The sequence below is a fragment of the Dermacentor andersoni genome, chromosome 8 (assembly GCF_023375885.2).
Source record: "Dermacentor andersoni chromosome 8, qqDerAnde1_hic_scaffold, whole genome shotgun sequence".
Lineage (NCBI taxonomy): Eukaryota > Metazoa > Arthropoda > Arachnida > Ixodida > Ixodidae > Dermacentor > Dermacentor andersoni.
In genome coordinates, this window is record NC_092821.1 from 12,610,684 (window position 1) to 12,754,862 (window position 144,179).

Below are 144,179 nucleotides of genomic sequence, written 5' to 3' on the forward strand. Positions count from 1 at the left end.
CGCTTCGTAGATTCCGCGAGATGCCGCGGCGAGCCGGTTGGTAATCAAAACGCCCTTGAAACTTTGTGCTCACATGGGGCTGCTTGCGTTATGTGACTCCCGGCACATGAGCGTTGCCGCGAAATCCAGCCCGAGTTGGCAATGTTCGCAGTGAAATGTCCTTTCGAGCATGAAAAAGACATTCTAGACGAAATCCAGAATGATTTCCGGCACCGGGGGTTGGTTTGGTCGGTGGTGCATGGACAGCAAGAAAAAATTTCAGAGTGGGGGCGAAGCCCCATAAGCGCTTCCCCCCCCCCCCCCCCTGGCTACGCCCCTGATGCTTTCGATGAGGCCTTCTACGTCTGCTGGTGTTTCGGTACCGACGGAAATAACAATGCTGGAGCGAGGCAGGATGCTCACTTGATCTTCGAGCACACTCATGGCGTGGCGACTACGGCAGCTCTCTGGTGGCATCGCTTGATCTTCCGACAGTGTTATCGACTTCGACTTTAGGTCGATGACTGTGCCGTGTTGGATCAGCAAGTCCATGACGAGAATGACGTGTCGTGAACACTGCTGGAGGCTAACGAAGGTGGCAGGATAGGTAAGGTCATGAGCCGTAATTCTTGCCGTGCAGATTCCAGTTGACGTTATTAGGTGTCCTCCAGCGGTACGAATTTGGGGGCCTTCCCACACAATCTTAACTTTCTTCAACTTGTCAACGAAAGGTCCAATCATGACGGAGTAGTCGGCTCCTGTGTCTACTAATGGGGTGACTGCGTGGCCGTCGAGAAACCCGTCGAGGTCGGTGGTTCTTTGTCTTGCGTTGCAGTTAGCTCTCGGCGTCGGATCGCGGCTGCGTTGCGTTGATGTGTGGCTGATACGTCGCGCCATCAGGTCCTTCGTCGGTGCGTTCTTTGCTTCCAGGCTTCGTGGGGATGGCGGCGTGTCATTGTTATGTCGTCGAGGTAGTCTCTCCAACGTCTTCGTCGGCAGCGTATGATTTTCGCCAGTTCGACGAACCGCAACCGCACCACCATGCTGCTTTTAGTTTTCCGGATATGGGCTTACAGGCTGGCCCCGGGCTTGGCCAGTGTATGGTCGGCGTTGCGGGGACAAGTAGCGGCTTGGTGACTGTGAACAAGATGGTCGTCGAGAGTTCCACTGAGTGGCGCTAGGTAATCGGCGATGTCACGTGGGCGCTCCCCAAGCTGCGGACGCGGCGCGTTGACGGTGAACTTTCTCAGTCCCAAGTCGCGGTATGGGCCTCGGCGTACACATGGCCGGCTTCTCCGCAGTGATAGCAGAGCGGGCGGTGATGGGGGCTCGCCAAATGTCCGTCTTCCTCGCGTAGGTGCTCTGGGCAACGGGGCGCGCTGGCGGCGGTGGCGGCGGCGGCGGTGGACGACGGAACTGAGGCGTTACAGGGCCCTGGCGCGGTCGCGGAGGGGGACCTTGATGGCGTGCGGCGGCGGCGTAGGCCATCTCTTCCGGCTGGGGCTGCGGTAATTGTGGTTGAAATTCAGGAACTCCAAGCGATCGCTGAACCTCATCTTTCACGATATCGGCGATCGAGGCCACTTGAGGCTGTGACGAAGGCAGGACCTTGCGCAGTTCTTCGCGCACAATGGCCCTGATGGTCTCTTGAAGGTCGTCGGAACCCAGTCCTTGGAAGGCGCACTGCGGCGTGAGCACTTGTCGGTTATACTGCCGAGTGCGCATTTCTAGAGTTTCCTCGATCGTCGATGTCTCTGTACAAAACTCAGCTACGGTCTTGGGCACGTCGCGAATCATTTCGGCGAAAAGTTCTTGCTAGACGCACTAACAAGGGGACTTTTTTCTCTTCCGAGATTTCCGGGTCGGCGTGCCGGACAGGACGAGCCATCTCCTCCGTGAAGATCACTATGGTCTGATTGGGAAGTTTTAAGGAAATAAGCTGAATTGAACTGTACTCGGGTTTCTAGTAGAGCTTGGGCGCGCTCTTTACGCACGACGCTTGTGAATGTTTGCAGGAAGCCGCTTCGGAACAGATCCCACGTCGTTAAGGTGGCTTCTCGATTCTCTAACCATGTCGTGGCAGCGTCTTCCAATGTGAAATAGACATGGCGCAGCTTGTCGCGGTTCCAGCTGTTAAACGTAGCGACCCTCTCATATGTCTCCAGCCAGCTTTCCGGGTCCTCGAATGTGGAACCGCGGAACGTTGGTGGCCCCCTGGGCTGCTGCAGAACTATTGAAGACGCTGCGGCTGCCACTGGGGCTGTCTTGGCCACGATCTTCTTGGTCCTCTCTGGTAGAAGTCCGTGTTCCGGTGGCAGCTGCTGTAGCCAGCGGCTTGCTCGATGTTCCGGGACGACGTTGGTGTTGTCTTTGCGGTCTGGGCTTGGATCATGGCTTGTCGGAGCCGTGGGGTACATGAACGTAAAGCACCTCCACCAGATGTCCCGTAGTTGTGGCGGTGAAGAAGGCAGCAAAACTGTGATTATCGAAACTAGCGTTTTATGGGGCGAACTTGTGCCCTCAAAAGCAGGCTACATGCATAGAACAACGATAGCGGCGAACACGCCCGGCGATCGTCGAAAATCTGATCAGTGGGTCAAGCGCGTCGGCTTTTATAGATCAGTCATCGAAGGTTCCAGAGTAATCGCTGGGACCCGCTTGTCTTCCAGAAAGTTCTACATCATCCGCGTCACGCGATGAACTAAGATTACACAAATTTCAGTGACTACAGATAGCGGATAGGACCATCGATAACTTTCGAGAAACTTCCGATACATGCAAGCGCGTCCTGCGCTGTGCCATAACATTTGTTAGGCGGTGAAACGCGGTTACCAGAAAAACATAAACAAGTACACGTGTCAATATCAGCACTCATAGGCATTCCACTAACTCTTGGTTCTTCTCTTTGCAGTTATTTCCGGTCCACAAATACGCTACGCCCAGCCAAGTTTTCTTTTCACCCATTGTACCTGATAATCAAAAAGGCTCTGGACATTTTGAATTCACTCTTTTCCATTTAGCTCTCTATGAATGAGCATTCTGACTATCCCACCCTTTCCTTCCGACTTAGTTCTGTTGCACCCTTCCCAAACATAATTCTCAATCACTGGCAGCTCTTGCGAGTCTCTAAGGTGCGTTTCTGTAACCGCATACACCCCTATTTGTTCTCTATTTAACTTCTCCTCAGCTCTGCCCACTTTTCCTTTCTCCTGGTGCATTGCATGTCTATGTAGCGTATTGCATGGCGAGCTCCCTTTCTGCTTTTCCTTCATTTCCTCCTCTTTCAGTTTATTACGGCGATGCTATTCTGAGGTTCCCCTAGGGGACCTTCTTCGTTGCTACCTATTCTGGCCTCCTGAGCACCCGTGGGCCCCCTATATAGCAAGAGCACAAGTCGCCAGCCCACTTCTGGTCCAAGCCTGTAATTTAAGTGGATCCCTGTCTGGTTCAATACCACACGTTCTCAGTTCCCTGTTTACTTCCACAACCTCGAAACCTTTCTCTCGGCTCATTTTCCATAGCGCCTCATTAGCAGCCACTACGGCTCTTTGTAAGCGACTGTCACTACAGGCACCTCCGGCAAAGTGCACACCATGATCTGCACCTGAGGGGACAGCTCGCGCAAGTATTCGCCAAGCTCTGAGCTAGTCACGTCCCTTTCCTGTTTAAGACGCCATTTAGCCCACCTGCTACTATAACAAGGTTGCGCAAATGGGCATTTTCCGCGAGCTTTGATTTTGCCCGCTGCATGACAGAACCCAGTGTCCACCCTGGAAATGTCCCTAGCGCCACTCTTATATCGCCTTTCACCCTCTACACAATTGCTTCTGAGCACCTAGCCAGGTTTGAGTCGCCGGCGATAATCACCATTTCACTCTCCTACCTGTCCCTGCTTCCCTTTGTCTTTTTCCCCGTGATTCGGACTTGCCAAAGGGCATTGACCCCTGCGCTCCTGCTTTTTTTGTGTGTGGCGGCGTCAAGGTAGCTGCCGCTTTCCAACTACCCCCTCCCCACGTTGCACGCATTCCATGTGCTTTGCTGACACTCCCTCTCCTGTCACGTTGGGAGACTGTGTTTCATTTTCACGACCATTCTCATTCACAATGGCGGCCCTGTTTAGCTTTTTCTCGGCTACTTGAAGTCTTTTTTCCACTACCTTCCCTGCATCGCACTCCCTATTTAGGTCACTTTGAGCTCTTCGGCCTGTTGGACAAGCGCATCCTGGAAAGCCTCCGTTTTTTTCAGACTAAGATCGACATCACAGTGTCTGCCGATTGACTTGATCGATTCCCTCCACAAAACTCGATCAACCATAAAATCTTACGGCGACCTCTCATGCCACCCGCATCATAAAGCAGCGCCCTCGAACAGGCTCCCTCTCGATTATCCAGAGCGAAGAGGAGGAATGAACGTTTATTGTAAGAGACAGCGAGAACGTGTTCTTTCTTCGCCCTAGGTGGGCGGCTCTCTTAGTCCAGAAATAACAAAAAATTTAAAAAATGTGATCGAGCCAGCGCCTTATCTGCTGCGCCCCGGCCGAAGTAACACATCGCGTTTGGTGTTGGAAACAACCTGTGATATCTGTTGTGTTAGCGTAGATAAAGCGCACAGATGGTCTTTTTTTTTTTCCACGGAACCCATAGAGTAATATTGTAAACGTAAAGAGTAGACACTCCCGTAGGCGCCTGCGGCGACTTTGAAACCCCTTAAACTTCGTAAAGTAGCGACACTGCCCTGCTCCGCCTTCACTCCTCCTCGTTTCTCCTCTCTTTCACGCTCCCTCCTCGACCGTGGCGCCGCCTACACCGCTCGAACGTAACAATGACGCCCACATGCGCTCTTCACTCCGTAGACGTTTCTCGAGGAAAAATGGCGGCGAAGCACGGTGCGAGGGCCCGCATGATGCTATTAGGCCAATAGCGACGCGGCGCGAGGAGGAGGCGACATTCTTCAAAGCATGCCGCTACTTTACGAAGTTTAAGGGGCTTTAGCAAAAGACTTTGGCTCTCTGCGCACCAAGTGGAATCGTCGAAATGCACCAGCCTCTAGGATGGTCACCGCACGCCGCCGAATCTCGGAGGCCATGATTTCAGTTTCGTTTATTTTATTATTTTTTGTGACCCATAACCTTGCATAAATCGAGTGATTTCAGGCAGGCGCTTCTGTCGCTGTTTATATGTTGCGACGACGAGCGCGCAAAGGTGGTTTACGTCACGTTAGTTTTATTTAAATTCATATTTGCTGTTTCAGGCTGTAACTTAGCACAACAAACATGCCACTGTTGAGGAAGTAGAACTTATCCTTTGCGATATTGCACTTCTAGTAACTCGCACTAAAAGGAGTATCGTAAATAAATGTGCCATGGTCCTTCAATATAAATCAACTTGCTGCACAGCCAAGGACACAAACATAGCAGACAATTTATTGCAGCAAGATTATGAGAAAAGTGGCAGACATGAAAACAGGAAGAAACTGCAAAATGCAAGTAATGGAGAATCGTCGGAAATTAATGGCGTGACAGCAATAACTTCACACAAGCAAAACACACACACGACGTGTTGCAACTATCCTGAGAACAAAAAAAAAGAGAACTACACATACACGCCAGCAATTAATTAGCTTAAAATGGGATTGTCCTAAAAGGAAAAAAATATGACGTTTTTTTCTGGTACTTTTGCAAAGGAGGGTGAAAATTAAGGTAGCAAAATTATGTGACTGGTTGCGTGCCAAAATAAAATGGCTACAAAAAAAAATACGCAGATCCCACGCGCTGTAGGAATCGATGTAAGCGAAGCTTTCCGCGCTGGATGCTTTGACTGACGATAATTAGCGGTGATGTTGACGGCTAAAGCTTAATTACTTCTACGGTTAGGCTAACACGAGTGGCGAGTTGATGTTAAATGTTACCTTGCGTGCACCACTGCTGTTTGTCTGCACAGTACACAGAACACACAGGGAGAAGTGTTTGCTTGAGGAGTTGTTCTGCGCCATATTTTATTACTTCTGAGGGTTGAGCGTTGTCATTTCCTCACATGGCACATCATATTGTACTGGAAGTATTAAACTTGAATTGGATTATGGGGCTGTGCGTTCCTAAAAACCACATCGGATTATGAGGCAAGCCGTAGTGGCGGATTCCGGATTGACTGTGACACCGTGATGTTCTTTAACGTGTCCCAAAATCTAAGTGCACGTGCGTTTTCTATTTCGGCCCCTTCGAAATGCGGCTGCTGCGATCGGGATCGAGTCCACGACCTCTAGCAATGCCATAGCCGCAGAAGTGTTGATTTGATGGTCGACCACTTCCTTAGCGTCTCCTGGACCCTGCGGTGCGGTTTAATTATTGCGGATCTGCTTCTGCACGCCCTGCACAAGTTGGCCGCTTGACATACTTGCATGGCGTTTGTTTTTCAGAAATAGCAGCAACGTACTGTACCGTGGCTTGAACTTAAGCTTATCCTGTTTCCCCACAACCGCTGTCGTATAGTAATGGGGTTTCCTTGCCTTCTCACGTCATCTCCCCCCTCTCTAATATCGGAACTGCCTCTTCTCTCTACAGTTCCATCTGCGTCCCCTCTGGCCTCACACGTTAGTAGAATGGGAAGCGCTGCAGTTTCTGCAATGCTTCTGAGGGGAGTTACGGATAATTACAGCTGTCAAGCGGCTACTTGGCGACGGCCAGGGAGCTCCAGAGGGCATAGTGCACATTCGACGTGGTGGATGAAAACGAGTTTCTCCCGCCGCCTTGTCTCTCTTGCGCTGTCATCTCTGAACTACCCCCGACGCGGTGTGCGCGACAGCAGCCCACAGCAACAGCAGCAGTGGGAAAGTCGAAGGAAGAGGCAAAGAAAGCTTCGCTTTAATAGTTGGGCACGCACCAACCTCCACATCTCGAATGTGTGAGCCCGTGCGTCCTTCATTAAACAGCTGCAAGATACTGGCATCTCAGTCCAGGGTGTCTACCAAGTTGACAGCTGCAAGATACTGGAATCACAGTCCAGGGTGTCTACCAAGTTGACATATCCAAATTCCCTGAGTATTCCAGGTTTTCCCTGAGCAACCTTTGCGAAATTCCCCGAATGAGCCAGAACTTTGTTTTATGTCAAGACAGGCTGACACCATGCTACCCGATGCTGTCACTCTCTAGTAGGCATGTTGAAACAAAAAAAATGTCTTAATCCAGTTTGAATAGTAAGAAGTAACATCTATGTTATTTAAAAAGAAAACAGAAAGAAGGTATTAGTAACATGCACAGCGAAAAAAATGGTAAAACCCATTCCAAATTGAGTCGCACATATTCAAATACGATTTGAATATACTCTCAGATTTGACATACTCTCAGCCCATACACAACACCTCAGTGTTGGCTTTCACTGCTTTAAAGAGTTTATTTTGGTTTGGATGAGGGACACCTGCATCTCGGCGCCAGCCAACACTTTCTTTTTTGAGCTCAAGCTCCTTCAAAGAGGCGGTGGCACGCTTCCTTTCCCGTTACTTCCTCAGTGCGTCGGTCCTCTCTGTTCTCATCCTCCTTCTGCTACGGGTTCACCCCATGGATCATTTGAAGCATCCTTTTTGTCAGTTGTACAGTCAACGTCCGATTTTCCGGACTCCCTGGGGCCGCAATTCCATCCAAAAAATCGGGCAGTCCGAAAGAAGTGAATGTCTGTAACTGCTCTTAAGAGCTAAAATTGCCACAGGCACGCCCGAAAAAGCTCTTAAGGCCTGCCAGTACACTTATGAGGCATATCGGTGTTCGTACTGTGACAGGAGACGGGGGTGTACGCGTGTATAATTAAGGAATACATACTGTGTCCTGTGACAATTGCCCCTTCGCATGCTTGTTATGCTTCACCGCGTAACAATGCTGTACTGAAGCGAAGCTAACTTTTGGAGATTGGCATTACGCAACGCGCAGTGCTTTGCAAGCTTCGAAGCCAATCGCGAGGATTACAAAGGCGGAGTCGGTGCCATTGCTGACAGCGGCGAATTCTTTCAATGAAAAACACGGCAGCACATGGCAAGAAGCTTAATAGCGAACGTAGAAGCAGCTAAGCCTACCGTTGCCGCAGTGGTGGCTACGGCTGCCAGCGGATCTGCGTGCGAGAGTGCCGGTTCGAGGCGGCGGTGGTAGCTTTGATTAATGGCATTTCAGAACTGCAGTCATGGAAATGTGCATTGACTATATGGAGTAAGTGGTGATGCCGCGAAGCCGTGCGAATTATCAGGCATGTCCGAAAAATCGGTCGTTAACTGTTCTGGAAATACCTCGTGCCGATGACACGGCGTCAATGACGATTCGTTGCGATTCCTCTGTTACTGGAGCTAGCATTAACACGACTTTCGTTCCCTTTCAATAAAACTACATCTAATTTTCCCTGATAAAGCACAAATTCCCCGAGTTTTCCCTGAGTATTTCTAGACCATTGAATTTCCCCGAGAATTCCCGGTTTTCCCGGTTGGTAGACACCCTGCAGTCAGCCAAGCACTTTGACTGTGCTGGGGGTCTTCACCTGCTGTTTTCGAACCCTTGCAATCGTCTTCCACTCTTCTGATACTTGGAAACTTGCCCTTGAATATGCATGATGTCTTTGGCTGTAGAGTATATTTTGAGTAAATAGTGGAGATTCCTGCAATACGTGGAATGACAGGCAGACGGTGGAGGCTTCTATACTGGAGGCTTCAACTGTTTCAACTCCTTTGTGTCATTTGGGGGTGCCTACAAATGCCTCATTGACATTTTGATAATTAGGACAGTACTTCTCGAGTTAGATAATTAAAATTACGTTATATCTCAGTAACAAAAAAAAATTCCTTGGGGGTACCCCATATTGTACTGGAAACAATATGCACTAGGTTTTGTTTGAGTACCGCAATTTTCTTTTTGTAATCTAGGCGCATGACAGTCGGGACATCCTGTATAATTCACTCAGTAACTGAAATGAGGCCAAGCTGGATTCACATTGTTGATGATACTCACTATACATATATATATATATATATATATATATATATATATATACACACACATATATATGTATATATATATATAAACGAGAAGAAAGGGGGTTAACCGAGGGGCCCGATTTTTTTTATTAGTCATATCATGAGCAGCCAACAAACACTGACACCAAGGACAACATAGGCGAAATTTCTTGTGCTTAATAAATGAAATGAAGAAACGATGAGTTAATGGAAATTAAAGTGGATGAAAAAATAACTTGCCGCAGGTGGGAACCGAACCCACAACCTTCGCATTTCGCGTGCGATGCTCTACCAATTGAGCTACCGCGGCGCTATTTCCCATACACTTTTTGGGGTATTTATGTGTACTAGTACAACCCTGGGAGTGTTAGCCAGCGCCACCACTCAGACGTTGGCGGCGGACGTGGAACGTCCTTGTTGCCGCAGGCGTCACGAGAACGTGATCTTTTTGGGTGAAGGCAATATACCAAGGTCGATCCAAATAGGTCGCGAAGCTTCGGGCGAAAAGGCGGTTCAGTACAGATTGTCACCGACATCAACAAGGGGGGTTATGGGAGCAGCGATTGAAGCGCGACTTTTGGAGGGAACAAACATTGGGAAAGAAAAAAGCGCTTTTTTTAAATCAAGCGAGACACAGTTAGATTCATACAACGAAATAAAATTCCTGGTCAATCTATATTTTCGTGACGAGTTAGGAAATTCAAGTTTATTCCATTTTATTATTTTTAAAAATGCATTTATTTTCAGTGCCCATCGTCGACGCCATTATCACTCGCAATGTAATGCACGTCTTGAAATGGGCAGAAAGGCGCACCCGTAAAGTTCACCTGTTGAAATACGCCCACCTCACAGTTTGTGCTTTCTTGCTTGTCAAAGTTTGTCGGAATTTGGTGACGCGGGTAGCTTCATCGCTTCTTAATCTCTTCAGTCAAAAGTAGTGAGTTACGGCCGCTAGGTAATTGTGTAGTTTAGTGCGACTGCGCCGGCCGATGTGCGACTGAGCCGGCCGATGGGCTTGGCGTCGGACGATAAGATCACCACTCTACGCCTAAAGCTTTCGTCGGCCTCGAAAGAAAGTACGTTCTGTGCAGTGGTGCGATTTCGACAACCGTACGGCTGGCTTTTCGTGCATCGCTTTCCGCGCTGAAAGCTCGAAACGCCCATCAAGTCGAATGGCGGGGCATTTGAATATATGGCTCCAAAACCAGGCCAACAAAACAAATTTCGGGCCTTCGAAAACAAAAAGACGTCACTTCGGCGTTTAGCGGACATGGCTCCACATTATTTTTTCTTCCGCCAGAAGTGTTCCCACCACATACAGATGGCGCTAAGCCCCATGAACCGCCGCAAACAGGCGAGTACAGTAATAGAGCAGCAACTCCCAGGTTTATTTTATGCGGACGACATTGTGCTGCTAGCTAACAAGCAATGTGATTTGCAACGTCTGGCTAATATCTGTGGACAGGAAGGCAACAATTTAGGCCTTAAATTTAGGGTTAGAAAATCGGGTGTTATGGTATTCAATGAAAACAGTGAACAGACAGTGGAGATACAGGGCCAAGAAATACCTCGGGTAACAGAATATAAATACCTTGGTATGTGGATAAACTAAGGCAATGGATATGTGGAAACACAGGGAAAAAACATAACAGTAAAGGGAAAGAGAAATGCAGCCACAATGAAGCACAGAGCGCTATGGGGATACAATAGGTACGAGGTCCTCCGAGGTATCTGGAAAGGTGTAATCGTTCCAGGACTTACTTTTGGAAATGCGGTTGTTTGCTATAAATCAGGGGTACAATCAGGACTAGACGGGAACCAAAGGTCAGTGGGTCGCCTCACATTGGGCGCTCACGGGAAGACTACAAATGAAGCTGTGCAGGGTGATATGGGCTGGACTAGTTTTGAAGTGAGGGAAGCTTGCAGTAAAATTGAGTATGAAGAATGGCTGAGGAATATGGAAGAAAGTGAATGGGCTGGGAGAGAGAGTGTTCAGGTATCTGTACAGGAAAAACATTGATTCACAGTGGAGGAAAAGAACTAGGAAGCTTACAGGCAAGTATGCGGCCTGTAGGGTGGCACAGCAACAAAGAAGGTCAAGCGGAAAGTCAGAGAGGCTGAATTAATCTCATGGGTGGTGACAATGGAAAAGAAACCTGCCATGAGTAACTACTTAAGAGGAAGCTTTAGCTCGGGCCCAACTCCGACGCGGCCTATTCAAATACATGTAAAAACGCAAAAACGTTTTTTTTTTTTTTGAGATAACCCTTGGACCGATTTTAATGAAATTTATTGCATTTGAGAGAGAAAGTTAAATTCTAGTGACTGTTGGAAGCGGAATTTTGATTTAGGGCTTTAATTTTGTCAAAGGGATTTTCAAAAATTCACACGTTTGAAAAAAATAGAAGCACGAAGTTTACAAGCTAATAGCTCTGCATCAAGAACAGATATCGCGATTCTGTAAACGGCATCCATTAGACCATTCAAAGCGGACAAATTTGATATGTCAGTTTACATCTTACGTGAATTTGTTACGTTGTTTACGAAGGTTCTGCAAAAGTTGTAGTTACACATTACTCCATTTTTTGAGGTTCATGTGTAGCATATCAGTTTTGTCCGCTTTAGATGTGCTATCAGGTACAATTCACAGAATTGCGATATCATTTTTTCGTGCTGAGTTACGGAGTTGTAAACTTGAGAGTTTCGTTTTCTGAAAATTTGCGATTTTCGCCAAATGTTTATAAAAATTTGACGACCTAAATCGAAAATTCGAGACCAACAGTCACTAGATTTTAAGCTTTTCTTTTAAATGCAGCAAACCCCGTCAAATTTGGTGCACTGGTTGCCGAGAAAAACGAATTCTCCTTTTACATGTATTTAGATAGGAGCACCCGAGCTAAAGCTTCCTCTTAAGAGGAAGCTTTAGCTCGGGCCCAACTCCGACGCGGCCTATTCAAATACATGTAAAAACGCAAAAACGTTTTTCTGAGATTACCCATGGACCGATTTTAATGAAATTTGTTGCATTTGAGAGAGAAAGTTAAATTCTAGTGACTGTTGGAAGCGGAATCTTGATTTAGGGCTTGAATTTTGTTAAAAGGATTTTCAAAAATTCAGACGTTTGAAAAAAAAAGAAGCACGAAGTTTACAATCAAATAGCTCTGCAACAAGAACAGATATCGCAATTCTGTAAACGGCATCCATTAGACCATTCAAAGCGGACAAATTTGATATGTCAGTTTACATCTTACGTGAATTTGTTACGTTGTTTACGAAGGTTCTGCAAAAGTTGTAGTTACACATTACTCCATTTTTTGAGGTTCATGTGTAACATATCAATTTTGTCCGCTTTAGATGTGCTATCAGGTACGATTCACAGAATTGCGATATCATTTTTTCTTGCTGAGTTACGGAGTTGTAAACTTCATAGTTTCGTTTTCTGAAAATTCGCGATTTTTGCCAAATTTTTATAAAAATTGAACGACCTAAATCGAAAATTCGAAACGAACAGTCACTAGATTTTAAGTTTTTCTTTTAAATGCAACAAACCCCGTCAAATTTGGTGCTGTGGTTGCCGAGAAAAATGAATTCTCCGTTTACATGTATTTAGATAGGAGAACCCGAGCTAAAGCTTCCTCTTAAGAGGAAAAAACGAAATCAGGAAAGGAACCATTTATGATAACTCAAAGGGAAGCTCATTACTTTTCGAAGCGAGATCTGGATGCCTTAGAACACGCACCTATAAAGCGAGATATAAGAAGGAAGAAGAAGCATGTGCTTGCTGCGGTAAAGCTAGGGAAACTACGGAGCATGTTTTATTAGAATGTGAAGACGTCTACCCAGTGGTTGATTTAGGCACCACCAGTGGCCTCCTTGAAATCCTTGGGTTCAGAGGGAGCAGTGGTAAAGCAAACATGTCCGCAACAGACATTAGTAAGAGGCGACTGGAAGATTGGTGGAAGAAAAGTAGGGAAACGACAAAGTACGGGGTCGTACAAAGCACAGTTCGCAATAGGGGATCAGAAAATTTGGGCATGGTAGTTCAGAGTGGTTTTTTTTTTCTTTTTTCATTGTTTAACCTAGGTAGGATATTAGGCAGTATAGTAGCAAGAGCTTGGTGGCGCAACCCACCGCCCCATTCCAAAGGGGACGCTCGTAATATCCATCCATCCATCACCGATGGACCGCCATGTTTTGAACGTATGGGCTCCTATGGAAGCTTCGCTACCAAGTATACTTACCTTGTATATACTATGTAAACGGGGGTTCGAAAAGCTGTCTTGAAGACTAGTCTCATCATTGGTGCAACCTGGCTTGAGACTATATCACTGCAGTTCGTATTCATCGCTGAAACGCTTGCCTCACTGCACCAGGCAGCATGGATCCGGAGGAGTGCTTGTATTATTGGGCAGAGTGTCATATTACTTTTGCTGTTCCAAGGCCATGGGTACTACAAAAAAAAATGCATCAAAGCATATTTTATACAACGGGCAACGCCAGTCTTCGCAACAAGTCTTATTTTGGTGTGGCGGGCCACGTTGCTCTTTGTTCTACTTCACAGAATGAATGCAGTGGACACCGTGAACACACATGCTTACGTCTCGATGCAATTAGTTGAAGGAACGAATATATATTATTAGCATCGTGATGTAGTTTTCAGACTGTCAACGAAGTAATATATGTCAATGAACAGTGTACCTGGCATTTATATAGGTGATCACAGCAGCAGCTTAAAGGAGTACTGACACAAAAATTTGAAGTCGAGATAACTTGAGATCGATTTAGTTGGTCACACACACACACATCGTCTATACAATATCAGCGGCGAATATCGCTTAGAACATATTTAAAATCAATCTTAAAGTACGTGCGCGCAGCCAACCGCAAAACAGAGCACCTCGCGACATTGACATCAGCCGGGATTGTAAATAGCCAAGAAAACGCTACGTCATGTGGCTACGTCACGAATTTTCATTGGCTGCCATGCAGCTTACATGTGCTCTTCTCCTCTGTTGTTGCTTGTTCTAGCTGTTGTACTTATAGTGGGAGGCTCTCCGTGTCGCTGCAACTGCAATTTTTGTCATGTCCATCGGGATATTTCCCACACTATAAGCTTGACTGCGCTGCCACAACGTTCAACGCTGATTTGTTGTGTCTTACCATTGATCGTGGCCGATGCGAGGGTTTTGTTGAGGTTCGTCCTCGCCATCGCCGGCCGCAATATCTGAGTCGCTAAGTGATAGGCCACGTCTAAAGCGCGAGACACATGGCGCGATCTGTAGTACGGCGCGTCGTGTGCGACTTGCCGCATGCGGCGATTCGGGACACATGGTACGAATGAGCGAGCGGCGGCCCAGAACCGGCGCCCCTGCGTGGAAGTTCAGAATGCTGCGTAACTTCGAACAGAAAGTGAAAGCAACCGTATTTGCACAGCTATCTTGTTTGAAACAAACGACGACAATATAAACACGTCTATGCGAGCACTGTAGACGTGTTTCCGCAAGGCCGCGTTAGCACTATCGGATCCGTTGACAGCCGCCGATGGCCAAGAGCCGGCAGGCATAGCTCGCTGGGCCATCGAATCCGACACCGGTTGCGCTTGTGACACGATCGATTGCAGCTCGTATAACGAAGCGCCTATGTTAGTCGGCACAACGTCTACACAGTTATGTCAGGCTTAAATTGCAGCACATTTGATTTCATTGGCGCCGACAGAAGCGAACGAGCATGCCAAGCGAGCTTGCGATCGCTGGGAGACGATGTAGGCCTAGCTCGCCGGCCGTCTATCCGAGGCCGAGGGTCCTTGCGATGCGTCCGTAGCTCGTAATAAAGCGCCTAAATTCGTCAGCACAATCAACGCCTGAACATTTATGTTTCTCTTAAGTGAAAATACGGTTAGTTTTCCCGGTGCCATTAGTAGCGATGAGTAAACAGGCCAGTCAGGCGAGCCGCTTCGTATACAGACGATTGCTCGCGCGTCTGCGCTTACCGCGTGCGAGTAGAAATCACGCCAACGATTTACTATTTCGCACAACGTTTTATAACTCGCCCTCTTTCGAGGTCACTTTATTCTAGAAGTTATTTCGTGTCAGAAACAAATTGTAGCTCATTTATATGCCGCCGTCAGCGGCGAAAGAGGCCCGCGTTTCGACCAGGGAGAAAAAAACAAAAAAAAAAAAACAGACGTGATCGGAGCGGCGAGGCGCCCGCTCGCCGGCCCCGCCCCGCCGCGTCTACCACGTGGCCATGACGTTCACGCTACCGGCGCTGTCACTGGCTGCGGTCGTCCGACGACGACCGCACGTCAAGTTTCATCCTAGACTCCAGCGCTCGTTTCTCCCCTGGCGGAACGATTTCACCTCCAACGGGGGTAAGTTTCCGCCGCCGCTTACCTTCACGATCGCGCCCGCGTTCAGTTCGCGCTGCGGGCGAAACGTTTCTTGTTTGCGACGGCGCCTCTTCGGATGACCGGAAATTATTATTGTGTTGTTAACTGTCACGACAGCAATGTAAACATGAAAGGGTTGATGCCACTAGTCAAATTCTGCCGATTCACAAGAAAATGGTACGAAAAAAGCAGACGACAGACATGGATTACTGCGGTGCGCCGAGCGAAGTAAGCAACTGGCAAGCGAAGCGAGCTCGTTCATTGATCACTCCTAACTGTATGACGGTTTTTATATGTAACCCACATGAATTTAAGAATTACTCGGTACATAATCCTTTTATTCATATAAAAACGTTCAGTTGTTCGACGAGCGCTTGTCCTGTCTTCTTTCTCGTGTTTCGTTTGTGTGTGCGCTGCCCAAGAATGGAAACCACTTTTGTTGTATGCGCTAGCAGTGGCTGAAGTTCACGCGAGCCTAGGAATTGAATATGTGCACGATGCATTGAACATGACCGGAGTTCATTCCCGCTTCACCACTGCACCGATCGATCGAGTTACTGGACGATACACGCCCGCGTCTTGGTCGCGCCAGCATTGCTGAAGCGGGAATGATTACTAATACTTTCAACTTCCGCCTCTTGAGCACTGTTAAAAAATGGCCAAGCTGTCTACATTGCTGCCTCTATTCCATATTGTAGGGGACGTACTAGTTGAAGTTGTGTGGGCATGTCGTACTTGTGCTATGCAGTGATATATATATATATTTTGTTTATTTCCGCACAGTGTCAATGGAAATCCGTTGTCGCCATCAGAGCACGGATTTGTAGCAAACATATTGTGAGAAACTGCAAAAATGACTTTAGCTCGTATGTGCCGTATGCATGTGCTACATCGTATGTGCTGACGATTTTTCCGGCGGCACATACGATGTCGTTTCCAATTACCTGCTCAGCGTGACTTAAAGGGACACTAAAGGTTACCAGAAACTCAAGTTAAAGTGGTAGAGCAATCTTCTAGAACGTCTAAGGCGTCAATTTAATCGCGAACAGAGCTTTAGTAACCGAGAAATTGAGGTAAATGCATGACACGATTTGAGACACCCCAGCGACATTCCGGTACTAGCCCGATGACGAAAGGACTCCTCATAATTTGTGTTACTAATACTCAACTACTCGTATTAAAAATATCATTTCATTCGATTATAAGACGAAAAAAAATGCTACTTGTCTACGTCTATTCGACTCTAAGAAAAAATAACATTTTGACGTTACCCTTCAGTAATATGGGTGTTCGAAAGGTTTCGTTTTCGCTCGACTCTGCGCGCTCGACTCCAGGCCCCGTACACTCTCAAGTTCAACAAATGGCCACAGAGGGCGAAAAAATCGACCGCGCGCTGCTGCTAACAAAACCAGCATAGTAATGTCACTTCGGGATGCTTACGTTAGTTTGAACATTTTCCGCTGGAGGCGCCGTAATAAGCGCAATTTTTTTTGCAAACTTTCTCCTACAATTACCGAAGCACGTTTATTACACGAAAAAGAGGGCGAAATTATCATTGCTAATTTAATATTGTATTCTTTGTAAGTAAGTTCATTGTTTCTTTGTCATTATAAACGCAAATAGCGTTCAGCATCATCGATCTTTCACGTGACCTCTGGCCTGGATTTAAAATTTTTACCGGTATTTTCGAGTGCGTGGCGGCACGGATTCATTCGTTCGTGCGCTCAGGTTGGTTGCTTCGTTTTCGCTAAAACTAGTTTATTGCGCTTCGATGTCACGCGTTATTTAACCTGGGGTGAAGTGACGTGTTTGCAAGCGGACATGTAAGCCCGAAAGTTGGGTATCGGTCGTGAGCCATTCGGAACACGTCTGCATCGAAACGGGAGCTGGATTCTGGTGCGGCTGACAACGGCAATAACGGTGAGTCGTTTAACACCGCTGCTTGAATCGTTATATAATATTCGTCTCATTAACTTACAGGCGGAGACAAGTTAACGAACTAGATCCTGCACAGCATATGGCAGTCGGGATCCTCCGTTGCTGTTTCTAAATAAACCGTTACTTGCGAGGCTGTCGTTATACACACACAATCGGGAAAGAAAGAGCGATATCGGAACGCGCGCCTCATTTTTCATCTTATTGTAGCCGTGGCCATAGGTGACTGGGTAGCCTTAACAATATACATATAAAACTTATTTTCGAGTCCGCCGGCAATTTTTTTCGTCCACAAAATCGAATAATCCTTTGGTAAAATGATGTGAAAGTACAGAATTTAATGTATTAAACAGTTGCAAGCGTGATAATTCACTCATATTTCGTACTTGTTGGTTCCAAATGTTCTTGCTGTTCAGTTTGGTTTACCGTAGGGCATTTATTTTTGCAGTAGTGCAGCAGTGCATCACGTTCGTGCAGAAAAATAATGCATCAGTTCTAATAGCTTCATGACTTTCATGTATTTGCTTGTGGAACCAGCAGTGTGATCTCTTCCAGTGTATAAATGAACGCACAAATGTTCTCATTTGTGATATTAATAATACTTAAACTGTTTACATGCATTGTATAGTTAGGCAGGCATAAATTTATGGACAATAGCAATATTTATTTAACGTGCTGTTTAAGCGCCCTAGAACAGACAGGGTATATTTGCATGTGTTCTGTAGTCGCAAACCATTACAATATATATGTCACACCTTTTTGCATTTCATATTGCAAAATTGTGCTTTTTTCAATTTCTGATTCAGTCAAAATTTCTGTTCCAGACATGCAGTAATGAGGATGGCACCAGCATAAAGCAACACGCTCCACACTCTAAACAGAAGCTGCTGCCTACTACAACAAGGCCATTGTGTGGACATTGGCTGCTACTACAAGGTAAACAACATGTGGTTCAGAAATAAGTATGCCTGATATATGCTGTATTGTCTTGCTAGTCTTGAAATACAAGTCATTTGTTTGCAGCAGAAATGAATGTTTGCTCATGTTTATGGTTCAGTATAATTGGTTCGAACATAAAAGAAAACACACATGACTTTGGCTAATCTGTGCTGTATCTCATGTGTCACCGTTCTGCCCCAACAGAGTCCATGCCAAGCATACCTTGGTCATCACAGGAGCTCCTATCCACACCAACAGAAAGGGGCTGGAGCTGAATTTGCAAGGCTTTTACACCACGAACAAAGAAGCGCATGCAGAAGAATTTACATGAGATATCAAGTCTGCAGAGCACTGTGTCAAGACTGAAAAGAGCTTCAGCCACCATTCCACCAGCGCGGACAAATTGGCTGAGTCATCCAGGTAACTCAAAAAGGACTTTATGGAAATTCTTCGTCTTCAGATGCGCCTGCAACTTCTGATCAAGCACGGATGATGCTGGCCAAAAGAGTTCCATTAGTTTGCCCTTAATCAGCTTCCTGGCCATGTCAATTCCATTTGTGCCAAGTGTAATTTTTTTTCTATAAATGCAAGCTTTTTCATTGCCCATTCTCGTTAGAGATCATTCATCCTCATCCAAACATAAAGGTCAACCGATTCTTCGCTGATACTTAATACCAGTCACTGTCTAGTAGCATAACATATCTGTAGCAGTACCTTTTAGTGCATGTTGTCATGCACAATTCCTCTCCTGAAATAGCTGATGCAACATCGACATGTTTCTTGCATTAACCTACGCACTGTTTGCTATGCACCATTTTACTTTTCTTGATGTTTTTGGCCTTCAATGCTTGCAGAGCAGGGTGGCTTCTCTCTTGAATGCAAGCTTTCTCATTTTCCATATTCCTAGTCTTGTTGATGGTTGCTCTTCTTCCTCGATAGCCTGGGTCTTTGCGCAAGCTACACTGAATGATAGATTGCAGAATCTGGTTTTGCTGCCCCACTTGGTTGTGGTCGCCGTGTTACATTTCTCGGATGTGGGGGCCTGCTCAGTTACATTGGTAAGCAGTCTCTCGAGGTAAGCATTTGCTCCTGCAGTCCGCACAGCGACATAGACTCCCAGTGTACACACACCATAACTGGTGCTCCCCGTTCATTTTTTCCTTCTGCAGCCATGGGCAAATTGTGCTTGTGGCCTACCTTGGCCATGATTTGCTCAAAACTGAGACCAGCATATGTGCTTACATGGTTCAAAGTGTATGAAGTTGATAGCCGTACGGGGGGAAATGCCTGCGAAAATGGCTGCCAAAGGTGATGCCCACGAAAGCGACTTGTCCATATTGAGACAAAGTGGGACGCCAAATGTGAGCCACACATTAGTGGCCCTCGACAGAAAAGAAACATGCAGGTTGGAAAGGAGTTAACGCTAAAATGCCGGATAGTCCATTTCGCTGTGTTGGTTGTGGCAGCAAATGCCTGCATCACCTGATTTCTTCGCAATGGAAGTTGCTCATCTTCAACGGCTACTGTCGTTTCAAACAGGTGCGACGCTCTGTCCAATCTGTTTGTACTGCTGTTTGTCGCTCGTTACCAGACCAGAACATGTGACGAAGGCAAGCATTATGCCTGTAAGTAGGTGGCTGAATGAATCCTAAGAGACCCGTGTATGTGAATGCTCACTGTTGCCATATGGTTTGTAGCCAATGTATAATGTATTCTCTGAACACTATGTTATGAATGATTGCCGTTTATTTTTGCTGTTATCTCACTTGGTTACGGTCGCCGTATTATGCTTATTGGATGTGGGGGCCTGGTCAGTTGCATTGGAAAACAGTCTCTCGAGGTAAGCATTTGCTCCTGCAGTCCGCACAGCGACATAGACTCCCAATTTACACACCATGATTCGTGCTCCCCGTTCAGCCTTTCCTGCTGCAGCCATGTGCAAATTGTGCCTGCGGCCTTTCTCAGTCGCAATTAAGCACGAACGGAGACAAGCATACGTGCTTACATGGTCCAACATGTTTGAAGTTCATAGCCACATGGGTGGAAAGGCCCGCATAAATGGCTGCCAAAGGTGATGCCCACGAAAGCGACTTGTCCATATTGAGACAAAGTGGGACGCCAAATGTGAGCCACACATTAGTGGCCCTCGACAGAAAAGAAACATGCAGGTTGGAAAGGAGTTAACGCTAAAATGGCGGATAGTCCATTTCGCTGTGTTGGTTGTGGCAGCAGATGCCTGCATCACCCGATTTCTTCGCAATGGAAGTTGCTCATCTTCAACGGCAACTGTCGGTTCAAACAGGTGCGACGCTCTGTCCAATCTGTTTGTACTGCTGTTTGTCGCTCGTTACCAGACCACCACATGCGACGAAGGCAAGCATTATGCCTGTAAGTAGGCGGCTGAATGTATCCTAAGAGACCCGTCTATGTGAATGCTCACTGTTGCCATATGGTTTGTAGCCAATGTATAACGTATTCTCTGAACACTATGTGGTGAATGATTGCCGTTTATTTTTACTGTTCTCACTTGGTTACGGTCGCTGTGTTATGCTTATCGGATGTGGCGGCCTGGTCAGTTGCACTGGAAAGCAGTTTCTCGAAGTAAGCATTTGCTCCTACAATCTGCACAGCGACATATTTAGACTCCCAATTTACACACCGTGATTCGTGCTCCCCGTTCACGTTCAGCCTTTCCTGCTGCAGCCATGGGCAAATTGTGCCTGTTGCCTTTCTCGGCCGCGATTAAGCACGAACGGAGAGCGGCATACGTGCTTACATGGTCCGACGTGTGTGAAGTTGGGTGCAAAGGCCCGCAAAAGTGGCTGATGAAGGTGATGCCCACGAAAGCGACTTGTCCATATTGAGACAATGTGGGACACCAAGTGCGAGCCACACATTAGCGGCCTCCGAAAGAAAAGTAACGTGCAGGTTGGAAAGGAGTTAAGGCTAAAATGCCGGGTAGTCCATGTCGCTGTGTTGGCTGCGGCAGCAGATGCCTGGTTCACCCGATTGTTTCGCAGTGCAAGTTGCTCATCTTTAACGGCGACTGCCGCTGCAAACAGGCGGGACACTGACCAATCTGCATGAGCCGCTGGTTGTCGCTCGTTACTAGACCGCCATGTGTGACGACGACGGTGAGCCGTTTACGAGCTCGCGTCAAAGATTCCAGTGTATCTCGACATACAAATTTTATTTGTGCTATTGCACGAGAATGTACATACACTGCTTGTCTTCTGCCAATAAAGTCGCACGTTCTGTTCACTCACTTGTGGCTTGTTTGTATGGGCGTCAGTAGAGGCTCTTTGGTCTCCTGGCAATTAGAACGCACCGGCTACGCGGCAGCCGAGGCGAGTACGGCGCGTACGAGCGGATACAAGCGAGCGTACACGACCGGCAAAAAGCGGCCATATTGAATAATGCTCTAAAAAAAAAAATTCGCATTTCCGCTTCCTGTTTTAGCAGCGTTATCTGGCGTCCACCTAGGTAAGTTCCATGCGCTGCCGCTGCTTATTTTCGAATCACTGCGGAAGGTACAGTTTCCCTTCTCTAAAGTTGTTCTTTATTCTATGTAAAGCCGCTGGCTGAGCCATTGCGAACGGCTGCGTAGACGACGCAGCAGACAGTTTGTCGTTATCCGCTTGTCTGTGCTGAAGTCTTGTGCAGTGGTTGTTTGGTCAACATTCTTCAGCAAAGACCGCTGAGGAAAACTCCCGGATAACAGCGTGATATTTCCCAGGGCAGCACGATGTCCTTGAACACCGCTCATGCACCGGGCGGCGTTCTCATCTTCAAAGGAGAGTTGTAAGTGTCCATTCCCCACATAGGCTACGTTTACATGAAACCAACGCGAGTGGGTCCAGTCACAAATCGGGCCGACGTAGCGTGAAGTGACCGCGTTTACTTAAACTCACTTCTCGTGAGTCTACAACGACGGCACGCAGCGTCGAGCCGAGACATCAATGCCTGCGGCTTCCGGTTATCGCAGCTCTCGGCAACAGTTGTATTTCATGATGCATTGCACTGTAGTGCTTATCATTGCCTTAATTAACATAATACCATTCCTGCTGCTGGCTCATAAATCGTGGCGTTTCAGTGGCTACACGCAAGTCTCGGCGGTAGTGAACCCGACCCGTCCGCGTTGATATGCACGCTGCAAACGTGTCGGGCTGGGTCTTAACCCATGCAGCGCGGTTGTCTCAGCCCGATCGGGCAACGTTTACACAAGCCCGACAGGTCGATTTGTGCCCGATAAGCTGATCGACCCGCTTCTGTCGGGCTTGTGTGTAGTAATCGTTTGTTTGGACAGTTGACTGCCACCTGGCGCGGTGAGACGGAATGTTGTCGGTAGCTGTATTGCAGTCCTTTCAAAACCGTCCCCGTGAACGTATCCGAAAGTATGTGTACCATCGCTACGCGAGTTAAACAAGCGGCATTCTAGGCCTCTGCTTTGGCAAGCTTAAAGTGTTTACCTTTTCGAACGGTAACGCACTTCGTAGGATTCACGCTGTACAGCCGAATTGCCACCCATTGCGTCACGCGGGAACTGACAGTGACCCTGATGTCAGCGCAGGAAAGCGAACTTCTAGATTTTTCCGTAGTGGAACAGCGCTCTCTGCACACGCCGAACTACCGGCGCTTTTTTCGTTTCTTTTCGTATGCGTTTCCATGCAACATAAGAACTTAGTCCCGTAGTGAAGGAAACCCGTGATGTTATTCGCGGAAAAGACCGGTGACTAGACGAATTTTGCGCTCGCGTGTGTGGAGTGGTTGCACCGTTCCTGCGTTACTACGGCGTTGCATTTTGCTCGCGATGTATGAATTGGAAGCAAGAATGAGGCCATGCTAGCAGTCTGGTCGGTTGACACGCTTACAAGTACGCGCGCGCACATTTTTGTGTAGTACGTGTGCTCGTCCACGGCCTACAAGTTATGAATACAACAGTGTGTTCTGGGACGTGAAATACCGTTCAATCAACAGATGCAGCAGTTCAAATCGTAGCGTCATTTGTTGACAAAGTTTGTTCGTATATTGTGGTGTTTACGCCTCTTGGTTAAAGAAGACAAAAAACAACAACCAAACTTTGGGAATGCGAAAACTCCGATGTGTACACGTTGTTGCATAGCAGAAATAAATTGTGGTTTTGCTTCTGCTTCCACGTGTCAGATGGAGTATGGATGAATACGATCATCGATCCATGTTAGCTAATCCCGTTAAATCATGCCTGGTTAAAAAGAAAGAAGGGGGGCACGCCTCGCTTTCCTCTTCATTATTTCCATCTGTTGCAGCACTTTCACTAATGAAAAAAAATCTGCTCAATACCTTGAAAAGTCAGAACCACTTGCCTCTGCCATATGGAGAACATGCAGTGCGTTGCGCCACAGTGCGGGAGCAAGCGAACGCGTCTCGCGTGTTCATTGCTGCAGCCGGCCTGCGAGTCGAGCCATGACAGGTTGTTAGTGGAGCTTTGCAAGGTCACATATGAATTGCTGCGTCATAAACTGTGTGAATAGCTAAAAGAACTGCCCACCTGAAACAAAGCTTCTCAGCTTTTTGACTCAACCATGCTTCAGAGACCAGCGGGGACACTTGATCGCAGTGTACGCCGTGTGAAACAAGTGATTGTGGGCATTTACAGAATGCATGCTGTCGCTAGTTCGCTGTGAATTTACACTCCACGCAAGTTAATAGATATTTTTACAGTGCAGACAAAACCGAATAGCAGCCGGCAAAGTGGTCATGTGTCTGCAGTCCACATTTCATAGGTGGAAAACCATCGTTGGACCCACCTTGCCCTTCGTATGCTCCTGTTGTTTTTCCACCGAGCTACTGCAAAACTGCATGTGTGTTGTTACGCATGGGCCAATGACTACCTATGGCTACCCTAGTGGAAATTGGCAAGTTGACAAGTGCCTAAAAAGGGGTAACAGTCAGTTTGGCAAAATGCAGGAAAAAAGTATGCTACGCACCATGCATACAAGCAGATTGCACAGTTTGTAAACTCGGAACAGTTAGTAAGGAGCCTCGGAAGCGTGGCACAATGCATCCGAGACCACGCGAACTTTAGCATTTATGTCACCACTACTGCTTAATCACACACTGATTTAAAGGGGTGCCAATACGAAGCATTGGATCACATTATATTGATTAAGCATTCATAAAGAAATCTTACTTTCATTGATTTCACTGTAACAGGTTAATTGTTAGAGTAGAAAATGTTGCTTAAGTATTATTTTTGGATTTCGAGTTGGACAACGATGGTGGGTAAGTCAATGTCGCATCACAAATTGCAAAGTACATTTTCGCATTCCTGCCATTGTGGTTCAGTAAAAGTTCTGAAGCTTTCTCTTCAGTTCACTCTCTGGCTCTTTTGGAGTAATACAGTGCAGCCCATTTTTACTGATCAAACATTCCATGATGTGACGGGGATCTGCTATGGGAATTTCCAGGCAGCGTCATCACCTGCGTTTCGTGTTTGTTTTTTCTGGCGTACCGAGCATCTTCTCGCAGTAATTGTGGCTCTCTTAGTATCGGAAGCTTGATGCGATCGAATAATGTAATACACATCGCAAATTATTTTTCTCTTTAATATCCCTTGAATCTTGAACACCAGATGGCGCAATCAGATGTGAAATGAAGGTCAGTGGAATGCCTTGCATTGGGTGCCCGCGAGAAAGTTAGAAATGAAGCTGTGCAGGGTGATATGGGCTGGACAAGTTTTGAAGGGAGGGAAGCTCAGAGTAAAATTGATTATGAAGAACGACTGAGGAATATGGAAGAAAGTAAATGGGCTGGGAGAGTGTTCACATATTTGTACAGAAAAAAACGTTGATTCACAGTGGAGGAAAAGAACTAGGAAGCTTACCAGCAAATATGCGACCGGTATGATGAGCAGCATGGCAACAAAGAAAGTCAAGTGGAAAGTCAGAGAGGCTGAAATAATCTCATGGGTGGCGGCAATGGAAAAGAAACCTGCCATGAGTAACTAAAGAGGAAAAAACGATCGGGAAAGAAACAATTTATGACGACTCAAAGGGAAGCTCAGTACTTTTCAAAGCGAGATCAGTATGCCTTAGAACATGCACCTATAAACCGAGATATAGGAAGGAAGAAGAAGCATGTGCTTGCTGCGGTAAACCCAGTGAAACAATCGAGCATGTTTTATGTATTAGAATGTGAAGATATCTGCCCAGCAGTTGATTTAGGCATCTAAGGCCTCCTTGAAGCCCTTGAATTCAATGAGAGCAGGGGAATGTAAACATGTCCGCAATAGGGAGTATAGTAAAAGACGATTGGAAGATTGGTGGAAGAAAAGTAGGTAAACGACAAACAACGGAGGCATACAAAAACAAAGGTTTTTGAATAGGAGTTCTGAAAGTTTAGTGATGAGAAATCTTTTTTAAAGTTTTAAAGTTTTTTTTAAATATAGGTAGGACATTAAGCAATATAATAACAAGAGCATGATGGCACAACCCACCGTCCCATTCCAAAGGGAATGCTGATAGCATCCATCCATCGACAGGCGCAACTTCACAATATTGCTTTTGCAGCAGTTTTCACCGTGTTTAGGAAGCCTGAGCGGCTCCTTTCCTTGTTTATTTAATATACTCTTCCCTAGCCAAAAAGCATTACAAAGGAGAGTGGTTACAGTCAGTACAAGTTGAAACAAACAAAAGAATGAAAAGGAAAGAGGTCTACAGTAAAATTTTTCATATTTTCCAGGAATTCAGCAATGTTAGCTAAGCAATTCATGAAATGTTTTGGTCAGCTTTGGTGGCTGTGCATGCAGGAAGGAAATTCCACTCTTCAGAAGTTCATGCTAAGGATGACCGAAGGAAAGCATCAGTTCTGAGTGATGGAATTCCAACGGTCCAGCCATGGTGACACATAATTGGGAGAAAAAATCGGTTGCTCAGTGATAAGATATGTGATGGAAAAGACAGAAATGACTATATACTAATAACTGTAAGTCGAGGCTAGACTTTGAGTGGCCTATGCTGGTAGCTTTTTTAATAGGATAAAGTCATCATCATCATCATCAGCCTGGTTATGCCCACTGCAGGCCAAAGGCCTCTCCCGTACTTCTCCAACTACCCCGGTTATGTACTAATTGTGGCCATGTTGTCCCTGCAAACTTCTTAATCTCATCCGCCCACCTAACTTTCTGCCGCCCTCTGCTACGCTTCCCTTCCCTTGGAAACCATTCCATAACTCTTAATGACCATCGGTTATCTTCCCTCCTCATTACGTGTCCTGCCCATGCCCATTTCTTTTTCTTGATTTCAACTAAGATATCATTAACTCGCGTTTGTTCCCTCACCCAATCTGCTCTTTTCTTATCCCTTAACGTTACACCTATCATTCTTCTTTCGATAGCTCGTTGTGTCGTCCTCAATTTAAGTAGAACCCTTTTCGTAAGCCTCCAGGTTTCTGCCCCGTACGTGAGTACTGGTAAGACACAGCGGTTATAAACTTTTCTCTTGAGGGATAATGGCAACCTGCTGTTCATGATCTGAGAATGCCTGCCAAACGCACCCCAGCCCATTCTAATTCTTCTGATTATTTCAGTCTCATGATCCGGATCCGCAGTCACTACCTGTCCTAAGTAGATGTATTCCCTTACCACTTCCAGTGCCTCACTACCTATTGTAAACTGCTGTTGCCTTCCGAGACTGTTAAACATTACTTTATCTTTCTGCAGATTAATTTTTAGACCCACCCTTCGGCTTTGCCTCTCCAGGTTAGTGAGCATGCATTGCAGTTGGTCCCCTGAGTTACTAAGCAAGGCAATATCATCAGCGAATCGCAAGTTACTAAGGTATTCTCCATTAACTCTTATCCCCAATTCTTCCCAATCTAGGTCTCTGAATACCTCCTGTAAACACGCTGTGAATAGCATTGGAGATAACGTATCTCCCAGCCGGACGCCTTTCTTTATTGAGATTTTGTTGCTTTCTTTATGGAGGATTACGGTGGCTGTGGAGCTGCTATAGCTATCTTTCAGTATTCTTACATAGGGGTTGTCTACACCCTGATTCCGCAATGCCTCCATGACTGCTGAGGTTTCGACTGAATCAAACGCTTTCTCGTAATCAATGAAAGCTATATATAAAGGTTGGTTGTATTCCGCACATTTTTCTATCACCTGATTGATAGTGTGAATATGGTCTATTGTTGAGTAGCCTTTACGGAATCCTGCCTGGTCCTTTGGTTGATGGAAGTCTAAGGTGTTCCTGATTCTATTTGCAATTACCTTAGTAAATACTTTGTAGGCAACGGACAGTAAACTGATCGGTCTATAATTTTTCAAGCCTTTGGCGTCCCCTTTCTTATGGATTAGGATTATGTTAGCGTTTTTCCAAGATTCCGGTACGCTCGAAGTCCTGAGGCATTGCGTATACAGGGTGGCCAGTTTCTCTAGAACAATCTGTCCACCATCCTTCAACAAATCTGCTGTTACCTGATCCTCCCCAGCTGCCTTCCCCCTTTGCATAGCTCCCAAGGCTTTCTTTACTTCTTCCGGTGTTACCTGTGGGATTTCGAATTCCTCTAGGCTATTCTCTCTTCCATTATCGTCGTGGGTGCCACTGGTACTGTATAAATCTCTATAGAACTCCTCAGCCACTTGAACGATCTCATCCATATTAGTAACGATATTGCCGGCTTTGTCTCTTAACGCACACATCTGATTCTTGCCTATTCCTAGTTTCTTCTTCACTGTTTTTAGGCTTCCTCCGTTCCTGAGAGCCTGTTCAATTCTATCCATATTATAGTTCCTGATGTCCGCTGTCTTACGCTTGTTGATTAACTTAGAAAGTTCTGCCAGTTCTACTCTAGCTGTAGGATTAGAGGCTTTCATACATTGGCGTTTCTTGATCAGATCTTTCGTCTCCTGTGATAGCTTACTGGTATCCTGTCTAACGGAGTTACCACCGACTTCTATTACACACTCCTTAATGATGCCCACAATATTGTCGTTCATTGCTTCAACACTAAGGTCCTCTTCCTGAGTCAAAGCCGAATATCTGTTCTGTAGCTTGATCTGGAATTCCTCTATTTTCCCTCTTACCGCTAACTCATTGGTTGACTTCTTATGTACCAGTTGCTTCCGTGAGGCGAGTCTAGCAGTGCTATTGGAGGAATTAGAGGGCAGTAAATGGGATATAATAGGGCTCAGTGAAGTTAGGAGGCCAAAAGAAGCATATACAGTGCTAAAAAGCGGGCGCGTCCTGTGCTACCGGGGCTTAGCGGAGAGACGAGAACTAGGAGTCGGATTCCTGATTAATAAGAACATAGCTGGTAACGTACAGGAATTCTATAGCATTAACGAGAGGGTGGCAGGTCTTGTTGTGAAACTTAATAAGCGGTACAAAATGAAGGTTATACAGGTATATGCCCCTACATCCAGTCATGATGACCAGGAAATCGAAAGCTTCTATGAAGACGTGGAATCGGCGATGGGTAAAGTCAAAACAAAATACAGTATACTGATGGGCGATTTCAATGCCAAGGTAGGCAGAAGCAGGCTGGAGACAAGGCAGTGGGGGAATATGACATAGGCACTAGGAAGAGCAGGGGAGAGTTATTAGTAGAGTTTGCGGAACAGAATAATATGCGGATAATGAATGCCTTCTTCCGCAAGCGAGATAGCCGAAAGTGGACGTGGAGGAGCCCGAACGGTAAGACTAGAAATGAATAGACTTCATACTGTGCGCTAACCCTGGCATCATACAAGATGCGGACGTGCTCAGCAAGGTGCGCTGCAGTGACCATAGGATGGTAAGAACTCGAATTAGCCTAAACCTGAGGAGGATAAAGTGAGCAGAGTTAAATATTTTTTATTGAATATGTTAAGTTTTCTTGGGTTTGTGCCAAACTGATGCAGTGCATTCAAGTTTTGAACCTAAATGAATAACGATATGTAAAGCAAACATTTTGACAACAAGATATTATGTGAAAGGGTCTTCTGAAGGTACTCCAGAGCTTTCTTTTTTTTTTTAGCATTGTTACTAACACAGATAATGAGAGCTCTCCAAAAGAGCTTGGTTGAAATTTGAATGTCTAAGTATTTGTAGCAAAACAATGTTTCTAAAAGGACGTTATTAGGGTAACAAACTAGCTATCCATAAATTGGGATCTAGCTATGTGCATTGATTTACATTTAATGTTGTTTATTTCTAGGCAGACTGTTATGCACCAATTAAATATCAGTAATAGGTCAGATTCAAAATAACTTCACCTGTGTGGCCTATTTTGCAAGGAATTAGTCAACAAAAATGCATGTGAGATGAAACACAGTAGGTAAATTAATAATATTTACATCATCTGTACAATACTGCTGCAGCCAGATGTCTCGTATTGGTCTGCCTCCTCTTTCTGCACTTTCAAATGAAAGCGAGTCATGTGGGAAATTTAATTCTCGCGCTGTGTTCCTGCTCAAATCCAACAATTGACATTTGCGGCCAGTCATTCTGTGTTGGCCAAAGACATTTTTCCATAAACTGCGCACTCAATACCAAAACTCGGCAAGTTATTTTTGTGTGTGTGTGTGTCAGCACTCCATCCATAGAGGGTCTTCATATTTATGAAAGTTCATTAGGACAACCGTTGGGCGCAAGTAAAACAGTTCAAGGGCTTATGGGTGAACAGGGCGGGGGGGCAAGGTTCAAAGTGCGTGGCAATACTAAGTTGCTGTGCAGAATCTCATATGCTTTGTATATTTCTACATCTCCAGTGCACAAGCTCCCACTCATGACTTTCTTTGCTATATTGTTGCAAACTGACTAGTGTTCTTCTACAAAAAAAAAAATGATGGTAAGAAACTAGGGCCAGGGCAACGTAATTGTCTTATTCCAATTCTTTTTTTTTTTCATGCTTTGTAAGTGGTTTTGAGCGTTGCATTGACCATATTATCACCAATGTCGGCCAGTTGTGGGCACTGGGTAACAAAGCATTAGCATGGAGTGAATGGATTTGCTACATTATATCAGCCTAAATTTGTTTCTTCTATTGTTGTTGACAGGCAAACATTTGCCATGGCACAGTTGTGGACTCAATATTTCGGGTGTACAAGATGACTGCCCAAAGTGTGCACAATATCGGCATAACCAATGTATGTGATCTATGACAAATAGCTTTTCACACCCTGTGCTGGTAAAACAACTCAGCTCTCAGTGCCCATTCACCTTTGAGGGAACGGAAGGAAAAGAAAGCATTGTTGCCGGCCAAAGTTTTTCCACAGCAGGCGAGGGACTTCGTTGGCTCCACAGGCATGGTATTTGCGTGGATTGCTCCTCATTGACTCATTCAGAAGGACCACACCTTGTAATGTGGTAGTGATGGCTTGCAATAGAACATGTGCCATTTATTCTTCCTTTAGAAGTTCAGAAATATGGGGCACTAGCAAAGTTGTTGTGCTGTTTCTATAGAAGAGTATGTAAAGGACATATTTATTTATTTATTTTTATTTTGTTCATTACGTACTGCAGACCAATCTGGTCCAAGCAGGACGGGCAATACAATTAACAGAATATCTGTTTCACACAAAAGGAGAACAACAACAAGAAAAAAAAACATGATAGTACCAGAGGAAAAAAAAACACAAAAAGACATGATCATCTAGTCGTATAGTGCGTGATAAGGTTCTGTTAGGTTATTCCAGTCGGACACAAAATGCAGAAAAAAGGAAAACTTATAAATGTCTGTTCTTGCTAAGTAAGGGGTTAGAGAGTGTGTTTGTTAATGTTGCATAGGTCTTGTGGCCAAAGGGGAAAGAAACTGTGTCTGATCAATAGCCATTTTACCGTTAAGAAGTAAGTTTTAAAAATTCAAACGCTATTTTTTTCTTCTCGATTCAAGCAGCTCAATGTTGTTAGCTTTCATGAGCTCAGAAGGAGAATCAGTATACTTGAATTTGGAATAGATAAACCTGGCAGCTTTTCACTGAATTCTTTCTAACTTTTTAATGTTAAGCTTATATAAGGATCCTAAACAATAGAGTAATATTCAAGCTTAGGTCGTATGAATGTAAAATAGCTAAGAAGTCTGACATTAGGAGGAGAATTACGAAGTTTATGCCTTAAGTAACAAAGCTTGCGGAAAGCTGAAGAGCAAATGTTATCAATGTGCAGATTCCAAGAGAGGTTATTAGTGATTGTCACTCCTAGGCACTTGTAACTGGTAACCTGTTTCAAAGGAAGAGATGTCAGTTTTCTTAAGCGTTACACAAAGATAAACAGTTTTATCGGTATTAACAGTCATGCCAAAATCTGTGCACCACTTAGATACATTAATGAGATTAGAATTCAACTCAACCTGATCATGTATACCTCTGATTTCACGAAATAAGACATCATCTGCAAATAACCTAATTTGAGTTCATGGAGACAATGTCATCTATATATAAAAGAAGCAGCAAGGGTCCCAGAACACTTCCTTGAGGCACACCTGTTGTTACAGGAAGACTGCAGGAATCAAAACCGTCAATTGAAACAAACTCCGTTTGGTTCTGTAAGTAATCGGAAACCCAAGAGACAAAAATGTCGGGAAGGTTAATATTTATGAGTTTATTGAGCAATTTATCATGAATTACTCTGTCAAATGCTTTACTAAAATCTAAGAATATCGCATCACTTTGTCCACAATTATCTATGCATGCTGCAAATGAATGTACTACCGGGACCAATTGTGTTGCAGTAGAGAAATTTCTTCTAAATCCATGTTGAAAGCTTGAGAGTATAAAGTTTTCCTCAAGAAATTTAGAGATGCATTTTGCTACGTGTTCCAATAATTTACAAGAAGATGTTAAGGATATTGGGCAATTATTTTCTAATAACAAACGGTCACCTTTTTTTATAGACGGGCATAACTTGAGCTGTCTTCCATTCATCAGGTAGCCTTGCACTTAATAGTGCAAGATCACAAGAAATTTAGCGATAGTTTCGGCATAACGACGAAGAAAAATATTGGGTGAACCATCAGGACCGCAAGTCGAATTTGTTTTCAGATTTAACAGCATTGCGACTACACCGTGTTATGGAACATCACATATCATAGTTTCTATTGGCATGTGCTTCAAACCAAGTAGTCACCTAGTCCGCTGGGACTAATCAGAATTAAATATGTGCGTATTCACTCATTCTATGTGCGACTCTCGTTCTATCAATCTTACTTGCATTTGCTTCCACCAATACTCTAAAGGTCTCTTGCGTACCTAGACTGCTAACCAGTTAATGCTTCCATCTACTTTGAACGTAATGTGCCTGAAGTGCCATCTTTCATGCTGTGCCGGAAGCAATGCTGGCCTTCCTTGCCCGATGATAGCACTATTGTAGTGTGCAGTTATCCACATTTCGGTCTAGAACGATGGATGAGTGTGTTGCAATGAAAAGAAATCAATATCTCTGTGTTCCTGCATATTCGGGTGACAATACTAGTGAATAATATATTCCTCAAAAATGTGCAAGGTACCTTGTGCCAAGTAGTGTCTGTGTTATTAGTCTTTCTTTGGTGGGCAGCAGAGCACACGAGTGCCCTAGACGTAAGTGTGGACATCTGCACTTGCACAGGTGTCATCTCTTCGAGTCTTTCTGCATGGTGGGAGCCTTTAAACAAATCTTTCAAGTAGTCAAATATTTGAGCAGACCACTAGGCATTTAAGGGAGGCCATCTTTGCTTAGAAGCAGCCATTTGACGCTACTGCGTAGGTTGATAAGTGTTTAGAAACAAAGTGTTGATTGCAAGTAGTTGCTCATTAAAGGGGTGGAGCTGAGAGTGCAGATGGAGCTTAATAAGACATGTGGTAGGGCTGTAATTGGTTCATACTTGCATGTTTAACAAGCTCACACATTTTAAATGGGACAGTGACACAAGACAAGTGCTATATTGTGCTGAATTGTTTTAGAAGCTGAGCTGTGATTTGGTTTTAACAGCGGAGTGGTTCTTGGTCGACTCTGCCATCGTGCTGCTAAGCGTCATGCAGGTCACGTGACCTGGGAGGGAGACGGGTGTGGGTGAGACAGGCAGGTGCGCTGCGCCGAGAAGGGGGCGAATGAGTCAGGCAGCCAATGAGCGTTTGCAAAAAGTAGGTCAATGAGCCTCAGTGGGGTGAAAACAAACAAAATCAGTTCTTGCTCCACTTTATTTTTTATTTATTTACTTTACCCTACAAGCTCGGAGGAGCATTGGGTAGGTGGGGTTACAGAAAAATGACAATATTCAAGGCAAAAAGGGAACTACGTAGTAGGAGAAACATATAAATTTGTTCATTGGAAAAGGAACACTGGTAAAAATTGAAAAAAAAAAAGCAAAGTGAAGGGAGTACAATACAAAACACTCAGAAAGTGATACAAAGGAGAGTACAGTACAAAGTCGTAAAACATAGTCAAGCGAACATGTGAAGTTCCAAATGTTCAGGAAATTTGGCAGGATCTTTTAATGAAACAATATCATTTTGAAGGCTGTTCCATAGTGCGATGGTGCGCGGTTATGCAGAGTTATTGAATGACTTTGTGCGGCCTGAAATTGCGCCTGAAACTGAGATGATTATGAAGTCGATTAGATGTGAGAGAAAGAATTCCAAGTGAGAAACGGCTCGATCACGAGTTATAGTAGTATTTGTAAAACAGGCATAGAAGGGCAATAGAGCGGCGGGAATCTAAGTCAGGAGGGGGAGCATTACGTTTAATTTGGGTAATGCTAGAATGACGACTCTAATTAGAAGTTAAAAGCGGGCAGCGTGATTTTGGATGGATTCCAATTTGTCTTAGGTATTGTTGATGAGGAGACCAGATCGATGAAGCATATCACACTTGAGGGCGTACAAAATTTTTGTAGGCCTGTTGACGGATGGTAGATGGGGAAAGGTGCAGATGATGTATAAACCCCAAAGTTCTGTGAGCTTTTGCACATATATTCTCCATGTGACAGCTCCAGGCAAGATTAGTACAAAAATAAACATCAGGGTATTTGTAATGCAAGGTACTTCAGCCGAACAGATTTTGTAAGGAAACTTAGGATATGACTTCATACGAGTGAAAGAAAGAAAGCAGCACTTAGATGTGTTAAGTGTCATTTGCCAACGGCCGCACCACTGATTAACCAGGCGAAGGTCATTTTGCAAAGTTACATGGTCATCTTGACAGTTAATGATTTTGTAGATTACACAGTCATTCGCAAAAAGTCGTATGCAGGAGGAAATGTTGCTCAGCAAATCATTGGTAAAAATTAGGAAAAGAAGAGGGCCTAATACACTACCTTGGGGTACACTTGACGTTACAACTGATGTGGAGGAGCCAAAGTTATTCACAGATATGAACTGTTGCTGATTAGATAAGAAATTGCGAAGCCAGGATAATGTTAATGAGTCAATCCTGAGAGCAGTTAATTTAGCGATTAGACGACAGTGAGCAACTCGGTCAAAGGCTTTTGCATAGTCGAGAAAGACGCAATGAATAATTTTGCTATTATTCATGCCATAATGTAAATCTGACGTAAATTCCAATAGTTGAGTGCCACAAGACAAGTGCTTTCTGGAAACCATGTTGATTTTGAAATAAAAAGTTATTAGATCCAAGATGGTTGGGTGTATGGGAGGCATTGTTGTGCTCGAGAAGCTTGGAACAAATGCGTGTTAGTGAAATGGGGTGGTAGTTACCTGGTGAGTGTCTGCTTCGATCTTTGAATATCAGAATAACTTTGGCTATCTTCCAGTCAGCAGGAAAAAGACCTGTTGATGAAGACTGCTGAGAAATGTACAAAATCTGACTGGTCATAGCTGACGTGTTTTTTTAGAATTATTATTGTCCATGCCACATGATGTAGACACCTTTAGATAGTGTATTAGTTTTGAAATGGCTTCAACGCTATATAGGGGACGTGAAGCTGTAATCAAGGTCGGAGGCACAGGGAAAGGGGGAGCAGTCTTCATTAGTGAACACAGAGCAAAGAAATGAATTGAAAGTTGAAGCACACTCAGATGCAGAGACAGGAACATTGTTAGTGGTATGTAATGTAACAGTAGTACTGTCACGATCAGGAGAGATAGCTTGCCAAAACTTTCTAGGGTTAGTGTGTACAAGTGAGGACAGATCGGTGGAAAAATACTACTTTTTCGCTTCAGATATTGCGAGACAATAAGATTTTAAACAATCTTTACGTTTAGACCATGACGAGGGACATGATAGCCATTTAGCAGAAACATATAACCTTTTCTTTTTATTTCTGAGTCATCTAAGCAATTTATTAAACCATGGGTTATGCTCCTCATTAGATATAATGACTAGTGGCATATATATATTTATCTAATAGAAGTGGCATAATATTTCTAAATGAATTCCAATTTACTTCCAACAGAATTGTTTGTGAATGATGGAAGAAACGTTTTCATCATCATCATCATTTATTTTCCCTTAAAGACCCTGATGGGGCATTACATAAGAGGGGCGCTGGCAGCAGGAAGCATTACAGGGCGTGTTATGACATAAAATATGACAGTGAACAAGAAATAAAGACTGACTTAAAGACCGGCTATATATAGCAAGAACCACATGCAGAAAAGATATTGTTAAGGGGCGACGGGGGAGAGATTTCTCTCCTGACGTTTATTAACTGGTGCTTCAATAAAGTTATCTTTTTTTTCCTGAGGGAAAGAGAAAAAGCACAAGAAAACATTTAGGCAATAAAAAGGGTTGTAAGGCTATCTTTGAATTTTAAGGGATTTCTCTCATTGACAATGGACTCGGGAAGTTTGTACCACTCTTCAATAGTGCATGGTAGAAAAGATTGATTAAAGGATTTGGTAGATCAATGGAGTCGTAAACTACAAGAATTGAAAGTACGGTGGGAAGTACGATTAGGAGTCAGCAGGAGAACACCATGAATATCCGGAAAATTACAGTATATTTTGTGGAAAAGAGAAACACAAGTGATCCTGCAGCGCTAAAGATGGAGGATGCATACTCAAGTCTGGTGTGGATAAAGGTTTCGTAGGCTAGCCGACGGATGAAAGGAGTAGAAAGAGTGAGGGATCGTCTGATGAAGCCGAAAGTCTTGGAGGTATGAGCAGCGAGCTTGAGTATGTGTTCTGACCAGATAAGTTGTCAGCGATTGTTGCTCCAAGATAGCGATAAGAATCAACTTGCCCAATACTAACTGAATTGAGGGAATAAGGATAGATATAGTTAACCCTTGTCCGAAAAATGTGCATGAATTTACATTTAGAAACATTTAGACATTTACCATGAAGTGCACCAATTCTCAATTTTATGCAAGTCATCCTGAAGTTTACGCTGATCACTGCTGGAAGCAATTTTTCAATAAAAAACGCAGTCATCTGCAAAAAGTCGTATAGTAGAGGAGAGATTATTTGGAAGATTGTTTATAAATATCAAAAACAAGAGAGGATCTAGAACCGACCCTTGGGGAATGCCTGATATTACGTTGCAAGTTTTAGACTACTGATTTTCAGTAACAGTGAACTGTGAAATATTAGTTGGGAAGCACTCAATCCATGATAATATTAGAGGGTCAAGGTGAAGTCGACAAAGTTTTGTCAATAAACAAATATGGGCTACGTGGTTGAAGGCTTTAGTGAAATTGAGATAGATCATGTCTGTCTGAAAAGAAGAATCCATGTTGAGCTGAAGATCAATAGTAAATTCAAACAGTTGTGTGTCACAAGACAGGCCTTTTCGGATACCACGCTGTTTGGAAAAGAAAAGTGAGTTTTTATCAAGGTGAGAAGCGACATTTGAATATATAATGTGCTCTAGGAGTCTTCAAGCTATGCAGGTGAGTGATATTGGGCAATAATTTGACGGGTCAGAACGATTATTAGATTTGAAAACAAGAACAACTTTACTGATTTTCCAGTCCTTAGGAACAGAACTATCAGAAATTGATTGTGTAAAAAGGATTTGAAAAATTTTGCTCGAAACCAGTTTATTAGTCTTTAACACCTTTGATAGACAACTTCGTTGGGCGAGGAGCTTAGGCGTTCCATAAGTGTTCGAAGAACAGGATCTTTGTGCTGCTCGTCGCCAATATAGAGGAAACCGGAGAGGGATAGAACACTGATGTCCGAGTCTGCATCGGTATCGTCCGGTTGATCCACGGGATTGCGGGACAGGCAGTCGGCGTCTTTATGCAGGCGCCCTGACTTATACATGATAGAAAATGTATATTCTTGTAGACGCTATGCCCAACGTGCAAGTCGTCCAGTTGAGTCCTTCAAAGAGGAGAGCCAGCAGAGGGCGTGATGATCGGTTACGACGCAGAAGCTCCGACCGAAAAGGTACGGCCTAAATTTCGCGACCGCCCAGTAAGCGGCGACACGACGTAGTTGCCATCAGGTACAGGAGGACAGGGCATCAGGAGGACATTTGTCGCCGCTTGTGCAGCCTTGCAAACTCAGCACAACATAAGCGGTGTACAACACCTGCGGAGCAGTCAATTTGGGCAGAGTGTTTTGAAAGGAAGTTGAGGCCGAGAATGAGGTCATGCGGGCAGTGTTCAAGGACGATAAATAGCACAACGGTATAATGGCCCCCAGTGGTTACACGTGCTGTGCACATTCCAAGGACAGGTGAAGTACTCCCATCGGCGACTCGCACAGTGTCCGGTACGGCGGGTGTCAGAACCTTTCTGAGCCTTCGGCAGAGAGCAGCGCTCATAACTGAAAGCTGCGCTCCTGTATCAACGAGAGATCTAATAGGAACGCCATCAACTTCAATGTCCAGTAGGTTTCCACGTGTAGGCAGGGTCAACAGAGGATTTGTGGGCCGGGTCGGAGTTGCAGCTTCACCTCCAGGAGCTGCACCGCCTAGTTTCCCGAAGCGAAGCGACCGGTTGCAGAAGGGGACGAAGAGCGGTGAACGAGAGGCGAACGGGACTTACGACCTTGGGTAGACGGGGAGCGGCTGGATCTTGGTGGAACACTGTCGGCGTTGGTGTTCCTAGCCGGCGTATAAGGCGAGAAAGTACGGTTGTCTGGCACTTGGCGGTAGTGACTCTGAGATGACCATCGAGGAGGCGACGACCAGTGGTTGCGGCAATGACGGGCGATGTGTCCAATACCGGAGCAATTAAAACAGATGAGTTTGTCATCCGCTGTGCGCCAGTCGGCTGGGTTGTGATGGAGTGGCGCAAAGCTTTGCGTCTGGGAGCGAGTGGCCGGAGAAATCTGGTAGGTGTTTGTATGGCGGACCGAGCAGAGAGATGGAATGCCCAAACTGGCTATTTCCTCCCGAACGACCGCTTGTATAAGGGAGATAGCGGGCACACTTTTCTGACAGTCGGAAGGAACTAGAGCTGGAGCCATAGCCTCAAACTCACAGCGAAAGATGTGCGTGATATCTTCCGGTCCTGTGGGCTGAACGAACCGCAGCGGGTCTTCACAAGAAGATGTCGCGGCGGTATTGGGCAGTCGGTCTAAAGTTTGAGCGACGCGGCGGCCCTTCGCTTGTTCGAAGCACCGGCACTCCTTTATAATTGCATCCACAGTGGCCCAATCCTTACACATCAGGAGATTGAAGGCATCGTCTGCAATACCGTTCGGTATGTAACCAATCTTGTCTGCCTCGGTCATCTTGTAATCAGCCTTGCGACAGAGGGCCAGCACATCCTATATGTACATGACATAGGATTCTGTGGACGTCTGAGCGCGACACGCAAGTTCTTTTTTTTGCTGCCAGCTGACGACCGACAGGTCTGCCAAACAGGTCTAACATTTTTTTTTTTTTAGACATCCCAGCTCGTTAGGTCAGCTTCCTGTGTGTCGTACCATTGCTTCGCAGTTCCTCTTAGATAAAATATCACATTTGCTAGCATCATTGTTGGATCCCACCTGTTGTTGTCGCACACTCGCTCGTACATCGTAAGCCAGTCCTCGACGTCGGCATTGTCCGTGCCACAAAATGTCCCTGGGTCCCGCAGATGAGTGAGGATGGTCGTTGGCACGGGCTGCTGAGGCGTTGTCGCTTGTGTCGGTTGATTTGCCATTGTGGCGGCAGGTAGATGACGTCCTCTGCGAAGTTCCGTGATTGTAGCCCGCATCTTCCACCAAAATGTTGCAGGAAGAAACCAGGCCACGAATGTAAAATAATTTATATTTACAACAGAGGTATATGGCGTTCAGGCAACTGCCACACTTCGTCTTCCTCTAGTCCAATTCAACTTCTTCCTTCTCTTCACTGTAACAATATTATCGGGATCCGGGGCACTGGAAGCCTTGAGCTCATCAATAAGTTTGATAATTCCTTCGGCGGTAATTAGTACAGGATCCATTTGAACAAAGCTATAATCACATAGGGAGTTTGGGGGAAGTGAGGTTTCCAGAGTAAAAGCAGAACTAAAGTAGGAGTTCATAACATCAGATTGCAATTCAGGAGGAACCAAGGATCCATCAGGATTAGTTAGAGGAAGGTTGGCGAGTGCATAGTTTTTTTTTTGCGAAAGCAAGTTCCAGAATTTTTTAGGGTTATTGCAGAGTATGTTCAGCAAGTCCTGGTGATAGTTTTCTTTTTGAACGCTTTAATCCAATCCTATACTGGTGTAAGCACTCAAAGTAATTCCGCCATTTATCACTAGAATTTATTCGTTTAGTATCTCAATAGATGCTTTCTTTTCGATAATCTTCTAACGTCATTTGAGAACCAGGGTCTGTTGACATCACCGTTTATGTGAAAGGAAACCCTAAGTTCATTGTTCATTTGTTCGTAATTTGCCTTGTTATAATCCCCGATAACCTTATGTTCAGCACCAGCAAATTTCAGTGGAATATCGATTGAGAACTGCAGTAAGTAGTAGTAGAACTGGAGTAGAACTGAAATTGAGAACTACAATAGCCATCAAGCCACACGACAGGGCTTATGCTATGTGGCTCTGTTGCAAGAATAAGGCCTAATATATTAGTGCTGCAAGTAGGCTCAGAAACAATCAGGGTAAGATTTAACTCTAAACACTGCTTAATGAAATCACCTGAATCAATGCTCGATGAAGACAAGCGAGATCAAATAATATCAGGGAAATTAAAATCCCCAAATACGTAGGCTTTGTTAGTGGGAAACTGTTCAAGGGTCCTAGAAATACTTTTATGAAAATCGGACACAAACAGGCACTCAGAGACAGGTGGGCAATAACAAATGCCCATCAGTAACTTTCCACTGGGTTAATCCCGACAGCTCATTAAATGACGGCTTGGTAGGCTGCCAGATCCTTGGTACACAGTTGCTGCTTCTGCTCGGATGCACGAGCCTGTTCTTGTGCCCGGGCTGCAGCATTGGCATGGCGTAGACAAGCTTGTTCCCGGTTCTGCTCGCAGCATTGCAGCATCGAAAGCTGCCTGCTCCTCAGGAGTACATATTACCCATTTTGGAGCTGGAGAGAAACTGCTGCACGTCCGCTCGGCTGCGATGAAGAGCAACGACGTCACTACTGGCGCAGCTAATCCAACACCACGTATGTAGCACAAAGCCTTTTCACTCCAATCCATGATGTCATGTTACCTGGCCCGACTGCCATAGAATCTAATGGGGATGCTCCCGAATAGGCAATAGTGATTTTGACGTCGCCGCTTTCATCACGCCAGCCTTGTCAATGAAAATTTCGGGCCAGGTAGCGTGACGTCATGGATCGGAGTAAACAGGCCTTGCGCTGTCTAGGTGGTGTTGGCTAATTGCACGCCTCTCTCTCTCTCTTTTTCGCGCATATGCATGAGGTTGTGCTCGAGGAGTTTTCGGTGTACAGTTGACCGACAGACGGACAGATGAATCGGCTAGCCATATACAGCTTCACTATAAAAAGTCTGCTTCAACCAGTTACAATATTTTATCTTCTTCATTTAAATTACACAAGCACCTCATTGAAATCAGCGCAATGATTGCTGAAAAAAAACTGTTTCTCCTTTCCTCTTTAGTATTTAGATCGGAGCTCCCAAGCTAAAGCTTCCTCTTAAGTCAAAATTTATTGCTTTGCTGTTGGATGTGGGACGCAGCTAATAATGCAGCCTGTTGAGACGAGGCTCCACAGCGCTTAATGTTGCGTCTGCCCTACTCATTGCTTAATGTGAGCCGTTTTATTAGCCACTTGAGCCAATTGTGTATTGCTGCAGCAAGGAGGAGAGTGCAGCTGGTAAGCTTGCAAGGCCTTGGCAGCCACTTTCAGCAAGTTTGTGGGCCTAGCAGCGAAGGGAGGACAAAATTGCTATGGGCATCCAGGTGCACTTGTAATGTGCCCTCCTGGATTTATGCGTCTAAAAAACCAATCCGTCAATGGTTTCAGATGCCACCATCTGGTAGATGTTGCGGTAACTGGTGGATTTTTATAACCGAGTGTCATAAACATCTAACAACTACTCTGGAAGCAGTAAACATTTTCACACTTCAATCATTTTGTAAAAGCCTAGCTTGTTGATGCCTGGCTACTGTGTGCCTCATTAAAGTGTCACTTGTGCAGGCCCAGTAGCTTGTCACTTGGATGTTGCTCATTCGGTCATGTGGAATAAGCAATTTTACAAGTTAGGAAATTTCAGTGGTGGAGGTTTAGTGTGGAGCCCGCGGTTCCTGTGTTAAGTTCCTTTGTTTGAATTCCAGTGGAAGCAACATTTTTTAAACGCTGAGTGGCTTTGCACTTCTGATGTAGGCCCGCTGATGGACAGTGAATGTGCGCTAATCTGAAGTGTGATAACATTTTGAAGGCCCACTCAGCAAGATAAAACGGTTCCTTGTCAGAGCAGGAACTGACTGTCCTTGAGCCATACTTGACCCCTAGCTCCCTGTTAAAAAGCTTTGAATCTGGAGAGGTCGCCACTGAAAACTGATCCCTGAAACTCTGACACACAAGCCTTGTTGAGTGAATGATTTAGCTTTACCCGACATATCATTGGGTTGTGCGACATTAGGAGGACTGGTGAGGGCCCACACAATGCTGAGTAATCGCCATCTCTACAGTAAAAGTCCTGTGAAAAGGATAAACTACTACGGGGTAGGGTTTTGAAGTTGTAAAGATGTAGGCAGGCAACATTGATAAATCTCACAGCAATAACAAAAGGGTACTGTCATCAGATGTGTAATGAAAGTGAGTAAGTGCTGTAAACTCAAAGTGGTACGTGGCATTAAGTTAGCAGTGGAACAGGTCAGGATTCAGTATACTGTGACTTGAGTGCATAAGATAGTCAGGAATAAAACAGGTTAGGGGACATGCGTTTCTGAAGTCTAGTAGAGGAGATTTAAGACTGGAAATTGGGGCTAGTTGGATTGGATTTGTGATGGTTATGCACTTGTTTATCCATCCTTTGTCTTAGAGCTGAGCTGAGGTTGTTAATTTGAGTAGAAGAGGTCTATTGCTAGATTTAATGGAAAGGAATTGGCTGCAAATAATGCATTCCTTTTTTTAATGTAGATGTGTATTCAGTAATGCGCATTGGAAAAGTGCAACTGGGAAAACATTAAACAGATTTCATTCCCTATACCGTTCCCAGCATTGTGCAGAATAAAGAAATGCCAAGTAGGGTAAAAGAAAGTGAGAAAAGGATAGTAAGGGGCTGTATAGTTTAGTTGGCAAGAAACTGGCCAACCTGTCAGCAGAGGTGGGAAAAGCTGCGGGTTTTGGGTGCTGCTCACAAGCAGCTATTGAGTCTTTGTAACAAGAGAATGATAGATCTTATTCTCTCCCTCTTTTACAAGGCTATAATGTCTTGTTGGGGCTGTGAAATTCAGTGTGCTAAAGCTTAGCATTCACTGGCAGCTGCACTTGTTTTACAGCTTCCTTGAATGGCTACTGGCTGCGCAGTACAGCAGATAGCCAGGACACAGAATGATAAGACTGGCACTGAACATTGAACTTGCATTTTAGCAGAACCAAAATATGTACCTGTACGTGCGATGAAGTGTGGAAAAAAACAGTCAGAACCCTGCAGTTCCTGAATTAAAAAAATATATTAAAGAAATTGGCAAGCTTCATTGATTCCTCTAGCACTGCGCTCATTTTCTGTGGCAAGAGCATGTTTTCAAAGTGGCGACCTCCATCTTTTAAAGAACAACTTCTTGTGTTGCGTGTGGCATTGTTCGTGTACGCCACAGTATAGCCTGTTGTAGCCTCTGAAATATGTGCACAGAGGGTGTCACTCTGCGTGATGCCAGTAAAATTGATTACGAAGAACGACTGAGGAATATGGAAGAAAGTAAATGGGCTGGGAGCGTGTTCAGGTATCTGTACAGGAAAAACATTGATTCACAGTGGAGGAAAAGAACTAGGAAGCTTACCAGCAAGTATGCGGCCTGTAGGGTGCGCAACACAGCAACAAAGAACGTCAAGCGGAGAGTCAAAGAGGCTGAATTAATCTCATGGGTGGTGGTAATGGAAAAGAAACCAGCCATGAGTAACTACTTAAGAAGAAAAAACGAAATCAGGAAAGAAACAATTTATGATAACTCAAAGGGAAGCTCATTACTTTTCGAAGCGAAATAGGGATGCCTTAGAACATGCAACTATAAAGTGAGATATAAGAAGGAAGAAGCATGTGCTTGCTCCGATAAAGCTAGGGAAACGATGGAGCAAATTTTATTAGAATGTGAAGATATTTGCTCAGTGGTCGGTTTAGGTACCACTGGCCTCCTTGAAGCCCTTGGTTTCAGTGAGAGCAGGGGAAGTAAACATGTCTGCAGTAGAGATTAGTAAGGGGTGATTGGGAGATTGGCGGACTAAAAGTAGGGAAATGACAAAAAAATGGAGACGTACAAAAACAAAGTTCACAATTGGGGGTCATACAGTTTGGTTAGGCAAATTCATAGTGGTTTTTAAAGTGGAGCTTTCTTTGCCTTTTCCTTCGACTTTCTTACTGCTGCTGCTGCTGCTGTGGGCTGCAGTGGGCTGCTGCTGTCATGCACACCGTGTGCATAGTGGGGTTCAGAGTCTGTGTATAGATGACAGGTGCAAGTAAGAGAGGAAAGGAGATGGGAGAAACTCGTTTTCACCCCACTGCGTCGAATGTGCACAATACCCTCTGCAGCTCCCTGGCCCTCACCACATTAGCCGCTTGAAAGCTGTAATTATCCATGGCTCCCCTCAGAAGCATTGCAGAAACTGCAGCACTTCCTTTTATACTAACTTGCCCTGATGTAAAGCCAGAGGGGAAACAGAACTGTAGAGAGAAGAAGAGAAGGAGAGGGAGGAGAAGAGGCTGTTCCCATACAAGAGAGGGGGGATTTGACGTGAGAAGGCAAGAAAACCCGACTACTGTAGGGCAGCGTTTGCAGGGACACAGGATAAGCTTAAGTTCAAGGTAGTACAGTGCGTTGCTGCTATTTCTGAAAAATAAACGCCATGCAAATATGTCAAGCTGGCAACTTATGCAGGGTGTGCAGAAGCCAAAGCCGCATTAATTAAAGTATACCGCAGGGTCCAGGAGACACTACGGAAGTGGTCGACCATCAAATCAACACTTCTGTGGCCGCCGCGTCAGCTTTGCGGTTGTGGCATTGCTAGAGGTTGTGCATTTGATCCCAATTGCAGCAGCTGCATTTCGACGGGGGTGAAATAGAAAACGCATGTGCACTTAGGTTGGGAAACGTTTAAGGGCATCACGGTGTCAAAATTAATCCGGAGTCCACCACTACAGCATGCCTCATAATCCGAGTGTGGCTTTGGCATGTACAGGCCCATAATCCAATTCAAGTTTAATGCTTTTGCCACAATGCGATGTGCCATGTGAGGCAATCACAATGCTCAACCCTCTCGGAGGTTATAAACTATGGTGCACATCAACACCTGAAGCAAACACTTCTCCCTGTGTGTTTTGTGTACCACGCAGACACACAGCAGTAGTCCACGCTAGGTAACGTTTAACATCAACTCACCACTCTCATGTTAGCCTAAACGTTGAAGAAATTAAGCTTCAGCCATCAACGTCACTGCTAATTATTGTCAATCAAAGCATCCAGCACAGAAAGCTTCGCTTACATCGATTCCCATAGTGTGTGGGATCTGCATAATTTTCTTTCTTCTTTTTCTTTTTGCTTTTTAACCTAGATAGGACATTAGGCAGTATAATAGCAAGAGCTTGGTGGAGCAACCCACCGCCCCTTTCCAAAGCGGACGCTCATAACGTCCATCATTCCATCCATTCATTTAGAAACTTTGCACGAGTTATCAAGACAGAACATTTCCTTTGCTCGTAAAAACGAAATACTTGACAGAAGACAACACAGCAGGAATGGTGCTGTCCAGTTGATCTCTCCTCTGTTATTTCTTTTCTTATAAAGCACTGGAAATGTCAGATCTCTAGCTTTCAAGTAGACCAGCACTGGTTAAAGGGCTAGTTAAGGCATTATCTCTTTTGTGGCCATTGGGAAGTACTCTTTCCACATGCTATATGTGTAAAACGAGGCTGTTGGAAGTATTATTTCCGCCACTGGACCATGTCACCAACTTGCAGAATCTTTGCAAAAATTTTCAGGTGTTTTGGTACCCTCGGTTGCCACAGAAATTTATTTACAGCACTTCCTGCACTTTGAGCCAATCTCAGCGATGTCATCTCATTATGTTGCATGAAATGCAGCTTCAGGAGGTGCGAACAAGCTTTGAATAAATGTCATTAGAGAAATAGCATTTTTCATGTGATTTTTTCTGCGAGTATGTTATGTTGTTGATATGTGTTGGCATTGCAGCCTGGAGTGTAGCAGAAAAGTGGATGCAATATATTTGCCGAGGCACTGCTGTGCCATTTGGTTCCTGCATATGAGACAGCGATGGAAAGTGAAGAAGTTTGCAGTTTTTTCTTTTCTTGCTTTCTGTGTCACAGGAAAGCATCCCAATTGTTCTGTGGTTTGTGAAGCAATAGAAAAGAACAAGTCCTTTTTTTTTTCTTAGGTTTTCCTTTTGGGAAGTTGGAAGAATACTTTTCACTTCTGCAAAAAATATAAAATTTTCCCAGGGAACATTCACACCCATTTCTTGTGGGAAAACCCACATCAGTAGACTCCCGAGAAAATTGTCTGTTAAAGGGCATTAAACCAAGCCGGAACTTGGCACGATATTGCAGCAAAGTCTATATACCTGCAGACTTCATACCTGCTACTGAAGCATTGGTGGCAGGTATTAGGAAAGGAAACGGCTGTGTGTCTCGTCCGTGTTCCCATCTGTTGGCACTGCTGGTTGCCATTCATGAAGAATGTGCAACAAAGGGCTGTGATGTTCCTCTGATATAGATTCTTCTGATGTGCTTTTTCTTGTTTCTGATCCTCTTGTGTCCCTGTGTTTAGCATTCTGCTGTACTGTGACGGAGTGGAGCTGACGTTCGAGGGTCCGGATGCCCACCAGTTCCATGGCACCAGGAAGGGGCGCATCTACCTCACCACGCACCGGGTGAGTGCCGCCTGGTGTTGGCGCTGGCTGCTGCTTCTTGTCCCTAATTTACTGTGTTTAGACGGACCACCTTCACCGTGCTTGTGACTTTCAGTTTAACGAGGCTGGTAGGTGAGCTTGTTGAATGACATTCGTCGTTTGTACTTCTATAGCTCACAGAAAAAGATGAGAAATGGTGAAACTGCAGGACAAGGCACTTACTCTCAGCTGATTTGATAGTACAAGTTCGACGTAAGTGCATGTAGAAATAATCGTGCATCAGGAACAAATTCTAAAGAAAGTATGATAATTCATTGTAAAGAAAGCTTCAAACCAAAAGCCATACGTACACGTGTTTACAACAAATAAGTGCAAATTTCTTAACCCTTTGAGGGTTGACTTTTTTTGCCAGATGTTACTTCTCAGTGTAGTGTTATCGGTTCTCTGATCTGACTCATGTGCGCAGGCTGTGACGTCATGGAGCAAAAGGGATAAAAAGCGGCTGTCTAATAAACACGGGGCTTTTTGGGTTCGTGGCTACATTGGAGTGGCGTCAGTCTTTTGCTTGCATCACCGCTCCGGCAGCGGACACGACATGGTGTCAGAAGTGGTCGACCCCCCCATCCTAGTTGCCTTTGTGGCGCTCACCCGGCGTTCGATCTGCACGATGACGGCTCCGCCAGCGGCAGCCCCGCCACCGGCAGCCGTCCCGCCACCGACACCCTTCAACTTCGACCGGACTTCCGAATGGCCAGAATGGATTATGTCATTCGACGACTACTGCTACGCGTCGGGGCTCAACGACAGAACGGAAGAGGCCCAGGTGCGAACGCTTTTGTACACCATGGGCAGGCAGGCAAGGAAAATTTTTCAGACATTCGGCCTTACCGAAGAGGAGTCTCGAAGGTACGAGACGGTGAAGAAAAAGTTTGACGCCCATTTTGTGGCCACGAAGAATATAGTCTATGAAAGCGCAAATTTCCATCGACGAAAGCAAGAACCCGGGGAAAGTGCGGACAACTTTGTGACAGCCCTGCACGAGCTTGCAGATCGCTGTGAATTTGTAGAATTCCGGGATCGAATAATCCGTGACAGATTTGTGGTCGGCCTCGAGGACGCGCAGCTGTCGGAAGCGCTCCAGATGGATGCCACCCTTACGCTAACGATCGCTCTGGCGAGGGCCAGGCTCAAGGAAACAGTTCACCGACAGCAACTGGAACTCCGGACCGTCAGCAACGAGGCGAATACAGGCGAACTTGACGTAGTCCGACGAACAACGAGGAAGCCGTCCAACAACTGGGAGCCTGGCGCCACAGCACAGCGGCGAACGCAGGCGTGCCAGTTCTGCGGACGGTCAAGCCACCCGAGAACCCGGTGCCCTGCACGGTCAGCGCGGTGTGACCACTGTGGTATCAAGGGACATTCCGCCGTGGCGTGTCACAAGAGAACAGAAAACAACCAGGTGGGCGTGTCTATGCTAGAAGGCGATGCACAAAACTTTTTTGTTGGGACACTGAACAGCTCAAATGCCAGATACGCGGAAGTGTCTATCAATGGTGTACGCCTAAGTGCGAAAATTGATTCAGGAGCCGAAGTCACTGTTGTTCCGCCCGATTTCCCCGGTGTACCGCCTCGTATAGACAGGTCACAAGCGGTGTTGAGAAGCGCTGCGAATCAGCGCCTTGAAGTGAATGGTTGTTTTTCAGCAGATATTGTTTGGAAAGGCAAAACAACGTGACGAACACTGTACGTTGTAGAGTCGCTGCAGTGTGTCCTATTAGGGCTCCCAGCCATTGAAGCACTTGGTGTAGTCAAATTTCTTTATGTGGTTGATGATAAACAGTACGAGCACATGTATCTGCAGCTCTTCTCTGGACTGGGCATGATGTCAGGCGAATACACCATTCGCATGAAAGAGGGCGCTGTCCCCTTTGCAATTTTCGTGCCGCGGTGGGTACCCATTTCGTTAAAGAACCCCATCAAACTAGAGTTGGCCAGAATGGTCAAAAGCAATGTTATTCGTAAGGTAGATGGCTCAACTACATGGTGTGCAGGAATGGTTCCAGTAGTCAAATCAAGTGGGGAAGTTCGAACCTGTGTGGATCTAACCCAGCTGAACAAGAGCGTCCTACGTGAACGGTTTGTCTTGCCGACCATAGACGACGCACTGGGACAATTGGCGGGAGCCACATACTTTTTGAAATTAGATGCCAATTCAGGATTTCACCATGTTAAATTGGCGAAAGAAAGTCAAGAAATAACAACATTTATCACCCCCTTTGGTAGGTACTGCTTCCAGCGACTGCCGTTCGGTATCACCTCGGCCCCGGAATACTTTCAAAAGCGAATGGCGGAAATCTTAGATGGCCTTCAAGGAGTAGTGAACCTGATGGATGATGTTCTGGTTTACGGAGCTACTGAGCGTGAACATGATGAACGGCTGCAGGCAGTGCTCAAAAGGGTGGTTGCAGCGGGGGTAGCACTCAATCGGGCAAAATGTTCTTTTTGTGTCAGAAGAGTAGCGTTTTTAGGCTGCGTGGTCGATGCGGCGGGTATCGCGCCGGATCCCAAGAAAGTTCGAGCCATAAACGATATGGCTACGCCATCAAATGTTGTTGATGTCCGCAGGTTTTTGGGCATGATAAACTATCTGGCAAGGTTTGTGAACAACCTTGCCGACATGTCAGCACCGCTCCGTAGTCTTCTCTTGAAAGGCCGTGAGTGGCACTGGGGCCTGCCTCAGCAAAAATCCTTCGAGACTCTGAAAGAATTGATCACCTCGGTGCAATGCGTCGCAAAATTCGACCTTAAGCTGCGCACTATTGTGTCCGCCGACGCGTCGTCATTCGGTCTCGGCTGTGTGCTCATGCAAGTGCAATCTGATGGGGAAAGGCGGCCAGTTGCGTACCACTCTCGTTCATTAACGCCAACAGAACAATGGTACGCGCAGATAGAAAAGGAAGCACTTGCGCTGACGTGGGCGGCAGAAAGGCTGGAAGGGTTTTTGATAGGGCTGGAATTTCAATTTGAGACAGATCACAAACCGCTCGTATCGCTACTCGGTCAGTCACCCCTTGATGTGCTTCCCCCTAGAATACAAAGATTCCGATTGAGGCTCATGCGATATCGCTTTTCAGTCTCCTATGTCCCAGGAAAACAGATTGGCACCACTGACGCCCTTTCTCGGGCACCTTGCACGGAAGCGGATGTAAAGATAGGGGAGCTGGATTGCGGTGAAGTATCGAGCCATGCACAAGGCTGCATTAGCGAACTGAAATTTTCAGCCCATTGGAACAAAATAAAGTTCGCGCAAGAAAAAGACTCAACCTGCCAACAACTTCGGTTGTATTGTAAGCAGGGCTGGCCACGTCTCGCTAAAGTAAGCAGTTGGCTAAGCCCTTACTGGTCGGAGAGAGCACACCTTACAATATGTGACGGTGTGCTTCTGCATGGGTCTCGTCTTGTGGTGCCTCAGAACCTAAGAAGTGAAATACTTTGTTCATTGCATGTTGGTCACCAGGGCATTGTGAAATGTCGCGCAAGGGCCCGCGAATCTGTGTGGTGGCCGGGTCTCGGCGCTGAGCTAGGAGCTCTGGTAAACAGTTGTTGAGAGTGCGCGAGACTGCGCGTTCAGAAAGCCGAGCCCATGATGCCATCAGAGTCCCCCAGCTTGCCTTGGCTGAAGGTAGGAGCTGACCTTTTCCATTTGCATGGTAGATCGTATCTCGTGGTCGTAGACTATTTTTCGCGCTATCCAGAGCTTGCCCTTTTATCTTCCACGAGCTCGGCGGCGATTATTGAGCAAATCAAGAGTATATTTGCTAGGCACGGGATTCCAGAACTTGTCGTAACAGACAACGGTCCTCAATTCGCTTCCGCACAATTTGCATTGTTTGGCACTAGTTATGGCTTCCATCACGTCACGTCCAGCCCCAGGTACCCGCAGTCAAATGGAGCTGCCGAACGTACAGTGCAGACGGTAAAACGGATGTTGAAAAAAGCGGTTGACCCGTACCTGGCCCTCCTAGCTTATAGGGACTCCCCAGGTCCTTTGGGTACAAGCCCAGCCCAGCTATTGATGGGCCGACGGTTGCGCTCTACGCTTCCCGTCCACCCGAAAAAGCTAGTACCGTCAATGACGAGTGGTCTCAGGAGCCTCCGATACAAAGACAAGAAAGCGCGGACGAAGCAAAAATTTGACTACGATTGCCGCCATGCGGTAACGCAGCTGCCGCTGCTCGCTCCGGGAAACCAGGTATGGATAAAAGACAGCAAAATTCCAGCAAAAGTGTTGAGTCGGGCCATGCGGCCTCGGTCTTATCGGGTGCGGACAGACGACGGGGTTGAACTAGAGAGAAACAGACGCGCGTTGGTCCGGTACAGCGAGCGAACCGGCGTGCATGACCCATTCTATGATTTTCCTGCGACTACAGACGCTGCAGGCCAGTCTGAGGAAAACAAAGCCTCGGCAGAGCCTTCTGTGCTTAATTCAACGCCGGCTGCTGCCTCATATGAGGACGGGAGACCCGGTGGTTATATGACACGCTATGGTCGAGAAATAAGGCCGCCACAGCGATATGGCTACACTTGAGTGCTGTATACTCATCCTATTTGTACGTTTCATAGTGTTTGGTTGTTTTTGTGGTTCATTTGTTTTCTATGTGTTGTGTAAAAAAAAAAGGGGGGGGGAGATGTAGTATTATCGGTTCTCTGATCTGACTCGGCACTCATGTGCGCAGGCTGTGACGTCATGGAGCAAAAGGGATAAAAAGCGGCTGTCTAATAAACACGGGGCTTTTTGGGTTCGTGACTACATCGGAGTGGCGTCAGTCTTTTGCTTGCATCACCGCTCCGGCAGCGGACACGACACTCAGGGTCTTAATTTTTTATTGCAGATTTAAAATCTTGAGACTGACCTATATAGGAAAAGACAATTTTTTTAGTCACCATAAAGTGACAAAATATATAGTTTCTGCAGGTAAACATGCATTGTTTATTCATGAATATAGATGGGTTTCCATAAGTACTTAATATAAGAATACAAAATTGCGTACACTGAAGTAGATATACAGTATTTTGATTCGGCACTTCGGCTAGTAGTCCGCATTGGGGAATTGACACTCTACTCACTTTCAGCAGAGCAGGCAGCGCACACACCCATGGCATAATCAAACCGTGTATGTGAGCGTGCGCGAAAAGAACTTGATGGTTGTCAGCCCTTAAGAAAAACCAAATGAGTCAGAAACTTGCAGTAAACTGTATTTATTGCAATAATCTTTCGTTCTTTCGTCAAGGAGGGGCAATCAGTTCTCTCGAGCTGAGCCTCGAGAAACGAAATACAGGCACAGCAGATCGTTTGTACACGGCAGCATCGTTAGTGCCCGCTTGTGAACAGATGTAATCGCACCCCTGTGAGCAATAGATCGGCAAGCATCTAGCAGTAACCCTTTGAGAGATTAGAAACCAGATAGACAGCACTTTTTAGGAGTGCAACGAATGTAACAGTTCACGAGACTAAACCAGGACTAAGCGCCACGCACCTACGCGGATACGCGAGTGGTTGCTGAAATGCCAGTGTAAAGAAGCCATGGAAGAAAAACCAAGGCCGCTATTTTGTAGTGACGTCCTTTCCCAATTCTAGGCCTTTCGGCACCTTTTATGTTCGGAAGTAGCCACGTTCTATGCTCCACCCGGGGCGCGTGTGTGCAATTGCTAGTAGGTACAGCGGGGCGTGGCACTTGCGGAGACGCCGGACATGTGCGCGCATGTGCAAGTAAGAGCGGGTGCGAGAGAGGAAACGTGGGGACTATTGCTCCTTGAATACATGACTCTGCCTAGGTACTACGGAGGAGTTTCCTAGCGGATGTTGTATGTGTTTGTCCCTAGGCGTGCTGGCAGAAGTTGCGGGGCGTGGTAGTGCTGCACTTAGTGTCGCAAGTTGGCGGCTGAACGTAATTATATTTATTCATTTATATTTTTTTTATGAATTGAAACAATGTGTAATTATTTCAAATTATTCCCCACAGGGGTACCTGCGTCAGCAGGCATTTGGTGTGTTGCAACACCACGCACCCAATCACACTAGGCTTGGCCCCTCCCGCGTGTAGCCGTGCGCAGCTTAGTCACGTCTGGGGAAAGGGGGATCCTGGGGGTTGAGCCGATGCTGAGTGTTTGGACCTTTAAGGCCCTCTGGCGGAGGCAACACGCCCTTTTGGTCTCTGCTTCACATAGATGGCACCTCCAGAATGACTCACCTGGGGTAAATTGGCAGTTGCCTTTTCCCTCTCTCTTTCATCAAATCTTCCTCTTTCTCTCTCACTTTTTGACCTTTCCTGTCTTCTTCTCTTTTCATTTTACTTCGTTTCTCCATGGCGGCAAGGGTTAACCTTGTGTGGCCTAGTGATATCTGAAGAAGACTTTATTGGCTTGAGGGTTTCCTTAAGGGTTTCCAAGAACAAAATGTGACAAAAGTACAAAGAATTGTCATCCGCAGAAATGACCAAGAAATCCCCACCAAACATGTTGTACTCACCTTCGGAACGACCGTAATGCCTACTTCACTCGATGCAAATTATGTTAAAGTCAATGTGAGACCATATATCCCAAACCCCAGACGATGTTTCAAGTGCCAAAGGTTCGGACATGCTTCACATGCATGACAAGGCCAAACAACCTGTGCTAAATGCAGCTCCAAATGATCACCAATCTGACAACTGCACCTCTTCGCCACATTGAGTTAACTGCAAAGGAGATCATCCAGCTTACTCGCAGTCTTGCCCTTGTTGGAAAAAAAAAAAAGAAGTAATTGTACTAACTGTTAAGGAAAAAACCTTGTTCTATGAAGCACGAAACCGATTGTCATACCTTTCGCGAAGAAGTTATGCCGATGTGACGCAGGTGGGGGCAGTGTCACAGAGGCCTCGGGTGTCCTTTGAGCCCGGCATAGTGGTCTCACAGTGACCCTTCCCACCCCCTAGGTGGAAGCAGCCAATGCTTCATCCTCTTCGAAGGCCCTGCAGACACCAGTCCTGCAGGGCCCTAAGATCAAGCAAACTCTAAGGCCCGAAACACGTGTCTCGGTGCCAAACTCTCGGTCCTCCAGCGTACATGTTGTGCAGTAACTAAAATACATGCCACACATGCATGCTAAGTCTCTATGCTACAAGTTCTTGCTCGCACTCACATTCTCGTCGTCTTCAGTAGCATGCGCCCGTGACGGGACGATTTTGTCGCTAAGCAGAACGTAGTGTGTCAACTTGCTGAAACACTGCTGGGTGAGCGGTGGTGGTGGCCCGAACGTTCAGGAATGGTAAGAGGTCAGATCGACCAGGAACAGTACTCGCCAGGAACAGTCGCGAGTAGGTGGTAACCACACAGGACACCGACATCCGCAGGAGCACGAACGGTCAGGAGGTTGTCCAGTGGTTCACCCGGGCAGCCTTTTGGTATACCTCGGCTCCTCGAATGTTGTGTCGAACGAGTTTTTTTTTTTCTGCTCCCGCTGCCCTCGAGCCTACTACCTCTTCTACCTCTTTTCTTTCCCTGCTGCCGCCACCTGTGCTCTCTTTTTGTCAGCGATGTGCTGCACAGGTAGTCGATGTCGTTGTCATTGTTTCACCGCATGTACTCTTAAGCCATAAGAAATTGTGTGCGGTCAGCTTTGTGGCCGCCACTTTTGTATTGTCGTTATTCAGTGTGGCACTAGCCAGTGCCAGTTGTTTGCCAGTTGTTGTCCCACAGCAAAGGCATTCTCATAATTCCCGAAACGATACGCTTTTGTTTACATGCACCTGTTATGAGTACTGTTCACATTTAGTAATACCCATGCAGCCTTGTATGGGTGCTTATGTGTGAACAGTACCATTTTAACTTTAGCACGGGCGTTACTGTTTAAGTACACGGGAACTATAGCGTAGCATGGGTTGAGGATGCATTGATGCAACACAGGTATGCGTAATTGGCGCAACGCAACAAAAAGCCACAGCCAGCGGCTGTAGTTGGCCATTTTATTGTCTTTTGCTGTCACCAGGAGGCAGCAGGTTCACACCTGTTGCAGTGTTGCCAACGCAATTCCTTGCTTCCACTGAATACAATCTTGGCTCTCGGCACGTAAACACAACAGGAATGGTGTTTTCTCGGCAAGCACTGCCCCGATTTCGATTGAACTTTCTTGCATTTAAAAGAAAGAGGGAAAATTCGAGTAACTCTAGGAGGTGCATGCTCCTTTATGTTGCAGATGTTTTCAGAAAAAATCTAAAATTTTAATAAAGTTTCAGAAAACTCGAGTACCAAGTTTGCGGCTAACTCAGCCTGATGCGACACAACCATCTATTGAGAAGTTAGCATTATGGAATCGCCAGACTTATTTTCTGTGTATGTGTGTGCTCGCGAGGGTTTCAGCAGAAATTTAGGGTGCAGACTCCTTTCCCAAGGGTATTTACCCCGGAAGAAAGCTGAACGCTAGGTTGAATTATGCGTGTGCCCATTTGAACCGTCGGGTGCGCGGTGACGGTTGCAATTGAACCTATGACCTCCCACAGCCGGGAACATCATAATTCTGTAAACTGAACCTAAAATAACATCTAAATTAGGCAAAATTTATATATTTAGTACTGCTTTGAAATGTACCGCTAATTTGTGGGTAGGAGTTTGGAACAACTGATGTACGCACTAATAAAACACATCAGTTGTAAACTTTAAATGCTCTAACATGTGAGCTCTTGTTTTTACAAATTTGTAAGGTTATATATTTTACCAATTTGTGAAGCTCATGCTTCTATTTCTTTTTGTAGTACGAATTTTCAGCAATCATTATAAAATATTGAGCTCCTAAATAAGTATATTGGTTGCTGTGTTTTCTAGAATTACGCTTTCTTCCTCAAATGAAAGAAATTTCATGCAGATCATTCTGGCAGTTGTCTCAGAACAGCATTTCTGCATTTTGCATGTGTTTGGATGGGGCAATCGGGGTTGGCTGCGTGCTCTTTTACAGGCTATCTGCACCAAAATTTTGGGCAGCATAAAAAGCCCAGTTGGTGCAGATACAGAGTGTCCTTTATGCAAGGTTTTACATTTCAAATACAAGTGGATGCATCACACAAAGTTTGCAGATAATAGATGTTCTTGATGCTGAAACTACAAAAAGGACACTTTACTGCTTGCCATAAATGGCACAGAACCTGGAATGTGGAGCACCATTGTGTCAACTGGCACAACCTTCGAGATTGTATATTGTGCACGATGCAGTGAAGAAACCTTGGAGGTCAGGGTATGCGCGCCGTAATGACAAACCACTGACTGCATGTGTCACCTGCTCACCTGCTGTGCAGAGGCTGCTGATAAGAAGAAATGAGACTGTTACCAACCTTGCAGTTTTGGCAACATTGCTTCAGTACTAGTATTCATTTAGAACCAACTCAGCCAAAGTGAAATTTTCTTGCAGTAGTCCTTTGATAGCTATTTTAATGCAGACAACCATTGTGGAAGGTTGCGAGGCCACTCTGGCATCTTTGTGAAAGAGGCCAATGCACTTATTCATTTATTTATTTATTATTACGTAGGGGGGATATGCAGCATTGTTAAAGGTAACACGTAACTGGTGACAACAATTAGATAAGACAAAAACAAAAGTGAAAAACATTCACACTCTAAAAAAAAAGACGAAGTAAGGCCAATGTGTGGTAAAGTTTCATGTTATTTGTGAGCATTTGTATGCTTGCAACAGCAGGACCACTTTTCCCTTTATGTAATTGCGACATAGTTCTATGTTGCTACACTGTAAATGCAGTAGTGCAAAAAATAAAGTTATAATTTATTTCAAGTTATTTGCAAACAGAGTTAATATGGACTTCATGTTCCCGCACGTGTAAGCTTTTGTTTGCAGCACAAGCCTTGGAGAATTTTGACATTGTGAAGGTGCTTGCACTCTACGGTTGGCCACTCATTTACTAAATGATACTTCATTGAAAACAACATATTTGCATTGAATGACTCCTCGATATGCTTATTTATGATATGGATAAATCAATAACATGCAGTTTTCTAAGAATGTGTTTCCAGCCACTGCAGAGTTTGACAGCCTACTCCAGAAACTGAATATCTTTGCAGCTTACCATCTCTGGCTGTTGTTTTAGTGTGAAAGTGTTAAAGGCCCCGTGTCGCGGAAAATCTGGCGTTGGTGTCCAGCGTCGACCGTTGTTTCAGCAAAAAATTATTTCGACCCACGCATACCCAACCTCGCAGGCAGGCCCCCCATGTAATGCAAGGAAGTTACCACACTAATTGAATTGCTCAAGGTAAAATATGTCAGAAAAAATCATAAAATACAGCTTACACAAAACCTGAAGACATGGTAGGGTTGGATTGTACTTTGAATATACCAGAAAACATAATTCTGTTACGTGGAAAACTCTAAACACAAACCCCTTTTCCAGCATTTCTACCATTCATGAAGCGACCATAGCTTCCTAGATTTGCATGCGCTGGCATGCGAATCTCAAAGGCCATAAAGGCCCGGTTCTTTGCAACACCTCCAGATGGCGCTTGCCTCCACTGCATCACGGCCTATGCAAGAAGCCGCGTTCCTACCAGAAAGCTCACCTTTGTGCATAGCATTCGCTGCCAGCGTTTCCCGGTAAACATTATGGTTACACAAGGTGCAGTTGCCGGGAAGCGTCAAAAGCAGTCGGGGATCTTTGAATGCTATCACATTCCACTCTTAATGGGTGAAGCTTAAGTGTCCTCCAATTTTCGGTTATGATCATTGCTCTAACTCTTTTGTTTAGATAACTTGGTAGCTAACGTCAGTCCCCACTGTGTCTGCCCATTTTCAGATGGTGTTCACCAGCAGCAACAGCAAGGACTTCCTGCAGTCGTTCAGCTTCCCATTCTTCACCATGAGCAACCTCGGACTGGAGCAACCCATCTTTGGCGCAAACTACATCAAGGGCGTCGTCAAGGCTGAGCAGAACGGTAAGCACACGGGGCTCGCTTCCCTAGTCGTGTTGACACCTGCCAGGTCAGAGCCTGTTTTCCTTCAAGGCACTTGTGTAACCAGCAGCCACAATGCACTGCTTGTGCTCGCAACCAAAACGCGGCACAGTCGGCTTTCGTTTATTTGACCCTTGTGTGAACACAGTGTTTTAACGAGTCATATCAACGAATGGTGGAAAAGATCAACAAATTCAGATATTATTTGCTTATTTATTTTCATGCTCTCAGTCGGCCGAAGGCTTTACAGAGAGCAGGGGCAAGAACTGATCTATGTAAGTGTTAGCAGCTGTCTTGATGTTCTTGGAGGTGGCAGTGGTGGAGGCAGGCAGGAACTTTCACTCGTCTGAGGTTCTTTGTACCAACAAGTCTAAGTAAATTTTAGTGCGACAAGGGGTCTATGGACAAGGGATTCTATGGATTCGTGATTCTGGATTCGCTCTTGTGCTTGCAAGCAGTGTCTGCAAACCGGGTAAATTCCTCTGCGTCAGTGGTAATGTCGTATTGTTCGCGGAGGAGCATGACGTCCAACATGGCTGTTGCCTCATGGCTGTGGAGCAAGCGTAAAGGAGTGAACATAGTTGTTTCTCGATCAGCAGTGTTGTATGCAAATGTAACGAAAGGCAACACATCGTCCCAGTTCTTGTGTTCGCTGTAAACAAACACAGAAAGCATGTCGGCAATTGTTTTATTTAACCTCTCCATAAGACCGTTGGTCTGAGGATGGTATGCAGTGGCTTGGCAATGAGCTGTACTACTAAGCAGCATGACATCTTGCATCATCTGAGCTGTGAAAGCTGCACCACGATCTGTAATGACTAGTGTTGGTGCACCATGTCGGAGGACTATGTTGTGGATGAAAAAGTGTGCAACGTCACTGGCAGTGGCTCGCTGGAAGGCTCCTGTTTCGCAGTATTGCGTCACGCAATCAGGTGCAACCACGATCCAGCAGTTGCCAGCAAAAGACTTAGGGAAGTGCCCGAGCAAGTCCATGCCAATTTCTTGAAATGGTTGTGTTGGCGGTAAAATAGGCTTCGGGAAAACGGCTGGCGCTGAGGTGGAGTCTTTCGGCACTGACAGTCACGGCAAGTTTTCACATAACGCTCGACTTCCTCGGCAAGCTTACGCCAGTAGTAGCATTGTCAAATTCGGGCCAAGGTACGTGCGAATCCCAAATGGCCTGAAGAGGGCTCGTTGTGGCAGGCAGACAGAATATTGGCACGCAGCACGGACGGAACTACAAGGGGGTGTCCAGCCACTGATGGGTGGAAATTCTTTTTATACAAGACATTGTTGCGGAGACAGAACGAAGATGGTGAATGTGTGGATATCTGTGGAGGATTCAAACTTTGGCCTTCAACATAGTCGATAAGTTACCAGAGTTCTAAATCGTCCTGCTGTCGTTGAACCAAGTCATATATTGACAGCGCAAAGGAAAAGACCGTCATCATCAGAATCGCTTGACACTGTTGCAAGTGGAGCGCGCGAAAGACAGTCAGTGTCATTGTGCCGCGATTGTTACATCAAATTCTTGAATACGAAGGCTCCACCTGGCAAGGCGTCCTGAATGGTCTTTGAGATTGGCTAGCCAACAAAGGGCATGATGGTCAGCAACCGTTCTGAACAGAAGACCGTGTAAATATGGCTGAAACTTAGCTATTGCCCAGACAGCTAAGCATTCCTTTTCAGTGGTAGAGTAGTTTGTTTCGGCAGAGGTTAACGTGCTGCTAGCGTAAGCGATAGCACGTTCAACATCATCTTGCCACTGCACAAGGACTGCATCGAGGCCGATGTTGCTAGCATCAGTGTGCAGTTCAGTGTCGGCATCTTCATCAGTGTGTCCCAAGTAAGGGTGGTGTCTGGAGGCGCCGCTGAAGCTCGGAGAAAGCGGCTCTCTGCTCCGGGCCCCAAACAAACGGGATATCCTCATTTGTTAAACCAGTGGGGCGTTCTGCGATCTTGGAAAAAATTCTCCACAAAACGTCTAGTATCAGCAGAGGCCCAAGAAGCAGCGCACGTCACATTTGTTGGCTGGTGGTGGAAATGCAGCAACAGCCATACTCTTTTCTGGGTCTGGCCGAACACCTTCATTACTAACAATGTGGCTGAGAAACTTAAGTTCCTGCTAACCAAAATGGCGTTTCTCAGGTTTTAATGACAAGCCTGCAGCTCAAATCGCAAGGAACACGGACTGAAGTCGCAGCAAATGTTGTTCAAATGTCCGAGAAATAACGACGTCGTCTAAATAGACGAGACGTGGTTCCCACTTAAGACCTGACAGCACGTTGTCCATCATCCTTTAAAAGGTCGCAGGAGCTGAGCATAATCTGAAGGGCAGCACCTTAAATTCGGACAGCTGCCAGGAGTTACGAAACCAGTCTTTTCGCAATCTTGTTCGCCAACTTCTATCTGCCAGTATTTGCTGCCTAAATTTATTGAGGAGAAGTATCGGGCGTGTCAAAGGCGGTCTAGAGAGTCATCTATGCGGGGCAGAGGGTAGACATCTTTTTTTATCACCGTCTTCAGTTTGCGGTAATCCACACAAAACCGAAGAGTGCCGGCTTTCTTCTTGACAAGTACGACGGGCAATGCCCGTGGGCTGGTTGAGCGTTGAATTGCATTGTTGTCTAGCATTTGCTTCACTTGACAACGAATCGCCTCTTGCTCCTTTTATGACACACGGTAGGCGTGCTGAAGCAGGGGACGTTCGGTCGGGTTCATTATTATACGGTGCTTTGCGATGGGGGTGTGTTTTACTTTTGATGGGGATGCAAAACAATCACTGAACATGCATAAAATACTTTGTATTTACTCTTTCTGTGTGGTTGACAGCTCAGGATTTAATCGTCTGTACTGACAACCATGGCATCACTCTTGTTGGTTGCAGAAAGCTCAGCAAGTGTAGTGCCTATTGCATCCCTAATATCTTGAAAGTGATCAATAGCCGTTTGCTTTACCAGGTGTTGGTACTCGCTGCTGAAGTTCATCACTAAAAGCTCAGTCATTCAGCGGTTCAGTTGAATAATGCCGCAGGCGACACACTTCCCGAGCCAAGAGCACCGACAGGTTTCCTTCAGCGATGCCGCTGCTATTGTGGTCACACTCGCTTTCAACATTTACAAACATACTAGTTCGCGGCAGGAATGTCACCGGGTCATCAACAACATGCAGTGTTGTCTTGCGCATGTTACTATCTTGCAGTACTGGGGCATAGTTGTTGCAAAATGTTATAATCGGCTCCCGAAGATCGATAACAGCATTGTGTCGCGAAGGAAATCCATCCCAAGGATGGCTTTCCTCGAGCACTCGCGCAATACAATAAACGAAGCAGCGTACGTTGACTGTTGGATTTAGAGCCTGGCAGTGCATCTCCCAATCGGCGTAAAGAGATGACGACCTGCTGTCTGAAGGCTTGGTCCGTCCCATGGCGTTGTGACTTTTCTCAGTTCAGTGGCTAGTTCGGCACTCGTAACAGAATAATCGGTGCCAGTGTCCACAAGGGCAGTGACCAAGTAGTTGTCGACTTGAATGGGGAAGTTTGCGGAAACACTTTTGTAGTCGATGGCATGCAGCGATGAAAGGGAATCGTTGGCTGTCGGCTGGCGTATTGGAGGAGAAGGATGTTTTATAGATTCGTCAACAGCGGCCCCGTCCCCCGGAGGTCGCTGCACCTAGTTTTTCCGCCGTGGGCTTGGGGACCTGATGGATCGGCCCCCAACGCCATGAGCGAATGGCAAGTGTTGGCCAGGTGACGTAGAACGTCGAGGAGATGGAGGGTGGCACTGGCACCGGCACCACGGAAGCGTTGAGGTCTGCTGGCTCGCCAAGTACGTACTCTTGCTCGGAGACGCTCACGATCATGGGGTCGATGTGCGTCTGGGCGAAACCCAGGAAGGCCTATCTGGCGGTATGTGCTCTTGCGGCATAGGTGAGACCTGCTTCACCACAATAGTAGCAGCGTGGCTGTTTGTCTGGAGTGTGCCAAACACTGGATTGCCGCACGTTTAGGCTTGGACTTGCTGAAGGCAGAGGGCTGGAAAAGTACTGAGGGCTTGAGAAGTGCTATGCCATTATTTGCGTGGGTGGGTGGGCTGGATAGCCGACTGCCAACATAGATCTTAAGGCTTCAGCGTACGTCAGGAGAGGGGCTGCAACTGGCGGTACGGCCAGCGGTTGTACCAGCTGCCCAACCTCTTCGCGAACCACATCACTTAAAGCAATCATGTGGCATTGAGGAGACATTGCATAAACGTATTGCAGCTCCTAGCGTACAATCATGCTCCCTTAGGGTCGTTAAATCAGGGGTGGCCATAGACGACGAGCGATGTCAAGTTGTTTGTATGCTCGTACTGCAACGACCACTGCTGTAGCATACACTCCATTGTTGTTGCGTTGTTGAGGAATCTCGCTACGGTACCTGGTGGTTTGCGCAATATACCTGCGAACAAGTGTTCTTTCACGCCCTGCATCAACAAGCGTACTTTCTTTTATTCTGTCATTCCAGGATCAGCGCGCCAGAACAGCCACGACATGTCCTCAGTGAACATGGTGGCTCTCATTTGGTCTTTGATCCCTAGAATTGAGAGCACGTTCTGCTTGCTCCTTCCAGTCTGAACTTCCGTAGGTATTGCACAGCTGGCTACAAAAATCTTGCCAGGTCGCCAAACTAGCTTCATGGTTTTCGAACCAGATGCATGCTGAGTCCTCGAGGGCGAAGTAGATATACCGGAGGTTCTGGTGGTCGTCCCATTCATTGACAATGGCAACTCTATTGTAGTGGTCCAACCAGTCCTCAACATCCTCGAATGCGTCACCGTGAAACGACCTCGGGGTTCACGGCGTGTTGAAAATCCACGGAGCAGGCGGAGTGGTGGTCTCTCTAGTCTGGCTACTCATTGAACTGGTTGTCATAGTTGTGCACTTTACTGAGAGAGGTTCCAGTTCTGCTGGTAGTCCTAGTTGTTGCCGGCTGTGCCTAAGGCCAGCGTCGAAGGTGTCGAGATCTAGGTTGGGAGCTTCTTGTTGGTCACAGTGCACAGAACAGTTTACCCAGCACCTCCACCAGTCGCGTTACTGTATATATGACAAAAAGTATTAAGTTTAATCTAATGGATGCAGACAGTTTTCGTCCGACACCTTCACTGAGAGTGCGTCTTCGTCGTCGACCTCAGCTTCTGCAGAAGCGGCAAACCCACTACACAGCCAACTGTTATGCTCATGGCAATACTATCTACCAGGGATGTTCTGGGAAATTGTGAAGTTATTTTCACTGCTGAAACAAAAACTGTGAATTGATTAAATTCCTGATTTAACTGAGTTCGTCATATTGAGATTTGACTGTAGTAGTTTTCTTCTGAATTAGTGCACTGTCAAACATGGTGGAAGCTGTCGAGGATGAAATGTAGTTGCAGGCTAGCACAAGGGTGAAAAAATGAATGGGGTGAGCTCGCAGTAGTGAATAGCATGCTTCAGATGAAGACGCAGGTCAGGTCTTGTGCTGTCGCCGCACTGCAAAGAAAGTCCGAGGCCTTTGCTGCTGCGGGCACTAATTAGTCATGGGATGATAATAATTGCTGCGGCTTCACTGCCTTTGCACAAAATATAAGCAGGATTGGCCAATTCATTCAGTAAGTAAACTGGTGTTGATGTAGTAAGCATGTATTTATTATTTTCTTGATACCATCTGTAATTCGACATTAATTTAATTTGGACAATATTTTGGTCCCATGAAATCCGAATTAATCAAGTTTTACTGTAGTTTGAACTTGTATTTTATAGATGTGGCCATTCATTTACTTTTGGCCATTAAAGAAACATCACAAGCCTTCAGTGGCTGCCAAGGAACCTGCTCCCCAGCTGTGCTTCTTGCTCAAGACTCCTCCTCACCATGTAAAATAGGGCCATATGTTTACACACCTGTAATTGGTTGTGGCAGCTAATGCACAATCGCTAAAAAGCATACTTGAGGGTGCATCTCTGAATCAAATGGGGCTGTCATACAACAAACATAAACAATAAGTGAATTCAATTCCCACACTAATTCTTTCAGATGGTCATTCTTCCTTCTAGTAAATTGTGACCAAAGCTGCTTAGACATTGTGGTTAAGGATGCGTCAACATTGCAAAATTTCTTGGAATCTCCGATTGTTTTATCAACATAAACCATTGTTTGCCTTGTTGGAACGTGCTTCTTGGCAGAGCAAGGCAAGTGAACATCACGTGTCCCGAACAACAACTGAACTTTCATTAGCTTCAATCCTCTCGAAGATAACTCAGATTGTTCCACACGCATGCGCTCTTGGCACTGCCTCCAAAGTGGCGTTATGCGTCGCCACAGTACCCTCCTCCTAGTGAGTGCGCGAACTATGGGTGCACTCATATGACATGCTGTGGTTACCGTCCACTCCGCATGAACCTTTTGACGGCTTGTTGGGCCTTTTCTGTCTGGTCTGGTCGGGGTCCTTGTGGGGATGGAGCTCGAGGTGCTGCAGGTACTTCACTGTCACAGTCCACGTGTGCTGGTTTTACACAGTCAAGCGAAACCACGTCGTGATGGCCACCTCTGTCGATCGTAATGTGCGTGTCTCCATGTTTCGCCGCCTTGAACAGCCCATCATACGGGTGTCAGAGTGGACGCTGTATGGCTTTGTGCCTCACAAACACTTGAGAGCAAGAGGAGAAGTCATGGTGCACGTGAACAAACCGTGCTGCTGGCGGACATGGAGAGACAGCCTGTAGCTTGCTCATGATGTCCCGCAGTCACAGGGTGTAGTCGGTGTTTGCCTGGACGTGTGCTTCTTTACTGTCAGCGAAAAACTCCCCCTGGAAGCTAAAGTGTTGTTCTGTATGCCAATTCTGTCGAGCAGCACCCCATATCTGCTTTCAGAGCCGTCCTAATTCCCAACAGAACGAAACGCAGTGCCTCCACCGAACTGTGACTCGCAGTTGCCGTCAGGCTAGTTTTCAGCTGCCGGTGGAACCTTTCCACAGTACAGTTGCTGATGGGATGGTAGGCAGTTGTTCTGATGCGGGAGGTTCCCAGGAGCCATGGGATGTTCGCAAATAGGACAGATTCAAATTGTGTTCCGCAATCCGTAGTCACTGTTGATGGTACTCCGAACAGGGCTACCCAGTGGTAGATAAAAGTGTGGGCAATAATATCAGCAGCCGTCTCTGGAATGGGGACGGCCTCTGGCCTCCGCGTGAAGCAATTGATGCAAGTTAGCAAATAGCTTTGCCCCTGACAAGCCGGGTAATGGTCCCACAATGCGTACATGTACATGGGCAAATCGAGCGTCTGGTGCAGGGAAGGATCCCAAGGGGGTCACAGTAGGTTGCTGCACTTTGGAGTGCTGCCATGCGAGGCACTCTCATGTCCAGCGTCGGACATCCCCGTTTATTCCCGGCCACACGAACCTCGCTGTGCACAGCTGTTGAGTGGCTTCAATCCCTGTATGCGAAACACTGTGCAGCAAGTCATAAATGTTGCGGCGAAGATTCATGGACACGAACGGTCTGGCCTTGCCTATGGACATGTCACAGCATACGGATCCTGTGGTTTCAGTCAACCATTCCAGCTTCAAGGCGGTGGTTGTAGACTTCAGTAGGTGATTCAACTCGCTGTCACTGTGTTGAGTCGTCAGTGTGGTGAAGTCAACGCCGCTCGGCAGACTGACAGCATTCAGTGAGCTGCTCGAAAGGGCGTCTGCAACAGCATTGTCCGCCCCGCTGACACGGCGTATACCCGTCAGGAATTCTGCGATGTATAACATCTGGCAGAGCTCCCGTGCCACGTGTGCACCAGTATCTGAGTTCATCGCACGCAACGCATAGGTCAGCGGCTTGTGTTCCGTGAGTACAAAGAATTCTCACCCTTCTACATGTCGTATAGCAGCGCATATGGCCAGGAGTTCCCTACCAAAGGTACTGTACCGTTGTTCGGACGGGCCTAATTTTCTGGAGAAGAAGGAAACTGGTCGCCACATTCTGCTCAATTTCTGCTGCAATACGGCTCCACTAGCTGCATTGGAAGCGTCCACTGTTACGCATTGAGGAACACGCAGCTGTGGGTATGCGAGCAGAGTGGCATTTGCGAGAACGTCCTTAATCTGCTGGAATGCTTGTGTGGCTTGGTTGTTCAACTGAGTGGCACTTGCGTTAGTTCCTGATGCCGCAAGTTGACTGTAGGAGAGGGTGAAGGATGTTGATGCATTTTCGGACAAACCTATGGTAGAAGTTTACGAGTCCCAGGAACTCTCGAAGCTGGCGGATGTTCTTCTGCTGTGGAAACCAGCGTACTGCTTCGACCTTGACTTGCTGTGGCTGTACTCCCGTGCTTGAAATGCTGTTGCCCAAAAATGATACTGACGGTACCCCAAGCATGCACTTTGCCAGATTGATACCAATCCCATGCTCTGCCACTTGCTGCAGCACGCAGCGGATATGTCTCTCGTGCTCTTTTGGGAGTGCGGCTAGCAATCAGCAGGTCATCCAGGCCTGCACGGCCTGGATGAACTGCTGATGATGGGTATTTGATGATGTGCTTGTATGAGATCCATTTTTGAAAATATGTTAACACCGTGCAGGCAGGAGGCCTGCACCGGCTGGCAATCTCGGCGACCGTGGTTAGATCTTTCTGCTCTGATGCAGCGACGACCATGCGGACACTTGAAGGTAACCTTGCAAAAGTCGAGGCCTCTAACAATGCCATCCATGAACCATTGAAAAGTTTGGCCTGCGTTCCGTAAGCCAAAAGGCATCCGAAAAAATTCGAGCATTCCAAATGGCGTTGTTATTTCAGTCTTGGGAACATCCTCTGGTGCTACGGGTATCTGATGATGTGCTTGTACGAGATCCATTTTTGAGAATATGTTAACACCGTGCAGGCAAGAGGTCATGTCGTGAATGTGTGGCACTGGGTAACGGTCCTGTACGGTTTCTCGGTTCAGTGCTTGACAGTCCCCACAAGGGCACCAATCGCCCTCCGTTGATTTGGGGACCATGTGAAGAAGTGACGCACATGGGCTTGACAAAGGACGTGCTATCCCAAGTTCCATCATGTGGGCAAACACCTGCCATGCTAGCCACAACTTCTCGGGGAAAAGGCGCTGTGGCCGCGCATAGACCGGTGGGCCTGCGGTTTCGATGTGATGTTGAACCCTGCGGTTCACTTTGGCGAATGCCCGTAGCTGTCGTGTCAGCTCTGAGAGCTCCTGTATTATGGCAGTGAAGTACATTTCTCCGGACAGATTGAGCAAGGTCGGGCTGAGAGGACGGTGCCAACATCGCTTGCCTTGTACTGCTCCACAACGAAAGGGATCTTGAAGCCGCTTGGAGCAGACATCTGCCAACAGACCGAAGTATTGCAGAAAGTCTGCACCTAATATGGCGCAGACTTGGTAGTTACGAAGACCCAGTTAAACGTTCCGCAGAAACCGAAGTTCAGCATGAGCAAACAATGCCTATATGTTTATATCACCTTATTATTGACGGTTTGCAGTGATGATGCCTTAGGGCTTTTTCTTTCGCTTTGCGATGCCAGTATGATGCTCACCTTGGCGCCTGTGTCAACGAAACGAACTACTTTGTTGCGGTCAGTAATAAAGAATACCGAGGGACAACTTAAAGGCAGCATAGGAGCACTGGTCATCCTCAGCGCTTGCTGCGGCTGCATCCCATGTGCGCGCAGTGTGGAACAGTTATGCGCAGCAGATCTGAACCGCCGATGATACCTGCATATATTGCAACGCTGAGGTTGTGATAGCGGTGGGTTTGGCTCACTTAATGTTTGCATCCTTCTGCTTGTCCGCAATGTTGATAGTGTCTCGGTGAGTCTTGAAATCTCGTCATGCATTTCTTGAAGTTCCTCTCAAGACTGCTGTGCTTGCACGGCCGCCAGTGAAGTGGGCGAGGTGATCGCTACCAGCCGGCCGGCAATCTCGGCGACCGCGGTTAGATCTTTCTGCTCTGATGCAGCGACGACCATGCGGACACTTGAAGGTAGCTTTTGCAAAAGAAGTTCACGAAACACTGCTCCGTCTAGAGCGCTTGTTGTTTCGCCGAGCAACTGTTGCATGTGCCACAAGAGCCGACTAGGAGTACGGTCGCCGAGGTCTGTGCCGCAAAGCAATTTCTGCAGTCTTTGTGGTCCACAAGGCGTAACTCGGTGGACCTTTCAGCTTTGCATATGCATTTTCGGCAGGCGGTGCAACCAAAAAATTCCTTATTTCACTGGCTATGGCCGGCGGGAGACTGCTACTACGTAGTGGTATTTTATAAAGTCTGCTGTGATGCGTCATGCTGCAAACTGTGATTTGACTTGTATAAACCAGAGTGCAGGGTCTGCATTCCAAAAGGGGGCAGCTTACCGTCGACTGAAGAGACTGCCGGGGGGGGGGGGGGGGGGGGGGTCTGTCATGGATGTCAAAGTCGGTGACGTTGGTGCACCAGCCATGATGCTGCGGCATGATTCGAGGTCACCAATGTTGGAACGTTAGCAGTGTGTTGAATGGGGCTGGTTGGTTCATCTTTCAAGGCTGAGCAAGTCCTGAGCAGCCACTTCAAGGTCGCCAGTGAAGTCAAGCCAGCAAAGGTGAAAGCCGAAGCAGCCAAACGGTATGCAAATTGTCAGGTCTGACCAAGCTGGCATCCCCTGTGAGGACTTCAAAGGAAGGGAGTAACTTTGACTGTGTTCTTCTTTGCAAAAACACATAAGATGGAAACCCCTTTTCATGTGATTGTATCGGAGCCGGGAACCTGGCAGCGACTCCTAGGTGCTTTCCTGCAAAAATCCCTGGGAAATCTGGAAGTGGACGACCCTTTCCTCATCCGGAAGTCACGTGAAGTATCTACTTTCTTGCAAAGTGAGTGTCCACTGCACTCCCGCACCTTTTCTGTTGATGTCAAAGACTTGTACTATTCATTACCAAGAAACCTGATATTCGAGGAAGCGGGTGATTGCATCGATGAGCATAGGGTAGTTAGGATTCAAAATGCCTGTGGAACAAGTGTCAGCAGTTTCATGGAAATGCTCACCTACTACCTAAAATCCATTCATTTGTCACGACAATAAGCTTTTGATTCAAAAGCAGGGAGTGTGTATAGGTTCATGTTTGGCACCCATACTTATCGGCATTTTGTTGGCACGCTATGACAGGGGCTTACTCGCTCGCCTTCAGCTGACAACCATAAGAATATTCCGCTTTGTTGACGATTCTTTAGCATTTTATCCAGTTGACCCTTGTGACACAGAGTTAACCTCCAAAACAATTATAACGCCTTCAGTGAGATAATGAAGGATTTTGCATTAACAACGGAAGAGCCCACCAATAACGGGTTAAGGTTTCTAGACACTGAAATTGTTTTAAAACTTCATCACGTGTGCTGGAGCTACTCGCCTCACTCAAAGAAAGGGCTTCTCCCGTTTTCGTCTACACACCCCAAACTCATAAAACGGGCATCGCTAAGGTATGTTCGTAGCTGCTCTCATGTGTTTGTGCGAGTACTCTGCTGAACAGAGGTTTTCAGCACAACAGACTAATGTCATCAGGCTACCCGCCCAGCGTGTTGTGCAGTGTTGCTGGTGGCCTTGTAAAAGAGTTACGGAATGCCGGAAAACAAACTATGCAGTCACCGCCTTCGAGATGTAGGCTTGAAGTCATTCCTTATGTACACCGTGCTTTCCATAACATGAAAATTGCGGCCAAGGTAGGAGTGAGGGTGGTGTGCAATGCCCCTAATAAACTGAGCGGGTTGTGCAAAATAGTCAGCAGGGCGGATACTGTCATATGTAAAAGTTGCTGTAAGAATCATGTTAGCGGCTTCATTGACTGTACAATGCAGGTCGCCTATAAAATCCCACTAGATTGTAAACGTTGCTATATTGGGTAAACGGGGAGGTGCATTAATGATCGCCTGCGCGAGCATGCCGCTTCACTAAAAGAAAACCCGTGCAGTCATCTGGCTGCCTACAGTAACATGTGTGGTTGCACCCTGATCTTTAAGAAGTACTAAATAACTGGCAGATACAGTGAAAAGCGTGCACGGAAAATCTTTGAGGCATTTTGCATATTCACAAGTGGCGACTTGTGAATATGCTTACGCTTATCCTTCTTATCCTTCTTTTTCTGTTCTTAATGTCACATTCAGTGATGTCTTTATATGCTGCTTCTGTAAATAAAGCATTTGGTTGCTAGTCAGCGCTCTGTCCTGTGCTCTTTACTCGCTCGTCCTGTGTTGCACTGTTTCTGTTTTTTGTTCTAATGTTGGAATGCGCTTCTCAGCAGAGCAAGGTGTGTGAACATCACACATCCCAAACAACAACTGAACGTTTATTAGCTTTGATTCTCCTAAAGATAACTCTGATTGTTGCATGCGCATGCGCCCTTGGCACTACCCCAAAGCACCGTTATGTGTCGCCACTGCCTCATTCTATTGCAGTAGATAGGCAGGTTCCAGTCTTATATCTGTTCAATCCTCTTGAAGAAGGAATTGTGCCCTATGCTGGATGAAACCCCAGGGGCCCAGCAGGACACCCCAATGCTCATACCAATTAGGGCACACTCGCACGCGTACACCTCTCGTGCCAACGCCGATTAGCGCCTGACAGGCACGTGCGTCACATTGCATAGTAACAGCATGTGTGGGGTAGAGCCACGTGGCACCCGTTTCTTTCAGGCCACACACTGGAATGCACAAGTGATAGCCAGCTTTACCGCTGTCTACAGTGTCTGTCAAAATGCATGCATGCATTATGCGTGCAGCAGTGCCTGATCTGGACTTGTGCGAGATGGTCGTGTGCCTGAAAAAGTGACTCTACACATAGACTGAATTCTTCCTCTGTGCCTGCAGGAAACTGGACGGGCAAATGCACCTTCAAGGTGAAGTTCATGAAGGGCGGCGCCATCGAGTTTGGCCAGGCCATGATGGAGGCCGGCAAGAGCGGTGAGCACTGCCGTTCCACTCTCGGGGCTTCGAAAAGATGGCAGGAGTGACATTGAAATGCCATTGAGGGGAAGGGCATGTGCAAGCTGCTCGGGCTATGGCGGGTACTACTCAGTTGTGCCACCAGGAAATTTATGCAGGACAACAGAAACAAATGCTAAAGAAAGCCACTTCTTGTATACAGAAGGAGAGAAAGTACGACATGCGTCCTCATTCTTGTACATCAGAGGTACATGACAAAGCTTTGTTTTTGTTTGTTTAGTTAGATTAGCCAAATTTTGAATAAGGCAAAAGCATTATATGCCCCATTATGCGAAAATCTGTTGTAGTTGGTGGCTTGACTGAATGATCTTACCAAAAATGGCCAATGGCACAAACAGCAAAAACATGTGAAAAATGCTTAGATTGAGGTCAAATTTCTCGTGGAGGTTCCTGTAACCAAAGTAAATTAATGGCCATCTGTTGGACGTGTTGGTAAACTGACTTGGAAAGCACATTTAGCACCAGCGAACAAGGATAGAAGGGAGATGACACCACAATGCGCTGTCTTGCTTAACCCAAGCACAGTGGCACCACATCATCCAAATTTTAACCATCGAAACAGGCTGTCTACTTATCTAACGAGTCGACCTTAACCCATGCACAGTGGTGCCACATCATCCAAATTTTAACCATCTAGACAAGCCGTCTACTTATCTAACGAGTCGACTTTAACCCATGCACAGTGGCGCCATATCATCAAAATTTTAACCATCGAAACAAGCCGTCTCCTTATCTAATGAGTCAACCTTAACTCATGCACAGTGGCGCCACATCATCCAAATAGAAAGAAGAAAGAAGGCCCAAAGCAGCTACAGCCTCACTTGAAGTCGCAAGCTGGGCAACATCACCGTTTACAGGATCAACCTCTGCAGTGTCTTCGTTTGGCCGCTACTTCTGCTGTGATCTCCACATCCATCAATTGAAGCTTTTTGAAATACTGTCAATAACGAAGTGTTAAGTGGCATCTGCCAAGGCGTCTATCAGTGAGCCCAGTGAGCGCACGCTGTCACGCGTCTTTGCGGATGCGAACCGCCAGTTCTCGTAAGGCATGGCAGGTGCAGAGCACGGCACCGAAAAGTCAGTGCAGCAAATGCAATGAGTTGTTGATGTTGTCGAACTATCCAAGCCGCCGCTTGTGTACGCCGCTACATTCAAATGGCATCCTCGATGCAATCAATGTGTGCAGCTATAGTGCGCAGCAGTTAAAAACGACCATCGTGCCACCGCTGTCTTTGAGGGTGTTGTGGGAAAGCTCACTGCCTCTTAACAAGAGCGCACATAGTCTGGAGTGGCCGAGTTCGATATATCCATTTTACGCCTGATCCTGTTGAAATAAAAAATTTTAAATGCATGCGATTTCCCAGGTGATGTAAAAAGTGTTTGATATACACAATAATTAGATATATCCGCATTCTATATATTGAGGTTTAACTGTATATCTTGATTTCAATGAACGTAAGCTTCTGATAGCTTACGCAATCCTGTTGCGCAATGCTAGGAAACTCCCAAGCATGTGCGTCATTGCGTTTATTTTGCCCAAAATTTTAAGCAATAAGGTTAGGAAAATTTTTCTGATGTTCGATTAGATATCCGGCTTTTTTTTCTTCATTCAGTTTGATATTTGATTTTAAATGTACTGTTTGGTATTCACACACCCCTGTCATTTCTTGGTGAGTTTCAGTATTGAGTACAAAGTTTCTGGCTAAATGCGTTTGGCCAACACTGAATCACAAGCAGCAAGCATGATTTGCTTGTTTAGAGCAGGAGCACAGGACGAGGAGGAAGTTTGGCATGTGACTCACCTTATCTGGAAATTATCTGCAGAGGAGACAGACTGATTCAGGATCTACGGCTGCAGTGGTGTCACGCATGTCACGTAAAGCAAATGAAATGTGCCCCTGCAGGTCACATGTGACGAGAGCTGTCTGTATAAATTCTAAACGAAACCACAGGTGGCTCAAGGTGAGGCGCAATTCCAGTTTTCTGCCTGGGATTTCCCCCCTTTTGCTGAAAAAATTTTCACAAAATATTTTTCTTTTTGATTATGCTTAATCTCAATGTGTTTTCCACATTTGGATAAAGAAAAAGCATTTTTTTTGCATTTATGTATGTTGTCCTTAAAGGGTTAACCTGCCTACCATGCCGTTACCATTACTGACTGCATTTATTTTGTGCAGCTCCCACTTGACATCTGTGCCACTTGCAGATGGATTCTTGCCTTCCGAAACTCGTGGTTCGCATTTGTGTGCCTGCTTGTTTTGTTTCTGTACAACTATGTAGGAATGCATCCCCGGTGGTGGCGGGTAGTGAATTGCCAAGTGCGTCTTCCTTCATTTCTATAATGGCCGCGCCTAACCTGGCCGTCTGTCTTGCATTCATCCACTACAGCGTCCCAGCATGCAAATGGAATGGCTCCCCCACCATACTTCCCGCCTCCGGGTCCGTACTACTGTCCGCCTCCGCCTGCATACAGGCCGGAACATGGTGCCGACTACGGCTTCAACATACCCTACAACGTGTTTCCTGATGCTCCTCCAGGTAAACTGGCTTAGTCTAATTATTTACTTATTTCTTTCATTTTATTTAAGAAATCGAAGCAGATCCCACGCACTGTGGGAGTCGGATGTTATGCAAAGCATTTTGCTGCCTACCCGGCATCGTTGGGGATTATACAGAGCATTCATAGGTAAACCAACTGGTTGTGTAAGATGAACAGCTGTATGGCTATTGCAATCATGTGGGGGACGACAGCAGCAAGATTGCAGTGACGACAGTTGTGGGACGCCAACAGCATGATTTTTGTACTCTGGCTATTTGATGCGAGTTTACGACACGCCGATTGTTAGGTTGTGGATAGGCACTGAAAGAGTGTAAGCAAGAGAGATGTGAATTCTGATATCATCATGGGACTACGTGTTATACAACTGTACATAACTGTGACTATGTCTAGTGGTGCATGTTAAAACAACAATGGCGTTCACACTGCAGCGATGAAACGTTAAGTCTGTTCGATCTGGGTTAACCACGAAGGCGGTACAGCAATGCACAGTTTCTGCATTGTGTTAGCTGCTCTGAGGCAAGCACAGTGAAATATCATGAATTGTCACCTGCCTAATTTGACTTCTGGTTTATTCAAATGGACATGGTTGGCCTCTCAGAATTATGTTTCTTTCAGTGTGCGACAAGGCCCAGTCATTCAAACACATAAGCATTTGTGATGGTTAATTCGAATGTACTATGACCCCCCTGATCATGCTCACGGCAGCATGTCAACCTGGCAGGGCGGCCGGCTGCCGCTCGTTTCTCTTGTTGCAAGTAACTGCATTTGGGCAAGTATAAGCGCCACTGCAAATTTGGAAAGTTTAATAGTATAGTAGGGGTGCGGGTCATATGCGAATTCGGCCTTGAAGCGCGGCTTCGTGGCAGCATGTGCTGTGCTGCTGTGAAGCTGCAGTTTCAGAAGTCTTCGCTCAGTGTCGGCTCGGTGAATGGGTGCCACCTAAAGCAGCGCTGCACGCACGTGCTCCATTCAGTGAGCTTCCTTTAGTTCAAACAAAGTGTCAAGTCCCTTCGAGTTCCAATCATTGAGATTCGTCTGTACTGGAGAATGTGGGCCGATCCCAGGGATGGTGCTAGTTCTAGTGCCCAGCATCTCGGAGCACGAGCTGTCACAAAAGGCCAGCACGTGATGCAATTGCCACAGGTCTAAAAGAGCCAGTTGGTTTTGGCACAAGTATGTGTGCAATCATGGCCCCATGGTTAAAGCACTCAGCAGCTACACTCAAATGCAGAGGTTCAATTCCTCTGTCGGGTGCACATTTATTACAGAGAGGTCCAAAATGTCACTAGACAAGGAGATGCCTACTGCTGACCCACCACATGGAATGAAGCAAGAAAGGCTTTGCATTAAAGTAACTCACAGGGCCCCTTGATTGTAAGGGAGACAGCAGACAAGTTTTACAAGTAAAAAGATAACAAAGAAAGCATGTGCAGTGTTTGTCTGTAATGAGGCTGCTAATGACACTAAGCTAAGTAATGCACCGAGCTCTGATGCAGTGAGGCTTATAGGGGTATTACTCAAGTTCGCGCCCTTCTCTGGATCGCACAGCGCCGACGGAGCGGCAGTCGCTCGCTAGCATTTTCGCAGCAGCCCTAACAGTCGGAGCTGTGACCCCTAACCCGCGGTTCGCAGTGAGTTGCGACCACGGCGGGTTCAGGCCAGGGGGACAGAGTGAGTCTCGGACTTAAGGTGTTTATTAATCTTAGAGTACAATACCAACAGCATCCACAAATACAAATACAAAACCACAGCGGCGGAGCGTTCCGCACGTTTGAGGCGAAAGAAACCGCACAATGTTGGAACCACAAAAGAGGCTGATAAGAGTTCAGCTCACCCAGAGTGGATCAGCGCTCGGGCCCTGGGGCGGTGAGTCACTCACGAAGGCCGAGCGCAGCAGGGGGACAGCGTGCGGTGGTCTCAGCGGCTGAATTGAGATGCGGCCAGTCGCAAGCTCCTCAGCCAAAAGACGAAGGTGCATCGGGGGAATAGCGCTTCTCCCTGAGCGGCGGAGAGGGAGCCTCCCCGGTTACAAGAAAGGGAAAGGAGGGAACGGGGTGCCTTGGCTCGGGCATCGCGGCCAGGCGCGAAGAGCAGCAAACATGCACTCTCCCCACTACCCTCTGCGAGGGAGCATGTGATTATCGCGTGATAACCGCATGGCTGCTCCGGAGATATCGGGATGCACGTGCGATTCGACAGGCTACAGAGGGGCACGAAAGCCGTTTTCGAGTTTTTGTCGCCGCAGAAAAAAAGAAAAAAAAAAGAATTAGCTCTTGCTGGGGCAGCAGTACGTGATTAAATTTTGCTTTTAACCTGGGCAAAAGCACTGCCAAGCCACTTGCCTTGGTTGAAGAGGCTTACAAAGATGACGCCCTGTGGTGGTGGCGGTGGTGGTAAACCTTACCGAAAAGGGCGAGGGGGAAAGGGGGAGGCGGCTGAGGGATTGGGCTCTTGTAAGGCCCTGGGCCTGCTTGGACTTCTCCAACCTGTCGGTCGACGTCACCAGACTCGAGCCCTCTTAAGGGCGCAGGTTTTATGGTGGTTCAGTAAGTTCAAGAATGGACGGGCAATTGTTGAAGACATGGAGCGATCTGGACGCCCTTCAACGAGTGGTTTGAACGACAATGTTGCAAAAGTAAAACACGTAAGCTGCGACCATCGTTTGAGTATCAGATTAATTGCCGAAGACCTCAGTATGTGCAAAACAACGGTTCACAAAAATATTTTTGAAAATTTCAACATGCAGGAAGTTTATTCGAAATTGGTGCCAAAAGTGTTGAGTGATGAACTAAAACGACGCTGAGTTGACATTTCCCGTGAGATGTTGGTGTAGTTATAAAGTGAACGGGACTTTTTAGATGGTGTAATAATCGGCGGCGAATCATGGGTGTTCCAGTACGACCCCGAAACCAAGTGCCAAAGTTCGGAGTGGCACACTGCAAGCTCCCCGTGCCCCAAGAAAGCGAGAATGTCGAAGTCCAAGGTAAAGACATTGTTCATTGCTTTTTTTTTTTTGACAAGCGTGGGGTGGTCCACAAAGAATTGTACCTCCGGGACGAACTGTCAATGCTCTGTTCTATGAAGAAGTCCTTGAGCGCCTTCACAGAACCGTCAGATAGAAACGACTGGAGATTGTCGATCGCTGGAAGCTCCACCACGACAGCACTCCAGTTTACACTGCCTTTCTTGTGACCACCTACTTGGCCCAGGTAGGGGTCACAACCTTGCCGCAGCCACCATAAAGCCTCGACGTGCGCCTGACGGACTTTTTTCTGCTCACAAATCTCAAGAGAAGCCTGAAAAGTCACTGTTTCGACAATGTTCCTGCCGTCCAACTGGTTGTCACAGAGTTTCTGAAAGAGCTTATGGCAGCTGATTTCCAGGGAGCCTTTGCAGCGTGGGAATTGCATTGGCAGCGGTGTATCGACGCCTAAGGAAATTGTATAGAAGAATTTTAACTATATGTACCGATCAGATCAATAAATTCTTTTCAGCAGACTCAGTCTCACTACTTTATGGACAAACCCTGTATGCGCATGTCAGTGCCAGGCTACCAATGAAAAAGAGAACCTGGAAAATAGGCTTTCTTGTCCTCAAGCTGACCTTTGGGACAAGCATGATCAGCTGATTTATAGCTGATTATTTGTTTCTGAATTCAATAGCAAAAGTGCACCAAGGTTCCTATGTAAAGAATATTGGTTCGGTTATCCTGCTTGGCCTCCTATTGGCAGTTCAATGACAATGACTGTGGAAGCTCAGATAGCTTGTATGTCTCTTTTTGTGGCATGGTGGTGCATCATTATTATTGAAGTGAGCATTATTAGATGCCTCACCCACTGAGTGGTACCTATTTCACCAAGTGGCCCAACTTATCTACTAACTCCGGTGTCTAGGTATGTGGTGGCTGTGGTCTCGCTAGGCCTTGGAATGCACTACGTGAAACAGTATGGCTACTTAGACAGAAGGGCACCCCAGACAGGAAGATGCAGACTGCGAAGAGGTTTATTGTCAATGAAATGTTGCCTTTACATTGGCTGCGGTAAGTTGAGCATGGGTTAACACCTAGGCTAGAAAGATGCAGTGGTAGAACACCTGTGCCAATTTTGCGAAATCGTGCCAAAAGCAGGCTTTTGCACAATCCTGCTTCAAGACATCATTTTAGAAGAAGATTGTGGCAAGCCTGCACCCAATGAAGCATAACAATGAGAGCCCCCCTTGAGTTGATACTGTTTGAGTAGCAACGCTGAAACCAAAGCTTAAAGGGACCCTGAAACGATTTTGATGATTTTCTACAAACGTACTGAGTCGTTAGAGTAGGTCCTTCTGATCATTAATTGACACATCTAAGTGCTCCGCGTAAAGCGTGTAATTTATTATAAGCTTTTAAATATGCACATCGCTGCCGATCAGAGCACGCTGCTCGGCGGAATTTTAAGCCGCCCCTACCCATATGATGAAAATCACCCATATGACGTCAGTGGGGCGAGCTATCCGATTGGCTGACCAGGGCGCGTGATCAATAATTTTCCCAACTTTATGGTAAACAAATGATCTTCGTAATAGTTGGAATGTTAGTTCATTTGTTTTTATAAACAGAAAGTAACATAAAGAGAATGCACAAGAACGATTTTTCAATACAATTAAGCACTTCCGGCACACAGTAAGTGTCGTCTGCTTGTGTTACAACGTACTCCATTTTGACGAGAGCTCCGCGGTCAGAGTCGGTCTCAGTCTTTTCGCGAGCACTATGATTCGACTTTGTTGCTTTGTGGACTGCAAACGTAGCGACTGGCAATATGTGAAGCGCGACATTGTGTCCCTCTGCAAGGCAGCATACGAGCGAGCTGGCTGCTGCGCATCAGACTGCCGCTATCCGATCGGCGCCAGGGTTTGCGCGTTTGTGGCCGTCACTTTACACCGGAAGATTACAAACGCAATAGCGTTTCGCGAGTCCGGTATTAGGGCAAATGCAAGCGCAAGGGGACAGGGTCTGGCCGCTTGACTGTGCCGTAACGGGATGAGCCATGGGATGAGCAGAATCGCAAATGCGAATAGTCTGCACGGTGCAGCCACCTGGTGGCACAGAGCTCAACCATACACAGTAGCAGTAACGAAGTGTATTCTTCTTTGGCTGCTGGTGTGTATTTTTCGCAGGAGTGTAATCATCAACACTTTGTTTTTATAAATGTTTAAAATGTTTTACACTTGGTTAGAGCAATATTAGCGCTTTGTTTGGCTGGTTAAGCGCTGCGCCAACAAGTGGGTGGACCGTGCAGACCGATCAGGCCGCACGTACGTCTACGCTAAGGTTCCTTCATCAGCTTGAGTTTATGCCTCCAGTCATTTGCCGAAATGACCAGCTTGCCTGTGGTTACCGGAATACCAGACACGTTCGGCGCTAAGACAGAATGCTCGCAACGCACGCTGCTTCGATAGCTCTCGGTCGACGGCCAAGTGGCTAGCGGAGAGGTTTCACGCGGACGGAGGCGGGTTTCAAAACAACCGGAAGTGGACGATGTGACGTCGCATCGTGACCCGAAACCAGTAAAGGCGGAGCTTAGCCCCGATCGCTCGGCGAACGAGTTGAGGAGGAAAAGCATGACTAGGGAGGAGGGTAACTTCTAATCGCTTGTAGCTCCATTAACACGTAACGCTTCACTTAAATTGTGGTGTAAATGTTCTACTTAAGCTGTACCCTACGCGTCTACAAAATTTGTCCGAACCGTTTCAGGGGCCCTTTAAAGCAAAGTACATTGTCGTCATCGGATGTATACATTAGCGTAAGAGCAGGAACATTTGAGACTTACGAAATATTCTCGTGTGTGCATTTTCTAATCCTTGAACTATGTGTATAACAATCATAAAATTTTTCATTCTTTTAAATTTATTTCCTTTCTTTATTGTTGTTATTCATCAATAAGCAGTACTTATATTCCAATGCAAAATATTTTTTTCTCACTTTACCGTCACCCTAGAAAAATTACGGTGAATATTTTTTCGAAATAGGTTCCTCAGAAGAATTGAAACCTGTAATAGAAAGAGTTCGACCCTGGGCGGTCGCATATGGCAAAATAAATCGACCCTGAAAGGGTTCAAACCTTGTTTTCACGAAGTGAAATTCTCCTGCCAGTGCGTATTTGTCTAGATTCGCCTCCGAAACCAAAAAATACCCGACAGTTGTGCGCCGATTACATCACTTTCTGCGGGGTTTGGCACTCCTTCGCTGCGACAGTTCAAAACTCCTGTGTCCCCAACGTGTGTCCTCATATCTTCCTGTTCGTGTCAGAACGTTCTGCTGGAAACCAATTTTGCTGTGTACAATTGAGCTCAGGCAAGCACTATCCCGTGCCCTCACTTTGAATGCGTCGTTGAGCAACACTGGTATTTTCACTGCCGCGCATAGCTGCACATCTGCGCATAAGCATCAGCTCACCATCACACTTCTCCACTGATCTCTTTCTCTTGCGCACGCCTGGTCGCGCGAGCCGCATTATGCTGTGCGGCTAAGCGCGGCAGTGCGAAACATCAGTGCATTCACTGCTGCGTGCCGCGCAGGCAGGCGTGGCCTCCGAGATCTCCCCAGCACAATCTCGGGGTCGCATGCAGGTCGTGCCACGCTGTGAAGTCACGCACAGCTTTGCCAAAAATTAGTGCGTTTACTTCTCTTTCTCCACGGCACGCCGTGCAGGCAGCCGCAGCTCGGCCTGGCCTCAAAGGCCTGTGGGCACAATCTCGGGGTCGTGCCTCAGCCGTGCATTCACCTCTCCCTGCAACGGGCCCCGTGGGCTAGCAGCTGTGCATGGCCTCGGAGATTGCACTGCCATCGGTGCAGTCTTGGAGGCCACCAGCCGGTCGAGCCCAGCCGGTGCGGCAACGGTCACTTGCCTCTTAGACCACACAGCGAATCGCTGTGTTGTATGCCATGTGCTGCTAGACAGTGGCAAGCCAAGTGGAAAGCAGGCGCGAAAGACCATCACAGTGTAGCAGAACGCAGCTATCAAAGGCCGTCGTGTCAGGTGCTAAGTCATGTGTTGCACACGGCAAAGATTCTTTTGTTATTTCATTCAGATTTCATTGCATGCGCGACTGTGTAGCACTTCAGCGGGCTGCAAAGCCGACTTCTTATTACCATGTTTACACTAGGGTGGTTCCTTGGGCTAGTTGGTAATTCGGGATAAAAACAATGTACAGTACGAAAGACAAGGACTGCGAGATGCGACACACACTGTGCTGACTTCCAACAATATTTCATTGCATTGCCACATCGTGTGTACACGTACAAGAGAGGGCATGCTCACAAAATGAAGGGCAGTCACAAGGGGTGTTCTGACAGCAAGTCATTGTACTAAGAACATGGTACAGTAAAAGCTCATTAATTCGGACTTCTAGGGACCGTAAATTATGTCCAAATTAAGCGAATGTCCGAATTATCGAGCGGACAACAAAAACAATAAATGCACTACTTTCATCAAAATACCTTTACTGCGCAAAGTAATCGAGGATGCTCCTCTGCTTTCGCGCAGAAACCCGCGCGGATACTATTTTTAGAAGTCCTTCCAGGTGCGTAGCAGCTCGCATGCTGTCTGCAGTGTCCCAACAAAATTCTTCCAACACAGCAAGGGCCTCCGCAGCTTCCTTTACTGTACGAGGGGGCCGAGGCTGCTCCTCTCGCGGCTGCTCTTCCTCCTCAGAATCTTCGCCGTGTAGCAAGTCCCTGACAATTTCTTCTTCGGTAAGCGAGCCGGCTGTAACAACGCCGTCATCAATGGCGACGTAATCAGCGAGTGCCACCGCATCCGGCAGAACTCCTCCAAAATACTCAGTCATCTCCATTGTCATCTAGCGACACTTCGGCCACTGCTTCATTGCCAGGCTCACGCACAACGAAGCCACTGTGTCTAAAACAGTTGGCGACGACGTGCGCGAGCATGTTGTGCCAAACGTAGGCAACAATGTTGACCGCGCTCAAGAGATTCACGTTGTACTACTTGCCGACTTCATAACACAGGAGCATATGTTCCAGCACGCGCCTGCGGTATTTGGTCTTGACATACTGAATTATGCCTTGGTGCATTGGTTGGAGGGCCGATGTGTTCGGCGGCAGGAAAACAACTTCTATGTTGTCCAGTGCGGTGACACTGTTATGCGCACCAATTGTCCAGCACCAATGTTCTTTGCGGAAAACTGTCGATCTAATTTCTGCATCCAGCCTCAAAAAATTTCCGACGTCATCCAGGCCTTTTCTTTCGCTCGGTATTCCACCGGAAGAGCAGGCATGTTCTTAAAGCACCGTGGCTTTTGTGCCTTTCCAATGACGACAAGCGGCAAGCGCTCTGTTCCTGTCATGTTGGCGGCTAAACGAATGGTGACGTGTTCCTTGGATCTTTTGCCACCGATGCACGGATCCTTTCATGGTCACAGTGTTGTCTGGCAAAGCCTTTAAGAAATGTGCTGTTTCATCAGCATTCAATATATCATCTGGATCGTAGGCGGCAATGTGTTTGAGCAGCTGAGTGTTCTTCCAGTTGTTGGCAACGTCTTCATTGACAGCACCTCTTTCGCCGCACAGTCTTAAAAATGAGGCCATGTCACTCTCTGAAGCGCGCACACCACCCTTCCGATGCTTTGACTGCATCGATATGCATCATCGGTGCAAACCTCGGCTTGCGCCATGATGAGGGGTCCACTCAATGGCAGGTTTGTATTACGTGAGCCGACCACCCACCGAAACAAAGCCTCTTCTAACTCTGGATGAGCTGCTGTTCGCAGACGCTCAGAACTTCTCGCTTTCGAATGCCTGAAGAATCTGTTCTTCATTTTTCACATACGTGCTCAAGGTACTTCTTTTCACATCATACTTCTTCATGGCTTCTTGTCGAGAGAGCCCATCCTTCAGGGCCCGCAAAATTTCCACCTTGGTAGCCAAGTCCTTGGCCTCGTATTTCGGCCGCTTCGCCGGTGTTGCCATCGGCGGAGAATGCAGTGACACGGGTGCACAACAGAAAAGCACCAATAAAGTTCAACAATTGAGCTGCGCTAAATCCAGCGGTCCTCAGCAAAACGGCGTGCAAGGATGTAGCGCACCGACAGCAACAAAGCGACAAAATGGCCCCGTCGATAACGCCAACCATGGAGGAAGGAAATTGAGGTGAGGCCCTACCCCCTCCGTGCGTTAAGAGAAAAGTGTGGAGGAAATGACGTAGTAGGTTCTCCTTTTTTTTTTTCGGTGCTTTAATTATTTGCCGTAGCGACCACCAGTGGCGTAGCCAGAAATTTCGTTCGGGGGGGAGGGGGGGGCTCACTTTGCAGCTCGGCCTCCTCAAGAAGAAGCTTTAACTCGGGTACTCTTATATAAATACATGTAGAAGGAGAATTCATTTTTCCCGGCAACCACTGCACCAAATTTGACAAGGTTTGCTGCATTTCCAAAAGAAACTTATATTCTACTGATTTTTGTTTCGATTTTTTATTTAGGTTGTCGATTCTTTATTAAAAATTGGTAAAAAGTCACAAATTTTCAGAAAACGAAACTATAAAGCTTAACACTCTAACTCAACAATGAAAAATAATATCGCAGTTCTGTGAATTGCATCTAATAGCACGTATACAGCGGACAAAATTGATATGTTACACATGAATCTCAAGAAAGTTAGTATCATGGAAATACGGCTTTTGCAGAACCCTTGTACACAACGTAACCAGTTCACATAAGATACAAATTTCCATACCAAATTTGTCCACTTTGACTGTTGTAATAGATGCCATTTACAGAACTGCGATATCTGATCTTGATGCAGAGCTATTAGCTTTTAAACGTCGTGCTTCTATATTTTTTCGAACTTTCGAAATTTTCAAGATATTTAAGCAAAATTCAGACCCTAAATAGTAATTCCGTTTCCAACAGACACTAGAATTTAACTTTCTGCATGCCGCTGATATGAAAAATGTAAAGGCTATGAAATGAACAAGTTGAGGACAAATGTGGTAATGAAACTTTGTCATTCACTAACCTTGTTCGCATTCTTGTACATATGCAATGGCCAGTGAAAAATCGCAATGACGCTGTCATTTGTTCGAATGTATTACGCAGGAGCAGCCGTCACCGGTCGTGTATCGTGAGTAATTGCATCGAAATTATAGTCGCATGTATAAAAAGCGGGAGTTCTGCAATATATACCAGGGCGAGTCAAATGAGAATGAGCCAGTGGAAATATATGGCAAACGGGGTACTTTATTTAAAAGTAGTCTCCATGAGCATTTAGACATTTGTCCCATTGACTAGCGAGTCGCGCGATTTCCGTCTCATAAAGCTCCTTGGGTAGCTGCTTCAAAAAGCCTGCAACTGACTCTTTCACGTCATCGTCCGACACGAATCTGGTTCCCTTGAGCTATTTTTTGAGGTGCCCCAACATGTGGAAGTCGCAAGGCGACAGGTCTGAGCTGTGTGGCAGATGTTGCAGCGTTTCCCACTTGAACTTTGCCATTTTTATATTAACCACATCAGTGACGTGGGGACAGGCATTGCCAGGGAACAAGATGACCCCATTCGTCAAATTTCCACGTTGTTTGTTCTTGATTGCGACTCGCAGCCGATACGACGTTTCACAATATCGGAAATAATTGATAGTCTCTCAAGATTTAGCAAATTCTATTAGTAATGGCCCCTGACGATCGAAAAAACAAAAAAAACTCGGAAACACCTTTCCGGCGGTAATGACTGCCCTTGCTTTCTTTGGTGGTGGTGAATTCAAATGTTTCCGCTGTAAGCTTTGCCGTAGTGTTTCAGGCTCGTAGTAGTGGCACCATGGCTCGTCCCCGATCACAATTGCAGACAAGAAGTCGTCACCCTCATTATGATACCGGATCAGATGAGTCAAGGCAGCACCGAACTTCTCTGTCTTCTGGCGGTGGTTCAAAATCTTGGGCATCCATTGCGGACACAAGAGCCGGTAACCGGCTCTTGTTCATGAATTATGGCGTGAACCGAACTGTGGCTGATGTCCACACACTCTGCCAGCTCATCGATGCTTATCCTCCGTTCTTGTCTCATCAGAGCATCAACCTTCGGAATTTTGTTGGGGGTGATTGCACGATGGCTTCGGCCTGGTCTTGGATCGTCTTTGCAACTTTCACGTTCTTCTTTGAACCGTTTGCTCCAACGCTTCACAGTGGCCAATGAAATGAAATGTTCAATGAACACTGCAGTCATATGGCGGCTCATTTTTTTTTGGGAAACACCTTCAGCTGTCAAATACCTCACGGCACCACGCTGCTCAACTTCTGGAGCATCCATTACGTCACGCAACCATGTTCAACCCAGTGTATGGGAGCATTAAAGAACATTTATCCTCACACGTGCGTGTCACTTGTAAATGAGAGATGCCTGTGTGCTACGCGCATGCCTCGCAGATAATGAACCGAACCATTATTGCGCGGGGTGGTTCGGCTAACTTTCATTTCACTCGCCCTCGTAGATTAGAAATGCAAAGATACAATGGCATATACAGATGCGAAGATACCGTTTGATAAAGTGAAAAAAAGTGTCACTAGTAACAAAGTTCACTCCATGTATACACAAAACCTGGCAACAAGATATTTAAGTATATGCATAAGTCTCCAATAAATCTACCTATCTAAGAAAAAATCACTATATATAATGCGTCAAACAAGGCAAATAAACATGTTGCGCAATCACAGATTCACAGAATCCTAGATTCCGCCCCCCTCCCTTCACTCCCCCCGATGTATCGCGCGTGACGGAAGGCGGCACGCTTGCACCCTGCTTTCCTCCTTTGCGCACACAAGACTTAGCCACCATCGTCGGCTCACCCATTCCACCCCCCTCCCGCCCCCACGCTTACGATCACTCGCACAGGCAGCATACGGCGCGCGGTCACGATGTTACCACCCTTGTTACCCCCCCCCTGGCTACGCCCCTGGCAGCCACACCTTTCGGGCCACAATGGCGGCTTTGTTATTGTTCTGTGCGCTCACACGTGTTGCTCCGTAGGTTTCGTACCGTGGCAAAGGCGCCGCGCGGGCAGGTTTGCGTTGGTTTCTGTGTTTTGTTATGCTGCGTTATCTGGACCGCGCTCTACCGTATGTTGCTGTGGCTAGGTGGGACAGGAGCAACTAAAGTTCGCGAAATGAACGCGCATGCAACGCTGTGCGCAATGGACTGCGCCACGGAAATGGCAACGAACGAAGGAATATCCGCAGATAATTTTGCCTTCTTTGGCAGAATCATGCTAACGTGCTAACGATTGTTTAGTATTGCTGCAGAGTGCGCGGGTCCGAGCAGCACGTTGCGTGCAGCGCGGTGTGGTTTCGTGAGAAATGTAAACAAGAGAGGAGAGCTGGCCCGATAGGCGGAGCAACGCCAACTTCCGGCTTCACTTTCGCTTCACAAAGAGTGACGTCAGGGCCTCTCCTGAGTTTCCTTCCTCCGTGACGCAACACATGAAAAAACAAGGAAAAGCGCCCATCCAGCCACAAGTCGAGCCAATTGGATTGGATTGGCCAAGTTTCAGCCACTTGATGTCAATGGTGATGCTCCGTTTGGGTATCACTTTTGTGCCGCGTTTGCAGTATTTTCGTTTTCAAGCCTCGATGGCTGCCCGAAATCCTCCAAACTATCCGAGGTGGGCTGGAAGCCATCCGAATTAATGAGAGTTTCGTCCCATAGACTCCTATATATAATTGTAGGGACCAGGCATAAAGGTCGAATTATTGAATTTTCTGAATTAACGGAAGTCAAATTAACGAGCTTTCACTGTTACTTTAAAAAAACGCACATTTCTATTTCTATCTGTTGAGATACACGACTTCACTAGATTTGAGCGTGATAGAGGGGGCAATAACACACCCACTACCCTATTTATTGATCAAATCAGCTTCTATGATTTCTCGCATGAGCTGTAAGCTGTGTCTTGCTTAAACTTCCATATCTTCAAAGAGGGGCACGCAGCCGCAGTCACAGCAATAAATGCCAAAGTGGCATTGAACAGTGTTATGAACGTGCTACCATATGTGCATGATGTCTCCCATAGGCGAAAAAATATTCGGCAGCGTGCAGGAATCACAGTCGTTTTCTCAGCCCCAGAAAAGCTGGCAAGGCTCTGTAAACGTGTAAATGCGCCTAAATAATCTCAGAGTTATTCCTCTGTCGGGCACAGAAAACATTTTGTGACATGCGCAACGCATGTAGTTTACCAGATTCCCCCCTTTTGCGGCAGTAGATATGTTGGACAGACAGGCAGGTGCTTAAACGATCGTTTAAGAGACCGCTATAACACTGTTCAAGGCCACTTGGGCATCCATTGCCAGGACTGCGGCTGTATGCCCCTCTTTGAAATACGGAAGTTTAAGTGAGACACAGCTCATGCGGGAAATCATAGAAGCTGATTTCATCAGAAAGTTGGGTAGTGTGGGCATTAGTGCCCCGTATAGTGCGCTCAAACCTAGTGAAGTCACGTATCTCAGAAGATAGAAAGAGTAATGTTTTTTCTTTTTTTTCAAGTGACCATGTTCTTAGTACAGTGACTTGCTGTCAGAACACCCCTTGTGACTGCCCTTAATTTTGTGTGCATGCCCCCTCTTGTACATATACACATGATGTGGCAATGCAATGAAATATTGTTGGAAGTCAGTGCAGTGTGTGTCGCCTCTTGCAGTCCTTGTCTTTCGTGCTGTATGCCATGTTTTTAGTTTTTTTCCATGCTTACAGTTCTGCAACCCATTGGGCATACATTGCAATAAACGGTAATATTGAATATAACGAAGTAACAGATATAGTGAACTAATTTCGGCTCCCCCTTCCACTTCGTTGTAATTAGGTTCGAGTGCAATACGTGTGCTCCACCAGCGATATTGATTTCCTTTCAGCCAGGGACCTTCCTCGTAACCCTGCACGATTGGAAGTCCCAGGGTTGTGTAATTCAAATGGCTTTTGCATGTTCCCTGGTGCACTAATGCTGGAGAAATTGCATAAATTAGAGGAAACTTGTGTACCTGTTCCCTTGTAGTTTCGGTCTGGTTGCGCACATCCTGGGGCGTGGTATTGTTGAGATGCTCTAGTTGGTGACGATTTTTGTTCTATAGCTTGCTTGCAGCGCGCCAATCATGCAATGCTTGTTGCTAGTCAGTATGTCTTAAGTTTTGCACAATATACGCATGGGAAAAGTCATTCTATATAAACAATGGAAACTAGTCTGATAATCTTTAGCCCGAATGCCTCATGCATTAATGCATAAAGCCGGGTGCACTATATTTATTAACTATTTCAATTAATATGTACACCATAGGTGGTATGTATACAGTGAATGACCAGTTATTCGGATAGCACCATTGCACCGTCGCTTGCCCCATAGACAATGCTAAGGACACTCAAAATTTCGGACACCTTACAACGTGTCGTGCAATATTTTAGACTTCACCTGCACGACCGTGTGCTAATGTGGCCACAACATCAAACAGAAATAGCAATATTGACATGTGCACTAGTTTATATTTTTTTGGGTGAGCGCTTTGCACCATCGTAAAAAACATGATTGCTCGGCGTGGGACGCGCCCGCATTTATCAGAAGTTCCTCGAATGTTATCGATGGTTCCCATAGTCACCGAAGCTTGTGTAATCTGATTGCATGTGCGACGCGAATTGTGTAGAACTTTCTGGAAGACATGCAGGCAACACCGATTACTCTGGAGCCTTCGATGACTCGTGTATAAAAGTCAATGCGCTTGACCTGCAGATCAGATTTTCGAAGCTCACCGACTTTGTTCGCCGCTATCGCCGTTCTTTGAGTGTAGCCTGTTTTTGAGGGCACAGGTTCGCCTAATAAGAAGTTACTTTCTTCATTCCCAGTTTTTCTGCTTTCTTCACCGTCATTACCACGTGACAATATTTTTGTTGGAAGTCCCCTGCGGGGTCGTCGGCCATGTCGCTGGTGCTCCACAAAACCGAAGTCAGCGAGGCCTAGTTGACCTAGTAGTCACCGATCCGAATTCGGTGCGTGCATTGAGTGTGCTTTCATCTATCTCTAGTGACAGCATGACAATGATTGAGGTACATGCCCCCATTTTGTAGCCACGCCTTCTGCTCTTATTATATGCCACTCTTATCGTCCGCTGTTCACGGTCGGCTGTTGCGGTTGATAATGTGTGCTAAGCGTCGCTCTGATCCCAGACAAAGCACGAAAAGCCTACAGAGGAATAGCATGAAAGGCATTGCTAGGAAATCACAACCACAGAATGCCTAGGCCAGTGTATGTGTGCAGAGTAGCACGTCTTGACCAACTTGGGCTGTAATCTTGAAGGATCACTTTCTCAGGTTACTTTTGTTTTCACAATGTTTTGCATAACCAGCACCCGGATTCATTGAAGGGCAGCAGTGTTTCTGCACAGTGATAAGATGGCAGGCTTGGCACTGTGCCAAGAATGCCGTCATTCCAGACGGCGATGCGTCTTTCACTTAGAGTGCACTAGTTAGGGGGAGTGGGTTCAGTGCGGGCTCCCCACTGAGGCTTTTTTTATTGAAAAGTTGGTGGCCCCACCATCGCCTTCGCCTGAACGAGTGGCCCCGTGCACCGGACGGACGTTTGCAGTGTCGGAAACCCTACAGCACCATAGCTACATGGAGCTCTGACGGGCGTTCGACTCTGCTGCATCTAGTTTTGATACTCGGTGGCAGAAACAGTGATCATATTCACCACCCACTCGTAGTCAATAAAATGGAGAAAGAGCGACGGAAACAATGCAAACGACGCAACAACGATGGTGCATCGAGCAGAGGACAGCTGCTGTGCCCATGAGCTCGTCTCAGCCAATGGGGGGTGTCAAAACAGCAGCAGCTTTGGAATAAGGTGATGCCAGCGCCTGTGCAATATCTGTATTTCTTGCATCACCCTCGGCACTTCCCGAAGCGTCTGCCGGACCGACTCCCCATTCTAGTGCATTCTACTGCACTGTAGTCACGCAAAATGTATCGTGCGGTGCCGCAGGAAAGACATGACCAGAGGCTCCAAGCAAGGAGAGCGGAAAGTGTCCCCGTTTATTCAACAACCATGTATATATACACTAAGTGGGAGAGGGTGTGTTTCCTCACCACCATGTGTCATGTGCGATACCGATATCGGTCACCTCACACGTGCCGTTGATCCCAAGCCAGCGCTGCACCAGATATGATACATCCCCTTTTCTTTCAAAGGAGGAAATAAAACACAGGAAAGAACATTAATAGAAACGAACATTTAGAATGTGCATTAGGGAACTTGCACAAAGCTTCGATTATAAATAAGCCTCTGTGGGGGCCTTCGTTCTTGGGTTGACCTTCTGAACGCAGGTTCTTGGTTCTGCTGCAAGCCTGCAGGAGCATTGGGTGAGGCGGGAATGTTGCCAGTTGTGGCTGGTGACACTGCGTCATCGTTGCTCCTGTATACTGAAGGTCTTTCGTCAGCTCCTTGGCGGAGGTCCTCCTCAGAGTCACAAAGGTCTCTCTGTCGAAAAGCTTCTCTTGTAGGCAGCAGATGTCGCCGATTGCGCCACAGGAATGTGACGTCTTCAGTGATTATGTTATACGACCGGGGATATGTCGCTGCTTGAACGACTTGACCTTTGGTGGCCCACGCCCCTTCTTTGATGCGTACCGTTTCTCGAGGGTTGAGCGGTGGTAGTTGTCGGCTGCAATGGTCGGTCTGATGGTGCTTCTGTACTCTGCGACCTGGGCATGGCCGGATGTCGGGCAACGTTGTCCGTAGTCGTCTTCCTTGAAGTACTTTGCCAGGGGATGGTCTGGATTCCATGAGAGTAGATCTGTAGGCAAGATGACCAAGCCAAAACTAGTGATTCATTTGAGTGCTTTTCTTTAAAATCCTCTTAACTACTCGCACGCCTTTTTCCGCCAGACTGTTGGACTGGGGGTACCGAGGGCTGGAAGTGGTGTGGTTGAAGTCCTACCTTCGGGCAAATGCAGCAAAAGCGTGGCTAGAAAATTGTGGGCCATTATCCAAACAAACTTCAACTGGTATGCCGTATCTAGCAAAAATTGCACTTGTTGCTTCAATCACTGTTTTCGCGGTAGTATCTTTTAGCAGCTCTACTTCAGGAAAGTTTGATAATGCGTCATAGACGCACAGGTATGACCGTCCACTATGCTCAAAAATATCGATGCTGACGCGATGCCACGGTATATCAGGTGCTGGGTGTAACTTTAACGGCTCTTGGGGCTGTCTGTACACGTACGTTTTGCATGCAGAACACGCCTGTGTGAAAGCTTTTATGTCACGGTTTATTCCTGGCCAGAAGACGAGATGCCTGGCCTGTGATTTGCATTTATTGATGCCCAGATGGCCTTGATGAATGCGTTCCAAAGTTTCTTTCCTCATCGTAGCGGGAATTACAACTTTGCATCCTTTTAAGAGGACTCCGTTCACGTGAGAAAGCTCTCCTTCAAAAGATTTCCAATGGCCTTGGAGTGCTTTTCCTGCCGCCAGGTACCCAAGAACTTGCTTTAATTCTTCATCCGGACTAGTTTCCGTAGCCAACCTCTTCCAAGTGTTATCGGTGGCAAGTGAAGAGACAACACTTACTGCGTGCACTTCAGTGTCGTCGTTGATGACGTCGTTTTCCGTGATGGGTCCGGTTGTTGCACGTGACAGCATGTCGGCGAGAAGCAGTTGCTTCCCTGGTGTGAACTGAAGTTTTACGTCATAACGAAGAAGGCGCAGGAAAAACCGCTGCAACCTCGGGGGCATGTCTCCAATGGCCTTCTGCGACATGGTGATCAAGGGATGGTGATCAGTTTCAAGAATAAATGACCGACTATAGACAAAATGGTTACACTTCTGGCATCCATATGCCACCGCTATCGCCTCCTTTTCTATTTGCGAGTAACGTTGTTCGCACTCTGCAAGTGCCCGCGAGGCATACGCGACTGGCTTCCATGTGTCCTGGTGGCACTGCAATAGCGCTGTACTGATTCCGTGTTGCGATGCATCACATGACACCTTTGTTGCTTTTGTTCGATCAAACACTGCTAGTAAAGGCGCTCTACTTAAACTGTCGCAAAGCTGCCTCCACTCTTCAGCGAGATTAGGCGTCCAGTCAAACGCAGTATTCTGCTTTATAAGATTTCTGAGGAGCATCGTCCTTTGGGCCAGTGACGGCATAAACTTGCTGAAATAATTCACGGTTCCTAGCATCCTCTGTACTGCGAGCTTGTTGGTCGGTGGTGGAATTTGAATCATTGATTTTGTCAGTGACGGGCTTGGTTTGATGCCTTCCTTGTCAATGACGTCACCAAGAAACTAAATTTTACCGACACCAATGGAACACTTGTTCAGATTAAATGTCAGACCGCCGCGTTCTGCTGTTTGCAGTACCGACTGCAGGCGTGTGTCGTGCTCCTTTCTCGACGACCCCCACACCAGTACATCATCAACGTATACTCTGACCCCAGGAAGGCCTTCAACAATTTCATTTAGCGTTTTTTGAAATACCTCAGGCGCCGATGCTATACCAAACGGCAAGCGCAGAAATCTGTAGCACCCGAATGGTGTTGCAAAGTTACAAATTCGTGAGGTTTCGTTGTCCAACGGAATTTGGTGAAAACCAGAGTTCGCGTCAAGACGGGTGAAAACTGTAGCGCCCGCTAACTCTGCCTTTATGTCTTCCCTTCGTGGCATTGTGTAATGTTCTCTCTTGATGCATTGGTTAATCCTCCTGGGGTCGATACATACTCGAATTTTCCCGTATTTCTTTCTAATAATGACCAATGGGCTTACCCAGTCTGTGGGCTCGGTGGCTTTGGTTATGATGCCTGCGCGCTCCATGCATCCCAGTTCTTCTCGCAAGGGTTCCTGTAGAGCCAGCAGTGCTCGTCAGGCTGCTTGGACGATTGGTGTGGCATTGTCACGCAGGACCATTCAATAGACCCTTTCAACGCACCCGGTTCCTGTGAACAAGTGCCGAAAGTTCATTGCGACTTCCTCAGAACTGTTTCGAGATACTGCGTGTATGCATGACACAAGTCCAAGATTTTTGCTAGCCTGTAAGCCCAGGATGGCCTGATGCCCCTTGGACACCACGAAAAAGTCGAGGACGGCGCATCGATCACCTAGTGCCAATTCTGTACGAATGACGCCATCATGCTTGATAACCCCTCCGCCATACGAACGTAACACCGCGCTGCTAGGTTTCAGGGGCAGCTTCGGGCGAATTTTACGATAGCATCCGAAAGGTAGTAGATTTGCTTGCGCTCCTGTATCGACCTTGAACTCAAGCGATACGTTCTTGACTTGGGCGACAGCTGTCCAGTCGTGTTGGCTTGCTGCGCAGCTTGACACGTCCAGAATGTCAAAGTTATCTTCACCGCCCTGAAGTTCGCCAATATCGGCAAATCGTCTGCAGCAGATAGCAAAATGGTTAGGGCGTTGACATTTTCGACATGTTTTCCCGAATGCAGGACACCTTCGTGGCGGGTGCATACGTGTGCACTTAGAACGCTTGTAATGTCTGCGCAACTCGCTTTGTTTACTTCGGTGTTCGGTACGCATCACGTCAATGTGGCTTTCGTCCCGCGCCCAAACTTTTTGTTGCGCTGCTGTCGCTTCAGCTGCTTTAGCAACCTGCTCAGCCTTTAGTAAATTCAGCGTATTGTCCCGCAGCAACCTTTCTCGAAGTTTCTCGTCGTTAGTTCCATAAACGATTTGGTCCCTAATCATTGCATCCATTTGGGAGCCAAAGTTGCATGCTCGTTCGTGCCTGGTTCTTTAAGCGTTGCAAAAAAGGTTCAAAAAGCTCACCAGGGGCCTGGACTTGCGTACGGAAAATGTAGCGCTCATGGACTTCGTTCTGCTGAGCCGCACAATATGCATAGAACTTCGCAATGACGGTGGCGTAGTCATTCCTGTTCTCGTCTTCACCAAAGCTGAACGTATTGAAGGTCTCAATGGCTTCCTCGCCTGCGATGCTCAGCAGAAGTGCTGTTTTGCGTGATTCCCTTTGAGGCTTGCCGGTTGGCTGTTCTGTTGCAATGAGAAAAAATTCGAACCTTTGCTTGAATGCCTGCCAGTTCTTGGCAATTTCACCAGCCTAGCTCAGCGGGCCTGGTGGCTTCAGGAAGTCCATGGGGCTGGTCTTGTAGTATAGTCTTCGATTCACCAAGACTGGGCATCGGCGTTCATCCTACTTCTGACACCATGTATCGTGTGATGCCGCAGGAAAGACATGACCAAAGGCTCCAGGCAAGGGGAGCGGAAAGCGTCCCCGTTTATTCAACAACCGTGTATATATGCACCAAGTGGGAGAGGGTGTGTTCCCTCCCCACCATGTGTCATGTGCGATACCGATATCGGTCACGTCACACGTGCCGTAGATGCGAAGCCAGCGCTGCGCCAGATACGATACACAAAATTTGAGGTATCTCTGAAAGAGGTATCCGAGAACGTGGCACACATTTTTTGGCCACTTGCAGAATAAAGTTATTCATTTTAGGGGGAATCCAGTATTTCGGACTCTCAATTATTAAGATGTTTTGGTGATCTTCACCGAGTCCGAATTATTGATCGACAAATGTAGATGCATGTTAGACACTTCTCCAAAACTGCTTGCTGCTGTGTCAAATTGCTCTTTTGCCTGTGCCAAGACCCGTGCCAAAAGGTAAAATAGCTGTTACACCACTGAAGATGGCAAAATGAGAGGGAAAGTCCAGAACTTGAAGAACACGTTGACACAACAGTGCATGCAATAAATTGATAACTATTGCCAGGTGTATGATTCCTTGTTTACTTGATATTTTTGCCAGCTCTATGTCAGGTGCTGTGAGCAAGATAGAAGGTGCATTTACAGATGTGACAACCTCAGCCTGTATGCGCAGAGTTCCCAATATTTCCCAATAGCTTCTTCACTAGAACTGGCGCTAGGTTTTTTCAAAATGCGAAATGCAGGAACAAATTTTTCAATGTGAAGCAGTTCACACAACCAACTGTTGACACATGTTCTTTTATTCCTTCATAGAGGCAGTGCCCTGTTTGTCCTATGCCAGATGAAAGTGGGATTCTATAGATTACGCCTTCGGGCACCACTACTTTGTTGCAGTCTACAGTGACAAAGTGGTGTCATTTTTGGATGTCTTGACTAATGCCAAAAAATGACCATTTATTGCTCTTGCAACTTGCCCAATGTAAAGGCTATCACAATGTGCTTGCAATTGCTTTATTAAACCTGCTCCAAAAAGCATTTTACTGCTCCAAAACACATTCTTGGCTGTTCCGAATGCTGCTGCAAAGTTGCGTGGCCCAGTAACACCAGTGAGTTTTGCTCACTCCGAGGATGTACTTTTGATGACTCCAGCTTCTACATTGTGTGCAGCCAACTCGGTCTTCATGAGCGACATGCCGCCTCCATACCCGGGTGTCAATGGTCCCCCCCACTACAACCCGGGTGGCTACCCAGCGGGAGCGCCCCCGAGCTACCCCAACGGAGCTATGCCACCCAACGGTCCCGCACCTGCACCGGGTTTCAACGTGCCCCAGGCTGGCGGCTACTCCGGGCCCCCTCCCACCCAGCCGGCCGGACCATATCAGTGTGAGTAGCATTGGCCACGAAAGTTGTCGGTGCCACGGCTGCTCAATGTTTGAATTGAATTCTGGAGTTTTACGTGCCGAAACCGGGATCTGATTGTGAGGCACGCTGTAGAGGGGGACTCCAGATAAATTTTGATCACTTCGGGACCTTTTAACGCGCCCCCCAGTGCACGGGACACAGGCTTTTTTTTTTTTTTGCATTTCGCCCCCATTGAAATGCTCGTTGTTATATCCGACATATTATCAAAACCGGCATTGTTCTACAGTAGAATCTCGCTGATGCAATCACGCCTCGTACAACTTTCGGGATGCTACCAATTTTTGAAAAGTTCCGGCCTGCATTCATTAGCTTCAAACATGCTACATTTAGAATGTTGGGAACTGCTTTTCGCGACACGGAAGATGATATGCACAGTGGAGCCACCGTGCAATGCCCAGCGAAGCTGGTGAACAGGTCTCAGCGCACTGCTAGCTGGCTGTTGCAAGGCAGCCAGAGGGGCTGCGCCGATGCGACTGTGCGTCCTCCCCCCAAAGTTTTTGCTTTGTGCGGTATCATGCAACTTATCAGCTCTGTTCAAACACCTTGCAACTTTGTTGGGAAGGAAAACAAGAGGTGAAAGGAAGAGAGGTTAACCAGATGACGTGCCTGGTGGGCTACTCCGCATAGGGGGATGTGGGGTAAGGGGCAGAAAAGGTAAGAAAGCAAGAGACGATTAAACAAAAGTAATGCAACAGTTCAAACAATCTATTGTTTTTTTTGTAGTCCCGTTTCCTTTAAGGGGGACACTGTACTTGAGATAGAAACGTCTTAATTGTTTCATCCATTGAAAAACAAATTTGACATTATGATCGTGTTTTTTATGCTGATTTCAAAAATTTGTTTTTTTTGTCGGTCAATTAGTATTGGAATAATTAAAATTAATTATTTCTTGTGAAGGTAGAATAACACAGAAAATACTTATTAGAGAGTTACTATTGGCACATGACCATATACTAAAAAGCATGAGCCTTACAGTCGTAGGAGTACTTTTTTGATATGATGATTTCTAGCCGAGCTGTTGCAGTTGAGTTTGAATGTTGCAGACACACCCAATTTATGCTCCGGGTTAGTGGAAAATTGAAAATTTTTGGAGATGTTATGTGAAAATTCACTCCCACTGTTGTGTGCTCTACAGATAGAGCCACATGTCGGAAAAAAAATAGCAGTGTTAGCTGCTCTGAAAGCAGAGTTATTGTTTCTTCAAGTTTGCAGTTCTAGCAAAATTTTCATTTTGAGAAATCGTTCAAAAACAAGTCCAATTTGAGCCAACTGAATCACGAAATTGTAGACTATTTACGTTATTCACAATTCTGATTTTGTCAGTAGGCACCAGGCGTGTAGTCCTGCTTGGAATTGCCTAAATATCGTTTTTTCAATGCCCGCCGCATGCTCTCTGCAGAGGCGCGCTTGCGAGCTGTTGCTCTCTGGTGCCTCTTTTCTACCATGCGTTCAGTGACTAGGAGTCCAGGAGTGAGTTTCAGTTCCTTCAGGAGGGCTGTTGTGGCTGCTTCATTTTCTCAATTTAATTTCGATACAACCTCAGTCACAGCACCTTGCACATAAAACGATGCATGTTCACGGCGAACGGGTTGCACATTGTTTCACTGTTCACGCGGGGCGAGCTGCACGCCTACACGCAGACCTTGCACGAGACAACCATCTTTATGGTGAGGCTGTAATCACGTTCACCTTTGCTCATCGACACATTGCCAGCCCACACTTTGCTCTTGAAAGACTTGAAATATCACACGGGAGGTGTGCTGCCACCTTTTTGCACCCACAAACTTCGCAATCGGGACTTGTGGCCATTTTGATGAGGTAAGAGTATGCATTGTTACAGCTGCTCTAAGCCACAGGCGACAGATGAGAGCTACCTCCTGTCGTGGTAAGCCATGTGGAAGGCAGAGCTTCAGGTTAGGGTCCAGGTAACTAAGACGCTGGTTTTTAAGTCTGCCGTATTCCGTTGGGCCAGCATAAGCTCGCAAGCAAGCGCACAGAGCTTTCCCGCTGCATCTGTTTTTGACAGCAGGATAGCGACATAATGGGCACTGGTATGTGAAAATAGAGCGGCTGCGCCTGCTTGCTCGTTTCCAAGGATGCCACAATGACTTTGCAACCATCGGAACACGATTTCATGTCCTTTCTCAACTGTCCGATAGTAAATTTCACGTGTGTCTGCGACAAGTCATAGGGGGGTCCACGGCGTAATGCAGAGAGCAAACTGTGGAGAGCGGCCTTGGAATCGGAGATGGACCATTTCTGGGGCGTTTCCTGATTGATCAATTGAATTGCTGCGCACAGAGCTGCAAGTTCAACAGGCGTCTTTAAGTGCAATATCCTGAATTTTGTCACGGTAGATATTACTGGAACAAATACCATATTTACTCTATTCTAACGCGCCCTCGATTGTAACACGCACCCGTTTTTCGCGACCAAAAAAAAGTCCTTTACAGCACTGCGCACCTCATTCTTTTATAGAGAACTACAACTTTCTCTCATTTGGAAAAAAAAAAAAAAAGGATTTACTCCCAATGCACTGAAGCTGCGATAAATAAAAAAAGTCACAGTTTAGCCCGAAAGGCGAAGCATCCATTACGATAGCAAATTAGTTAGACAGCTATACGAAAAGTAACGATGGTAGTTTTATCAGCCGTATGAACTTCTAAACATTTGCTTACTAGCTAAATTAACAAGCATGGTGTCATGCACGCACACGCAAACATGAACACGTCTCACTCTATGTCCCCGGAAACTCTATCAAAACACTGGAGCGAATAAGTGCGGTAGCAGGAGCGAGGGAATTGACCTTTGTGCGGCCTCTCGCTTCAACGCGAACTAAGCAACGAGAACACAGCGTGGCACGCCTAGGTGTGTAGACTCTTGTCTCCATCGCAGATCACTTTCAAGGTAGGGGCCGTGCGGCCGTGCCGTACGTAGCAGCCACCGGTGCAGAACGCCTCTCCTGTTTGCACCAGTCCCGTGCGCAAGTTCCGGGAACTCCGAACACCCGTGATGCAGCCCGATTTCCGTCCATCTCCGCACACGTTATCGCATTCCTTTTAATTGCGGCATCGTGATGAACTCGGCATGTCCTTGCAGTCGGCACTTCCATGCTAATAGAGCAAACACAGAAAATGTGAAGACGGGTGGTGCACTAACCTAAGCCAAAGGAAGCATTGCCTAAGCACACATACAGTAGCACATGGAGGAAGTTACAGCAGGTAGGCTTGAAGTGCGTATGAGGCGGCCATCTTGAAATGCCGATGGCGTTATGATAATGCAGATTTAGGGTCGTACTCGATTCTAATGCGCACACATATTTTGGACTTGTTTTATAGGGAAAGAGTGCGCGTTAGATTCGAGTAAGTACTGTGCTGCAGCTGCTGAACTGGAGTGCATGACCGACCCACCGGTGTATAAACACGTAAGCGCTCACTGTGGACCTCGTGTAGTAGCAATAATGCTGCCTGCTTCAATGTTGCTGACGGCATGTGTGCCTTCCTCTTGCTGCCTGGCATGGTCAATGCAGAGACCACAGTGGCAACGAAAGCCATGCTGCTGGAACGTAATTCAATGGCAGTGATGCCCTGTGAGTGGTCACAGTACGGCTGAATCTCATATGCAGCCTAGTTGTTGACAGGCAAGCAAGATGGCAAAAGGGTGTCCCTGCAACATGTCGAATGTGCACTCTTAGAGTGTCCACTGCTATGTGTGTTGCTATGGGGTGGTCACGTGCTATGGCGATGTTGGCTGCTGCGGATACACGCATATGGAGGCCTAGGCACACCCGTAGAACTTGGGCTCATATACACTGGAATGTGCAAAATTTCCTTTTACTGGTGCTTCCCAGTATGGGCAGGCTGTATCGGCAAGCCCATAAATAATGCATGGTACAGCTGTAGCATCGATTGCACAGATGCACCTCAAGACTTTCCACCAACAAACTTGAATACATGGTCTATTGCAGTCAACCTCTTTTTCATGTACAGTCAAACCCACTTATAACAATATTCAAGTGCCAAGAAAATTCCATCGTTATAACCAATAATTGTTATAACTGGGTTGCATAAAAAAACAAAAAAACAATATGGAGGGATGGCAGAGCTGTTGTGCAAAAAACCAAGTTTTCCACCTCCATCCGGCTGCTGCTTGTGTTATCTTGTCTAATTGTTTAACCCTGCTTCCTGCACGCTCCGATCGCATGTAACAAGCTGCAGCTGTCAGCGTTCAAGAATGACAGTCCTATAACAAGTTCAAAGAAGGGTCACGAATAGCAAGTGACATGTGAGTCTCTGCCGAGGCATCATTTTGGTGGTCCCTTTTAAAAAATTCGAGATGGTTGCCGCAGCAACCTCTTAGCTTGAGAAATCCTGAAGAAATGTTGGGGTGAGATCGTCACAAGCACCTCGCCACGTACTTCTCTATGGCTTGCACGAGAAAACACCATGTCCATCAGCCTTGCTTTCGGTATGCAAAGCTTGCCGACATCTTTCTCCAAGGCATCCAGGGGCATCCAGGGGACTCGGTCCCTCACGAGACCGAGTCCCCGAGGACAGCGTTGAGGCAGCCTGCCCTACCGTGTCATCTCCTCCGTCATTGTCACTGTCGCTATCTGACGCAAGCACGTTCACAATGATTGCCTCATCGGTTAGAAGTACTGATGTTTCTAATGCACTGTCCACATGTAGAAACTCTTTGAGTCCTGAAGCATCCTTGTCGACAGTAGACCAAAGTACAGGCATAACTTCGTCGGTGGGAACTTCACAGGCTTTGTACAAGTCATTTCTGCCTCGAACAAAGCATGTTCGTGGCAGCAATGACCGTAGAAGCACTCACTTTGGACCACGCACCAAGGATAAACTGCAAGACCATCAGTAGATTGATTTTCAAGTCTGGTTGCTCCCTGTCTGTCCGCGTGGCCATGTTGTTCAGGACGCTGTAACGATACGGCCCCTTAAAATTGGCAATCACGCCGGCGTCCATGGGCTGCAAGCCTGCCGTCGTGTTTGGCAGCGGGAAAAAAATTTCCACGCTTGACAGCTTGTGCACGAAGTGGTGGGCACTACAATTATCTAAGATGAGCACTACCTTCCTCTTAGATCGCTCGATACATTGATCGAACTCAAGAGCCACTCACGAAAAAGTTATTGCATCATCCATGCCTTCTTGTTGTGACGTAGCGTACCGGTGTCCTGGCAGCACCGGAAGCAACGAGGATTTTTTGATTTCCCAATGACAAATGCGGGGCACTTGTCGCTACCGTCCATGATGAAGCACAAGAGCATGCTGAGGTACAGCCTGCTGTTTTTGCCACCTTTGCACGTATCTCCTTTGAGTGCATGCGTCTTGGACGGCAACATCTGAAAGAACAGTCCCGTTTCGTTGCCATTATACACATCGGTGTCAATGTAGTTGTCATTAAAGGATGCGAGGCAGCGTTTCCTCCACCCACTTCCGCTTCGCCTCCATGTCGAAGCGAAGCTCCCTCGCCAGAGACGACTTTGTAAGCAATGCAATGCCTCTCTTTGAAGTGCTATACCCAGCCGCCACCTGGCTGGAAGTCCGCATTGTTGATGAGTAGGGCAAATTACTTCGCCTTTGTGGCCAGAAAATTGAATTCAGCACAGTGCACGACTACCTACATCGGTCAAAGCATCGAGGATTGCTTGGTGTGCTACATTATCCTACGCACCTTTGACATCGAGAAAAATCGCCACCGTTAATTGTTTCATGCTCTTTCGATGTTGAATAGATATGTTAGCAGATCGGGCATGTTATCGATGGATGACAGACCTCGCCGGAAGCCCACCATTGCATTGGGGTGCTTCTAAATACCATTCAAGGTGCATGTCAGCATCGTCCTTTCCATTAGTTTCCCAATGCAACTGGCAAGAGTGATGGGAGGGTACGATGCCAAGTCTAATGACGATTTAGAACTCTTAAGTAAAAGTACTAGGCAGCTGACCTTCCACTCACAAGGAATCAATCCTTCGCTGCAGGATTTGTAGTGTCTCTCCATTTTTGGCCAAGGTTTCCAAGTGCCTTATATGTGACTCTGTTGGACCCAGGTGATGACTTCCTACAAGTCGCCAGTGCAGCTTCTGGCTCCTCCATAGAGAACATGCGATCCATGCGGGGAGTCCTGGGATGCCGCAACACCACGTGATGTTGATACAGGCAGTGACGGCCAGCCAGCAATTGTTGCGCAAAAGTCCTTGGCAGCTTCAATCTCGCGTCGTCCTTGATGCAGGGAAACAGGCTTAAAAGGGTGGCGCTGTTGCGGAGACGATTGTAGGCCACACAGAGTTCTCCGTATACGGGACAGAGGCTCACGAGGTTCCAAAGACTTGCAAAAGGATTTCCACTTTTGAGATTGTAACATATCGATGCGGCACTGAATTTTCTTTCGGATCGGCCTCGCCTCCCTGAGATCATGAATGCATTTGGTGCCCTTGTATCTCGTTACTGCTCGTTGGCGAATCACTTGAAGCCTTTCCAACTCACCTTCATATTCGCTATACAGTTGAACCGCTTTATAAAAGATGGGTACCGGGGAGTAAATTGTCTCTTATGTGAGAGGTCCTTTATAAGCAGGGCTCCAAGTTCTCATTTTTTAACCAGCCCTCCCTTATTTCGATATTTGCACCGTACACTTAAAACAAGCACAAAAGATGGCTATAACTTCTTGCAAAAGGTTTACCATATTTACTCGCCTAATGAATGCAGCCCCCACTTCTCCAATCAAGAAGTGTTTTTTCTTTTTCTCGCATAATCATCGCACCCTGAACTTGCTGCCATGAAGTAGGAGACGCACGGTATGATTCGGCATCTGATATGGCGTCCGGCGGGTGCAATTGTGTCCGACGCCGTGTCGGACATCGAATCATACCGTTTCTCCTACTTTTATTGCAGTAGCAATTATATGGACGCTGCAAGCACATTTTTGCCACTGCTGCGTGCCACATGGCGTAGCTGTGAGTGAAAGCGCACGAGGGAAGCCGGCGACCGCAACTTAATTTCGTGCACCATCTCTAGAGTCTACTAGATTGCGAGAGTGGGTCCGACGAGGGCTCTGCGTTGAGGCATTTTTTTATTGAAAATCCAGAGGGTGCCATCGTCGCCGCCTTCTGAACGCCACGACTGCGCTCGCTGGAGGCCCCGGCTGGCAGCGTCTGACTGTGTCGAACAGAAGCATGGCTGCGCTTAAGTGCAGCGTTGCAGTTGCGTTCGAGCATGACTATAATCAGATGGATCGCGTTTCTACCCTATTTACTCGCATAATGATCGCACTCGCATAATGATCACACCCCTGAATCTTTTCGTCAAAATTAGAATTTTTTTCTTTCCCGTGTAATGATCGCACCCCAGACATGTCGCAGCGTTATGTCGTGTGCCAAGTCTAGCTAATGATGATCGCGCTTACCATCTGTCGAATGCTGTCAAATGCTATGCGAACGACTCTTTAAGACATACCAAGTGGTCTGCATGCACCAAATATTCTTAAGCAGATGTACCATTGCATTTCTTTCATCACTTTCTGCACTTCCATGAAAAAAAAAATCTACAACCAAACTTGCCTTGCTTTATTACTTGTAGGCTTCATAATGGTTTTGGCCAACATCAAAAAAAGCGCCTTTCGATTCTTCTCGTCTGCACTTGTGGGTATGCAACAAATTGCGAGCGGCAATGATAGTAGCCACGTTTACACTGATATGTTAGAAGTGTACCCTACTCATACGCCGACGCTTGTAACACAGCTAAGATATTCGCCCACCCTTAGCGGAAATGTGCCGTATTAGGATAGCAGTAAAGACAAGTGCTGCAGTTTCCGCAGCATGCCTGCCGTGTGTTTCTATGTCACTGGCAGCTACGCTCACCCATCTCTGTTTCTGTCCCCTCAAAGCGGACATGGCTTCGTTATAGTCACAAACTTGCCGACATTAACTATAATTTTCATTACTGATACGGAAGAAACTGTTTCAATGCGCATAATGTACTCATGAGAAGAACAAACATCGCGTTCGGCTTGCTCTGCCGGTTGCCGTATTTGTTTGGTGTCCCGCACTGTACAGCGGCAGCCGCCTGCTTGTTGACCTGTTGTCATCCCGCAGCAAACGTGGGATGAAAAAGAAAATTATTTTTGCAGGAAATTTAACCTGCGTAATAATCGCACCCCTGAATTTGTGTCAACTTTTTTGACAAAGAAGTGCCATCATTATGCGAGTAAATACATTAGTTTGCTTTCCTTTTTAAACCACATGTGAGTGTTTTCACTGTGTTAGCAGGGAATGAAATTCAGAGCTCATATGGTGAAGAAATGGGGTTCATGTACAGAAATGGGACGAGGTACCAGAATAAATGAACTGTGTGGCTTAATTAGGTGTTGAATAAAAATTGGTAAATTGTCGTTTCCTGCCTTTCTCAAGGTGATATATTGAATTCTAACAAAATTTCCCCGTTGCCCTAATAATGGCAGCAATTTGACATTTAGGGAGAACGTAGGCCACATTATTCGTTACGAGCAGGAAATATTTTTTGTAGGTTGATTACGTGTTTTGAAGATAGTGAACACTCTTTTGAACACTCTCCGGCCGACGCCACTCTACGCCTCTTCGTCCTCCACGACGGTACTCTGTACCGTCGTAACCTTCATCCGGACGGCTCTGAGTTCCTACTTGTCATACCTAAACACCTCCGCTCAACCGTTCTAGAAGAGCTCCACGACACACCAACGGCAGGACACCTCGGCGTATCTCGAACCTATGACCGTGTACGTCGCCGTTTTTTCTGACCGGGCTTTGCCCGTTCCGTACGACGTTACGTCGCTGCTTGTGAGCTTTGCCAACGACGCAAGAAGCCTTCCCAGCCCCCCACTGGTTACCTGCAGCCGCTCGACATCCCTGCCGAGCCCTTCCATCGTGTTGGCTTAGACCTTCTCGGCCCATTTCCGGAATCTACATCAGGAAACAAGTGGGTTGCAGTCGCGGCTGACTACGCGACCCGCTACGCCGTAACCCGCGCTCTTCCGACCAGTTGCGCAACTCACGTTGCGGACTTCCTTCTACATGATATCATTTTGAAGCATGGTGCTCCACGTCAATTGCTAACAGACCGTGGCCGTACGTTTTTGGCGAAAGTCATTGACGACATCATGCGGGCCTGCTCCATTCAGCATAAATTTAGTACCTCCTACCACCCCCAAACGAATGGCCTCACTGAGCGTTTGAACTGCACCCTTACAGACATGCTATCCAAATACGTTTCAGACGACCACCGTGACTGGGACCGGGCTCTTCTCTACATTGCCTTTGCATACAACTCTTCCCGTCTCGAAACTGCCGGCTTTTCCCCATTTTACCTCTTGTATGGCCGTGAACCAACGCTACCACTGGACACCGTGCTTCCGTCCGCCACAGCTTCAACTAGCGCTTATGCCCGCGATGCAATCGCCCATGCTGACCATGCTTGTCAACTTGCGCGCGTTCGTCTACAAGTCTCTCAAGACAAACATAAGCAACACTACGACCTCCGTCACCGTGATGTCCATTTTGCGCCCAGCACCCTCGTGTTGCTTTGGTCACCATCGCGTAAAGTTGGCCTTTGTGAAAAACTGCTTTCCTGTTACACAGGCCTATATCGCGTGATACGCAAAGTGACTGATGTCACCTATGAAATTGTTCTACCTACGCCCACTACATCCTCCGTTGTGACAACCAGTGACATTGTCCACGTCACCCGACTCAAGCCCTACAACTCTCCATGTGCCTTGGATATTTGAAAGCACCGTGACGGCGCTTTTGCCGCCGGGGGGTAGTATTACGATATTATCGGTAGATACCCGAGAGACGAGCTGCCGCGAGAACGACGACGAAGTGGGTCTGTGCCCTTGGCACGAGTGAATGTCGGCCTGGCGCTGTGGCTCCAGTCCAGTGTAAATAGCCTGTAAATAGCCTCTTTCGTCTGTGTCTTTCTACACGTAACAATATATACAGAATAGGAGCTTTTTCCCCTTATTTTTATGCGTAATACGCCTGAGATGTAGTTGGCTTTCACTTCACCCAGGTGCCTTGGGCGAATAAAGCAACACATGTTTATGTTTGCTTGAATTAAGAGGCATGTTATAGGTTGTCTATGCCTTCAAGCTCGCACAGGTTTCCATTGTCACATGCTTGCAATGTCAATGACAGTTCAACTGATAGTGGGGGTGTTCTCTATGATGAGCATCCTATATGTATTACCTGTGAGGCCGTTCTCTTTTGCATGGGCTGCTCGTAGAGATACTCTGGAAGATACGGAAAGATTGTGAGTACTTCATAAGATGGAAGCGCAGGCTTTCCACGCTTTGTAAATACTTCCTGGCCTTCAATGGTATGCACATAATGCCTCAGTATGTACTTTGCATAAAAGTTCAGCCCGCAAATGGAGTCAGTGGCTTCCGAAGGGCCGATTGGTGAAGTGAAGATTGCGCTTCCTCACCCGGCGCCTTTGTTCATCTTTAGGGACACCGACGAGCGATAGCTTGACCTGACCCGACCTTTCAATCTACTGTGTACGGTTTTGCAACACAGCAGTAGTTGTTTCACTCAGGTTTGCTAAACCTCTCATATTCGAACACTTTGCCAAGTTGCTGAGTTGCTAGACAAGCTAAAGACATATGCGTAGGTGGTCTGTGCACATGTACATCGTGCGGACGGCATTGTTTGACAGAAGTGAGGAACCTCAATTCATGGCAAAGCAGTAATTTTATTGTATTCTTTTTTTTTTCGCACATACTATGTACAAAAAATTATTTAAAAAAACGCAAGCACGATGGTGTGTTGAGCAGACAGCAGCTCGGCGCTTCCGGTGCGTGCCGTTCCGCCGAGCCGCCAAGGCACCTGATTGGCCAGAACTTCAAAAGGCGATGGTAGCGCCACTGCAAATTTCTGCCTTTTTTTGCTTCATTCTCGCCGTTTGCGGTGGCCTCTGTGGGACCCACTCCCCTGTTCTAGTACACTTTACAGTCTTTCATTCCGCAAAAAGCCTCGCTGAAGGGGGTGGGTTGTACTCTGGCAGCAACTGCGTGATTGCACAACCGTGCCCAAGGGGCATCAACGATTGTGACTCAAATTCCTGCAAACAAGCAATGAAAGTGGGAAGGAAACACACCGTCGTGCGCATGGCGGCGGGGGTGGGGAGGTTATCTGGTCATTTCTTTATTAGGTTCTTTGTTACTTGGGAGAGCTTACCTATTGGCTGCCTTGGTGCCTTACCTCCCACTTCTATTGCTGCTACTGAAGCCAGCCTAGTTATGGTTTCATTCATTGCCTCTATGTCATCTTCATCTCTCTGTTCTTACGCTGCATATTCATTTGCAAATGCCAACCTGAATTGGTCTTCTTTTACCCTTACTGTGTCCTGTTTCTTCTTGACCAATTTTGCTCTTTCTCTCTTCAAATTCAGGTGAATCCTAGCCCTCACTAACCTATGATCACTGCACTTTACCTAACACTTCTACATCGTGCACTATGCCAGGATCGCAGAAAGTATGAAATCAATTTCATTTGTTGTTTCACCATTAGGGCTTTCCCAAGTCCAATTTTTGTCCCAACGCTTCTTGAAGAAGGTGTTCATTATTCGCAGCCGATTCCTTTCCGCGAATTCTACCAACATCTCTCCTCGAGTGTTTCTAGAATCGATGCCGTAGTGGCGAATCACTAGTTCACCAGCCTGCTTTTTCGCCACTGTTGCATTGAAGTCACCCATGACTACAGTATACTAAGTTTGCACTTTTGGCATTGCAAATTTAACATCTTCGTAAAAGTGTTCTATGTCTTCGTCATCGTGACTGGAGGTTGTAGCGTAGGCTTGTACTACCTTTATTCAATACCTCCTATTCAGCTTTATTACGACTTCTGCTACCCTCCCATTCATGCTGTAGAATTCGTTAATGTTGCCCGCTATGTCCTTACGGATCAGAAATCTTACTCCGAACTGCTTCTTGTCTGGTAGTCCTCTATAGCAGAGGATGTGGCTGTTTGTCAGCGTTGTATAAGCCTCAGCAGTTCTTCTAACCTCACTAAGGTGAGTGATATACCAAGCAATGCCTGATAGTTCCTCAAAGAGTCCTGCTAGGCTAGCTTCACTTGAAAAGGTTCGGGTGTTAAACGTTGCAAGGGGCAAGCATAACTTTCGAGATTTGTAGCTCGGACTGTCGTCATCCATAATCACAGCTGGCTTGTTTTGGTTTCAACTTGACGGTTGTCTTGCTTTCTGCTGATTCTTAGCTCACTGAAGTGCCTGCACATGTGGTCGCGCTGGTAGCCTTGGCTGTAAGCTTGAAATGCTTACAGTAAGGTCATACAGTACAACAAAAATGGCCAACCTTTGCATGCGATGGTAAGCAATCACCTTTGAAGAGGAGTTTCACGCAAGTTGATTTGCCATTACGACGAGCTTGTATTATGACAGTGCTGTCTGTCATTGTTTTGGTCAAAATAGGCAGATTACTGTCATAGATTGAGATACCGATGTTGTAATCCATGCTTGCAGTTTTTTCTGAGCTCTGTGGCATGTGGCAGCGCACTTTGATGTCATCTAGCTGTGTAAATTTCATCAACGAATCTAAGGCACTTTGGTTAGAAACATCGATAGGGAGGATGTTCTTGTGGTTATTAATTCTGACGTCTTTTATCTCGCATGGAGCGAGAGCCTCCAGATAAACAGAGATGGCCTGTCTATCGAGTCGGTTGAGATTGTCCGTAGCCATATTGGGAACGAAGAGAATGCTCCGGAGCTGTCGGCGTAGGAGCTGTCGGCGTAGGAGCTGTCGGCGTAGGAGTCGCAGCCGACTTTTTTTGATACCTGCTGACATTTCATCTTTTACTTTCTGTCGTGTGTAGACTTCGAAGCCTTCATCATCCGAAGTGGTGCTGCTCGAGGGAGAGTATGGCTCAGTGTCATCGCTGTCACTTTCGTTCCAAGGGCAGTTCCCCTTCCTGGGTGTAGCTCCCGCAGACGCTGGCAGGTCTGGACGCTGGTCGACCGATTCCACTTCCATTGCCGAAAAAGGGAGCGGTGTCTCCCAGCACAAATGGGTGAAAATGTGTACAGTCTACGCTAGTTACAATGGACCCGTGTACAACAGACTTCGGATATAATTGACCATATTTCAGCCTTAATTTGTTCTACCTATTTTATTAATGCAACAAAGTTCACTTTTAATGGACCGCGCTACACTAGACTATCGGCTACAGCGGACGAAATTAGCAGCAATTTTTGTAAAAATCGGACGTATCAAACAAACTTTTGCTGTGTCGACACGGGCTGACAACTGACTTGTGAAGGTCAGCTGACGATTGCAGCTGAATATCTTGCGCGCACGCGAGGGAGGGAGAAAGAAAGAAAGAAAGAAAAAGAAGGAAGCACACCATCTTTCGCGTGCGAGGCACAGAGGGGAGGCTAGGGAAAGAGGGGGTTTCGGCTTCGTTGGCTTCTGTTAAGTGTGGCCGCGCGGGCACCGTATCTTGAAAGCGATCTGCGATGTGGACAATGTGCGCCCAATGCCAGCAGCTTTGTATGTGCTGTGCTTTCGACGCTTAGTTGCATTGAAGCGAGAGAGAGCACGAAGGTCAATTCGCTCACTGCTGATGCCACACTTATCTTGTGTAATTTCCTATCACAATCGATGCTTTGCCTTTCGGGCGAAACAGCGCCTTTTTTTTTTTTTTTTTTTACTTTGGACTTTTGCACTTACTCTTTGCAATGAAGTTGTTAGATGTTGCAATGAAAGTTTCGAAAGTGAACTATTTCAAATATTACGGATTTCAGATAAAATGGACGTCTTTTGTCTGATTATCAGGGTCAATTATAAGGAGAGTCGACTGCAATGTTCCACAGAGACCAAAACAATGATGTGTACAACAGCCACTTCTTTGTTATTTTATTAGGAGCTGGCAACCACCCACTAACCCAGTCTTGCAGCGTCGGCAAGATAAGCAGCATTCGCTTCCATGGGTAGTCTTATAGTATCCACGCCTTCTGTCTTCTCCAGCACCCGATGACAATTCAAAACATTGCATTGCTACCTTTGCACCTGTCACTTCACATATTGCGAAGTAGCTTCACCACCCTTGCAAAAGTAAACAGATTTCCTTATCTTACACAAATTATATCCTTAGCAGAAGGATGCAGCAGCGAAAAAAACTAGAGATAACCAGGCAGATCTTGAAATGTTAGCCTCGGAACATGCAAAGTGCGCAGCCGCTGCCGCCAAAATATGTGCAAAACAAGTGTACCAGTGATTCAAATTCATGTCAGCTCTTGTGTGTCAGGTGTCTGCAGTAACAAATTGCGACGCTAGTTTTGCCTTTTCATGCTCGGTTTTGTTGCTTTTACAGTGATATTATAATAATTTGAAATCTCATAATTGGAATTGACGGAAAGTTCGAACTGCTCTGTTAGTCCCAGCAAAGTCGTATGCATTTGAATAGACAACAATTTGAAAATGCGCACATGTGTGTCAGTCTCTCTTATTTATCCTTTGTGTAACAGTATAGTGCAGTAAATAGAATGAAGAATCCCACATTATTCGAATACCGAAAGCCGTGCATCAATTTTGCACAACAATTATTTTGAACAAAGTCTCTCACTCCTATGCAGGGCTTTTTTGAACAAACTCGAGCCAAAGGTTCAATGCATCGCTAGCTACCCTAATGTCGCATGCCATAAAAATGACGGGGAAAGATGCAACGGAAGCCAAAGCCAAATTGTAGCAAGCTAAGCAGCGCGAGCCCTTTCTTCACATCCGGCATTAAGTGGGGCACGGGTTTAAGAGACCAAAAAAGTTGTAGAAAAATCACTTTCTTGAAAACAGCATTATCTCGGAAATTGTCACGCATCTTGGCCACTATTGTGGTCATAATGGTGTTTTATATCACGTCGACGAGATGTATTTACTGATAAGTGCCCGAAAAAGGGTCTTTTTTTCATGACGTGCAGTTGCCGTTCTAAGTTTCCGATCCCAACCATTATAGTCTTGTTTGAAAGAGCCACTCTTGTCGTTTAGTTTTCACGCCATCACTACTCTGTGTGTGAAATAACTGTGAAGAAAAAGCCTGCAAAAAAGTTCTCCGGATACACAATTCCATTCGTTGACTGAAGCGCGTGACCGAAAGCACGCCATGCCATTGGCGGATTTTTTTGCCGTCATCTGCTCGTGCTTACGAAACTCGGCATGAAACAATGTCAAATTCAGTTCACTGCAAGCCATAAATTCGGTGAACAGAAAAAGAAAAGAGGGTTGTTGGACTTTCAAAAGTGCGCATTAGCTTTGGAAGGTGCCGGAAGTGGTTTGCTACCTGTGCCAAGTCCCCCCTCCCCCCCCCCCCCCCCATGACTGCGGAATAGGCTTAGCAGATGAAAGTGGTACTGGCAGCGACCGGCATTCATGTAGCATTCTAGTACAACTACTGCAGCGTTTTAATTTGGAGAAAGTGAAGGAAGCTCAAGAAAAATGCAAGACTTTGCTTCAATGTCGGCTATCAAGCGAAAATCGGATTTTCTTGCTCACGTTGCTGCAACGGTGGCTGGCTCGGATGCGATGGAGACTCGCTTCGTTATCCTAAGCTTCGATTGTATAAATGTTCTGCTGTCTTGTCTGAAGCTCAAGTTGCAGTGCGGCAGTGGGCAAAGGTGAACGTGACTGTGGTCTCGCCATAGACATAGTCATCTCATGTGCAATCTGCAGCAGTGCTGCGACAGCATAGAGTTGGCCACATGGGAGCGGCGGCTAAACCCCGTTACTCGTGAATAATCTCGCTGTGCACAAAATGCGGAGCACTGGTAGTTTTATGCCCTCATTCACCAAAAGCTTCAACACAACATGCTGTTCCACGTAGACGTTCACACTGTCGTCTGCCATCTTGAATAACAGTCTATCCAGAAGCACAAGAAATGAGTGCCGTCTACCAGTAATAGGACACAGGTGCCATTTTCTACTGCATACAAAGCCTCCAGCCTAGGCATCCATTAAAACCTGGAAAGAAAGAAAAAGTCCCGGATTGAGTTGGACAACTCGCGTATGTCACTCATGCTGAGCCTTACCTAGCATGCTCAAAAATGTGTATCTTCTGCACCAAAACAAACAATTCGTGCACTAAACCTGCTCCACTGTGCCAAATTTGCTGCTCCCACAGGTGCTCCAGAACTCCCTTGGCCTCTTCCATCCCTGAATTAAGCATGACCAACTAAATTTTAAATTTACTTTAGTATATCTGCATTTGTTACATCGAGGTTGAACTGTACTCTTCCATGGTTGCTGATTCAGTTTAAGGATGGTGTACTGGAATTGGTCAATGTGTCGTCCTTACAGCAAAACAATGGGAACACCGGGGACGCTTCTGCGATGATGCCACCAGAAAACGCTGCGATCGACCCACGTGCCTAGCGCACAAAATTGATTTTGTTTATTTATTTATTAATACTGCTATCTTATTTGAGATCTTAGCTGCGTGGTACTGCATGTTATAAGTACAGAATATATACAATACAACTTAAACATGTGCAAAACTTCCTGCTTTTATAAACTTAAATGCTCTCAAAACACAATTGAAGTTATTATAACTTGCAAAAAAAATTATACAAACTGTCAGGATACATCAATAACACCGTCTAAGTAGCATGTTTCCAACCATAGAGTACGCAGTGTTCCTGAGTGTATGCTCAATGTTTCGTTTGCAGAAGACAAACAAGTGCTCGTCTGCTTGCTCCGTTCGCTAAGCACGCATATGTTTTTAGTATTTCTAAACACAAGGGGATGAAAAGCCTGGAAGAAGCACCTGCATTGAGCCTGGTGGGTTGCACAGGATTCTCTTCATGTTGCATCAGCCAGAAAAGTGGTCGCTAGGGTTCAGTGAAGAAAAAATAAATACTGCTCTCTGATGAATGCAGCTGTCATCGTTTGGATATTTTGCTCTGCAAAACGGCGCCGAAGGGCAAGAAATACAGCCAATGTTCTCATGTGCCCGATCTCATGTTCTCATGTTGAATGTTCTCATGTGCCCGATCTGAAGCAGCCTAGGATTCTGATCGTTATGCAGGAACCTCAATGTACACACACGCACACACAAAAAGACATTTACAAACCCAGCGCTCGCCGTGCGCATAAAGAATGTGTGAATGTGCCAGGAAAAACCACAGCAAGCAATCGTCGAGCTCCACGCGCACATGCATGACCTCCGTGACAACCATAACTGCCGATCCCGGAGGCCTTGTGTTGCATTATTATTTTTCCTCTTGCCAGCAATGACTCAAGGCAGCAGCAACAGATGGCGCTGCAGTGGACCAGCGTGCTTCAGCACCTCCAGCCATCATTGCAAAAGGAGGCACTGTTTTGCCGCCGGAAGACACACTGCCCTGTTCCAGTACACCATAGTTTAAGTGTTTGCTGATATTACACGAACAAAACCTTACCTGGCTGCACAATTTATTGGGTGGTTCCTTTAGTTAAGTCTACTATGTTTGTTGCTTGGTTTGTGTTTGTTATGAAATATTCCTGGAATTGGTTTCTTTAGCTTGCAGAAGTGGTTGTGGTCCATTGTAATCTTTTTTAATGCGATAGCATTATGGACAGTCTCAACCACAATTCGTAGGCATTCGCCTGAAAAAAAATATGGGCCAATCTTGAAGGATGTGCAGTCTAACTCAGCATCTCAAAGCGCTAGCCATCACGAGGACAAATGCAAGAAGCATGTATGTGACGCACAGACATTTCAAAGCGCGACATTGGCACAACAAAATAATGCATCCAAATGCGCAACACTCGAACCCAATGGTTCGAGTGTTAGGCTGCTATACTGGAAGACAGAGGTTTGATCCCATTATCAGTCCAAAATTATTGAATACCTATTAGGTAGACTTCGCTCATTTTCTAGTTATCTAAGAGAAAACTCGACGTCTGTTGAGTGTATGTGAGGGCATCACAGTATGGCCAAAATCGCAAATTTGTGACCGATACGAGGTGTAGAAAAGTCTCTTTGATGAATGAGTGTGTGCAAGGCCACCTGTAAAACATGCACATGCAGCTGTCGAGACGTGTATCATCACAATATTTAAGGGGGCAGGCAGGTCTTAAAAGACCTTAAATTACAAAATCACATACTTAGAGAGTTAGTTCCGCTAAGTTCTGGCCTAGTTTTTCATTACATTATTGGCTGCATCTTATGAAGTGCTGCTTAGACAAGGACAGAGGGGGCATCGTGTTCTAGAAGAAAACGAGGAGCTAGAATAAGATGGAAAGTTTCAATCTGTTTCCTTTGAGCACGTCGCATATGTAAACCGACCGGCATGCGAGCTTACAAAATGGTAATGTTTGTATGGGGCCATGCTCTTATTGTGCAAACTTCTGTCAGCAATGACCTGCCCTGCTGTTATCTATACAAGGTTGAAGGTCTTTTGAGCATGTTCTCCCTCATGGTCTTCCACTTCTATTGAATAGAAAACGGGACAGATTGATGTGATCTCCTCTCCTCACAGCGGCGGGAGCCATGGCCAAGGCGGCCGAGGCATCGCAGAGTTCGGCTTACTACAACCCGGCCAACCCAGGTTATATGTATGTGCCGGCCGCACCTCCGCCATCCTTCGACCAGGCCAATGCCAGTGCACCACCGGTGAGCCGCAGTTTGCCTTTGCAGTATTTTTATGCAAAGCATTTTTTGCCTGCTTTAGGCATTTTGAGTCTGTCTAGCCTCTTATGCCCTTCTAGTGACCCAGGCTCGTGCCACTAGGTACGTGCTCGTTGTCGCAATGCCGTTACGGTCATTTCTTTCAGGATATACAGATCAGAAAAGATCTCATGCAAGGAGACACAATCTCTCCATTGCTATTCGCTGCCTGCTTAGAGGTATTCAGTCTATTAGACTGGGAAGATTTAGGAGTGAGGATCAACAGCATATATCTCGGCAACCTACGGTTTGCAGATGACCACTGGGTCGGCGTAAATGGCTACACACACACACACACACACACAGCCACACACAGCCACAAGCCACGAATTCTGTTAAAAACTTGCACTACGCTTCCGACGGCACCACGCGCTGTGAAACACATAGGCAAAGACGCTTATCGCACTAGGATTGGCGATGATAGCTGTGAATGCCGTGTGCGATGACCCCGGAGGAGATTTGCTGGTACCGAAATGAGAAAATTAGTGTGCACCAGCATTTTCACAGGAGACGAGCAGGTGAGTATTGTGGTGAAGCTGCCGCGACGCAACTTGCGCATTTTCTTGTTTACATGGGATCTGGCTGCCGGAAAACATATCATATGGATGTAGTTTGGCAACGTACTGAACATGGAAAATCGTGTTTTCATGGAATGTATGAATCGATAAAAAATGAGCTTAACTTTATTGTGTCATTTTTTGGTGTTCCCGATTGTGAACGTTGGTGTCTGGGAAATGTGCATAATGATAACTTATCGACAAGGTTCTACTGTAGACAGATAGGTAGGCTCAACATGGCTGAAGTAGGCAAAGAATGCTTATTGCATTAATGTCCAAAGCCACCACCGTTGCTATTTCTCTTGTCTCACGGACTCAAGCCAACGCTCTTGCATGCCGGTCCAGTGGCAGCTGCAGCCACTGCACTTGCAGTTAATATAGCCAACTCTAGAGAGGCAAAGCTCCTCATAGCACCCATGCATTGAAATTGGTTACAAAAGTGCCACCCCATTGCGATACTGGACAGGCACGCGTTCGCAGACGAAGAAATGCGATTCAGATGAGAGGCACAATCAATGCAATCCAGAGCCTTCGTCGGTACTTTCAAATGCATCCTTTCATGCACAGTAAATTGTACATCGAAATTTTTTAAATAGCCATTGGATCTTTCTCAAAATTAAATGTAACGAACTTTACACATTGTCCATATGTGCATGTGTGAAGATTGTTTTTGCGTCGTATTTATATTTTTTTCAGCGTTACCAAAATTGAAAGTACTAACATGTTGGCGTCCTTAGAGTTGCCATTTAATTCGACCAGCTTTTCCTCTTGAGCCAATATATTAACTCTAGCTGCTTCGAACTTCGCTACCAGGCTTCCTGCTGTTCTGTGCCTAGCTTTAAAGTGAAGCTCTCTTTGCCTACCGTTTCACGGTTTTGCCCAGGTTGGTCAGTCTGTCTTTTGGTCAGTCAGCCGCAGGTTCATGTCGACTAGATTGGCATTCACATAAAGAAAAATCAATGCATTCGGCAGCGGGATTTTACCTTGGCACCCCCAGCACAGCAGCCTGATGTTCTAATGATTAGGCCACAATCACACACACACTTCTCTTGTGCAAGCTCCCAGTAACTCTTCGAGATGATTGCCGCATGTCGATGATTACAGTTCCCTTTGTATGGCACATACCCACAATGGGGGATTGGCCAAGAAGCATGTTCACCTGTTGGTTGACTCCCACACGATGGCACACAGTCACAACGGCCAAGGAGAGGGAGGTACATGTTGTGCCAATGCCAACTAGCTCTTTCAGATGACCACTGTGTGCTGGTGATGGTTGTGATTTTCACGACGTAACTTCTCATAGCTTGTACCGTACGTATGAAGTGCTAAGCCCGTGGACAGCACCTTCAATGGCACATTGCACAAATGCATATGTGCACCATGACGGCAGAAGCTGGCATAAGAATTTCGCCCATGCTTATTTGATGGCTGCAAGAACAACTGAGGAGACTGATATGCCTTTATGTGCCATGCCACGAACGTGTTCTTTGAAGGCGGTGCTCTCCTTGGACATCGTGCTGTGTGTAAGGTTGCTTCGGGAAAAGCTCCTGAAGTTGCCGCACGAAACTTAAATATGTTGAACACCTACAGACTGTTTGGGTGGTTTGGGAATGACATGCTTCGCACACATGTAGTGGCACAAAGCATGGGGCACCTGGTAACTTGTTTTGTGGTGGTGCCAACAGTTATGCTAACGGGCTTCCTGACAAGAGACTTTTATCACAACCTACGAAGAAACCAATGTGCATTTTGTACTGCATCAGTGCCGTGTGCAGATATTAGGGTACAGCGGCGGGGTTCGCCTGCGGGAAAGCAACACAGCCAATAGGTTAAGTTGTTTATGAAATCTTGAGGACCAAATTCAGGGGTGCAGCCCTTGTGCAGACAAGAATATGCAGTATTCTCACCATTTCTTTCCTGGTCAGTGAATTTTGGAAGTTTAAATGATTCTGAAATTGTAGTCAGCTGGGTGGGATGTACCACCACATGGACAGAGTGTTTAAAGGGGCTCTGAAACACCCTTCGGGCTTGGTGAAATAACATAGCCTGCTGGTAGCATACGCTACTGTGAACATTCTCGGCCAAGTTTTGCTGTCGTATGAGGTGTATGGAACTCGCAAGCGGGAGCGCAAAGTCACCTTTCTCTCAAACAGAAACCTGCTACTCACGCTCTTCTCGACACTTTATTTCATAATAAAGCGGATTCCCACATGTGGCTTGCTATTGGTAGCGGAAGTCGGCTTTGCAACGTAGACACTGCAGCCGCGATGGGGTGCGGCCACAAGTCCATTGGCTAAGTGCACTGCAGTTCGCTGAGGACCACCGCATTTGGCTTATGTCTAGCGTGTCGTAGGCACCACAATCTGAAGTCGTGGTGTCTACGTTAACATCCAAAATGAAATTTGAACTGTTTGCCACGGTGACATTTAATATGCGGAGCATTGTGGGCCGCCCCACTTTGCCGTAGCCTTCGCGGTGCAAAGCATTGCAGAAGGAACGGGAGCCCGGCAGAAGCCGTGTTGGTTGCCAATGACTCCACTTCTGCTGAATGCATTAAAGTACTTTTTGCAGCAAAGTATTTCTCAAACAGCCTATTTCCACTTCAAATGTCTTTCTGCACTTCAGTGAAAAGTGATTCAGGGCCCCTTTTAAGATATTTATTTTTATGATAGTTCCATTGTACTAATAACTAGCGCACCCAAGCTTCCTTGCCCTGCTTGCATTCTCTTGTACTCCTCTTGCATTCTTTTGTGTATTCAGCAGTGTGCGTCCCATAATTTTAGGTGCGCAAAACCTAAAACATTTATTTTCTGTTTTTTCTGCACAATATTCAGGGCCCCCTTAAGGGTGCAACTTCGGAATCACCATTTACACTTGTGTTACACCTGTCTTGTCAATTCCACCATTGCTTATCTAGCACATTTGTTACGATTCGATTTCGACAAATTGGGAAAATGAAAATGAATGCAATTCTAGCTACCTTATCTACCAACCTTTGGTATGGACACTTTCATTTCTTTGTTTTCAACGACAAGAAAGAGCTCTTTACAATGAGGCACTAGCTGTAGTAAAGAGAAGGAGATAGTTTTTGGACATCTTCCATGAGTTTGTCCAGCATTCTAGGCCATGAGACAACATTGAAAAGTCAATCCCACTGCCGAGCAGCTCTGGGTAGCAGGGCCAGTAGTCCAGCTTTCCTTGTAGTATGAGCAGGTTAGAGGTACCTGGTGACTTTGCATCATTCTCCTGCATAGCCCGAGCTTCCAAAAAGTGGCTTGCTTTGAACTTCGGCGACCAGTTCACTCGTACAATGGTCTCACATATTTCAGGATTTAAATTCGCTAGACTAATATGTGTCTGTGGAATCACTCGTGTTTATATTGGTGAAGACCCACATTTACTGAAGGCTGCTATTTTGGAAGTAGTAACAAATGTCAAGATGCTTTACCAGGTTAGAGAATGCAGCCAGTTTCAAAGCTGCAGTCATTTATTTGTAGGGGCTGAAGGTACTTCTATGAAACAGCTTTTCAATATGGCCATTAAAACTACTTCACAATGTTTCGTAGTTATGTCCAATTGTGTACAAAAAATTATTGCTTTCTTCAGTCATCATTACTTTAAGTACTTAACGCACCCAACAATATTTGTTTTTCTGGAATGCACAAAATGATAAAAACGAAGAGCAAGGCATGTAAGGTCTTGAGTAAAAGTGTAGAGGACATGGCATTGGCAGAATATTGATTTAAGCACAGCTTTGCAAAGAGAAATTTTCTCGATGCATTACAGTGCTTGAGCAAATTTGCATAGGTTCTGCTACTTGATTTCAGCGTGCCTGCCCTGGCTTCGAAAAAGGAAGTTTTCTTAGCATCTGTGGTATTCAGACATTTGCCCAATACTGTGCTCTTGTGCAACCTACCATTTCATTATGTGCCTATAAAGTCCCTTTTTTCTTTCTTTCTTTTTCATTCTCATAACCGCAGCAGCCGGAAGGGCCGCCGCCGCCTTACTCCGAGGGTTCCAAGAAGACAAACTGAGGGCGAGTGAAAGAAGAGACAAGAGGAACACATCGGGGCTTGTAACTTGGCTGCTTCTAGGTTTCCAGCGCTCATTTGCAGATACTTGTGCGAGTAGAAGGCACTAGTAGAAGGCACCCCTGCTCCTTTAGTGAGGCTCTCTTGGGCATTGCGTGCGCAAGATGAAGTGGACCAGTTTTCTTGTTTTTTGTTTAACTCTACATTCGAAATGCATGGTACATGGATAACAAGGTACTCGCTCCCCACCCCCTCAAAAGAAAGAAAAAGAATGATTTCTAGCAAACACCCAAGTTGCGAACCTTTTACTTTATATACAGGGTCCTGAATATTTGGCTGCACATGTTCAAAAAAAAGATTTTGCACTCACCGCTGCACTGTTCCTGCTGAAATTTTGCAGAACGATCGCATTTTGGTGCTGACTTCGTTTAGTATAACACTTGGCATGGTTAATTGCCTGGTTTCTAAGAAAAAAGTGGAAATTTGCATGCGCTTATGGGGATGCGAGCTGCTGCCGCAGCGGCACAGGCATAAACTTGTGTCGCCTGCTGTCATCACCTGCAGAAAGCAGCATTTGAGGGAGGGCACTGGCCTGCTCCAGGAACGTGCAACACGCGCCAGGCCTACCTGAAACGTTGCTCTCTGTAGAGGACGGCAGGTGGCGACACAAGTCTGTGCCAGGGCCAGCTTTTAAGATGCCATTTTTACCCATAGGCGAAAACAGCTTCTCATTTTTGTTTTTAAAAACAGGCGACTAATCCTGCCAAGTGTTATACTAAACGAAGTCGACGCCAAAATGCGATAATTCTGCAAAATTTCAGCAAGAACAGTGTTGCGGTAAGCGCAAAATCTTTTTTTTTAACACATGCAGCCAAATATTCAGGACCCTGTACTGTTAATATGCAGAGCAAGAGATGCTTGCATAGACCGGTACTTGCTAGGCTCATTTGTGGCACTTTGCGTCTTGGTATGACATGACTGACAAAATGTTGCATATTGGTGTACTGTTTCTGGTCATATTTACACTCTATATATAGGTGTATGGTTCTAAGTAATAAAAGATGTTTATGACAGTTCCATTGGACTAATAACTAGTGCACCTAAGCTTCCTTGCCCTGCTTGCATTCTTTTGCATATTCAGCAGTGAACGTCCCATAATTTTAGGTGTGCAAAACCTAAAACTCTTATTTTCAGGTTTTTATGCATAAGGTAATGATACAAAAACATATTAGCACCCACTGAAGCTGTTGGCAGCTTGAGCATACTGTATACCTTCCCTAATGGTCAGCAGGCCATTGTCAGCATTGGCCACATGGTGTAATTTTTTCTGCTATATGCTGTGCATGCATATGGGACGACAGTACACTTGAAAATTTTTCTCGGGAGCCTTCGCGCATTTTTATTTTATTGGAGGGCGAGAACACCCTTACCCCTTTATTATGGACACTTATGTTCTTGTGCGCATCCAACCCAAAAACCTATACCGTGGCTTTTGTTGGAGCTTTGTCATTGCTGAAGTCTGTGAACCAATCATCAGTTCCAACACATACAACCTCCTACCTTGTCACGAGCACCTCAATGCTTTGACTTTGCCAATTTATTGTTTTAAACAAAACATTGCATTTTAAATGCGACAATTCATGATTTAAGCATGTGAATATAAACTTGCCCTTTGGGCATTTAGAAGTATGTGCGATTGATTGAAAAAATTAGAAAATGTCAACAGAGATGCAAAGACATCTGAAACTATAAGCACTGAGATTGGCAAATTCACATACAACCCAAGATTCCCATGGTGGCTTAAGTGATCCCAATGCCATCGTTCCATCTAGAAAACTTTGTAGGTGGTGGTGATGCCATCTTCTGGTGATATGAAAAGTGGCTGAACATGCATGTCTCTCTGCCCAATGCATGATTATATCCACACGAATGCAAGGGAATCTCGATTATTACATCTCTACATATGTTACATGCCATTCCCGTATTCTGAAGAAGGAGCTCAGCAGGACGACAAAGATGACGATCGTAAAAGCACATTCATGGTTCTTGTTATTCTGCCATCTTGGCTGTGGCTTCTCTGTATACATTTTGTGAATATAATTTTGCCTACTCTTTATCTGTGTCACATTTTGGTAGAGGGGCTGGCTAAAAACTCATTACGATGGAGCTGCGCAGCATCTATTTTGCCGCAGTGGCAGAAGAGGCAGCGCGGCCTCTTCCTCAGTGGCAACAACGTCAATGGTTGGCTTTGCACGGCAAAGAGATCCAGGCATGTTTTCTGGAACCAATGATTTCGATATTGATCACTATACCATATACAAGCATGTGAGTCAAAGCAACTGATGGGACGATGCGGTCATGCTGGTGAATGTTACATTTTACCTACAAGGAACAGCAAAGGTATGGTTTGGGAATCTTGAAGCTGAAATTGTAAATATGAATTCCTGCAAGCAAAAGATGCGGGATCTCTTTGGAAAGGCCATTGGTCATGTGGCCATGGCAAGAAAGGTGCTAGCATCTTGTGCCCAAACACCTACAGAGTCCTACCTCTCTCAGAGGACGTGCGGGCACTTTGTCGCAAATCAGGAATCGACATGATGGAGTCCGACAAAGTGGGACATGCATACTTGCCAACCAATGTAGCTCTTGCATTTCATGCATGCCTTCCTCCATGGTGCATCTTGTTGCTGCTGCTTGTGTGTATGATTAGAGTTGGCTAGGCTGTCTGTGTGCGGTGCACTGTGTAAAGTTAGAATCCTCGTGTGCTTGATGCCATGGCGCTATCAAAGCCCAAGAAGAGGTATTCGCAGAAGTTCTTGCGATCTTATACTTCTGAATTTCCGTGCTTTTTGACATCAAGAAAAGGAGAACAACATATTGCATATTGTACAATGTGTGGATGCGGCGTCAGAGTGTCTCGCGGTGTCAAAGGCGACTTGAAACTGCGTGTTTCCACGGTGAAGCATCAAAGCTATGTTCGCACTGCTAAGCAGCAAGGCAACATAGTGAACTTTCTCCGGAACAAGTGCGACGACAGTGTTATATGTGTGGAGTGCCTGTTTACGGGATTCTTCGTCAGAACACAACCTACCCCTTAGTTTCAGTGACTACGTTGGGCCTCTTCTACGGAAAATATTTCCCAAATGCGACGAAATGAGGCGCTATGGATGTGGATGCATTTCTGAAACGCAACTCTGAAGAATGCAGAGGTGGCCAACCTGAAATTTATTTCGCAGGCATCGCTCTCGAGTCTTCGTTTCTTTATTCAGCGTTTTCCTCAGCTGCTGCCCCGAGATTCCACTGAGTCTGCTGAAGACGCTTTACATGCTCTCGAAGCTGAGTTAGCCACACTACAGGCATACAGTCTTCCAGGGGACATTCTCAATGAAGAAAGGTGGGACGTGCAATGGTCTATGGTTGGAAAAATGAAAAACACTGATGGAAAACGTGTTTCACCGAGTTGCTAAGGTGATGCTCGATTTACTCGTGACACCACATAGCAACGCAGAGTGTGAGAGGATCTTTAGCACGGCACGAAAAACTAGGACTGAGTTCCGCTCATCAACGTTCAACACGACCCTCCAACACCTGCTGCTAGTGAAGGGTCGTCAGTCTGGACCATGTTTTGAGCAAAGCTACTCCGACGAATTATTTAAGTGAGCAAAGTCTGCTGCTGCAAGGTCCTGCATAAGGACTCATCGAACAGTGCCTGAAAGTTTGAATGAAGCCCCCCCCCCCCCCCCCCCCCTGTCCCACCGGAAGTTGAAACAGTGAATGCACTCCCCCCCCCCCCCCGCCTGTTTGGCGTGAATAATGTCTCCCGATTTTTTATCTCGCCAGGTTGGCAGGTATGGACATGTTTTAAAAGGGATAGCAGATGATGCATTCAGTTTGCTCAGTTGCAAGAACTGCAACACGGTCAACTCCATCATATGGGAATGGCCTTCGGTTATTATACCAACATACAGGTATTATACCAATAACATGCACATACCGCCCGCAATGGTTGTAGGAGCCTGAAATTTGGCTCGTACATGCCAAATGCTACAGTCAAAAAAGTGGTTATATATTCTTGACCGGAGCTGAGAAATTAATGAGTAACCATATAGGGAGGAACATTTTGTTGGAAAGTGCATGTCGCCAGAACGTTCCTGGGACATTTTCCGGTTCAGTTGACACTTCCTCAGGAAGCTCACTCTGTTCCATCGGAACATTCGTACGACATTTTCGGGAAATAGTTTATTGAGCAACACCTCCTCAAGGCACCCCAGTTCAAAGGCCACCTGCTTCAGCTGAAGGGCTAAAAGGTAGGATAGACTCAAATGAAGGGATTCCTTGTGAAACACTGACACCTGGTGTTGATTTAGCATGTCACAGGGGTAGCATGCAAGTGCTGTCTTCAAAAGCACTATAGTGGTGAATATGGTGGAGGCGGTGCCAGTGTTTTAAAACGTGGCAAAGGACTTGTGTACACCAGGTGCTCCCCCCCCCCCCCGCCGAGTCACTTTTGATTTCAGCCAATGCACGAAGGTGACACGATTGTTCGCATGACAGCCACAAAATCTTGTTTATTCAACCTTTGATCGTTTGGCGAGATAGTGTTTATGGGGGAATTCAAACTGTATTAGCATTGCTATATGTTGGTATTTGAACTTGGGTAACGATTTAGCTCTGGCAAACAAGGACAGAAGGGAACCGTACACATGATGTGCTATTGATTGGCCACCTAACAACTGCAGTTCAGAAGCCAACGAAACTCTTAATTACAGACAGTAGAGCTGGGACTTATGCATGGCTAACGTTACACCGCCATGAATATCAGATATTTGGTACAGAGGCATAGCATTCCCATCGTCCTGGGGGGGGGGGGGGGGTTCTCATGTGGAACTAACTGTGCATCAAGGGTAACACATGAAAGTTTATTTACGCATGGTTCAATCCTTTAGACCAAGATTACAGCAGAATGCTACCGTTCCGGAACGAAATGCAGCAGGTAATTTGGGCGGCCTAAGGTATATGACCGGAGGGGGCAGGGAAAGCGAGCACATCTTGCCCCCATAATTGACACAAATGTCCTGCACATTTGTGCATCCAATTCAAAAGCCTATACTGGCATTCGTTGATACTTCCTCATCGCTGAAGTCTGCGACATGATTTATTAAGAGCACAAGAAAACAGACTTGGTACGAAAGAAACTATAAGACATGGGAAAAGTGCTACTGTGAACTGTTTATTTGTGTGTCTGCATTTGTGTTTGTCTGTTTTCTTTGTCACTCTTAAATCATGTCAAATGTGCTCTAACAAAAAAAAAAAAAGGTCATTTTAAGTCTGTGAACCAGTCATCGGTCCAGACTTCCTGGCGTACTACAACCTCCTATCTGATTGTCGCCCTGACCACCTCATCGATGCGTCAGCTCTTCGCCAGTCCAGTGTACGACCACCAATCGGCGCAGCGTCAAGGTACTTGTTGGAAATCAATCGCCTTAAAACACAATTTTTGCAGAATTTCACGACCTCGCTTCTGGGATAGGTATGTCATATATTTCAACGTGTCGCCTATTCGTTGCATATCTTTTATTTTCGTCAAATCTATAAGTGTGTGCCGCATGCATCACTGTCATAATTGTATTTAAACATAGATTTTAGAGTGAATGCTTTTAGGCCACTTTAAAGCCACATTACATACAGGGTCTGTTCTGAAAGTAGTAGAACTCATCTTACAAAAAGAAATTTATTCGTGAGAATGGTACAAACGATTATAATTTTTCAAAGTAGCACCCTTCTGCATCTACCCACTGCTGCCAACGAGTTTTCAAGTTTTCGTACGCCTCCAGGAATGCCTGGACCGGAATGCTGTTTAGCACCTTCGTCACGACCTCTTGAACCGCCTCTAACAATCCGTGATGCTTCCCTTTGAGCGTCGATTTTATTCTCTGGAATAGAAAAAAGTCTGGCGGGCCCAAGTCTGGGCTGTAGGGGGGCTGGGCAGCGTTGCCACCTTGTGCTGGGCAAGATACTCGACTACGCGGAACGCTTTGGGGCTCGGCGCTTTGTTGTGCAGCCGCCAATTGTTGGCGAGGGCTGGGCAAACACGAACATTGCGTTTTCGCAGTTTTTTTTAGCACTTCCACGTAAACTGCATTAACTGTTTGTCCGGATGGTACGAAATCTTTGTGGATGACCATGTCGATCAAAAAAGCAAATAAGCATGGACTTTTGCTTGGATTTGCTCATTCGTACTTTCTTGGGGCATGGGGAAGAAGGGGTGTGCCATTATGAGCTCTGCTACTTGCTCTCCGGGTCGTAATCAAACACCCACGTCTCGTTATACCGTTCACTACATTGTCCAAAAAGTCGAGGTCCGCATTCACATGACGAAGAAAATCCTGGCAGATCGCTTTCCGATGGGCCTTTTGCTCCTCTGACAACATTCGCAGCACGAACTTTGCGCACACTTTCTTCATGGCTAAGTTTTCGGTCACGATCTCAAAGACTTGGGTTTGAGGGATGCTAAAGTCATCAGCAATCATTCTGATACTCATCCTACGATCACTGTTCAGTAAATTTTTCACTCGCGACACATTTTAGTTGGTCTTGCTGATCGAAGGGCGTCCGGAGCCCGGCTGTCGTCTTCCACTCTTTCCCTACCTTCTCGGAACAGCTTCTGCCACTCCAAAACACCTGATCTACTCATGGCAGCATCACCGTAGGCCTCCTTAATCATGTTGTCAGTCGCTTTGCCCGTTTTATCAAGCTTTACACAAAATTTGATCGCGTATCACTGATCCAGTAAACGCTCCATGACTCTCCGTGACGAAGCGTTTTGACAGGGGTTCACAGTACAAGCAACCTGCTCTCTTCAGCGGCCGAGAGCTGACTGCCGATTTTTCTAAGCGTTCCCAATATCCCCCTTCACCGATCCTGTGTGCGCAGACTGCCTCTTGTCCGCTCGTTCGCCCAGGAAAAAACTAGTCCTGCTACTTTCAGAACAGACCCTGTATACCACTTTACACTGGCCACCACATCGACTACATCATACCTTTGTCTAGCGCTCTTTGGCCCTTATGCCATAAAACACCATTAATCATTATCACAACTTAATAATCCTATCTAGTTTATATTACATTTTGGTAGGTGTAGGATCACTGAGTGCCGTTATAGTCGAATACAATTTGAGTCTGCAGTAAAGCCCCGCCTATGCCCACATAACTGCCAGCCACTGTTCCTCCACGAGGCTGCAAATAGTTTGTACTTCAAACTTTTCCTGTTACGTAAATAAGGCAGTAACAACACGAATAAAATTATAAGCACGTAATTTTGTACGTTTTCGCTCGTCTGTTATAGTGGAACGGTGAAAGCCTAATTCTTTATTGAACTGAAATAAAACGCTTGCTTCACTGCAACTATTTATTATCAAGTTTCACTTTAGTTGGCAGTGAAGTTGCTTGAATAAAACGGGGTCAGAAGTGAAATGAACTGTACTGCAGACTCTTGAACAGTGAAAATGCTCAGACTGTATACACTTTGATCATGTCTGTTGCACACCTCATCACTTCCGCCGATGAAAAGCCTCTTCAAAAACAGCAGACGCTCGGGAGACATCAAGTACGAGGCCATTTTGAAATGGTTGCATGACTACGATTTTGTTTGCTTCTGTAGCTTGGCGGAGTAACAAACCCACACGGTCCGTGTGCCTTGGCTGCCAACTGCTGTTTTTTAAGTTGTATCCCTCTATAGTATCGATTCTCCGTGCTTTAATTGCTACATCGGGTACCGATTCTTGCCGAGTCACTGTATAGTTTAAAGGAGTGGGGACACAAAAAAAAAATCACGTGGTTTTTTCTGCTTTAATAAGTAGTTAATGACCCAGTAATCACGGCACGAAACCTCATTTACTTCAGAGCGCGACAGGTAATTATTTGCAGTCTTTTTTGTAGCGACCAGTCGAAGTTTTGGTTCCAGAGAGCAACGAGACGGGACAAACGGGAATGTAAACAAAGTGCTCACGTGTTCGCAAAAAGCCATGACGTATGCTCTGACGCGCAGCCAGCGTGCGCGACCAACTTGCTGAGTATAGACAAGAACGGCACCGAGAGCGGCGCTGCTGCGCCGGTGTTGAGAGCGCCGCATGCGAAGCAAAATTCTTTTAGCGGGTGGCACCCCTCTCCCATCTCTCGTTCGCGCCGCCTTGATTGCCTCCTGCACTGCGCGTGTTAGGGCACGTTTCGCGCCGCGCGCGGTGTGTGCCTACGTGTGCGCGCGTGAAGGGCGGTGTACAGTCTGTTTCACATTTAGGGGAAAACTCGGAGCGCATTGCATCGCGATGCGGCGAGCGCTTGAGTCAGGCGGCGGCAGCAGCTCGCGCAGATGCTCAAGGGGCGGGATCTTGAACGGCGTCGTCTGCAACGGCGGCGCGCGCTGGCCGCATTGTTGCTAAACGTTCTACTATCAGTTGCAGGGCGCTGATCTCATCGTTACGGCGTGAAATGAGCCGGTATTCTTTACTATGCGTTGTGCGACGCCAACTGATATGCCTCGAAGGTAAGTTCATCGCTGCAGGGCAGTCATAGACGACGTACTGATTCCATACATTCTTGACGGCCCGTTTCTGGAAGGCGACTATATATTCTAACGCGAGAGGTCGCCTATCCACACTGCTCGTGTGGTGCAACAACTGCTAGAAGAGCGCACAGTCACTCTCTTGGAGTGGCCGCCTCAATCCCCGGGCGCCAACATCATTTAAAATGTCATGGGCTCGTTGAAAGTATCGCTGGCGCACCATCCCCTCTATCAGTCGCCCGAGGATAGGCTTCGATCCACCATCGTCACCGACTGAGACGTGCTGCGAATGAACACATCCCTGATCAAGTCATTCTGCACTTCACTTTCTTCCAGGATGAGCGCTGTCATCGCTGCCGCTGGGGACATGACGAGATACTGAAGTTCCGTGCGTGACGTGTCCAATTCCCCGCCGGCGGGCAGAGTCTGTCTGGTGTAGCGAATGATTGTCGAGAAAAAATCATTTCCAGCTCATTGTCTGAACCTAAAACATTCATTTAATCGTATCCGTTTGTTTCATCGTGTTCGACTCCCATAGTTATCATTGTTGAGTGCTTTGTTTTCCTTTCGAGTCAAACAAAGACTGAACACGTTGCGCGCACATCTTAGTGCGTCTTGTCGCTGCCTATTACGGTAGCACACACAGTGAAGAAATATACGTGCACTGCCCCTGACAGTAGCACGCTTCCCGACAATGCGGCCAGCGCGCGCCGCCGCAGCAGACGACGCAGATCACGACTCCGCCCCTCGAGCGTCTGCGCCTGCTCGAGCTGCTGCCACCGCACGAATCCATTGCTTGCCGCATCGCGATGCAATACGTTCCGAGTTTTCCCCTAAGTACAGTGCACTAGAAAATATTGGGTAGTGGAAGAAGCGGCGGCCCGGGCGCGAGGCATGTTGTGTAGAAGCTCACCAGATGGCGCGCGCGCTCACATCACAGCGGAAAGCCAGAGAGGCTGAATTAATCTCATGGGTGGCGGCAATGGAAAAGAAACCTGCCATGAGTAACTACTTAAGGGGAAAAAACGAAATTAGGAAAGAAACCATTTATGATAACTCAAAGGGAAGCTCATTACTTTTCGAAGCGAGATCGGGATGCCTTAGAACACGCACCTATAAAGCGAGATATAAGAAGGAAGAAGAAGCATGTGCTTGCTGCGGTAAAGCTAGGGAAACGACGGAGCATATTTTATTAGAATGTGAAGACGTCTATCCAGCGGTCGATTTAGGGACTGGCCTCCTTGAAGCCCTTGGGTTCAGTGGGAGCAGTGGTAAAGCAAACAGGTCCGCAATAGACATCAGTAATGGTGGATCCACACGACGGACGAAATCCGTCTTTATCGCGACGGACTGCGCATCACGTGACTACGCGTCACGGATTTGTGTCGTCCGCGCGTCGTCCGCGACCCCCACGGACGGAAAATGCCGAGCTATTTTTCGCATCCGGATTTTGGGGGTCGAATGCTGCGGATTTAGCCTAGCATGCTCTACAGTCTGGCAACGAGCGCGGCTTTGGGATCTTTCTGAAACAGCTTCATCGCTGCTGACACCATTCGTGTCCAATTCGGACAAAACAACAGCCATTGCGGCCAACCGTCGTTTCCTTTCGATCTCCATTTTCATTCATAGTGAAAACACCTATGACAAAGTCTTTGTTACACCGATGGCGCCATCTAGAGTGAGTAAAAACAAGCAATCATATTAACTTACGGCCACTGAGATCCGCCCGGGCCGCCGCAGCATCTTCGAGGCCATGTTCAGCCAATACAGCCACTCTAAGCCTACACGCCGAGAATCTGAGTATCGCTTTCGGAAACGGTGTCCACTCATCACGAATACATTGCTGTCGAAGCTTCTGGACACAAATTTAAACCAAATACAATCCTCAGTTTGAAAGTTACGGGCCACACAGTGGACGACGACGACTTGACAGGTTCGAGGCGGACGGCAGTCGCTTCAGGCGTAGCCGCCATCTTTATTTTTCCGGCGCGGTCGTCTACTCAGTCCGTCCGTCGTGTGGATGCACTTCGCAGCCGGACGGGCGGCGGAATAAGCGTCCGCGGCACAGATTTGCGCGGAGCCGTCCGTCGTGTGGATACACCATAAGAGGCGATTGGAGGATTGGTGGAAGAAAAGTAGGGAAACGACAAAAGACGGAGGCGTACAAAAGCACAGTTCGCAATAGGGTATCAGAAAATTTGGACGTGGTAGTTCATAGTGGGGTTTTTTTGTTTTTTCATTGGTTAACCTAGGCAGGATATTAAGCAGCATAGTAGCAAGAGCTTGGTGGCGCAAGCCACCGCCCCGTTCCAAAGGGGACGCTCATAACATCCATCCATCCATCCATCCGAGCACCGGCTGAGGGAGCATGCGGCAGAAAGCAGCAAGCGAGTGCGGCGGCACAGAGTTTCAGAATGCTGCGTTCATTTTTCATCAAGCCAAATATGTAAATATGGTTTTATGTAAGCAACCACAAGATCTGTAGCATGGGATGGTAGGGCACGGCACGTACCTGCAATGCCTGTTATCGCGATACACGCACTTCGTGCCCCCCCTCCCCCTGCAGCGGCAGAGTGCACTTCTAGCATTAAAATTTAACTTCTTTTTTTTTACCCGGCTGCAGCAGTAACAAGTCCCGTTCGTAACATAGAAAATCTATTTGTGCTGAATGCATGCATACTGCTGCATTCTATCATGATGATTTAAGCAAGCGATGAACATGCGCATTTCAGAAGCATGAGCCTCCTGAAGACGGTTTATTTCAGTCGCAGTATTGGTGGGTAGGGGGAGGCATTTTCAAGAAACATACTGCAACAGAAGAGTTCCACGGTAGGGAGTACACAATACCATTTCACATACTTATGTATAGCGGCTCAACTTCAGATATCTTGAGGTCTCCTGACTCTTACCTTTGGAACGGTTTAAGGACTTCACAAAAAAGTGCAGCCGTGTGGTAACATACAAAGCTACAGCCTTCACCGTCAATGATTCTGCATGGCTGGCGCACCCTATCCGGTCTTGGCGGTTTCTCTTAACAATTAAGAGCAATAACATCCATAACACTCTCGTGATGCAGCTCCTGTGTGCTGAATGTGGCTGTGAAAAGATTTTCTGATCTTCGAATAAACCTGAAAAGCCATCCGGTTGGGTACAGTAGGCCACCAGTGTCTCGCAGCCTGGTTAGGGTGGCTAGAATGGGGAGGTGTGAAGACCGGCCTCCGGAAGCTGGCCCCAAAACGCGTTCCTGCCGCGTGACGGCGCTGCCGGCCGGGGCGCCGTTTAGGGTGCCGTAGTTTCTCGCGGCGTCTCCATACCTCCTGGCGGGAAAATGATTCGGTAGCGCTTAGTTTTAGGAAAAAGTGAATACATGCTATACAGTAAAACCTAGACACCGATCCTGTTAGATCAGCGGAATGCTTCCTGTAGACAATCTGTGGCACATTGCCTGCTAGAAGCAATAAATTCTTGACAAATTTTGCGTGCAGTCGCGTAGTGCTAAATGCACGAGTGAACCCGTCCTCGAGTGTCTGAATGGGGTTGTATAGACAGACTGAGGGATACAGAAGCCCCCCCCCCCTGTCCCCATGCCCCCCCCCCCCGCCCCCAGACTTAAATGCATAAGCTTGCATAGTTCATTATAATAATGAACTGTGCAGGAGTGGGGTGATCATTGGCTCCGCTGGGCTGTCTCACAATACCAAATGAACGCTCCAAGCATTCCTGACTGAGGCGGGAAGTCATCAAGAACCTGAACCCAACCTTCTCAGTTAAATACGTCAAGAGGACTTTAGTGGAATGTATGGTCACACGCAGACCTTCTGATGTGCCCTTGCTTAAGAAGCCGAGCCCTTTAGCATGGCCCTCCCACTGATCCAGAAATGCCAGCATGCTGTTAAGTGCAGTTTCTTGAGCACTGCCAAGTGTGAAACAACACGAAAAGCATTTACCACCGGCACACGAAAATGAGCACAGTTGCTGTGTGCATACCTCAAAGCTTCAGCTGGAAACCGTGATGTCATGGCTTAAATTGTTTGAGCCATCACGTCAATGAACACCCTTGTTGGCTCCAGATTTGAGTACTGTTGCTCATTTTTTTGTTTGTGTAAGTCCATGGCGTGCACAACTGCACTGTTCAAAATATTGAAGGCCAGATTTACCCGCATCTTTTCAAATCCACTAGGGTATATGTGGGAATATGTCAACTTGGGTGCAACTTTCAATGTCAAGGCACTGCTGTCGACCTTCCATATCGTTGCAACATGTTCACAGGGTGTCAAGGGATAGCGACAGCAGCTCATACCACGTACTTTGAAGAAAAACTTAGTAAACGCGAGAAAAACGCAGCTGCACTACACCGACCGCGAGAGTTACTTTGCACTGCACCGTGGCCTACGAGACTGACAAGCTCACGGCGCTCCCGCGCTAGCCACCCTACCCGCGCCCCCGACGGAAGCGCCAAATTTTCCCCCAGTGGGAGGAACGCGTAGCGGGGCCTCCCTGGGCAATGGCGGCAGCGCCGCGGTCTTCACACCTCCCAATTCTAGCCACCCTAGCCTGGTGTACTGAGCGGCAACAAGACGATGAACATCCTCCTTCTTTGTGAGAAGCAATTTGTGGCATTCATCACACTCTAATTTCAACAGAAACTTCCTGGCAACATAACCACAAATGTAAAAAATGAGCCGGTCGTCACTTTTTGCTTCAGCACATGAGACATGGTCTGGTACAGGACTCTGCTTTTGATGCTCTGCAGTGGGAATGTCATCATCATCAAGAAGGCTTTGGATTAGGTCCCTTTTGCCAGGTTTTGGGCCTTCCATCATGTCTGGCTCAAGTAGGGCTGTAAGAACACCAGGCTCAGCATTCCCATTAGCAACAGATCTGGCATGCCCATAAAAACTTAGGCAAGACACAGTAATGAGAAACTGTTGGGATGTTGGATGGGTATTGCAACCGCTTGACTGTCGTGCTATACCGAAGAGATTTTCAACTGGGTCCTGACTCGGCTTTGAGGTCATTAAGTATTTGTAGCTAAAATTCTTTGTCAGATAGGTCAGCAACAACAGAACACTTGCAACTGCCACTCTCAGGCCAACAGCAGTAGATGCGGACAGGAATCCACCTCGACCACCTGCATGCAACATTCGGTTAGGTACGTCAAAAACGAAAGAAGCTTTTCCACAGAAGCAGATTCTGGCCGCACGGCTTGGCTTGGAAATTACCGCACGGCTTGGCGGTAACTGTGTTTGCGCAGTCAGTCGTAAACATCAGCACTCTTTTGTGAAAAAGAGCAAATGGATTTTTTCTCACACTTGTCGTGGCAAACAGGACTCCATCGAAGTCTACCGCATCAAGTCGTGTCCACCTCTTCGGTACGGTCACACTGTTTACGAGTGTTTGAAGATCATGCTGAGGCACTGTCACATCCATGCTGTCGTTGCCATCCGCACCATGATCTAGGGATGATGAATCATGAACGTCGCAATGAGACAAACGCACCTTCTTCGTACATGCAGCTCGGCACACAGCAACGCGTTTTCTCTCTGGTCTTCTCTGACGCATTTCCTTTGAGAGGTAGGATGGCAAATCGGGCAGGAGCGTGGGCACCGCGTCGTCGGTCAGCGCCGGTTTACCTCGAGGAATCTTTACTTCCTCACCGTTAATGAAATAAGCATAGTCGCGCAAAATAAAATGCGCTTCAAAGTGCCTCTCACACACACTTGAAGTCTCGGAGAGTGGCTTATCTTTGCGGTGAAGATTCCTCGCCCATTGTCTTTAGGCACTCCAAAAAGAGAGAACGTGCGCCCATTTACTTTCCGAAAACCAGGATACCCGGCCGATCTTGCATCCGGGAGCATAACAATGCGTATCGCTTTTTTCTTCTTCTCTTCCATTATCCAAAAAGCAACAACAGGGCTGCATCGAACTGAGCAACAGTCACGCTCGGCACTCTCAGTAGCTTCACTAGCAAAAATGCGAAAAGCACGCTGGCTCGTAGCACTAAGAATGACGCGGTCAAGCGCACGTGGGCAACGCGAGCTCCAACCGGCACGGTCTCCTCGGGAAGAGCACACCAGCGCCCCTAGCGGGAGTCTTCGCTCTTGGCTTCACGCTGCCTGTGCGCCCAGCCCTCCGCTCTTTCCACTACCCAATACTTCTAGTTCACTGTACCCTAAGTGTGAAACAGACTGTACACGCTTCTATTTGCCTTTAAGAAGATCGGTACGCTTGACGATTGTTTTTATGGCTGCAATGCGGCGAAAGGGCAGCGTCTGCTTAACCATGTAAGTGACGCTGAGCAGGTGATTGGAAACGACATCGTATGTACCGCCGGAAAAATCGTCAGCACATACGATGCGGCACATACATACGGCACATACGAGCTAAAGTCATTTTTGCAGTTTCTCACAATATGTTTGCTACAAATCCGTGTTGTCTCTGATGGCGACAACGGTCTTCCATCGACACTCTGCGGAAATAAACAAAATATATCGATGACTTAAATGATATTGCGCTACAAAAACGACATGGACGTGAGAGACGACACACCAAGCGCATGTCGTCGACACACCAAGCGCTTGGTGTGTCGTCTCTCACGTCCGTGTCGTTTTTTTGTCGCGCAATATCATTTAAGTAATGGATTACCAACTTGTCCGGAATGCTGCTCTGAAAAATATGTCGCTGCATAGCACAAGTATGACATGCGAACACAACTTTAACTAGTGCGTCCTCTACAATATGGAATAGAAGCAGCAGTGTAGACAGCTTGGCCATTTTTTAACAGTGCTCAAGAGACGGAAGTTGAAAGTATTAGTAATCATTCCTGCTTCAGCAATGCCGGCGCGACCAAGACGCGGGCGTGCATCGTCCAGCAACTTGATCGATCGGTGCAGTGGTGAAGTGGGAATGAACTCTGGTCATGCTCAATGCATCGTGCACATATTCACTTTCTCGGCACGCGTGAACTTCGGCCACTGCTAGCGCATACAACAGAAGTCGTTTCCATTCTTGGGCAGCGCATACATAAACGAAACACGAGAAAGACGACAGGACAAGCGCTCGTCGAACAACTTAAAGTTTTTACATGAATAAAAGGATTATGTACCGAGTAATTATTAAATTCATGTGGGTTACATATAAAAACCGTCATACACTCAGGAGTGATCAATGAACGAGCTCGCTTCGTTTTCCAGTTGTTTACTTCGCTCGGCGCACCGCAGTAATCCATGTGTGTCGTCTGCTTATTTCGTACCATTTTCTTGTGAATCGGCAGAATTTCACTGGTGGCATCAACCCTTTCGTGTTTACATTGCTGTCGTGACAGTTAACAACACAATAATAATTTCCGGTCATCCGAAGAGGCGCCGTCGCAAACAAGAGACGTTTCGCGCGCAGCGCGAACTGAACGCGGGCGCGACCGAGGGAAGCGGCGGCGGAAACCTACACCCGTTGGAGATGAAATCGTTCCGCCAGGGGAGAAACGAGCGCTGGCGTCTAGGATGAAATAGTGTTCCGGTATATGCTCCCGCAGGGAGCAGAGTTGCGCATAGTTCCATCGCCGTGATCCAGCTCTGCAGCGAAGCCACTCCTCGCGCGCGCAGGAGCCAAATGCCGCGCGGTGTTCCGCCTTATTCTCTGGTGGTCGCGAGCTACAAGCGCCAATTGTTCGCAGGTGCTTAGCAAAGGGCACTTGTTAATACAGGCTACGCTCGAACGAGTCATTCGTGCAGCTGGAGGGGGTGGGCTTCCAACCAACCGAAACTTTGTATGTACCTATGTAAACACGCATATACAAACACACACATGAACGTAAAAATATGGGGTGGGACCGCCTTCGATTCCCCAAAATAATATACTCCCGTGGCTCGAACAGCTCCAAAGTTCGCTCGCAAACGCGCAGTACGTTGCCACAAACAGCGGTGCAATGATTTTCAGCATGCATATGAAATTGTCTTATCATGGCCATAAAGGAAGAAATGTTTTAAAGAGTGTTTAAAACTTCACACACGTAAGGTGGACACTTAGCGCATTTTGGCTGCCGAAACCAGCCGATTAATGACCGTCGCCAAGAGAGCTATCGTGCCTGCAGTTATGTCAGTGACCGTTAACAGAGCGCCATTTATCACTAACCATCGTTCACAACAGCTGCACGTTTTCGATACATGCGGTGCAGACACAGATTTAAGCGCATTTCAAATGTTGACATGTGCACATTTTAAGCAAAGCTTACTTTTATTTACTATTACTATTTAGTAGTACTAACTATTTAGTAGTGCTTACTATTTAGTAGCAGCAAATCTGCAAATAGAAAAAGATTCAAGATGCAAGAGCTTCTAGCTGCTCCTCTGAACGCACGATCGACGGTCCACTGATTGCAATGGCGATGGTACTGACGGAAACGACGAGTTCGCATGAGTCGGCGATGTGCCCGTAAAGTTGGCTTCGCAGCGGCGCGGATCATTTGACGTCATTTTTCGCGCTCGGCCAATAGCGGTGCGAGCGGCGCCGGAAAAGGTATGCGCAACTCTGCTCCCTGCGGGAGCATATACAGGAACACTAGGATGAAACTTGGCGTGCGGTCGTCTAAGAACGGCACCGAGAGCGGCGCTGCTGCGCCGGCGTTGAGAGCGCCGCATGCGAAGCAAAATTCTTTTAGCGGGTGGTACCCCTCTCCCATCTCTCGTTCGCACCGCCTTGAGTGCCTCCTGCACTGCGCGTGTTTGGGCACGTTTCGTGCCGCGCGCGGTGTGTGCCTACGGGTGTGCGCGTGGACATTTCATTCGAAGAGCGATGTACAGTCTGTTTCACATTTAGGGGGAAACTCGGAGCGCATTGCATCGCGATGCGGCGAGCGCTTGAGTCAGGCGGCGGCAGCAGCTCGCGCAGGTGCTCGAGGGGCGGGATCTTGAACGGCGTCGTCTGCTACGGCGGCGCGCGCTGGCCGCACTGTCGGGAAACCATCTACTGTCAGTTGCAGGGCGCCCATCTCATCGTTACTGCGTGAAATGAGCCGGTATTCTTTACCAAGCGTTGTGCGACGCCCACTGATACGCCTCGAAGGTAAGTTCATCGCTGCAGGGCAGTCATAGACGACGTACTGATTCCATACATTCTTGACGGCCCGTTTCTGGAAGGCGACTAAATATTCTAACGCGATAGGTCGCCTATCCACACTGCTCGTGAGGTGCAACAACTGCTAGAAGAGCGCACAGTCACTCTCTTGGAGTGGCCGCCTCAATCCCCGGGCGCCAACATCATTTAAAATGTCTGGGGCTCATTGAAAGTATCGCTGCCGCACCATCCCCTCTATCAGTCGCCCGAAGACAGGCTTCGATCCACCATCGTCAGCGACTGAGACGTGCTGCGAATGAACACATCCCTGATCAAGTCATTCTACACTTCACTGCCTTCAGGATGAGCGCTGTCATCGCTGCCGCTGGGGACATGACGAGATACTAACCGAAGTCCCGAGCGTGACGTGTCCAATTCCCCGCCGGCGGGCAGGGTCTGTCTGGTGTAGTGATTGATTGTCGAGAAAAATAACTTACATCTCATTGTCTTAACCTAAAACATTCCTTTAATCGTACCCATTTGTTTCATCGTGTTCGACCCCCATAGTAATCATTGTTGAGTGCTTTGTTTTCCTTTCGAGTCAAACAAAGACTGAGCACGTTGCGCGCACATCTTGGTGCGTCTTGTCGCTGCTTATTACGGTAGCACACACAGTGAAGAAATATACGTGCACGCGCTCAGTACCCCACCCTTTCGAAAGAACAAACGAAGCATGCTGTTAAAAGAAGTTTGTGGAACTCCATTATCGCTAATGAAGGCTCAGAGTTTGGCGCCGCACAACGTTTAGTAAACAATATCAGCTGAGCTCCCGCAGTGCCGCTGAAATCGGTACTCTGCCCCTGACAGTAGCACGCTTCCCGACAATGCGGCCAGCGCGCGCCGCCGTAGCAGACGACGGAGATCACGACTCCGCCCCTCGAGCGTCTGCGCCTGCTCGAGCTGCTGCCGCCGCACGACTCCATTGCTTGCCGCATCGCAATGCAATACGTTCCGAGTTTTCCCCTAAGTGTGAAACAGACTGTACACGCTTCTATTTGCCTTTAAGAAGATCGGTACGCTTGACGATTATTTTTATGGCTGCAATGCGGCGAAAGGGCAGCGTCTGCTTAAACATTTAAAGGGACACTAAAGGTTACTATTAAGTCAACGTAGACTGTTGAAATACCATCACAGAAACCTCGAAACGCTTGTTTCGTGCCAAGGAGACACTTATTTTAAGAGAAAATGCGTTCTGAAGCGTCCGCGTACCGCTAGCGCAGTTCAAATCGCCCGCCCTCCGATTGAGGAGTACTGACATCATGGTCTCATAGTGACGTTGCGCCAACGGTGAGTAGAACGGCGTCCGCAGACGGCGCTACGGCTTTTCTGCGCAAAACGCAAACGCGCGGCCAGAAACAGAGCCGACAGCAGAGCGAAAGCGGGAGTATGGTGGCTAGCGAAAGGAGAAACGAATTACGTCCCACGGCACACGGAGAGTCCGTTTTCGTTAAACTATAGGCCGCGGCGAGCTCGCAGCGTGGTCGGCGTGATCTGTGAGAAGTGACGAGCCTTTTCGCACTCGCAACAGGGCATAAAAATGTGCGAATCGACGCAAAACTCGGCCTAGAAACGTGCTTCGCCACAGCCAGGGCTCAATACGACCCAAGCTGGCGCGACCCAGATGTCGTTTCCCGCACCGCCACCAGGCGCCGCTACTATACCTCAAACTCCAGCGCAAGACGCCCATAAGCTGGTACTTCATTCTATGGCGCAAACTTCGACGCTCGTCGCAATGGACCCTGACACCGACAGATTGGCTCGCGATGGTGGGCCCAACTTCAGCGATTTGAGCACCGACGAGCGCGACCTGCTGCTGACGGCTCGCACTGCCGGCGTCGTTGCGTACTACGACGGCGGCCTCGACACCGGCTCTCCGGAGCGGGAAAGCAACGAGGGCTTCCCACGACATCACATGGACGTGGCATTCTCGCTGCTTGTTCCAAATGAAAGTTTCGCGAGCCAGCAGAACCCTCACAGCACGACGCGATAACGAAAGTAGTGAAACTCCAAAGCGTGCGCGGCGCAGAGTCGAGCATAGAATAAAGAACAACTTTAGAGAAGGGAAACTGTACCTTCCGCAGTGGTTCGAAAATAAGCAGCGGCAGCGCATGGAACTTACCTAGGTGGACGCCAGATAACGCTGCTAAAACAGGAAGCGGAAATGCGCATTTTTTTTTTTAGAGCATTATTCAATATGGCCGCTTTTTGCCGGTCGTGTACGCTCGCTTGTATCCGCTCGTACGCGCCGTACTCGCCTCGGCTGCCGCGTAGCCGGTGCGTTCTAATTGCCAGGAGACCAAAGAGCCTCTACTGACGCCCATACAAACAAGCCACAAGTGAGTGAACAGAACGTGCGACTTTATTGGCAGAAGACAAGCAGTGTATGTACATTCTCGTGCAATAGCACAAATAAAATTTGTATGTCGAGATACACTGGAATCTTTGACGCGAGCTCGTAAACGGCTCACCGTCGTCGTCACACATGGCGGTCTAGTAACGAGCGACAACCAGCGGCTCATGCAGATTGGTCAGTGTCCCGCCTGTTTGCAGCGGCAGTCGCCGTTAAAGATGAGCAACTTGCACTGCGAAACAATCGGGTGAACCAGGCATCTGCTGCCGCAGCCAACACAGCGACATGGACTACCCGGCATTTTAGCCTTAACTCCTTTCCAACCTGCACGTTACTTTTCTTTCGGAGGCCGCTAATGTGTGGCTCGCACTTGGTGTCCCACATTGTCTCAATATGGACAAGTCGCTTTCGTGGGCATCACCTTCATCAGCCACTTTTGCGGGCCTTTGCACCCAACTTCACACACGTCGGACCATGTAAGCACGTATGCCGCTCTCCGTTCGTGCTTAATCGCGGCCGAGAAAGGCAACAGGCACAATTTGCCCATGGCTGCAGCAGGAAAGGCTGAACGTGAACGGGGAGCACGAATCACGGTGTGTAAATTGGGAGTCTAAATATGTCGCTGTGCAGATTGTAGGAGCAAATGCTTACTTCGAGAAACTGCTTTCCAGTGCAACTGACCAGGCCGCCACATCCGATAAGCATAACACAGCGACCGTAACCAAGTGAGAACAGTAAAAATAAACGGCAATCATTCACCACATAGTGTTCAGAGAATACGTTATACATTGGCTACAAACCATATGGCAACAGTGAGCATTCACATAGACGGGTCTCTTAGGATACATTCAGCCGCCTACTTACAGGCATAATGCTTGCCTTCGTCGCATGTGGTGGTCTGGTAACGAGCGACAAACAGCAGTACAAACAGATTGGACAGAGCGTCGCACCTGTTTGAACCGACAGTTGCCGTTGAAGATGAGCAACTTCCATTGCGAAGAAATCGGGTGATGCAGGCATCTGCTGCCACAACCAACACAGCGAAATGGACTATCCGCCATTTTAGCGTTAACTCCTTTCCAACCTGCATGTTTCTTTTCTGTCGAGGGCCACTAATGTGTGGCTCACATTTGGCGTCCCACTTTGTCTCAATATGGACAAGTCGCTTTCGTGGGCATCACCTTTGGCAGCCATTTATGCGGGCCTTTCCACCCATGTGGCTATGAACTTCAAACACGTTGGACCATGTAAGCACGTATGCTTGTCTCCGTTCGTGCTTAATTGCGACTGAGAAAGGCCGCAGGCACAATTTGCACATGGCTGCAGCAGGAAAGGCTGAACGGGGAGCACGAATCATGGTGTGTAAATTGGGAGTCTATGTCGCTGTGCGGACTGCAGGAGCAAATGCTTACCTCGAGAGACTGTTTTCCAATGCAACTGACCAGGCCCCCACATCCAATAAGCATAATACGGCGACCGTAACCAAGTGAGATAACAGCAAAAATAAACGGCAATCATTCATAACATAGTGTTCAGAGAATACATTATACATTGGCTACAAACCATATGGCAACAGTGAGCATTCACATACACGGGTCTCTTAGGATTCATTCAGCCACCTACTTGCAGGCATAATGCTTGCCTTCGTCACATGTTCTGGTCTGGTAACGAGCGACAAACAGCAGTACAAACAGATTGGACAGAGCGTCGCACCTGTTTGAAACGACAGTAGCCGTTGAAGATGAGCAACTTCCATTGCGAAGAAATCAGGTGATGCAGGCATTTGCTGCCACAACCAACACAGCGAAATGGACTATCCGGCATTTTAGCGTTAACTCCTTTCCAACCTGCATGTTTCTTTTCTGTCGAGGGCCACTAATGTGTGGCTCACATTTGGCGTCCCACTTTGTCTCAATATGGACAAGTCGCTTTCGTGGGCATCACCTTTGGCAGCCATTTTCGCAGGCATTTCCCCCCGTACGGCTATCAACTTCATACACTTTGAACCATGTAAGCACATATGCTGGTCTCAGTTTTGAGCAAATCATGGCCAAGGTAGGCCACAAGCACAATTTGCCCATGGCTGCAGAAGGAAAAAATGAACGGGGAGCACCAGTTATGGTGTGTGTACACTGGGAGTCTATGTCGCTGTGCGGACTGCAGGAGCAAATGCTTACCTCGAGAGACTGCTTACCAATGTAACTGAGCAGGCCCCCACATCCGAGAAATGTAACACGGCGACCACAACCAAGTGGGGCAGCAAAACCAGATTCTGCAATCTATCATTCAGTGTAGCTTGCGCAAAGACCCAGGCTATCGAGGAAGAAGAGCAACCATCAACAAGACTAGGAATATGGAAAATGAGAAAGCTTGCATTCAAGAGAGAAGCCACCCTGCTCTGCAAGCATTGAAGGCCAAAAACATCAAGAAAAGTAAAATGGTGCATAGCAAACAGTGCGTAGGTTAATGCAAGAAACATGTCGATGTTGCATCAGCTATTTCAGGAGAGGAATTGTGCATGACAACATGCACTAAAAGGTACTGCTACAGATATGTTATGCTACTAGACAGTGACTGGTATTAAGTATCAGCGAAGAATCGGTTGACCTTTATGTTTGGATGAGGATGAATGATCTCTAACGAGAATGGGCAATGAAAAAGCTTGCATTTATAGAAAAAAAATTACACTTGGCACAAATGGAATTGACATGGCCAGGAAGCTGATTAAGGGCAAACTAATGGAACTCTTTTGGCCAGCATCATCCGTGCTTGATCAGAAGTTGCAGGCGCATCTGAAGACGAAGAATTTCCATAAAGTCCTTTTTGAGTTACCTGGATGACTCAGCCAATTTGTCCGCGCTGGTGGAATGGTGGCTGAAGCTCTTTTCAGTCTTGACACAGTGCTCTGCAGACTTGATATCTCATGTAAATTCTTCTGCATGCGCTTCTTTGTTCGTGGTGTAAAAGCCTTGCAAATTCAGCTCCAGCCCCTTTCTGTTGGTGTGGATAGGAGCTCCTGTGATGACCAAGGTATGCTTGGCATGGACTCTGTTGGGGCAGAACGGTGACACATGAGATACAGCACAGATTAGCCAAAGTCATGTGTGTTTTCTTTTATGTTCGAACCAATTATACTGAACCATAAACATGAGCAAACATTCATTTCTGCTGCAAACAAATGACTTGTATTTCAAGACTAGCAAGACAATACAGCATATATCAGGCATACTTATTTCTGAACCACATGTTGTTTACCTTGTAGTAGCAGCCAATGTCCACACAATGGCCTTGTTGTAGTAGGCAGCAGCTTCTGTTTAGAGTGTGGAGCGTGTTGCTTTATGCTGGTGCCATCCTCATTACTGCATGTCTGGAACAGAAATTTTGACTGAATCAGAAATTGAAAAAAGCACAATTTTGCAATATGAAATGCAAAAAGGTGTGACATATATATTGTAATGGTTTGCGACTACAGAACACATGCAAATATACCCTGTCTGTTCTAGGGCGCTTAAACAGCACGTTAAATAAATATTGCTATTGTCCATAAATTTATGCCTGCCTAACTATACAATGCATGTAAACAGTTTAAGTATTATTAATATCACAAATGAGAACATTTGTGCGTTCATTTATACACTGGAAGAGATCACACTGCTGGTTCCACAAGCAAATACATGAAAGTCATGAAGCTATTAGAACTGATGCATTATTTTTCTGCACGAACGTGATGCACTGCTGCACTACTGCAAAAATAAATGCCCTACGGTAAACCAAACTGAACAGCAAGAACATTTGGAACCAACAAGTACGAAATATGAGTGAATTATCACGCTTGCAACTGTTTAATACATTAAATTCTGTACTTTCACATCATTTTACCAAAGGATTATTCGATTTTGTGGACGAAAAAAATTGCCGGCGGACTCGAAAATAAGTTTTATATGTATATTGTTAAGGCTACCCAGTCACCTATGGCCACGGCTACAATAAGATGAAAAATGAGGCGCGCGTTCCGATATCGCTCTTTCTTTCCCGATTGTGTGTGTATAACGACAGCCTCGCAAGTAACGGTTTATTTAGAAACAGCAACGGAGGATCCCGACTGCCATATGCTGTGCAGGATCTAGTTCGTTAACTTGTCTCCGCCTGTAAGTTAATGAGACGAATATTATATAACGATTCAAGCAGCGGTGTTAAACGACTCACCGTTATTGCCGTTGTCAGCCGCACCAGAATCCAGCTCCCGTTTCGATGCAGACGTGTTCCGAATGGCTCACGACCGATACCCAACTTTCGGGCTTACATGTCCGCTTGCAAACACGTCACTTCACCCCAGGTTAAATAACGCGTGACATCGAAGCGCAATAAACTAGTTTTAGCGAAAACGAAGCAACCAACCTGAGCGCACGAACGAATGAATCCGTGCCGCCACGCACTCGAAAATACCGGTAAAAATTTTAAATCCAGGCCAGAGGTCACGTGAAAGATCGATGATGCTGAACGCTATTTGCGTTTATAATGACAAAGAAACAATGAACTTACTTACAAAGAATACAATATTAAATTAGCAATGATAATTTCGCCCTCTTTTTCGTGTAATAAACGTGCTTCGGTAATTGTAGGAGAAAGTTTGCAAAAAAAATTGCGCTTATTACGGCGCCTCCAGCGGAAAATGTTCAAACTAACGTAAGCATCCCGAAGTGACATTACTATGCTGGTTTTGTTAGCAGCAGCGCGCGGTCGATTTTTTCGCCCTCTGTGGCCATTTGTTGAACTTGAGAGTGTACGGGGCCTGGGCTTTATGGATGGATGGATGGATGATTGAGGCTCGACCACAGAACACCTATACAGCTCGACCCTTTGAAACGGGCAGCGGCGGCGCGCGCCACATAGCCTTGAATGGTACTACAGTAAACTCTCAGTTGTACGAACGTCAGTTTATCGAATATTTCAGAATAACGAACTTTTTAAAAATCCCCGGCAGTTTTCTTATAGATTCTATGAAAAAAATGTTTCACTTAAACGAATTTCGGAACAGTCAATATTTCAGTTTAACGAACTCGCTCAAAGGACCAAGGCTTATTTTTAACTATCTTTAACGAAGTTTAGCGCACTGCACTGCAGGTGTAACCGATGCCCACCCTCATCAAACCACCGTTCCAGCGTCAATGTAACATCGCTGGCGCTACAGCGCTCCTGGGGCAAAGCGGCGGCGCGGAAAACAAACGGCAACAAAGCATGGCCTCCGAGATTTCCTACACAACACGAGCAAACATGTCATCTCGGAGGCCTTGAACAAAGTAACATCGCTGTCACTTACAACGCCGCCAGAGCAAAGCGGCGATCTGTTTGGTGTGTGTTTTTTTTTTCCGACCGGCTAGTCGTGGCATGGTCGTCGTCTCTTTCTTTCCAGTCTCGTCGGTTCCGCGTGTGCACACAAAGGCAGCATTATGACTGTTATGAGCCTTGTACTTGTTTATATATTCAAATTCTATTTCACACATTTCTAACACTATCAATTCCATGTCTTTTGCTCCATGAATTGCACTTCAAACTTTTGACTCTGTATGCCATGTCTTATGTTGGTCTAGTGAATATTCAGTTTAGTGAACTTTCAGTTAAGTGAACTATTTCCTTCGGTCCATTGAAGTTCACTCAAGTGAGAGTTCACTGTATATATGCATGGATACCTATGTATTTACTCCTTTACTTTTGCGTTGATATTATCCGCCAATCAGATAGCCTGCGTTTAGTTATTTCTGCCTGTTCAAAGTCTATTTTACTTTCACTGTCTTTAAAACCCAAAGCTTTGAATAGTTCCCCGTTACATTCAACTGCACTCTAAGAACAGTTTACACCCTTTGGCTTGCCCCTTCTGCCACACAAAAATAATCGTCATCTGCCTTGATGCGTTTCCTTTCTTTATCGCTGCAAGCCCGGAACTTTCCAGTGACGAACGGCACGCGCGTTATCAGAAGGGGCACTCCAAAGGGTGTAAACTGTTTTATGCTGATAACGCGCGTGCCGTTCGTTACTGGAAAGTTCCGGGCTCGCAGCGATAAAGAAAGGAAACGCATCAAGGCAGATGACGATTATTTTTGTGTGGCAGAAGGGGCAAGCCAAAGGGTGTAAACTGTTCTTAGAGTGTGCAGGGT

The 144,179-nt window shown here is 46.7% G+C and overlaps 2 protein-coding genes and 2 long non-coding RNA genes across 4 annotated transcripts; 3 read left to right on the plus strand and 1 right to left on the minus strand.

Annotated features, from left to right (window-relative positions):
* The first annotated feature begins 16,783 nt into the window (after positions 1-16,783).
* LOC129383613 (uncharacterized) lies at positions 16,784-19,380 on the plus strand. The gene is made up of 3 exons (XR_008611480.2): positions 16,784-17,272; positions 18,112-18,223; positions 18,431-19,380. It is a non-coding gene; the product is annotated as an uncharacterized lncRNA (long non-coding RNA).
* A 2,421-nt stretch (positions 19,381-21,801) lies between these two features.
* Positions 21,802-119,081, plus strand: LOC126526663 (WW domain-binding protein 2-like). Its single transcript, XM_050174527.2, has 8 exons — positions 21,802-22,027; positions 46,480-46,582; positions 57,394-57,532; positions 70,400-70,492; positions 72,923-73,072; positions 94,461-94,676; positions 113,229-113,362; positions 117,954-119,081. The coding sequence occupies exons 1-8, from the start codon at positions 21,972-21,974 to the stop codon at positions 118,005-118,007; spliced, it is 945 nt and encodes a 314-aa protein (XP_050030484.1). The 5' UTR covers positions 21,802-21,971; the 3' UTR covers positions 118,008-119,081.
* Positions 47,050-53,682, plus strand: LOC140219932 (uncharacterized). The gene is made up of 2 exons (XM_072290112.1): positions 47,050-48,023; positions 53,539-53,682. Exons 1-2 carry the CDS (start codon positions 47,157-47,159, stop codon positions 53,680-53,682), a joined length of 1,011 nt encoding a protein of 336 aa, XP_072146213.1. The 5' UTR covers positions 47,050-47,156.
* Positions 119,082-140,121: 21,040 nt separating the features above from the next.
* LOC129383612 (uncharacterized) lies at positions 140,122-142,610 on the minus strand. The gene is made up of 3 exons (XR_008611479.2): positions 142,231-142,610; positions 141,280-141,391; positions 140,122-141,072 (listed from the first exon to the last, which is right to left on the minus strand). It is a non-coding gene; the product is annotated as an uncharacterized lncRNA (long non-coding RNA).
* Positions 142,611-144,179: the final 1,569 nt, after the last annotated feature.

Coding starts and splice junctions, on each gene's coding strand:
- LOC126526663 (XM_050174527.2), top strand. CDS start 21,972: ATGTCCTTGAACACCGCTCATGCACCGGGCGGCGTTCTCATCTTCAAA. Junction 46,583..57,393: donor TCTACCTCACCACGCACCGG/GTGAGTGCCGCC, acceptor GCCCATTTTCAG/ATGGTGTTCACCAGCAGCAA. Junction 57,533..70,399: donor CGTCAAGGCTGAGCAGAACG/GTAAGCACACGG, acceptor CTGTGCCTGCAG/GAAACTGGACGGGCAAATGC.
- LOC140219932 (XM_072290112.1), top strand. CDS start 47,157: ATGGTGTCAGAAGTGGTCGACCCCCCCATCCTAGTTGCCTTTGTGGCG. Junction 48,024..53,538: donor AGAGAACAGAAAACAACCAG/GTGGGCGTGTCT, acceptor CCCACCCCCTAG/GTGGAAGCAGCCAATGCTTC.